Source organism: Scomber japonicus, chromosome 17 (genome assembly GCF_027409825.1).
Source record: "Scomber japonicus isolate fScoJap1 chromosome 17, fScoJap1.pri, whole genome shotgun sequence".
Classification (NCBI taxonomy): Eukaryota; Metazoa; Chordata; class Actinopteri; order Scombriformes; family Scombridae; genus Scomber; species Scomber japonicus.
Window position 1 is genome coordinate 22,028,266 of NC_070594.1, and position 129,746 is coordinate 22,158,011.

Consider the following 129,746-nt stretch of genomic DNA (forward strand, 5'->3'; position numbering starts at 1 on the left):
GGGTCTTCACCTTGAACATTAACACACCAGTCATCATTTCAAGGATCCAACAGATGTTGGCCAGTTCCACCTAATTAGTGTTTTTTAGAGTCATCTCAGCTTATGAAGACTTTCATCGTCGCATTCTCTCTGGAAAGGAGGTTTGCATCATTTTCTACTTTTATTTTCTTGAGTATTTTCTGTTTTTAGCTCTCTTATTTGTCCAGAGGAACGCACCAGGGATGTCCTCTCTTCCCAGTACAATTCCATATAGCCTAAACACAGTCTATGGTGAGACTTTTTACATTATAGAGCTTTTCTCAATTTCACACTCTGACATAATTACTATAAGTAATACAGCTGAACATGTTTACTATAGGAGCAATTCAGGACTGGCTTTAGTGAAAAAGACCACTATCCCAAAATGTAAGTACTATGGTCGTGAGAAGGATTAAATTTAACAGATTTCTGTCCTGACTTCACTAGAAGTGGACAAGAACACTTTTTGTGGACCATCTTTGTTGTGCAGTCCACAAATATCAGCATCTTTACTCATCCCTTTGCCTACATGGAGAATACTGTTAGCTTTGAAATATCCAAATCCTCATTTCTTTGACTTTTTTGTGCCCTTAGTTTTACCCCTGAGAGGGACTAATGACAGCTTTCCTGCATCATGACGACAGCTGATGTGGGCTAATTTAACAATCCAACTGCTCTTCCACTGGACTGAAAGTCATGCAAATCAAGTCTACGTACTTCCCGCAGACTGCATACTGTGATTCCATCATGTGTGGTACTTGATGATCTGGTACTCAGTAATATTAACCCAGGCTTTTTCTTACCTACCTATTCAAACAGAGATTTTTTATCTTTTTGTAGCTTTAAATTCAGATTTTACGTTTCCTTGCAGAATTTTTGAATAGATTTTAGTTTTCCAACCAACAGGCATGAGTAAAATCTATAAAAGTGAGGCTAATCCCCTAATTTAACTTTCCTGCTTTGGTTATCAAGTCATGCTCTGATTGAATGATTGAAACCAAAGTAGAGAGTGAACAGGAGCATACTATGGCTGGCACCAAACCGTCACAGTCACTGGCTTAAATGAGAAAATGATGTCACTTCAGCAGTTTTTGCACCGATCACCTATCAGTGAGGCTGATATCAGAAATTAAGATGTCTCAAAAGTCACAGAGACACCAGTTGCTCTGTGTTATCCAGAGTTACAGTACAGTATGTGTGACATGAAATACATACACACACCCACACACACACACGCACACATACATAGGATGACATCAAATTTATAGACATTCAGCAAATATGTTTTTGTGGTATCATGCGGGGCTATTCTATATTCATGGTACCATTTTCCTGTTGTTGTATACTTTAGAATTACTCATCATTGACACACCATCTCTGTCTGAAACCCAAATATGTTTCCTTTTACGTATGTGTCTCATATGTGTTCCCACCTTGCTACGAGGGGCGTAGGAGTTTGGCAACTATGTACATGACAAATCCTCAGGTGCCTTACAGTTTGATGCTCATAGGACTCTGTGAGTGAATGTTCTGGGTTGAGGTATGTGAAAGGACTGCAACACCTTTTAGAGTGCAGGTTTGTCCATAATACCATTACAAAGGGCTGGAAACTGGGCTGGGTCAGACTGCAGAATTTCAAAGGAATTTAACTGTAATAAACTTCAGCACAACACAGTTTAGAGGATATTAAAGGATGAGCTGCTAACATCCTTTTTATAAGTATTTCAGATTGCATAGTTCTGCTATGATTCACCACAATGCAGTAGTTTTGCAGCTGACGACATTTAACATAATTCAAAAACACAGTGAATCTTAGAAAATCAGCGGATGTGACAGTGTGATTACATCATCTCAGAGTGCATGTCACAAATAATTTATCTGAAGGTCTTTCTCTACTTTTCCTCCGAGCTGTGATATTGTAATCTTGTGATGTTTTTTGCCTTTTTTGGGGGGCATCTACATCTACAGAATCTGGAGACTGACAAAACTTGACCAGCCAAAAAGTGCAATAGTGTTTCATACAAGGACAGGCAGGCTCACCTACAGCTATTTACCTCATGGTTAAGTGTTTTATCAAACATGGTATAGGAGTAGTTGTGATCTCTACAGGAACACTTTGTCATGCCTGTGTGTACTATGCAGCAGTACTTGTGCCGATCACCTTTCATTTACGGAGCACTGAAAGCACGCCGTCCATCGTGCTTTACACTAAAGGAGCAAAAATGTGTGCTGTCATTCTCATTGAGAACATGCCACAGCAGCACTGATGTATTCAGATATACAGTTCATACACAATCACTTAGTTACTTTATGCTGATTAAAAAAAATATATATAAGAAAAATCAGCTTTCAGTAATAAAAGTTCTCCAGGGTCACTTTTCCCCTGTTTGGTCACTATCTGTTTCTTCTTTTTACAACACAGTTTGCAGCACCAATTTTTTTGGAGTATCATCAATTAATAGTTGTCCTCGAGATAAACCTCAGAGAAGTCAGTATAGGTGCTCAATCAATCAACTTCTCTCCTTGTACTTTTCCTAAATTTGCTCTTTTCTTTGTTTGTTTGTTTATTCTGACAATCAGCACACACCAAAAGCATCAAATGCACATATGCACTCACATACAGATAGAGAGACACACACTACAACAGTAGTGTCATGATATATCCTCGAGACAGAGCCCTGAGTTTCCCTCTTAGTATCTTGAGGATCTCTTTACAGACTCCATTAAATTTTCATTGGAAGCTTTTCTCCTTGTTTCTGATAGTTGCACTGCAAAGATGTCTTTCTATTGCTTGCTCCCTCTTCTCATAAATCATGTGACCTTTGTGAGTTTTGCCTGTTTGTCACAAACCGAACATCAGTCGCTATCGATGATGTTAGTTTTTAGTTACCATATTTGATGTTGTGCTTTCATGAACACTGGGCTTATGACAGTGTATCTGCTCTGCAAGCAATAAGCTTAATTTAGATTAAAATGACTTTTCATCATGCTGACAAACTGAAATCTGAGGGACGTTACAGCACTTTTGAGGTTGATGTTGAGCTGCTTAAAGAAATAGTTTGACATTTTGTAAGAAACACATTTTAACTTTCTTGACAAGAAGAGTTCAGTAAATTGATTGATACCATGCTAATACCTGAAGATTACCTAAAGATCGGAGGCTCACTAATTAACATGCTATATCTTGGTTGTGTAATCTGGACAAAAAAGTGTAGAGTTGTGGTTTTATGAGGGTTATATGTAGAGTATTTCTTGGAGAGGCAGGTTAAGAAACAACAAGCTGTTTCACCATTTCTGCTCAATGCTACAGCAGAGACATTAGCTTAGCTAAGCTAAGACTGGACACAGGGTAACAGGTAGTTTTTACACTGTGTATTTTGTACAGTGTTAAAAAAACATGAGATATAATGTGGAAAAAAAATAATGTGTTTTCCCTTTTTCATAATCTTTAAGCTAAGACAAGCTAACAAGCTAACCTTCTCCTGCCCGTTAGCTTCATATTTCAACCCTGTCCCCTTCAAATTACATTTATATTCTACAAAACTGCAAGAGTAAAAACATTTTAAAAGGAAACTTTGTACCAGCTAAATGACCTTTTCTGTCAGCATAATGAGATGTTGTTAAGTTACACCTGAACGTAAGAGTAAAGTGTTTCTCTCATTTGCTTGCTCCTAAATCATCTAATCTTACAGTTCAATATCTGCCGGTCGTAACTACAGCAGTATGAACCTTTATATTTAGATACTGGTTAGCTGGTTAAGGTTAGAGAACGATTGTGGTGTTGCTTGTATTAATACAGAAAAAAAAGTCTGCATGTAACTGGAAGGATGAAACACAAAACTCAAACCATGATCTTTCACTAATCTTAACTTTACTTTCAAACAGAAGCTGATACGCGTAATTCCTAAAATGTCGAACTATTCCTTTAAACAGGTAAACAGTAAATAAGAAGGTAACATAGATGCTTATATGTCAATTTTTCTCATTCTGGTTGATTTTTGTTATTGTGACCTCAGTGCCCATCTGCAGTATTATTGGCCTGAGTCAACATGACGTAGTCTACATTAAGCAACAAAAAGAATAGTAATGCTATTTTACACCACAGCTAAACAGGCATATTTTGTCCACAGTCATATTCTTTGCATCGTGTAACAGAGGAGGAGTATTTCTATATGTGTGCTGTTGTTTCTGTTCCAGTGTTTTATGAGGAGAGAGAGCAGTCACAATTTCGTTTGCCTTTGGTGGAGAAGTGTCTTGTGTTGTGGCCGTGGGTAGAAATAACAAAAGGCTTCTTATGGATTTTGGAATGTGACATGAGAAAAATTTGATAGCATAAAAGGTTTGTGGTTAGCTTAAAACTATTTTGAATTGTTATATATATCAATAATGAGGATAAATATAATGCCAAATATTCAGTATTTGTACAGAAATATACATATATAAATATATAATATATGCCTAATTTAAATGGAACTATTTTCCGCTCTTGACCATGTTTTTGTTGTTTACCGTTCCTTTGTCAACATTATTTTATAAAGATCTTCAGATAGCATGCGGGATAGTGAAAATGAATGTATTATTTAGTGTTTCACTGCTGTTTAATATTACAGCATTCTACAGATCAGTTTGTGTTTGTAAGATTAATTTAAGCTGAATGTTTCATTTCTTAGATTTGGTTATCTATAATGAATTGTAAACTTTCTTTTTTCTAAATGCAAGATTTTGAAATTGTTTCAACAATTATATAATTTTATTATTTCTTTTTTCCCCCCTGCTTTTATCAATGTGGTTCAGTATATTTTGCCTCTAAGTACTGCTATCAACCATCTGTTGTAAATAATTATGCAAATTAAACTTTTTGAAGAAAACAGCAGAGTTGTGAGACAATGTTTTATTTTTTCTATACAAGTAAACTTGAGAGGGTTCAGTGATGCAACTGGACCACGAAGAAGAGGGCTCATGAAGGATTTTAGCTCAAAGGTCGGATTATTTATTGGTAAAAACTAATGCAACATCTTAATAAAGTTAAATGCTCCTCATGCACAATACCAGAGTCCTGGAACTGGCCAAACCAACTAGGTGGAGACATTATCAGTGACTGTATGTGTAGGTTAATGGTGAGAGGTGCTGTCTGTCCACCTCAAGCTGTAGTAAAAGTGGATATACTGGTTTCAGTGGATATACTAACATGTCGTATGGGAGACCTATTATTCACATTTACAGGTCTACTGCAATATCTTTGCATTATTTACAGTTTTAAAAACTCCTGCAGCCCCTCAGTTCAGCTTCTGTCTCCAACAAGCCATTTTAGCTCCTGTCTCTTTAAGACCCCACAATGAGCCCACTCTGTTGTGATTGGTCAGATTCAGGAAGTTGCACCTCAGCAGACTTTTGCCTCCAGAGACGACATCAACACATTATAATAGCAGAATTTCACTACTTTCTTCTTGTTCTTTACCTGAAATGTCAACTTTTCGACTTGCATGGAGCATTTATAGATACATTAACCTCAAGTTTTGGAACTTTGACCATCTTTAGCATAGATATCCAACATTATAACACTTTATAAATAACAGAAAATCACAAAAAGCATGATGTTTCCCCTTTAATATGTGGTCACATACCATTCCACAAAATTTCCTGCACTGGGTTCCCAAAAAGAATATTATATCATGCTTCTGACACTACACCTTCTAGTGTGGTTGATAGTGTGGTAACATTTTTAAAGTGGTGATGGAAAAACACGAGTATATTCATTTTACATTCCCAAACACAAGGCAGCAGCAGTTCTATTGAACAACTGAGCATATCTACCCGATCAAAGTTGAACAAAAGTGAAGTCTGACCTATGAAACCACCAGAGCCGGCTGGGCATTACACTGAATCAGGAAACACTCACTATAATTGGTCTGTCGGACACGAAAATGACTGTGTACAATGGGAGTGTAATGTGACTGCATAAGAAAAAACACAGGTGTTACTATTAACATTAACGATGACCCTGTTATATTCAGGTGTGAGAAAAGACCGTGAGCCAGCATGTGCACAATACCAGGATTACAAAACTGACACACCTTGTAGATGTTATTAATTACATGGGTGACACGATAAATGTCACAGTAGGAAATGAAAAGAGCCTGCTGTGCACCATGACTCATTGGTATTGCTTCCCGAGACACTTTTATTAATTCCATTTGTGCTTTTTCTGATATGACAGGTCAAAATGTCTGCTGTGAAGGTCTGTTGCAACCAACGGCAACCACACTCAAGTATGATTCACACCTGTTTGTTACGTTCCTGCAGGGAAAAGTGCCTTTAAAAGGGCTGTAGACAAACACACACACACACACACACACACACACACACACACACACACAGACAGACACAGGTGTTTTCAATTACTCTAGTTAATTAAACCTCAAGTCAGGCTGAAGTTTTGGGGACAGGTGCAACCACACTAACGAGAGTGAGGGAGGTGTCAGCCAAGCACAGTCTGAGCATTCAGGCTAAATAATTAAAATGAGTGTGTGGGGTCTTTCACTGTAATCTTGTGTATGTCAACAGGTTATTAGATTAGAGCAGTGTGATCAGAAACTACCTGGGTCACAATGCCCCCTGCAAGTGTTTTTCACTCACCATCTTTAATTGTAATTGGACAAAAGAAAGAAGAAGAAACTGTTTTAATTAAAGAAGTGGTCTTTATTACAGCAAAGAAGCCAAACATTACAGACAAGAGTAATTATGAACCATGACTATCAACTCTATATTCAGACTGGCCTCTTATCCAGAAACCAGCTTCATTCACTATTCTTCAGGGCCATTAACGTCTGATTTATTACTGAGAAACGGTGGGAATCGTAACAGGATTTTCTCCTTTGTGTGTCAGTTAAGGAGGTGGACGTATTGAATTACTGTTAACACCCTCGTCACTGAGAGTTTCACTTCTCTCTCTCTCTCTCTCTGCATGCTATAGAGATGGCCATCAGTTTTCCCTTCCTTAACTTTTAACTCTCCCTTCTTTGGGTCAGACCAGAAATCTGGAGGAACAAAAAAATAAAAAATAAAATTGAGGTTCCACAGACAGAATAAAGATCTTTTCTGTATTCAGTGGGAACTAAAATGTTTCTTTTAAACAATATCAGTATTTGAAGTTTAATCCTGCAGGTTTACAATCTCTCTCTCTTTTTTTTTTTATTTATCTACAAACAGAACCCATGTTCTGACATTGCATCCATCAGCTAAATCTTTACTGTCCGTCCAACAATAGAGGCTTTTAATGTACTCATGATAGTCTATTTACAATAACATCCGTAACCTTGGCTACTCATGTTCCAACCAAGTGGAACCTCTGACATTTCATTTACAATAAACTTTTTTTCTTTTTGTGCACAACAGAAACACATGTGGTGTTCGATAAGCCTGTAAAGCCTCACGATGAATTCATGAAGCATTCTGATTAATAAAACACATTGAATCATGGTCCAAAACGGTATTTAAAACATTGATCGTCCATGAGAACGCATTCAACAAAGCCCTGGTTGCAATCTAAGATGCTGTTAAAAATGCTTGTATCAGCGAGGAAATTCAAATGATTAGGCACAATAAATGTTTTTGTTTCACAGCCCTGCTTGTATCACTCACTACGCCTGCTTGCATCACTGAGTCAGTGTGTATTCAGGGATAATGGTGAGCAGGATATGAAGATGAAGATAAACAGCTTATCCCAACTGAGACGTTAAGAGGGATAGGAGCTATTATCCAAAATACTCTGTGCATAGAAATGCACTGATGTTCTACTGACCACAAACAGAGCAATGGGCTTTTGCACAAATAAACCACAGTAACATCACACAGATTCATTAAGTGAAAACAAGACAATACTACTGAATTCCACCTAAATACTGAAAAACTACTTCTAAAGCTTTAATATACAGCTTTGATCAGGGGTTCTTAAACTTTTCTTCATGGACTCAAATTGAGCAGATGCAGTCTCTCACCTCGGGCTCGTTAATAACGGGCTCGTTAAATCGTACTAATACTCTGATCCTGCAGGGACCCGACACAAACAGACTCGCAGCCCATTTTGTGTCCCGACCCACAGTTTAAGAAACGCTGGTGGTAAGAGTAAACATGGAATGAAGAATGATTGTTCTTACAAGCAATGCAAGTAAACAAACAATAAATACAAACAATGTGCTTTATCCATATAGACATATTTACACAAAGTCTTTGGCTTATGAATAAACATCAGCTACAAAATAATAATAAAACAAAAGAGAAAAGTGTTGGCCACCAGTGCACAAAACAAGCGAGGCCTGGGGTCAGTTCACTTCCAATTCCATTCAAACCATAAATGGAAAGTGTCATTTACCAGTTTAAGAAAGAGTGTTTTCTTATCAGTCTTTTCTACAGGCCAACAGACCAATCCTGTTGCACCCAAAATTGATTTCTGTTAGAGTTTTAAAATGATTCCATTTGTGAATTGGCTGAATTGAAAGTGCATTGGGCCCAGCCCTGAATTAAACATGATTAAGCAAATGTCACATGGCTGAAATAAAGAATCTGAAGTGTTCAATTTTACAATTTGGGGTACAAAGAAGACTTCAAAACTTCTAACCAGTAGATCAGTAAATTATGCTACAAAAGCAATCAGAGAAAATCAACTCTGCAGCTTGCAGAAAACATAAACAATGATACATATCACACTTTGTTTTAACAGATATTTTTTTAGTGAAAATCCTACACGAGATCGTTCAAGTTGCCACTTCATGATATTGTAAAAAAAACAAAAAAAACAACAACCCTAAAATCCTAAAACTCCCCATGTAAACTTTCTGTTTTTGTTTCATTGTCAGCTTTGTTTCAAAGATACTACTTTATCTAATAAGCAAACTTATACTGACATATAGGTTATTTTCTGCATCTCTATGATCTACTCTATGTCACCAAAGTAAATGGGTTGAGAGATGCGATGAAGCACTCAAATACGTAATAATGTTCACTGAAATGACCTGAAAAACATGAAGATGGTGCTGCTGATGTATGGAGTAGAAAACAGAAGCATTCACAGAGTTTGGCCAGGCTGTAACTTTAAGTTTCTTGTTCTTGTACAAAAGTACCGGCTGCAAATATTAAAACATCACCATGATGAGATGCCCGACACTGTAAAACTACTCAAAAACTAGCATGAGCAGAAATGTGGGGCCACTGAAAACTTGAACTTGCAGTTAATCAAAAGCTGTGGTTGCAGCTGGCAAAAAGCGGGAGGGAGACATCTACAGTTCACATGGAGTACTGCAGCTGCAACAGCATGAGGCATCCGGTCCATGGGAGCGCAGGGTTGGCGGGCTGTGGTGAGAGGCGTAACATTTAAATGGGGGCCCAAAACATACAGGGGCCCGCTGGCACTCGAAAAGCTGTACAATAAGCATACAGGAGTAAACATCTCCTCCTCTGCTGCACTCCTCCTCTGCACACTTCCTGCTTAAAGCCAATTTTGCCATTTGTAGGGGATGCAAAACAGGTGCTACAGAATGGCCGCTGCCGCAGAGGGGGCAGAGGAGCTGGGGCAGAGCGAAAGCAAAGGATCGAGCACGCGGGAAGTGAAAAGATGATCTCCTGCTCTACTCCACTTCCTCCTCCTCTTCTTCTCTCCTGTATTTAGGAGGACTCGATGAACTCCAGTGCCAGGTCGTAGGAGAAGCGATACTGCTCCTGTACACACGCAGACAAACATGTATCAGGATTAATATTTGTGCAGTCACATTCATTGTTTGGCTCAATTTTATATTATATGTTAAAATATGCAAAGACATTTAAGCACAGAACATTGTGTGAAAATCACTGACTTTATACATAAAACAGGAGGGATATTTCAGCCTCTCACTGTCTCTTTTTTTCCCCCTCCTCTGTGACTCACCGGAGTATCCACCATGTTAGGTTTGCTGTTCCTCAAGGTCTTTACAGCATGAAACACATCCACCACACTCTGCCTCTTGGCCATCTCACACACAATGCTGCTGGCACAGAATACTCCACTTCGCCCACCTCCATTTCTGTAAACACACACAAACACACACACACACACACACAAACACAACAGATATCTATGTGTCAGAGTGAGTAGATGGTGCTTGTCAATAAATTCTGAACATTTTAAAGACATAAATAGCTCCTGGTGAGAGAAATGTCAGACTCAAAGAGTTGGGAGGATTTAATAATGACCAAAAATTGGCAAAGATGATTGGTATTAACTACAATTCCTCATAATTACCTTTAAAAAACACTTATGCTAAATGGAATAAATGGAGGGAGAAGTATGCATGTTTGGTGTGTACTTACAGGCAATGGACTATGGTTCTTCCCTCTCCCTCCTCTCCTTCACGCTGCCACTGGTCGACCTGCAGGATCAGTTTGAGGAAGGACCGTTTGGAGGCGGGGACTTCTCTGTGTCCCGCCCAGCCCAGGTACTGGAACTGACGAACCATCAAGTAACCCTCCTGAGGCTGAAATATCAAACAAACCACACACACAGAGAAATACCGTCATCAGCATTCTTTTCTCAAACAGTACATGAGGTCACCCTGTTTTAGTTTTGTAATCACACTTTAACCTCCTGCGACCCTGCGTCCTCATATGTGGACATCACATTTTGGGTTTGCTGGACCTTATACTTCATTCTGCTTAACTTTGACCTTTTGTCCTCATTCGTACACACTTTTTTGTGCCACCTAGTGGTAGCAAAAGCACAACATATCAGTCAGTAGATGGCAGGCATCAGGCCCAGTCAACAGCCAGTCCCAAGACAAAAGTGGACCAGGTGCAAAACCTGATCAAATTTTATGGTTGAAACTATGGTTTATTTATGCTTAATAATGTTTGTAGTTTGATACACATTTGGCTAATTTTAGCAACATGCTACGACACTGCTAAGCAAGAAGTACTCATTTGAGGACATTGGGATTATTATCATTTATGTAAATGTAGGAAACTAATAGTTTTATACACTGGTGAATTAAATGTTATACAGTAAAATAAACCCATTATCCTCATATGAGGACAGCATTTCTTTTATAAAGATGATGCATAGTTTTTGCACTTTTTCAGGTCCATAATGCTACAGAGGAAGATGTATCTGACTTTAGAGGATCTTTGACCTCAATTCAAACATCCTAACATTGTGCAGTTTATTTCTGTTTGCCAGAAGTTTGGTGACCTTTGATGTGACTGACACATTACTTGGTTTACTGCACAGAGACATAACAAAATAACATAAATCCTGTATGTGTACTGACCCTGGTGAGGTTGCAGACTCTGAAGAGCCGGCTGATAACGTCACAGTCCATCGAGCAGGACATACATTCCACCTGGACTGGCCCGTAACGCAGCATGCCCTCTTCTGGCCAGTACTGGGGACAACCCTGTAGAGATAAAAGGGATTTAGACACATGATGCAAAGACCGAGAGCGATTATTACTTTATATGATAAGAAAACACACAGTAAAAGTGAAATACCTGAGCGAGGTCAATCTCATTCAGCATCACCAGGCTGGTGCATCCATAGTCATAAACCAGACGCCAGAAGTCTTTGACGGTGTTAGGCAAAGGATGCTGGGTAACGATGAATGCAGCAGGCTGTCTGTAGCTCTGAAGCAAACAAGACAACAAAAGTGACGGGATGACATTTCTATCAAAACTTTATTTAGTCATTTATTTTAAACTAACAAGTCGATTAGCAGGCAGGACAGGACTGTAAGACTCAGACAGCTTTGCTTTTCACACACATCCATCATATGTCTTATATGTTCTCTCTCACAACACACACACACACACACACACACACACACACACACACACACACACACGAACACACACAAACACACACACACACATACACAAACACATACACACACATACACACACAAACAGCCAAACAAAGTGGGACGATTTGTGGGACATGACAGCGAGCATACTTGATAAAAGGTGATGTTTGGTCACATGATCATGCAGTGAGTTAGCATGCATTGCCTGTACAAATACATATACAGTACATCTACATCTAATAGAGTCAATTAACTTCATGTTCAGTCAATTCAAGATGCTGACATTCCTCAAAGTTCACATGACAAAACTACTCTGATGACAAATCTGTCAATATCATTTTATTTTAATTAAAATATAAAAATTGATTCAAACACTTGCAGTTATTTATTAAACAATGAATTGACTGAAGTGAAAGTAAACTGAGCTCAACTCATCCTGAATGAAAATATGCAGCCAAATGTGTGACATGGGTCAAATGTAGTCATGGAGAGAGTCTCATGTGAGGGTCTGGGGTGTAAATGGCTTTGCTAAACATGAACCTGGTGGCAGAAAGACACTGAAGCCATGAAACAAATCCAGTATTGGAGATTTGAAGTGAAATCCCATTACCTGGAACTCTTCTGACAGCTTGGTTAAAGAGAGGCCAAAGGTAAGTTTAACTTAACTACTTCAAATGTGATTTCTTTTTTTTTTTTTTTTTTTTTTAAATAAATTGGGCTGAAATTAATCAGTTTAATCACAATTATTGTTCGTTTTGTCCTCCAATGTCTTTGTTGGAGAGAAGCCAGGCTTCTTTCCACACCATGCATAAATTACATTTTGTGTTTCAACCATTAGCATGAACTTATTTATTCCATCCCTCACTATCTGTCCTTCCTCTCTGGTGTATAATCTCTATAAGAACAGAACTGCTAATGAACATTAAACTGTAATTATGACTGACGCTGACCAGATATTGCTATCTTACCTCATTTTTCTACCAACTCTGTGACTTAGTTTTTCAAGTCGTGGTACACGGGCAACATGTTGAGGCTGTGTCAACTGTTGCCAATGTAAGCAATGTTTGGGTGGTGGCCAGAGAAGCTAGTGGTCTTTTCAGAACCTGGATTTGTCTCTAGCCTTCTGCTGCTAAAACCACAAACACAGCATCACACAAACAGGGAGGGGAGTCTGTGTGTGTGTGTGTGTGTGTGTGTGTGTGTGTGTGTCCGTGTGTCCGTTTGTATAAACATATGTGCATAAATATTTGCAAGTACATCTCTTCATTTGTGTATACTCTCTTAAAAGTCTGTATCATTTTCAACAAATTTGTGACTGCAGTTTGGGACAACAGATACATTTATTTATCTTTTCACATTGCATATGCTTAAATTGTGTTAAAAGCAACACATCTGCTCCTCTGAAAGGCTTTTTACCACAGTGTGAAATGTCCCAAACTACTCTTGCTTGATGTGTTGAAAATAACACAACCTTATTGAATGTATGTGAACGTGTTATAGACTTACATCCATCAAAGCAGCATTGATGTAGTTGCTGCTTTCTCCATCTATTGTGATGAGGAAGGGTAGGCATCTATCAGGAGGAAGGCCATCCATAAAGCGGTTCTTATCTTGGTTTCTAGGCAACAATGCAATGCTGCAATCTTCAGGCTGAGGCTGGGGAGTCACCGAGTTTAAAGTCTGGACAAAGAGAGGGACGTATAAAACATTAATATGCAAAGTTGAAATTTAAAGGTGGGTGTCATGAAGATGAAAATATCCCCCCAGAGAGGCTGGTGTCAATAAAAAAATGGCTGTTATATCAAGTTCTGTTGCACAAATACCATTGCTAAAATGTTTCTGACTGTTGAAGGTTGGAGATAAAGCATAATGTTACACTTTTTAATTTGGGGATTCATATTAATGATTCATTTTGAGTTGCCAGAAGTGGATTCAGGAGCTGATAACTATGGCAAAATATGGCTACATTTTGATGCTGCATTATAGCACAGAAAACTAAAAGGCGGATTATACTGCAGAAGAGGTGAGACAATTTTCTATTGACATTCTGATTTTGTGCTGTAAATCCTGTAAATCCAAGTCATACGTTTTTGAATGGAGCATCACTTTTAAGGGATTAAGCAATTTCTGAAAATCAGATTTTACCTGGAACTCATCCTTCAGATGTGACGAGTTGGTCTGGGAGTCGATGCGGATCAGCTCGTAAAACGCAGCTTTAAACTCGCAGACTGGTATGGCTGTTTCTCCACATAGACAGGCCTCTAGTATGGCATCATGGATGAATATATACTGCTCCTGAAGATGCATAATTCAAAATATGCATATTATCACATACAGACACACATATGTCACACTTTGTTAAACACATTTCCAATTATTAAAGATAGACAACACACACGTGATACCAAATGAAAGTGACCAAGCAGACACAGTGAGTGAGTGAGCGGTGGCTGGTGGGAGGTGGAGCTATGGATGAGATGATGACTGTGAAGTCTGCACAGGAAGCAAACGACTGTAACTTCAATTCAATTTGACCAAACTGGAAGTGAATTGAAGTCTACATCTGTGTGAATGTGCTTTGTTACCATTTATTGGACAAATGACACAAACCTTAACTGGACTGTAACAATACTACATACCAGTAGATTGTAACTTAGATCGTGTGCTTTGTGAAAATTATGAGAATGATTGCAACATGGACAGAAGGTGTCCATGGAAGAATGTATGAAGCCTGTGGTCCCTACAGAGTTGAAATAGATATTTGTGCCTTTTAGAAACAACAGTCTACTAAATTTATGATAGAAAAGGCAGAAGAGCAAAGAGCAGAGGAGATTTTAGAAGCTTCTGCTGAGTATGAAATATTAAATTATATACAATACTATTGAATAACAGCTTGTATTTATCAGTAAATACTACATATGCCATTGTGATAAATCAGTTATGCAGCATTAGTCAGTCACAGTGCAATACTTTGTATTACCACTGGATGGCAGAAAAGAGAGACATTTTCTCATCTTTTCATTTGGTTTTATTGAAGAATCTCATGCTCTTCACCTTTGACTGAGAGGTATATTCAACATTAAATATCATGTTTGTTGTGTTGATGGAATGAGGTGACATTTTCATGAATGGATGGTACGCTAAGATGGATGCCTGGATGCAGACCCTTCAGCCGGTACCATGTTGATGGCTGAGTCTAACAGTGGGAGTTCACTGTGTGTACTCTATCATGGTGATGCAGATGGATGATGGGTAATGCAGTCACCTCAGTCTGTACCATGTTGATCCTCCTGGAGCGAAGAGCCTTCACACAGTTGTAGATGTCGACCACCCCTTCTCTCTCCGCCATGTCCAACATGATGTCAATTACTATGAAACAGCCTGTACGTCCTGCTCCAGCACTGCAGAGGGACAGAGAGAGTTTCATTTCTGATTCAAATTGTTTTTCTTGTCTATATTTGAGAAACAAAAGCAATAGACCTTCTGACCATATATGTATGTGTATTTCCAATGTATGTAAAAGGGTATTACAGTTTGTGTACAGTATATACAGGTCTTAATGTATGTTTATACCTGCAGTGGACCACAATTGGCCCAGCAGAGGGTGGATTGGAGATTTTAACTCTGCGGATGAAGGAAAGTAGTCCCGTGGCGTGATATGGAACTCCATGATCAGGCCAACCTGTGAAATGGAACTGCTTGACTTCCCGCACCTCATTGAAACCACGCTGTGTGAAGACATAAGACATTTTATATTACATTTCATTTGTCTCGAAACATTTAGATTTCATTACACATGTTCCCTGAGTGAATATGACTCCAGCTCATTATCTGATTAACTGCTGTGCAGCTCACTGAAGCCCCACAGCGGACACAAACACACCCCTAACTAGTTACAGCTACACATTTTTAATCGCTCATTAAACACCTACAGGAATAAATAACAACAGTACTGGTTGAGGATTTTGTGTTTCTTCCTTTATATGGGTCTTCATGACTGCTTCTCAAACACATTTTTGTAAATATAGTAAGTACAAAAAAGCAGCACTCACCCTCTCCAAAGTAAATGTGCGAACCACATATTCAGCAAGAGGTTCAACTTCCACAAAAGTCACCTTGAAGTCTCCATACACCTCTGCATCATCTGGCCAATACTTGTAGCACTTGACCTGTTAGGAAAATGTTTTTCAATATTTGATTAAATATGATACAATGATTATAAGAGAATATTGTTTATGATTTTACCCAGCAGAACATGTCTAATATAAAGACCTGAACATCACCAGCTTCTACAATAACATATCAGCACTAGTTTCTTAAATTTCATTCATGCCATTAATACAAATTTGACTTCATCTCAACACTGTCGAACAAAATACTGCCACACAAGCTACATCTCCTTCAGAATGTTACAGTGCTGAGAAGAGTAACTTACCCTTCCAACCTCCACCAGATTGGTTACCATTACGATGCAGGCTGACTGTTCCTGCCACACCATCCTCCAGAAGTCATACACTGTCTCATGGACAGGACCTACCCATGCACACACAAAACACACATATTCAGTACTTCTACGACTGATATAAACATTTTGTTTCTTACAAAACAATGTGTGGAAATTATAATTATTTGTAACATGCAGAAATTGTATTTTAGCATGAGATTGAAAGTGTTGCAGTATCTTACCCTGAGTAGCAATGTAGTGGCTTGGTCTTTGGTACCCCTGAAAACACAACATGTTGATAAAAAGCTTAAAATGCATCGAAAACTTGCGTATCACTTTGTAGACGGCTAAAAATCTCTGTCAAACTGTCAAAACTAATCTGTCAGCTTGTTCTCACCTGTGATTAAACAAACATTACGGAGCATCTTGAAGACTTTTGTATAAAAGTTGATTGAAATATCTTCACAATACAATAAATGGCATTGTCATTTTTGGGTGACATGTTGAGTTGCAATACATATTGTTGTATTGATTTAGGATTTAGAAAAAATGCTTATCTCATAAATATCTCAATTCTACAGATGTCTGTCACCTTTATAAACAACTGTCACATGTGCAAAGTGCTATGACGATCACCGATTGGGATTTCCTGATGACCATAAGACGAATATGGAGTAATATGCTTAAGCAAATTTAAAGCACACAGTGAGATGTAAGGAGGAATAGCGGGAGGGCAAGATGGCATCAGATCCTCCATGCAGAAGAGGTCCCAGGAACTCAACATGGAGGAACTTGATGCATGTGAGAATTGGTGTATGAATAGATGTAAAAAGTGAGGGGCGTGAATGAAAGAGTCCACAGTGATACTTACATCCCTGTACAGCCAAATCTATAGGCCAAGCCACAGGCAGAAAGAACGAGTGGAAGAAAGAAAGAAAGAAAGCACAACAATGTCAGTGAGTGTCAATCAGAAAAAGAAAAGTTGCATTGAGATAATGGGAGTTTGAACAGGACATGCAGAAAAAATATGGTTGAAAACTTAGAATTAGACTGAATAGAAAGGACACTTGCTGAGAACATTAGCCCACCTCATAGCCATTTTGAAGTCTCCAGCCCAAAGACTCATTTAGCTGAGCGTTCTTTGTCTCAGGGTTCACTATCATTTCTTTTAAGTGCAGGTTGTCTTAGTTGTACCAACAATGATCAGCTTGATAGATCAGGAAGTGTCCACTCTAATCATTCTAATTCTAGCATGATGAGGATGGTAGTGAGGATGTAACAGCTATAATGGCAGTAAATAATAATAATAATGATGATATAGTGAAGCATGCTATTAGCATTTTAAAAAGCACAATGTGAGAGACTGACATGCAGATGATTGTTGTAAAGGTGACAGCATAGTGGAAAGGTGGAGATGGATAGATGGGTGGATACTGTAGATGGTGTTATGGAGTGACAGGTGAATGAAAAAAAAACAAAAGATAAAACTAAGGGATGTAAAGTTGTTGGTATGCAGATAAAATGAATGAATAAACAGATGGACCAGTTAAAGGATGGATGGTCTGAAAGCTAAATGCAGAGTCTGTATGAAGCTAGCACTAACAGCTAGTTAGCTTAGCCTAGCTTAGCATAAAGACAGGAGAATCACAGCTAGCATGGCTCTAGCCAAAAGTAACAGTAACCAGCACTTCTAAAGATCATTATAAACACTTAATATCTTGGGTTTATAAATTTGTTTCCAATCTTTATGCAAAGCTAAGCTAACTAGCTGCTGGCTGTAGCTTATTCACCATATTTACATTAGAGGAGGTATTAACCTTCTCATCTAACTCTTGTAAGGAGAGTGGACATGTTATTTAAATGAAAGACAGACAATGAAGAAATATCTCTCTTTGAAAAAGCTCTTAGGTTAACCCTTGTATTTCTGTAAAACTGAGAAAGTCCTCCTAAATCTAAATGATGAATAAAAATCTACTGTTTCCTTTTTTCCTGCAACTCATTCAGATTCAAATGAAATCCAAATTGGCTGTATAATGATTAAATGAATGATGGATGGGTGAGTAAATGGATAGAGAGGTGAGAGAGACAGACAGCAGAACTGACACCTCAGAAAGACACGTGTATGTGTATGTATGATGTGTTTTCGGAGTGGCTGGATGCATAAATGGTCAGATGGATGACTAGTAGACGCAATAAAGGTATAGAGGCCTGACATACGAGCGAGGGAGTGTGGTTTCGTTGGTTTCGTTGGGAGCCAATAGTAGCATTCGATGCGTTTCCACTTACATCGATGTAGTTGGCGTTGATGTAGTCGGAGGAGGGGTCGTCTTCTATGGGCTGGAGAATAACCCTTGAATGGTCATCTAAAGAAAAGACACAGAAGTGCAGTGTGGGAGAGAGCAACAGCAAGAGATAAAGCAGATAAGAGAGAAAGCAACAGCAGCATAGAGAGGAAAGCAAAAAGAAAGAGAATATTTGTTATACTCTCAGTGACTACAAAACTTTCTGCAAAGGTTAGAACAGTTTGAGATTAAAAAACAAACACAGAGTTTTGGGTTCTGAGGCTCTCTAGAGGCTTTAAGCTCCTCCAAGTGTGCAGCTAAAAAAAACATCTTAAGCCCGATTTGTTCTCTTCATCTTTCACTTCATTTGATACTTTCTGTTCTGTTGGTTGTCCACTGAATCTACTTGCTGTCATGTATTATTTTTATTTCTCTTTTTCCCCAATTTTTTCTTCCCAATCTCTTCTTCCTGCAAAGCACTGTAATATCTGCTATAAAATAGTTCTACACAAATAAAGCTTGCTTGCTTACATGCTATAATGTTCCCATAGCGGTTCTTGGTGCGGTTCTGCTCCTTCTTGGCCACGTCCCAGGAGGCCGACTGGCCTTCGAAGAAACTCTGTATCACCAACAACAGACAAAAACATAGAAAAGAAAATTACACGTCATGGATCCATAAAAATTACATTCTAGCAAGATAATTCTGATAATGTTAGTTTTGCTCTGGTAGTTTGATTCCATGGATATATAAGTGGTGAGACAATTCTTATTAGTGCTAAAACAAGGTGACCATAAAAAGAGATTTGTAGCTCTTTGACTGTTAAATCAATAAAGCAGAAAATACTGTCGAATTAAGTGGCAATTTACCCTAATAGTCTTTTTTTAATCATTTAAATGTAATGCCAAAACATCAAAGCATCACAGATTTGTACATCACTATTTTTTCTTGTTATCTACAATAAAAAACATATGTTTGAAAAATATATTAAAGATATGTGTTTTACTGTCAGCAATCCTAATATAAGATTATAGATGTCCTGGTTTAACAAATTAATATTTCTGAACTTCTAACAACAGCAACATTAACATGTTACTGTTAGTAGTGTTAGTGTTAAAAGTACTGATGATAATAATCTTACTTCATACTCCTCCTTAAAGCCGTAACTGTCAGATGTTTTCATTAGGTTGATGTGCTGCAGGAGGTCAGCCACTCTGATGGCAGGGTGGAGCTGTCCCGTCTGATATGGAGATTCAGTTCCCTCACAATGATACCGAGGAACATCCAAAAGCCTGCTGTTCTCTGCTGCAGAGGCGGTATGGTTCTCATCTGTAAGAGGGGAGGAAATACCTGGTCAGGTCAATCACTAGTTTACTAGAAATGTCACTTGATTGCGTGTTTGTTCATGAATTATATATGACCCAGAAAAAGATTTTTATACTGCCCATGGTAAAGGAAAATAAAAATCGACCCAAGATTTTTCTTTTGAATTCTCCATGATAAGACGGGGTAAGCTAGATAAAGTAACATATTGTACATATTTTAGAAATAACACTTGTTTGGCAACAAACATTAAAAAAATCTTCTTAAAACTGATAATGGCTGCTGTCCGTGAACCATTAACTCTGGAAAATGCTGCTCACTCCCACAGACAAACGAGTTTTCTCTGTCTATACTCACCTGTGATAGGAACTACATGCCAGAGCAGCAGGAAAAGAAAAGAGTAAAAAGGTTTAGTTCAACTGCAGGATAAGTAGATTTGTTAGTAAGACACATCTACAAGGAGCTCAAAGGTGTATAAATAATAAATGATCACAAGAATACAGACGATTCACAAACAAAAATGACAAAAATGGTAAAAACAAATCTATCAAAGTAGTGAATAAAATGTATAGGAGTTGACCATTTTACTAAACATATAGACAGTAACCTAAAATGAGCTGTAAACCTATACTGAACAGGAAGTTTACTGCAATGCCCTCTGGTGGTATCATTCACCACTATTTACATCCACGTTACTTGATTCACGTTACTTGATTTGGTAACTGCATATTTCACACTACACTATTCAAATGTTTCTATATCTTCCATACTGATGGTCTCAGCAAAACTCTGATTTAATTCTGTATTAACATCTTTTATTTGAATTTATTAAACTATATGAAACACTTGGCAGTCAATTTGAAAATAAAATTCTGCATATTTATTAATATTTGATCAAATCACAGACCAGGAATCATCTGCTACTGAGTGCAGAAAGGCTGCAGATTCAAATCATATCTTTGCATTTTAAATAAGGGGTCAAACTGCTGCAGAACTTCCAGGTGAACGTCTCTGTGCTGTGGGGCATAATGTGAGTTGGCAGTAGTAATGCTCAGACTGACAGGCTGTATAATGGAGAAGCTTGGGGTTGCAGCACAACCGACTGATTTCATCTTCACCACTGTTTATTAACTGACACTGTTTATTTCATCCAGTGGATGCTTTTTTCTGCTCTGAGGACATGTTAGCTCATTACTGATTGTTAAAGGTTTGTTAGGCCCTCGTCAGGCCAATTAACAGTAAACTTGACTGGACACTGCCTCTTAATTCGCTACTTCCTGCTAGTTCTTGCTACCCTGTGATGTGATTGGCTGAGACAGATTGTAACTGCAGCCTTCACACCAAATTAGAGGCTATGGAACAGTTAATTAACACAGTTTGGTGGTGTGGTGGATTGTGGAGGCCTTAAGGGGATGTTAGAGTTCTACATCATGCTGCACTGTCAACTCCACACTAAACTGAAGATAAACACGTTGCAGTGCAACACTGGAGTTGGACTAACATCCAACTTGGCAAAAACTACAGTTTTCACAACAAGCCTAGGGAATAACACAAGCAGACTTCTTAAAACCAGTACGCAGAAAGATGTACTCCTGCCAAGCACACAGGCGCAGAGCTACAGGCACTAAGTTGTTCACTGCCACTTGATGTCACAGTTTAAATCTGCAGTCGTTTTGCACTGGCAATGTGACAAATCATCTTCCTCCTTTTATGCATCAATTTCTGTTGTTTTTTGGGGACAGGACATGGCATGCCTTAAAACAACTCAAAACTGTGGAAATAATTAGGTCTCTGAGGGAGAATGATGGTAATTACTATGAATATCAATAATGCTCGGTAGGAAACAGACACCGCGGCTGGGAATGGGGATGATTGAACCTGGGGAAATAACATTACAAAAGATGAAGTGCTTGGCTGTTGTAGTTTTTAGTCTCGGCCATGTTTTACACACGAGTTGGCAGTAGGTGGCAAAAAAAGATAAGAGACGAACATGCAGTTGTCCAAAGATCATTTACCGTTATCTAATATGGACAAGCATTCTAAATATTTACTTTACTTCAACTGGTTGACTATTAATTAGGTGGCAATACTGCGAAGAACTTTCTTAAACAATTAGCACTTCAGATGTATCGATAAATGAGAAGTTCACAGTACCAAAACTTCGATGGAGCCAAACTTTCCACCCTCACAGAGACACATGTTAGAAGTCAAAGCAAAGGACACTGCAGGATGTAATGGACACTGACGATACACAAAACGTGGGCCTATGTAATGACGCACAGGGACGCACAAGACAGGGCTACAAGCACAAGGGCTTTGTGATGATGATGATGATGGGTAACTACAGCTATACATGTGTGATGTTCAACCATGCCAGAAGTCTCACCTAACACAGCAGTAGGAACCAAAGGATCGTTGGGCACTGCAGGAGGAAAGACGTTGAGGAGATGTTCTAAATGTCAGCTTTGCTTTAACATAGCATTTTAAATTTGACTCATAACATAGATGAGTCAAATTTAAAACCTCCCCAAAAAAGCAAGAAAAGTATATAGTCTTATATCTACATTAACACCAATTATCTTAAAGGTTTGCTCAGCTCCCCATGGTTTTGCAAAGGCATGAATGATTTAACTCAAAACAGAAATCATTTCAAGTCATTTCTCAAACATATAGCACTTGTACTTTTCGGCTGTGAACCAAAAGAAAAAACTCAATCGATCACATTTCCTAAGATGTTGCCAGGTTGTTAGTAAAATTAAGTTTACGACTTGAAAAAGGAGAAATTAGATGAACATACATAGAGATGTTAGAATAGAATAGTATAAAACAGAAAATAAGACTGAAGTCTGGGGCGGGGTTTGGTTTTCTTGAAGAGTTCTGGTCTATGGCTAATATTCCTGTTAATGCTTAGTAATAATAATAATAATAATAATAATAGTCTATCAACCTACATCTGTTATTGTAGTTGTGGGAGTCCATAAAGGTCACAGCCATTGGGTCTTCTCCATGCAGAGTGCTCTGGTCAGCATAGCTGCGATCCATGGCATTCACCATATGTGTCATTTCTTGCCGTGTTGTTCCGATGGCGTCTTTACGTTTTTTAGCCAGTTTCCTGTCGGGGGGCAGAGACAAACACAGTCAGGGGTCACACAAACAAAAGCACGAACATCAACTAGCCTGCAGACCACAGCCTCGTTTTGCTTTGTCTTGTGTTGAATTTTCTTCAAATCTTGTTGTCGAATGATTTAGCATGAAGTAGGTCTCTGTTTTGGTGACAATAACACAGCTGTGGGCTGCAGGCTGCTGATTCAAGATGCAGAGGAAAAAGGAGAAAAGAAGAAATGTGGGGAGAAGAGAAAAAGAGAGGAAGGAAAGAGGAGAGAACAGGCAAGGAAGGTCAGAGGACAGGCTCGTTTGTAAATGGCAGCATGTAACAGGCTCGGCTATAGGAGCAAAGGGAAAACAGCATCTATTACAGACCAGGGAAAATGACCTATGACCTACAAGAAGCAAAGGGAAAACCTGCTATGAACTTACAGTAAGTAATATAGATGAGCTGTCAGATGAAAGTCCTATTTTTATCTGAGCCAACATAATTTCTGTATTATCCATGTTGTTAGAACAAAATAACTATTACTTAGGCTCTCAATAGAAAAAATTAAAAAAACAAACAAAATATCCTAAAAATATGAAATATTTGGTTTTCATCTGACAGCAGCAAGATTGGAAGATCCCATTATAACAACAGTAAGGGAATGACTTGTGACCATATATAGTAGCCCAGGGAAAACCACTAACCAACCAAAGTAACACAGTCACCATCATGTGAGTAGTGTTTAAGGTTATGACATAAATAGTGAGCCAAGAATTGTAAGAAAACAGGAAAAATACATTTAAACAATACATGATTTTTAACTTTAATCTATTATTTTTCTTCACAGGCTGTTGTAGAATCAAATGTTGGTTTCCATGAACAGCAAAAAAACCAAAAACTTTTTTTATCATGAGAACATTGCCCGTTGAAGAAAAATAACAGTTTAAAATGGAAACATCAAGGTATCCTTTTCCAGTGTAACTCCCTCAGTGTGCACAATCCATAAAATCCCAGGGAAAATAACTTTAGAGGACTTAATATTTCGAGCATGACAGAGCATGCGGGAACATCATGTACCCAGAGCCATAGGTGTATATCAGTTAGGACATCCCTATTGATTATTGCTCTTTTACACAGCCTTCTCAAGATGAATTAGTTGCTGCACTTGCATAGCAATTTGAGTCCCAACATAAATAAAAAACACAACTCTTTAACCAGGACTCGAAATAGCTACAGCTGGAAGCAATGACATCTGAGGAGGACTGATGAGCAAATCCATTTTTGACTGCTGCCAAACTGATACAATATACGGCTCTGACTTCTTCCCAGTAGACAGACAGAAAAGCATGCTGTGGTTTTTGTAGATTTTACCTCTTGACCCCAAAACACACCAACTCCACCTCTAAGACCACATACACACATGATACACACACATCCACACACTCAGTAGGAACACAGATTTAAGAGCTGACCAGTTGTAGCTGTTTGTGTGTGTTTGTAAACAGAAAATGTGAAAACTGGAGAAAAGGATGTATATAAATGATCAACCACCATAGAGTGCATACTTGTAGATGTGTGTATATAAGGAAAAGAGATGGGAACAGAGAAAGAGAGAAGGGTGGCTGTGACCAGAACCAAGATAGATTTATTTTACTGTTTTATTGATTTTATCATCCGAATTGTAAAATTAAGTTGCAGATAGATTTTCAGGTCAATATACATTTATGAAATGTACTATAGTATCTACTTAACATGCCTTAGTGACATTTGACATTTCTAATAGCAGCCAAGCCAAGTTTATTGTCAATGGGCAGCAGAAACAGCAACATGGTACTGCCTTCTACTGCAATTTAGTGGTAGTTGTTTGATGAAATAGATTTATAGATTTAGATTGAAGGTGAAACATGTTTTAAAAACAGTTTGTCTGTACGAAGATAAAAACAGAATTCATAGGCAGTAAAACATTATTTTGTCAAATGTATTGGAGTAGATGCTGTCTAAAAAATTTAAAGTACAATTATGTGTATAAATAACACATTATTATTTTATGGGACCTAAACATGAATAATTTAACTTGTCACGCTTAATGTTGGTTACATTTTATTTATGTAGTTTAGTTTTTGTTTTTTATATTTTATTTGCACACCCACACACAAAACAAAAGCATTAGGGATCCATTTTGTTCACAGCCAGTGAGAGAAAAGGAGAGAGAAAGTAGAGAAAGAAGTACCCACAACAAGAAAAACGCTGAGAAAAACAACCGAAACAACGTGTAAGATCATGTGTCCCAAACAGGAAGCCGACTGGTTCAGATCCACTGACAGGAAAGAGACTGAGCATGTTGTAGCAGAGTTACAGTACCATGATACCTGTGACTTGATGGGCGGATGGATGATCACATGACTACATGCACACAAAGAGCTACAAGTCACAAGTGCAGCATTCTTTTTTCAAATAACACGCTTAGGCCTGTGTCGTCCCACTTTGGCCTGCTTTGGTCTGGTTTATGGCCAACATTGGCCTTTATAATCCTGCTTCAGAGCAACTTTGGAGCATGTAGAGGACACCAGGGCTGAGGTCAATTCACTTTCAGTTCAGTCCTTTTTTAATAGAATCTGACTTTTATTTCATTTCTTGTTATTTTTAGAAAGGAAACCAGCATACTCTTTTTTTATATGTGGAAGATTTAAATGTATATAATTGGTTGAATCCTGAATCCTAAAGTCCTGCCCTGACTGACATGAAAGTGAACTGACCCCCACCCTGGCAAGGCGTCAATGAGGATGGCTTTGGCTGGTTGGTTTAGAGCTGAAAATGTGTTTTGTCTTGAAAAAAGTATACTGCATCTTTAAAAATAACAACAACTAGCCACTAATTTGCCCAATAAGATAACAGCAGCTGGGTGAGCTGATTGTTCATTGGTTGTTTACTTACAGGTAATAAGAGTATGAATAGTAGGTCCTCCTGGGGTTGTGAGCCAATCAGAAAGCAAAGAATGAGACACAAGGGTCATGAATATGCAAATTAGGACAATACTGTCCTGTCCCAACCAGCAACAACAGAAACAGAAGAAAACACCTTTTGATTGCTACAACTTGAGGGTCATGCATGGGTTGTTATAATAACTATGGGCTGTTTCTTTAGAAAAACTAAAAACTCATGTTTAATGCTATATAAATACTATAAATCAAGCTAGGAGACTTGAAACTAATACTAAAATAACATCAAACTATCATATAAGCTAATCAACATGCAGTTTTTCCTCTTCTTTACTTCTGGAAGTGTTTAATTTAAAATATTCATGCAATATTTTAAAGCTGTGTTTACTGAAACTAGACGGTCCTGATTAGAGATTTAGCCCTAATCAGCTTTACTCCTTAAACATTTTGTCAAAACTGAAGCCGCTATCTGATCTGTGACACCACGCAGCTCACTTCTCATAAAGCAAGCATGATGTCATTACGATGTCATCATGTCCCACCATTTTAAAGATGCAGTATTGTTCAAAGTTGTAAAGGTTCAATGACGATGGAAATTGATCTCCCCAGAAACCTTTATGAAAGATAAAACTACTAAACGCTGTCAACATAACTTCATACTCAAGAGCGTGACATCAAATTGTAAAATCTTTGGATGAGAGCACTGCTGCTAAACCAGCTGTCACAGTGGAACAATTCATTACACTTTACTTACAAATCAACCTCAAAATGTCACAATGAACTACTTTTAATACAAATGATGTGATGGCGTAAAACAAACTCACAGTGTAACTTATGGAACTTTATGTTCCATGCAAAGATATGCAAAGATATATTTTCTCAACTGGAAAGCTGCCATGAGTTGATCAATGTTGCTACATAATTTAAACATCCTCTCATAAATAAAATACATCATTTCATCAGTGTGACCTAAGTAATATTATATATACTTAAAAACACACATAATTATGCAAAATATTCCTAAAAAAGAACACACATTTTACATTGTTCATAATATTAAAATATAGTTTAAACCTGTCAGAAATCAACCTCCTGTAAATATTATGTTTTAACATGATGTACTTTTCAGAACGTCTATAAGTGATTGAGCAGTGAGGTTTATTTGAAGCTGTCTTTAGTCCAAATGAATGAATGTAGCTTGGAATTGAGTGTGGTTACAGTTCAGTTGCACAATAACAACAGACATTGAGTCAAGTCCCTCCAGAAAACTGTGCAGGCGATTTCAGGATAGCAAACAACAATTTCCTACCAAAAATGCAAAAGCTTTTGATTTGAACCAATTTTCTCTCATCAAAAAAGCCTAAAATCCTCAAGGGACATATAGTGTTCAGAAAAACATGTTACAATAATCAGGCCACTGTGGATCAAACACAGGCAGGTTTTTGGACTGTAGAGAGCATGTTTCAAACACTGTTGATATCATGGAGGTGTGAAAGAGAACTAGTATAAAGAATAGAATAAAAAGGTGAAGCTCTGGCACTGCAAAAGCAGAATTCTCTGGTGTTGAAAGTTCATTACCCACAATCATTTTTATATTTAAATGTTTTTGATTTGCTTGATTTGAGAGACTAATTTCATTTTTTGCAGTCTGAAGTACTTTGCGTTCAGAGGAAATCGTCTTTATTCTGACAGACATTTTCTGACATTGACAATGTTTTACCTTGAATGTCTCCAAGATATTTGGTGGTCAATGGAGAAACCAACCTATTATTATGTCAATTTTTCAAAAGTACCTTTCATTATAATAGAAAAATTGTGATATGAAGCACTTGACACAAATGCATCAATTTCCAATATGCAAATTAAATCCCTAATTATTCTATTTTTAATGAGGCACTCAGGTTCCCCGAACACCAGATTTTAATTGAAAGGTCACAAGAGGAATGACATGTTTAGTAATAGTTAATTATTTCACAGCAGCATGCTCGTACATGAGTTATAAATGTATATGCACGCACACGTCTGGGAAAGTACAAAGACATAATTCAGTGTCATGTAACCTCACAGTTTAGAGCTGTTAAAGAAAGACGAGGAAAAACAAAAACTGTGTTGAGGTGATTTTGCTATTAAAGCACGAAGCTTGTTCTTCTCATGGCTTCACCAGCTTTATGATGTGATAAAATTGCAAAGTTCAGTTTTGTCACTGTAAACTTCACTGTGGTGTGACGTCACCGCAGGAAAATCACAGTTGCTGTTGATACATTTTGCTGCTTTTTATCATAATGAAGCCCAAACAATGTGTTTCACTGAATATGGTTGAGAAATGCTGGGAATCAAATCAGGATTTAGTGGAGTAAACAAACCCTTGGTAGAAAAAATGTCATCAGTGTGCTTCATTGTGATACTGTAGTCATGTCTATTTATGCCAAAAATATCCCTGATACTAAACTGTAAACCCCCTATCAAAGAAAATATCGCTATGAAACTAACAGACTTCCAGATGAAAATGTCACAGATAAGAGCAGATATGAGTTATCTTCCCACTGCTGTTTAAAAGGGACAGTCCACATAGAAATTGATTTTCCTCTTTCTCCACAACCATGACCAGTTTGAACTATTGGAGGAAAGAAATCAGCTGCTGTACTGCGCCTCAGAGCTGGCATTCTAATGTTGTAGTTATGTCTAGCCGCCACATGGTGGAGCCCTGCAACAAACTAACACATCGCTGAGGCCAAACCCTCACGATGCCAAGATTAACTTCATTTCTTTCTTTCTTCACTTCATTTCGTCTTCACTTATTCAGTCCATTAAGCAGCTAAACAAGGCTTTTAAACATTGTATCATTTATTAATTTAAACATGTTTGCACCAACCCACATTTAATGTTTGTAATTTACCTATTCTATAAGACGCTTTTAAAAATCCTGTGGGTTGTTTCACTGAAACTAATTAAGTGTATGAGGCTATGTGTTTGCTCCAGTGGCTTATTAGAAATCTATTTCTTTGTCAAATGCTAACCCCAACCCTAATTATACAATCCTGCCCTTCACTCAACAACCGCTCCCTATGCCTCTGAAGTACAACATCCTCGTTTTCAATCATGTATTGATGTGTTTATTAATTAAAGAACTAATGACGACAGTAATACATGTGGTGGAATTTTCTGATCTTGCAAAGTTACTTGAGATCCTTTGTGCAGGGATTTCTTTTATGCCGTTTATGCCTAGGCTGTTCTGTGTGGTTGTTTTGTCTCGTTTAGAATAACAGCTGTACTGTACGAGAAAAAAGAAAATAGGACCTCAGATTCTTTCACTAAATCACAGCGAGACATGAGGTTTTAATTTGGAAATACCATATTTCTCATGGAACTTGGGAAAACAGGCATTTAGGTATTTAGTACATCAAAAACAACAAAGTTTAAGAGGCTGGTTCTAAAGGGAGATCAACGTTTATGGTGGATGGATGGAAGATGGTGTTATTACAGCAAATACTGGACCAACACAAAACAAGAGAGTGACTTTGGTGCACATTTGTGTCTGTGTGTTCTTGCATCTGCATGCGTGTTGTTGTGTACATGAAGAATTGTTCATGTAACCTTTTGCACTCTTCATTAAACTCTTTATTAAAACTGCAGGGATTAGTGGGCATGGTTAGGGGCTGTCACTCACCTTTTCTTGACCAACAGGATGGCTACCAGCACCAGCAGTATAAAGACGAGGACACCAGCACTGATCCCAGCGATCTTTACCACACGATCAGTCTGTTTGGCGGGGTCAGGGATGACCTCTGGCTCCTCTGTAGCACCTACAATACAATGACAAAAAGCTGCTTCAATACTGTGGTTCAAGCATAAAATCAGTTTAATCGACTGGAATACATCCATAATTATTACTTTGTAGTATTATGAGCGGACAAAATAATAGAAAAAGGTAATTTTGTATTCCCATTTGTAAAACACTGCTGTAGCAAGACGCAAGGTAGAAAAAAGCAATTGAAATACCATGTCCATCGCCCTAATTATTATAATAGGGGCTATTTTTTGCTTATTTATGATTGTGCACCTCTATGGAAAGCTGCTAAGATGAAAGAGGTAAAACATTAGAGACAAGTGGAAAAAAATGTACATCTAAAGGATGCTGAAGAAGAATAGAAATAAACTAAAAATACCACCTTGCGCTTGTATGTCTCCAACCAGTCAAGATGCAGTTTACATCCATGTCTGTCCAGACTCATATACTATTTGTAGTGAAGACTTAAAGGGAATTTAACAAAAAGTATTAAGTATATTTTGTGCCAAAAGTTATCACTATAGTGATATGCATGTTTCCAGTTAATAATTCAGTCCAGGCTCTTCACCCATTCATCTCATGATTGTTTTCTCAGCTACAGTGGTATGCAGACCTCCCCAGTCAACTGTATTTGGAATACTATTCCTTTTGTTGTTGTCTAGCTTGTTATTTATTGTCTTTCCCCTTGCCTCAGCTTTGTTGTTCTTGTTCTGCTGTATATCTAGTTCATTGAGAGAAACAAAAAACGGAGTCAAAGTCCTTGTGTGTTTTCACATGTTTAGCCAATAAATCTGATGGACAATTCCAGACAGTAGACGATGCCTACGATATGGATGTTGATGCAAAAAAGCTACAAATTCTAAAATGTGGAGCCTTCACACTAATCTTCCACCTGGCAGTTCAGAAGATCTTTACAATCACAACAGTTTCAGGGTGGGCATACAAGATTAGTGTGAGTGTCCAACCAATTGTGAAACATGGTCACAATCTCCCTTTCTGTCCCTGAGTTACGGCGCTGAATGATGGTCTGAAAAATGTTTATGCAGAATATTTATGATGTCACAGTGATGCTGACATTTGACCTTTTGGATATACAATTTCATCACTTCATCATTTTATCCTGTTAGACATTTGTATGAAACTTTGTCATAACAATGTATCTAGTCTTGAGTTATGGCCAAACATGTGTTTTATGAGGTCAAAGTGACCGTTGGCCACCAAGTTCATCCTTGAGTCCAAGTGGACAGTTGTGCCAAATTTGAAGCAATTCCTTCAAGATGTTCCTGAGATATTGCTTCATAAGAATGGGACTGTCACCGGCACGGAGCCATAAAAATAACAGAAAAGTGTAAAGTAAAAGTTGTTGTTTTTGGGGTATGTTGTTCCTCATGTGGGCCAATAGTGTTAATGGTTGCTGGATAGTTAAAGTAAAACCAAAACCAAGTGTTTCTCACACTGTAACTTCTGCAAAATCACTCACTAGACTAATAGAGCTTTGCAAGGTAAGGGTTAAGTTTATATCTGTGAGACATAATTCAGTAGACATCTATTTATCAACAAGCTACATTTTTTCATAGTTTTCAATACAACTTCTGTAAGACACTGAAATTAGTTTCTCCAACAGTGAATGATTTTCATCAGTAGCTGAAGAAAATGAAAGACTGAAAATCAAACATTGACACTTGAAATGATCTTAAAAAGCTCTGTCAGTTGGGTTTTTCTATTGCTGAGTGAGTTCCAGTCAGAAAACTCCATGATAACAGCCAAAGAAGAGGTATTAATTTATAGTAGGACTTATAGGACAGTGAACCAGTCAAATAAAACTAAACCTACAAGTACACTCAGCTTATTTCCAGGAAGTCTAAAGCTTTAGCTGTGGCCTTTATATTCGTCACATTTCTGAAATGTAGCTCTTTTGCACTGTCTATAAGCCTGTTAAACAAATAATGAAGAAATCTTGGCACTGTAAGTATTTACGCAGCCCTGTGTCATCTCAGGCTGGCATGCTACCTAACCACCTCAGGAGTTGTGTTTGTTTTCTCTGAAGATGTCTTCACAAAATGCCCTCACATCAGTAAAGTGGTGAGTGTGATAAGAAAACAAATCCTGATGAGACATTTAAATAGGAAAGTTTAATCATTCCCTGTGCTAAATATCAAGTAAATATCACATTCCTTGTAAACCAAAGATAGGTAAGTGCCGGTACAAATGCCATGGTAACTGTCATTCTTGATGCAAATAAAGACAGAAGTACTGTTTGAAGAGCATATTTAGCTCACATATTAAAATATTGGAAATAACAGAACTATTTTTCATTAAAATGATTGCTATGTAATAACGAACAAACGAGACTGTTTCTACGAGCAACAGTTGCTTTTACTGAACATCTTTTTACTGATGTTTTATTGAAGATATCTAGATATAAAAAATCAAGAAAAATATCCTTGATTTTCAGAGTAAAGATAATATCCTGTGAAAAGGCAGAAACAGAGCATCAGTGGAAGTTGACTATGTTTATCTCTATGCTGCGCCATCTTTTAGAGCGGGGTCAATTCAGCAAAAAAATACTAAGCTCTGATATATTTCAGCTCCTTATTCATTTTGTTTTATCACCTGATGCTAAATGTAGTGAACTGCTGAACTCTCTCTACACTTACAATTCATCTGCAGCCGTAACCATCAGTGTATTTTAGGTTGTCCTTGGTGTCAAGCCCTCATTGGCCTCATAGGAAAATGCTTTTGTAATGCGATTTGTCTGTAGCTGTTCAACATTTGTGCACTGATGTCACTGTGTATTACTTATATTCAAACTCATTTCTGTTCCTGATGACTTCAGAGAATTGAATGAACTCCCTGATTTGTCTGTTTGCAATATAATTCACAAATGATGCTTCAGGAGTGGAGTTTCAATCCTGTTGATCGTGAACATAAAGTCAACAGAAAGAGAGCAAGCATCTGTTTTCATACTCCTAAGCTCTACTTAGTGATCTGATCTCATAACACCAGAATAGTTTGTGCTGTAACATAAGAACATTATCGTGTATTAGGATAATCCAAATAATCCAACACAAAGACATATGCACAAAACTCAATATAATGCAATGCGTCTACCAAACAATAATCCACTTCTAATGCTAAATATCAACAAGATAAAGATAATCTCTCTCCCTCTCTCTTTATCTGCCTCAATATTTGTGACCTTTAGTGTATTATTTTGTTATAAAATGTTTCTGCTGATGAAATCTTTGAAATGCCTCCATTCAACCCAATGCCATTATGTAACAATATTACACTAGAAAGTAGGACTTATAGATGATGAGCAGTAATGTGTCAGCCAAAAGATTGCTTTTAAAGGAAAAGGTCGGCGTTTTTCTAGGTTTTTCTTACTGTCAGCAAATCCCATGAAAAGACGAAAACCAACAATATCTATTTGGGCAATATCTCTGCCCAAAGCACATTGGCTCCTACTGAAGATGTGAATCTTTAACAAGGGGTTACAAATATTGAGTTTAATTTTTATACAAGGCTGTGTTACTAAGTTTGTTTCTCATAAATGTTAGCCAAATGTGGAAATTGTTGTTGTTGTTGATTATTGTCAGCAGTGGATTAATACACATCTGGAACTTCAGTTGGTTATGTAAAGCCCAAGCCAGGTGTAGAGTTTGTGGGATTTAAGTCGTTTTCAGACCACATCAGGTGTAGAGAAAATGGCAGTCCTCCTGTTCATTTGTTTAGACTGCGTGGGTTTTGGCTCCAGTGCAGCAGTGTAGAGAAAGTTGATCTAAAGTCAGCAGTGGCCAAACACAGCTGGTGATCAGACTGATCAGAGTAAAACCCTGCCATGAGGTATAAAGTTGTTCATTATGAATAAACCTCAGGGCAATTATTAAACTCAGCAAGCAGATAAGAGTAAAGGCAACATCATTTGGGTACAAATCAGATCATAATTTACCTACATATGCTACCATGTCCTAATGTTAAATATAGTTATACCAATATATATTGGCTGATAATAGCATATTTCAGACACAATGGTTTAAATATGTGTCTCAAAGTAAAATGAAATTGTGAGAAATGCCAAAATACATGTTTGAGGTCATTTGGAAACAGGTCTGCATTACATAGTTTATCCACAGCAGACCACTGATCAGTTCATTTTGACTTGTAAAATTCCGCCCTAGCAGATCGTGGTCACAATCTTAAAATGAATAAATAGATATCTAAAAGGAGCTTTTTTGGGGGTTCATGAACAAAATGATGTGTATTTATGTTACAGGTTTGTGAAAGCTGCCTATCAGCTGATATATGATAATGGACTCTTAACAAACTAACATTCATAGTTGTATCAGCCTCAAAAGTCTCTTCTCATTTCTGTTTTTCAAATATATACAGCAATCATTAAATCCTTGTTTCACATCAGACTAGGATCTTTGGGCTAATGGCACACATTTTTATCACAACTACTTCTCAAGATCACCTGTTTTTCCTGTCAGGCCAACAAAAAACAGGAAAATATTACAAAACAAGACATAACAAAAAGGAAACCCAATCTTTAAAAGCCTGACCTCATAATGTCAGCGGTAGCTCTTAATGTCTATAAAAATGATCCAGGTCAGTACACTAACACTCGAAAAATTACCCCCCACCCCCCCACACAGAAAAACCCCTAAGCAGCTATGACAATGCACAATACCCCAGATGACCTAATAGGACCACCACCACTTAATCCTCCCTTGCGGATGCACGGTTGAGTGCACACACACTTGCAGAGGGGCAGATAGAGACAGGAAGGGACAGTCGTCTGACCTCTCTGTCCATTAGTGTGTCTTTCTCCCTTATTAAAAAAATCTAAAATCCCCTCTACAGTCTGTCAGCTTCACTCATACCTCACACTCTTCAGGCTAAAAAGACACAGCAGTATCTTTTCTAGCTGCCTTTGGGGAAGTAACCACCTGTTCTAATACCAACCACCAGCAAATCCTGAAATATGATGACACTGGAAACGGTAACTTCCCACATTTCCTCTTATTTTAGAGGGGAAACATGACACCTTACAGGCACCGGAGGGACTGAGCCACTCCTCTTTGATCTGTCCCATAGGTCCAATTTCCTGTGAACCTTATATGTCTTGGTAACATTGAACTGTGTGACCTGTTAAAAAACGCAGTGAACTCCTTTTAACAGGAAAGCTAAAAAACTACAAATATGTCAATTTATACAAAAAAATCCCCTTCTTTTCTTCTGGACCTTTTTTAATGTATTCTTTTTTATTTTCTGTTCATTTTCTTAGTGAAAGTACATATCATGGACCGGTAGTCCATTTACAGGCTGAACTAGTTTGCAATGCCTGTCTCCAGAAAGGCTTTAATATTAATACACACCTAAATCAGTCTTAATGGTTTATTCTGCAGTCATTATGGCTGATTGTGCTAAAAATAATGTCACTTTTACTGTCCAGTTTTACGATCCTTCAGCACTAGAAAGGCAAATCAAGGTCTGTCAGTCGATGGCAGAAAGTGATTGTAGTGATCATCTCCACACTGCAGCAGGACCGAGAAAGCTCGTAAACACAGAGTTCAAATACTACGATGCCGCATTTACGACACCTCATTGTATGCTCGACATCAACCTTTTATAGTAATGCTTTTATAGGCTTTTTATCTCCCACCTGCTGTCTCAAATTGTGGATTTGTGTCATCATGACAGGAAATTGACCATGTCCAATGTATTATTCAAACATTTAATTTAAATTTGCTTACGTCCATGCTGATAAAAATCAAGCTGCTGTTGTTCATTAATGACTGCTGCCTGTTCATAATAGTTTTTGTCCAAACAACATTGCCATCCCTCAAGCGTGCCTTAAAGAACTGAGAAATGAAGGCTCAAGATGAAAATAACTTAAAGTCACAGTACAAGCTCAAAATGTTGTTTCCATTCATTTTTTCACTTTTGTTTCTCACTGTCCATTACTACTCAAATAAACACTAATGTTGCCTTTCAAGCTTTACACTCCCATCCATGAGGCTGCACAGGATTGTCGATTTCATTGAAAACACGCTCATGTATTTTTTTGTTTATCCTTCTTCTTACTCCACACAGCTAAGCGACTCTGATCCATCAGTTGTATTTCTAAAAATCTTTCCTCAAAACAGTGTGTGTGACCTCTGTGTGTTTCTGTGTGCATGTGTACTTATGTGCGGTTGCCCAGGGATTAAAGCTGCACCATTTGAAACCAGTCTGATAATCTATCAACATATGGCTGCTGGTAAAAACATGTTTAGACTGTGTGTACGTGCACACACATGAAAACATTTTCTCTCTCTAAACAGGATATTGTCCTCTTTAATACTCATAATACAGGAATGCACTATTCTTTATTTTGAACATGCCCTCACATAAGAGGAAGGGGCTGATCACATTTTGAGCACAGTTCAAAACAAACTTATGAGCTGGAAAAACAAAAGAATAAATATACTGTATCATATTCATTGACACTAAGAGGATAAGCGTAGTTGCTCATAGAAATACAGTTACTATCACTGGTGACATTCACAATTTTATTCTGCACATTTCCTTATCAGAAGTGAAATTCAGGAAACACTTTTTTACCATCTGACCTGCATCTCAGTGTCAAGTTAACACTGACACTGTGTCTTTTTTGGGGGAAGAAAGTGGAATCAACATTAACACTGTGTTCTTACCTTTAGTAGCTAGCCTTAGACACTGTGTCTTAGTTTCCTGAAGGAAAAGACACAAACAACAGTATTAGAGACCCAAATCCATACACAATACACTATAGCAAAATGAGACATTCTATGTTAGATACTGAGTGTTTAAAGTGTCAAGAAGTGTGTATTGATCACAGGTAGAGACTGTAAAATAGTTTAAGTGTAATTGGTGTGTCTCTTTACATATGTACATACAGTATGTTTACTCATAGTATTAGCTAGCAGGTGTTCACTGTATATTTAGTGTGTGTTCACATGAATAAATATTTATTTACCCGCTCTGTGCTGCTAACAGCTTGAAGGTAGATGTTGTAGTTCTTTCTTGGAGCCAGTGGAGGATTCCAGAAACCCTGGGGATTCAATTAAGGGATCTTTATATGAGGCAAAATACATGTAGATGCTGATTTCACTTAATACCTCTATGTAGAAGGTATGTATATGTTATCTCTTCCTAAAAGATTTCCATCAAATTCGAGGTTGACTTTATTTTTGGGGTGCAGATTCAGATACAGGAAATGTTGTTCTCCTGAACTACAGCTCTTGTTTGAACGAGGTCTGGTATGTATAAGGCACATAGTGCTTGTGACAGATTATCATACAAATTCTGATTACACAAATTATAAACATTGTGATTATGCAGCCTTGGAAGAACTATGTGTTCGGTGAGCTTTCTGTTTGGTTAATCATGTTTAAGACCACTACTGCAGTATATCATAATGAAACAAGTTAAGTCAAACCTAATTTTCCTGTAATTCCAGTAATACTGTCATTTCTGTATTATGTACTTATCTTTACAGTTGACATTTTTGCTACGTATGTATGTTAAGACATTAAAAATAAAGCTTGCCTGATATGTCTTGTTGTCTCCCACAGTGAAGGGGAGTGGCTCAGGCAGGTTGCTGGGGGACAGCTGGGCTGCATAATAATACGGAGATCCACCGCTAGATGCACTGTGGTAGGACACAGGAACCTGAGGAAGTATATACATATTTATATCAAAAATAATATGTCTACGTCTGGCTGACAAATGCAATGTATAGTCAGTTAAACAGAAGAATGGTGAATGGTGGATATCAATTCTCATTTAGGAAAACAATTCTTCATAATATATGTTAGCAAACAAATACATGTATATTAAATAAGTTGTAAAGGCATGTTACTGTAAACATATTGTTTGTAGCACAGATTAATATTCACCTCGTAACAGTCAGAAGTGGCCTGACGACGTGACCGTGGATTCACCTCCTCCACCACAATCTGGTACGCGCTATAGACAATGTAGAAAGTAATACACATGCATTATTAATTGTAAGAATAAGTTGTGTAGTTAAGTGTTTTATGTTTATGTAGTCTTGCTAATTTAATTACTGTTTATTGCTTGCTTTTTTATCCGTGTCAAAGAACCACAATCAAAGAGACCTTGATCTGTGTCAATGTAACCCTCAGAAAATAACATGTTTGGCATAATTACAATAATAACAGATTGTACTGTGAAGCACATGTTCATCCTCGACCACTGCATTGTTCATAAAATCCTACTTAAAAGAACTGGATTATGTTTCTTCTGTTTGTACAATACATTACCTTATAGGTGCTCCTTTTGCCTGGGCAGGTTTGAGCAGGACTGTGATGGTAGTTGCGGTTTCATTCAGAAAGGCCTCTGACCCATCATACTCATCTATTGTTGGAGCTAAAGACAGAGAAAGAGTCTGTGTTAATGTACATGTGTCACCTTGTTATCCATCTAAATGTGAATCCACAGAAATGCTGAAAACATATTTTCTACCTGAAATATTAGTAGTCACGTTGAGTGTAGTTGCAGGACCGAACCCCTTGGAGGTGGATGCTCGTATAGAGAGCTGGTAAGTGACACCTGGGTGGAGCTGGGAGAAGAGGTGATGGGTGGCATTAGAGGGCAAAGACACCGTGAGTCCTGGCCGCTGTAGAGGCACCGAAGGGTCAAATGAACGCACACCGCCATAGCTGATCTGTGGTGGGACAGAGAGACAGAAAACTGGGTTTTACATGTTGTTCAACTAAGCTGAGGGCTTTCCTCTTTAGCTCAACTTATACAAACACAACAACAATGATTATTTCTGCTGTTACTTTGAATAGTACCTCATATTGTATGATGATTCCGTTGGGTTCAGATGGTTCCTTCCAGTAAAGAAGAATTCTGTCTTCAAATGGAGTTGCTCGTACTGACTGACTGGGAACTGGACCTGGAACTGTTAATGCACACACACACAAAGTGCACTTTTATTTTGCTGCATACTGTTGATACAATCACAACAAAATCAATAAAAAATTCTGTTTTGTAAATGAAGGACCTACAAGTAAATACATATAAACAACAGAAATACACATAACACTGGCTTTCCTGACTCATGCAGAAGTGCTAAATGTATCCAGGAGTTACAGTTCAAGTCCTTTCTTAATTTAATATGTCTTTCCCAAAAATATCAGAAACACATTTAGGTCATGACGTGCCTTGTTCATTCATCTCATCCTAGCACTGCTGTGTTGCCTAGACTGTCAAAATACCTATAAATAAGCTGTGCACAAAAGCACCACAGTGTTAGAGGCATTTACTTTTAACTCTAATTCCTCTATTCAAACAACAAATAAATGCAAATTAATACTTTTAAAAGAAATGAGAAAATAAAGAGAATGTGTTTTGCATATCGCACCATCTTCATCAGTTTGGATGATAGTCTCATCGCTCTCTTTTCGCCCCTCTGGATTGGTCAGTATCATCTTCAGACTCACGTTGGTATAGGGTGGCAGGTTACCTACAAGGTGACGTGGTGCTGAGAAGAAAAAGAGAGGAGAAACGAAAACATGACTTTATTATAAAACAATAATGTATGACAGTTAATGCTTGAACATAATCAACAGTCCAGTCTGCAGTTCTGCACTGTTTTCAGCCAATTTCAACCCACTGTGTTGGTCCTTCTGGCTCTCATGTGACTTGCATTCAACACTAGGAGAATAAAACTCCATGATGATTCTTAGCCAACTATTTTAACACTGTAGCCATCTTGTTGATATGATTTGTATCTCTTTCACTGCAGACATGAGACAGTCTCTCATTGGACTACTGCCGGTCACTGAACACTAAAGACCACCATCTCCTCATCATACAGTATTTTGTACTAACCTTTTGGGTCCATGTCCAAACAGTCAGCCTTGCTCCGGTTGTTTGCGGTCATGTAATGGTAACAAATGGTGACGTTAAAGGTGTGACAACGAGTGATGTTGTAACCCAGCGATTCCCAGTCCACCGCTATCAGGCGAGCCCTGGTCTCAGCAATCTTCAGCCTCTTAGGAGTCCGCATAGGCTCTGCAGACAAAACACAAAAAACAGAGAAAGAAGGTCAACAATGCTAATATATTGAGTAACACAACAAAATACACTGCGTTACAGACTGTAGCATTCTGATTATAGACATACAATAATCACATTTTTTAATGACATTTTATTAGTTTATTTGTCAGGGACAGTGCATATTAATAAACATTTCTGTTAATATGCCAGAATTATCCCAAAGGCTAGTTTTCATCTGTTGTCCCTGGCCAAGTGTGAGTTGGCAGCCTGTGCTACCTGACGTATGAACATTTTCCCCAGGTAAAACCAGAGAGTTCTACCAACATATTTCTGGTCCTCACTGCCATTCGACCATTTTTCAAATGCAATAACTTCTACGAGGCACCTCTTTAGTTTCCATCTTATCTGTGTATTCTGAACTGTTATTGTCAATATACTCTACCTTCTCTCCTTCCTTCCCAGGGCTTTAATTACCTTAACTGCCTCATTTAACCAAATCAATAGCCCCCCAGACCCCACCCAACTCTACACACACACATTTATAAGCCTAAAACCTTTCCTCCTTTGTTTTCTGCTTCTCATATCAGTCCACTATATCACAGGCAGTACACTGTTCCACAGATGTTTACCCAGCATAGAGAACATACTCATCAAACTGGTGTGCCTCTCCCATCTCCATAGAAGAGCTGCCATTCAGTGTAAGAAAGCTATTACCTTTAGTAGCTACAGATCGTTGTAGAGGAGGGAACAACCTCTCTGACTAAAGCAGCTATCACTCCATCAAGAAGGCTGTTTTTACTTCAGAGGAGATACAACTCAATCTCAGGCTTTTCCACACACACACACATACACACCAGTTATTACCACAGTTATACCTGGTCTACAAGGGTTAAAACACAATTTATAGTTCTGTGACATTGTGTTTCAAAGGTGGAGACTACACAAACATATTCTCAGAAACATAACTGATAATAATTGATCAAGGTGCAACTTACTTCAACAATTTCATATACTCTAGTTATGGGTAGTTTAATGAATACCACTGTATCATAGTTCATTGGCTATAACATTTCCTTCGAAATGTAGTGGAGCAGAAGTATAAACCAACATGAAATGGAAATATTCAAAATATTCAAGTGAGGTACTGTACAAGTACCTAGGGCTGCAACTTGTGATTATTTTCATTATTAATTAAACTGGTGATTGATTTTCTTGATAAATTGATTTATCGTTGTGTCTAAAAATATTCAATTAACTGTCATATATGAAAAAAATTGCAGTTTGATAAGCTGGAACCATAAAATATGTCATTTTTGCTTGAAAAATGGCTAAAATGATTACTCGAAAATTAAAAATAATTGTCCATTCATTTTCTGAAAAAAGATTAATCGGCTGATCGTTGCAGCTCTATCGGTAACTAAAATGTACTTTTACATTACATGTTACATGTTACATTTTACCACTATAGCAAAAACAAAATAAAGCAAGCTAAAGAAAGGTTTAGTAAGCTGCTCTTTTTTAGTTAACCCTGGATGAATCAATGTTTTGTAATCTTACATCTCTGAAGCTTGGCTCACTCAGAGGTCCCAACTAAGTGTAATGAGATTTTGACAACTGGTGTATCCAGGGCACTAGGGTTATAATGACAAAAGAAAATCTCTTTTATCAAGCATAATACAGCCAAAACAAACTATGCTTTGATTAACTCATATTCTGATCTTGCAGATTAGCTCCCCAGAACATCCCCAGACTAAAGTGGAATCTATTGTAGTGGAGGCAGAGCATATTTAATTAAAAGTTTTGTTTACTGTTCCTTGTCATAAACTGACAGGTCTTCCATCATAGTGATAGTGATTCCATCACCTGTTGCTGTTTCTTCCTCTTTCCATCTCTGTCTTGGTGTAACCCACCTGATTCCTTATGTCCTTTCAGGATTTTAATAAAAACAGCTCACCTTAAATAGAGACGCAAAGTCTCTCCCCAACCCCTCCTTGTCTCAGCCTGTTTTTCCTTGGGTCTTCCTCTCTCAGAGGAGACAACACAAGGACACAAACTTGTCGCTTCTTCTGACAACCCATTATCTGCCTGTCACTCAGCCATACGGGTGCACAAACTCACAGGCACGGACACTCACACTCGGTTATTACCCAAACACACATACGTGCACTTCAGGTTGTGACAGAATCAAGATTAAATCTGAGCAGAGCATATATATAGGTGTGGGTTCATGTGTGTGTCTGTGTGCACACATCTCAATAAAACTTCCCATAGTAAGAATGCGTTGTCAAGGGCAAACACAACTCTCTCTCTCACACTCACACTCTCACACACACACACACACACACACACACACACACACACGTCCTGGTCATTTAGTCACTCACTAATAAAGAGTCATATAGACATATGAGAGAGGAAGGATGTGAAGACACCTGGCCAGGTAATTGTCTGCTGTGCAAATATTATTACTCAACTCTGTGTGTGCGTGCGCGTGTGTGTGTGTGCGCGCGCGAACGCGTGTGTGTGTCTGCGTGTGTTAATAGCTTAGGGTTCAGAGCATTTCATTTTTGCTTCAACCTGTTACTGGATGGTTGACATTTAAATAGAGTGTGTGTGTGTGTGTGTGTGTGTGTGTGTGTGGTACTGCCTTTCCTGCCTGTCTTTCCCTCTCTTTCTGTCTTTTCCTCACTTGTCTTGGTCTTTTCCTATCTGTCTCTCTGGCTATTCAAATCAATACTTGTGATCCTCACCATAAACCTAGCTATAAGGACACACACACGTACGCACACACACTGTTGGAGCAATGTAATAAATTCTATTGATTTCAGGGTCTCTTGATGCTAACAGTGCTTCACTCGGAGACAGTTTTCAACATGGAATTAAAACTAAATATATGACTAGCTGCCTGTCTCACACACACACAAACACGCACACACGCACACACACTTTCAAACCTGCATTTCAAAACCCCATTCCCCTCCTCCATTATGCATTGCTGCTTATCTCTGTCTATTTACTGTAGGTAGTGAATGTGGGTAGAGCGAGATGGGAGGAGAGAAAGAGAGAATATGGGCAGATAGAGGTAAAAAAGAAAGAAAGAAAAAAGAATGAAAGAAAGAAGACAGGAGGGCAAAGGGAGTAGTATTGAAATTGAGTTAAAAAAACTGTAAAAAACAAAGCAATGCGTGGAAAAATGAAACTGGGGCTGGAGGGAGTAATGAAAAGATAAAAGGAGCAGGAGCGAAAGATGAGAGAGGGAAAGAGAGGAGAAGAGAGACAGAGACACAGAGAGGAGGAACGGGCAGAGACGATAACTAGTTTGGAACGTGGCCAAAGTCAAACGGGACGAGGTCCAACAGTAAACCACAGAGGCTGCCTTGTCCCTTTCCCCTCCTCTAGTAGACTGACAAACGGCTGGATTCATGTTGAAACTAAAAAGGCTTTGTTCTCCACAGATGGAGCTTTGAAAAACAACAACAATACCAATAAACACCAACAATAACACCAAGGACAACAAGCTGCATATCAGCAGAATCCAGAGGTTAGAATTAAAGAATGGAAAACAAAAGGAAAGGAAATGAAACTAAATGAAATAAAATTACACTAAGGGGGAAGGGGGGGGGGGGCCCTGTCTCTCAATATAAAGCGTTAGAAAGAGCCAAGAAATGTACAGCAAGAAGACTATAGAGTAGAAGGGATGGAAGCTTAAGAAAAAAGCGGAGAATAAAAAAAAAGGGGAATGGAAAGGGGAGGAGGATGAGGAGGGGAACACAGAAAAGGTTGACAGGAGATGTAGCTAAATCCAAGTTAATCTGTCCAATTAGTTCCTGGTAATCCGTCTACTGTCATGAGGAAGACAAATGAAACTCCATTCATTCATTCTGTCTCGAACTCTCTCTTCCTCTGTGCGTGCCTCTGTCTCTCTTTGGGCCAGATTGAAGTACGTGAAAGGTGCACGATTCATTCGATTTCTACTTGACATGTATGTATAGTTTTATGCAGATTTTCCAGAGTGTAGCGGTTCACGAAATCACGAAATCAGAGGCTAGGACGGCCTTTTACAGTTTAAGGAATAGTATAGATGTATTTCAAGACAGAACAATAAATCAAAAATATATAATAACTTGTGAGTAATGCTGAAACAGTAATGCTCATGAATAAAAGGAACAACAATGGTAAGAAATTGCAGTTACAAAGACAGGTCAGTAAAAGCAAGGGAAGATATGAGGAAGAAAGTGAATTACAAAGACAGATGCATAAAACAAAACATTAAGACAGAGTGAATAAAGCGGCTACAAAGATAATGTCCTTTTAAGCTTTATTTATACTTGTGTGTTACATTGTACAAAGGATGGCTGTGTGTATGGGTCCTGTAGGCTGATGTACACCTCCTCCATAACATAACTACACATCAGGCCATGGCAGCTTTCAATAGACTGCTTGTGTTTTCGCCAGTAAGTTTCTGATGCCTGTGTAAATGTGAGTGTGTTTTTTTTAAAGGCACAAAACTGTCTATGAGAAACTGATCCTCCAGCAAAATGTCCACAAATAATACAGCATAATAAGCCAGAAAACATCAAACACACACGCACACACACACAGGCATAGACAAAAACAGCACATCATTGTACAACTGACTGACTCTCAAACACACACACAGTGGACAGTACTGTGTCTGTAAATCTCTTGGCTGCTTTTTCAAGGGCCTGACCCTTAAAGTGCTGGACTGCTGACCGTGTGTGTGTGTGTGTGTGTGTGTTTGAGAGTGTCTGTGTGTTGTCACATGTATAAAGAAGTACAAGTGATATATTGTGTGTGATTCCTACAAAATCTGTGCTTGTGTGTGCGAAAATGTGAGTTTTGAGATTTCATTCTTCCATTAATCCCAGTGATGCTGAGTTTGTGCAACATACGAGAAATACTGCGACTTCCCTGAACTGTGTGTGTGTGTGTGTGTGTGCGTGTGTCTGTACATTTCTCTCCATCTCAAAGTGCGTCCATCTTCTGTGTGAGCTCATGCCTGAGTTACTGTGGTTTTATAGTGTGTCCCTGTGAGTGTGTATGTGTGTGTGTGTGTGTGTCTAACCTGCCATGACCAAGAGGTTTTCAGCAGAAAATTCAGGATTTGGATTAAAAGCTACTTCATCACCTTCTGTGTCACACCCACACACACACACACCCACACACACACACACACCCTCACTCACTAACTCTTCACTTCAAGTTGATTATTTTTCACCCTTCAGACAAGAGCAATAAATCACCACAGAAGAAAAATCGAGAAGAGTGGGAGAGAAGAAGAGAGGCGGTGGGAGCATGAGAAAGAAATAGAGATAGAAAAGAAATAAAAAAGTGCAGAGGAAGAGATGAGGGAAAAAATGAGGAGAACAGACGAGATGAAATCCTTCGTGTCATTATATCAATTGTTCTGCAGTGTGTGATGTCTGGTCTGTATTTTATTAACTTTATTGGTTTTTAATTAAACAGTGCTTTCTGTGGTTACATGCCCGTGTGTGTGTGTGTGTGTGTGTGTGTGTGTGTGTGTGTGTCTTCATTATATTGTGTTGAACTAAATATTTAGTGAACTACAGGTGGTGGGATCAGACAAACCTAACCAAACAGGAAAAGCAAATGAATCATTACCATTTAAATAACATTTCTACCCCTGTGTGTGTGTGCGTGTGTATCTTTGCCTCAATTGCACGTGTGTGTATTAGACACAGGTAGGATGATATACACTCCAGTGATCCATATTCATCTGAATATCCCAATAATCCCACATAGTTTCACTACTTGATATACTACTGTGATGTGTATGCATGTTGTGCTTCCAATATATATCTATAATATAATGAATTATGTCCAAAACATGTAGTATTGTGTTTAGTGTATGAAATCTATTTTATGATGTTTTTACACTGTGCATATGTGCTTATTTCTGATCTTACTAAATGTAGGACAAACAAAAACCTTTTTTAAAGAGATAATTCCATTTGTTTCTAGTGCAAGTCAAGGACCACCTTTTCAAAAACTAACTTTTCTTACCTGAAGTCAGTACTGTAGTTACAGCTTTTTTCTGTGTAGTGCTATTATCTGATATGCATTAGAGTAACTTTTACAGTTTCAATTTAATTTACTCGATAATATCTCTCTAAACTGTCCTTTTATTGTCCACCGCCAAAATCCAGATAGCATGTGAGTTGATAAAAATGCTGCAAAGAATGTTAATAACTATTTCAGTAATCAATACATTGCCTGAGTTGTAGGGTGTCAGTAATAGATACCTTTAAGGTATCAACCACAATAAGTGAGTATCAAGTAGTATCGAAACTTCTCCAGTCAGACGATACCTGCATTTGATCCTTTTTGTACCCAGACTGCGAAAAAAATGATTATTTGTATGTTTTGCTGACAGCCAACTTAATGCAATGTGGGATGAGCAACCCATACAGTCTGTGGTGGTGATGTCAAGCCTGGTATATTTGATAGAGGTGGTAGTTCAGTTTGCTGAGATGCCACAAAAATAAATGTTTTAATAATTTGAACACTTTGAGAATGTAAAAATCATTTGAATGTGGTGGGATTTTACACAACAGATTGCTTCTATTCACATGATGGGTATCAAATTAAGAAGAAAGAAAAAAGGTACCCCACCCTACGAAGTTGTTTTAAAGAAAAAGCTAGGCTAAAAATACTAAACATTCTCTAGTCACAGCTTCTTCAATAATATGATTTCCTGCTTTCCTCTGTTTTGTGTCATTCATCTTTGGGGTTTTTAGACTGCTGGTCGAACAAAACAACACTTGAAGATGTCACCTTGCACTCAGGAAGAATATAAATGCCATCCTAATACATTTATCTGGGTGTCCACTGCAGTACGCTGTTTTTTTTTTAAAAACACACTACAGGCTGCCCTACCCTGTGATTAGTCAAGGTTATTGGCCTGTACGTGGTTGAACAGGAAGAGTTGCAGACACGACTCAGAGGTGAATCTGTATTTCAATTTAAAGTTGATGTTATCCTAAAACAACACTAGAAATGAACAATCAAAGAGAAAGAAAATTACAAATACATTTAAAAAGAGATCAAGTGAAGCAAGGGCGACAGTATTCTTTAAAATAAAAATGTAAATAAATAACCTACCACTGAAATAAATGTGATTCTTGAGGATAAGTGCATTCATACACTGCAGATTTCATATATTTGATTCTTTTGGGGGGATTGATGACCCCCAGCATCACTGTGCTCTCCCGGCTTCTGAGAACAAACCTACAACCCTCTCTTCAGCATTATCTAGTCAATAGAAAACCATGATTCAACACATACAGGATAATTTGATGTAATTCTTTAAATTCATACTGCTATTTTCCTGTTATGGTCTGCTATCAACACAATATGTGGATTATAATGAGTTAACGTCTTCCACAAATGCGTTTCCTGCCTGAGTGAGGAGAAGAAGATTAATTTCCTCTTCCTGTTAAACAGGAAACTGTTCAATACATGAGTCGACTGAACAAGTCCATGACTCCCTCTGTCAATAAACACACACAGGCACAAGCACACACAGACACATACACAAATTCATTCACACACACACACACACACACACACACACACACACACACACACACACACACACACACACACAGGTTGGCAGACATCAGTCAGAGCCTGTGGTTATGAGTTTTCATCTCTCTTTCATTTTCATTCTCCAGTTTCATCATTCCCGTGCGTCTCTCCCCACTTCTATTCTCTCCTCTCTTTCTTTTCCAGCCTTATTGTTTTTCATCATCTCTCCATCGCTCCCTTATTCTGTTTCTCATTCAGGCTCATTGCTTTTCTTTCTGTCTCTCTCACTCCCATATCAACCCTCTCTCGCTCTGTCTCTGTCCCTCAGGCTAGCTGTGTTTATATTTCAGTCGTTTATTTCTACAAATGTCAGACAGTGTTTCTGCCCTCCGTCTATTGAGGAAGAAGAAGGAGAAGAAGGAGAAGGAGAAGAGGAAGGAAAAGAAGAAGAAGAAGGAGAGGGAGAAGAAGAAGAAGGAGATGGAGAAGGAGAAGGAGAAGACTTTATTGATCCCCATGGGGAAACTGATCCTCTGCATCTGATCCATCCTACACACTCACACTAGGAGCAGTGTGCAGCTGCAGTATTAACCCTAACATACATGTCTTTGATGGTGGGAGGAACTTGAGCACCCGGCGGAAATCCACACAAACACGGGGAGAACATGCAAACTCCACACAAAAATGATCTGGGATGGTGGGGGGTTAGAACTCAGGACCTACATGCTGTGAGGCAGCTGTGATCACCACTGAGCTACTGTGCTACCATTGAGCCATAGAGAGAGAGAGAGAGAGAGAGAGAGAGAGAGAGAGAGAGAGAGAGAGAGAGAGAGAGAGAGAGAGAGAGAGAGAGAGAGAGAGAGAGAGAGAGAGAGAGAGAGAGAGAGAGAGAGAGAGAGAGAGAGAGAGAGAGAGAGAGAGAGAGAGAGAGAGAGAGAGAGAGAGAAAAAGGGGGATAGGCAGTGACAAGGAACAGAGCAGAAAGAGAGATAAAGAGGGAAGAATAGGACATATGAAAGAAAGGAGGAGAAGTCGACAAAAGAGCAGGAATGAAGTGAGAGAAGGAAAAAAATGGCAGGGATAAAGAGTGAGAACGGTGTAGAGAGCCTCCAGTATTTTAATCACTCTTTCTCTCAGATCACTGAGCAACCATGGACTGACTCAGGCTCTCCCCTCTTTTCTCCAATGCTATCCCTCGCTGTACCCCTCCTTTCTCTATGTGCTTGCTCATAGTACAAAAAAATCACTCCACCAACTAAAATATAGATACCAGGACAAAAAGAACAACACAGTAGATGGACAAATCGATAGATAATCAGACAGAAAGAGCTGTGTGCAGAAGCAAACCCAACCAAAGTCAGGTTACCTACCTTTGCTGCAGAATCTAGATGATCATCTCTTAGATATACATATGTCTTAATTATCCCCTGTTACAAAATGTATTATAGTAAACCGTGTGAGTAAAATGCTATCTATATACTGTAAAGATTAAGTCTTTGCCTTGGAAATCATACGTTATTATTAAGTTATACAGATTAATTCAGCCATAACACTTCTGCATGTATGTATGTGTCTATACAGTGTACATGTCCTACCTGCACATTTGGTCCGGGTAATGAGTGCTGGTCCTGGTTTGCCTGTTCCGCCCTCTCCTGGTCTGGTTAGTAAGACTCGGATTTCATACTCTGTGTCTGGGTCAAGATGCCACAGCTTATAGTTGGGAGAGTTGACAGCGTGAGTCTCCGTCCAACTGCCTGATGTCATGCGGTACTCAACCTACAGGAAATAATCAAATATTACATGTTAGGGTTGTTTAAGTTATTGTTCATCACATATTTCAATCTATATATGAAACTACATTGTCAAAGAGCATTACTCTCTTTTCTAAGGTCAGATACTTTTCATCCAGTGTGGAAAATAAAATCACTGATCTACCTTAAAACAATTTTCATTGGAAAATATCTGGTAAAACATGACTGCCTAAAGGAACAATTCAGAATTTTGGGAAACATGCTTATTCACTTTCTTACCGAGTGTTGGATCAGAACATTGATGTCATTCTCATGTCTAGATATGACGCTACATCTAGCAGGTGATTGGCTTAGCTTAGCTTATTTTTGCATAACAGCTGGGAGCAGGGAGGAAACAGCAATCCTGTCTCTCCAAAGTATAAAAATTCTGCCTACCAGCAGCAACCAATTAGCTTGTAATTCACATGGTGACATGAGGGTGACAGAGTGTGTCCTCTGCTTGTGTTTTTGTATTCAGAAGTTGATCTGTTGTCGCTGCCATATTGATGGTGGTATGCTGCTGCTAGATTGAGTTTTATTTATGTGGACTGGGGTAGGCTGTAGAACTGAATTGTTCTTCTGGGATAAATAAAGTTGTCTGAATGTAAATGTGAATGTCATACCTTGTTTGTTTAAACTGTACAAACATTAACCTTGACCAGAGCAAAGCAAGCTGTGCGGCTAAGCTAAGCTAAGTGCATGCTGGCTCATCATCATTCCATCTATCTCTTGGTAAGAGAGTGAATTAGTACATTTAAAAAAATGTTGAACTATTTCTTACAAATTGTTCAGTTTGCCTGCTTTCCTGTAATCAGTGGCATTTATTATGGTCATTTGCACTCATTTTGATGCCCTAATGTACACTGATTTCATATAATACCGTTACACACTGGTTCCTGCTTAGAAAGCATACAATATCTCACACAGAACATACCTCTTTCAGTATAATAGGTCCATCCCCAAATATGGAGTTAGCGTTGAGCTGAATCAGCAAGTATGTAGGGCCGACACCTAGCAGCTGGGGTGGAGCTATGGGGTGTGGAGGCTCTGTAGAGAGAAAACAATGAACAAAATCATAAAGGAAGGTTTCAAAAGTGCCTCACAGGACAGCTTTCAACACACTGAAACAAAGTCACAATAGAACAGAGCAGCGTAGAGGCAAAAGGAATAATGTACTGCAGTCAGTGTGGCACAAAGCCCTGTTAATGTAACAGCTGAAATGTGATATGTGTGGACTTAAATATTTTAAAATAAATTACCATTACATAATGACAACCACACTAATGGCACAAATTATTCAGGACATCCTAACATGCAGTAACCGCACTGACCTGCAATATTTTGACAGCTGAGCAGTGTGGACATCACGCTGAACTAATTGTGTGGTCATGCGGGGTGCAAGAGAGGACGCATGATTTTGAGACCAGCTGTGTTTAATTCTCAGTATCTGATGTAGTTTTGTTTCAGGCCTTTATTCGTGTTCATACTTTCCAACTACTAATAATATAATATTGCAATTTATTTATAGAGCGCTTTTCTAGATATTCAAAGAGACTTCATGTAACAATCTTTATATACAGTTGCTTTCATCTAACTGCTAGTAGCCACATTGTTTCATGTACTGATCCACCCTCCTTTGCTGTGTTTTTCTGAGGTCTAATAAACTTAATATTAATGCAAACACACCTTTTGCAGCTGCTTCACATCAAAAGCCTTCAACCTTCAAAACAAGACACTGGAAGGCTTTTATTGGGAAGCAGCTTCAAGAATTGTCAACCATGGGGACCAATATTATGTGCCCTTTTCAGACAGAATACATTTGCTGGCTTTATCTAAAGAAATGCCTTTTAGTCATTTAAAACATACTGTAGGTTATTTTACGCCTCTGATGGACAGTAGTGAGTTAAAAAAGTGAGTCATATATAATGATACATAATGATACGAAGGAAGAAGCGTGTTTTTCTGATAAAGACTGCATGAGTAATGGATTTTAAAACTTATTTTACCATTGCAACTTCCACTTATGATTATCAAATAATAACCATGAGACTAACATGCTAAGCTATCACATATACATGGTTAAATGCATGTCTCGAGGGGTTTCTATTAATTTCTTGCTGACTGCAATATACAGTAAATAGGTTTACATCTAGATTTGGGCTTTTTTTCCTGCACTAATTTGTGTGCAGGATCAGTAGTTCTGATGACAGTGTAAAGTCAATTTCACAGCAAGTTTAACAATTTTATGTCTAACTGATCTGCTTCTCTTTATCTACATCTCATTTTTAATTGGTATAGATTTAGCAAGGGAAATAGTGACGGATAAGAAGCTTCCTACGTAAAAAAAAAAAAGTACCATTAAAATGAAAGTATAAACATGACTGATTAAATAATGACATTTTATTTTAGTTTTATTTCAGATTAATTCTTGTATATATTTTTCATTTGAAATTCAGCCATGTAGTACGTCCCGTGATGCTCTCATCGAATAAATACTATGTGTACACACGTAAATGTGATGGATGTGTGATGGTTCAGGGCCAGTCAGTTAGATCAGAGCTAGCTGTCAGGCATCTATGACTGACAAGCCTAAAGCGCACACACACACACACACACACACACACACACACACACACACACACACACACACACACACACACACACACACACACACACACACACACACACACACACACACACACACACACACACACACACACACAGCCTTAAAACGCTGGATCAAAGATTCATCTACTTGACACATACACACACACAGATCAACACATGAATTAATCACCAACAGTCTCTCCACACACACACACACACACACACACACACACACACAGACACACACACTGATCTATCTCACATACAGTAAATCATACAGATTTTATCTTTCCCTCTCGCTCTCAGGCACATTCTCAAACACATCGCTAGGCAAAATTACTATCAGTATGAAGATAGAAAAAAAATGTTTTTACAATCCAGCTTCAATCATGTCATATCAAAGTAAGTATTATCTCATTTCTCTGTGGGTTTGTTACTCTGTATGTTATTTCATTAATAGTTATATTTTGATTGCTATCAACTCTTTTTCTCTTTGTGTGCAACTAAAGTGTTTGTAGCTGCATTTCTGTGTGTGTGTGTGTGTGTGTGTGTGTGTGTGTGTGTGTGTGTGTGTGTGTGTGTGTGTGTGGTGACTGTGGCTGTCAGAGAGGTGCAGGCTGGGAAGTGTCTTTTTAGCAACAGATGAAACACTGTAGTTTGACAGCACGTGAGCATGTGCAAACGCAGACACACAAACACACACACACGCAGACAGGGATGAATCCAGATAATGAATGTTGAAGTGACTTCAGAAAACCAACAACGTCAACAACATGTCAGCTCGCAACGCCATCAAATAAACAAAGTAAACAATGTGATGATTAACAAACAAAGAAAGAAATGAAGCAAAAACTCAAAGATAAATATATGCAAACATATAAAACAGTAGTTCAGTCTGCGTGCAGCTTGTGTATTAACTTGAATACATATTTGTGTGTTACTTAAAAACCTATTGGATATCTAAAAGATAAATAATAGAGAGAAAAATGAAACACTAAGAAATGTAAGTGGGTCATTATGTGACTCCAGAGAAAACTGAGCTGGAGCGAGTTCACACTTTAGATTTTCTTTTGCTTTCTTTTTTTTTTGTTTGTTTTGTTCCATCACTTGTCATTTGTACAGTTGACCTAAAAAAATATAACAAATCATCAATGGTGTTGTTTTGCGATGGGTTTGTTGTCACCATCTGTTTTATTATTAATCATGTGTGGACCCTCTTATCATTTTTCATTTTTTGGGTCAAATGTAAATGATAGTAAGAAAACAAATAAACAGCGGAAAAAATTCAAATTTGTGTCAATTCTGACCAAACGCTGTCTGTGTGACTCATTGTTTTTTAATGTCATTCACTTTCTTACATGATATAATTAATGAAGAACTCCTGATGCACTGGGGGAGGGTTTGGTAGTTTCTCTTGTTTAAAGATTCATGATATAGTAAATAAACATCAACAATAACTAAAATAAAGACTGAAAGAAAGGCAGCAAGACAGAAAAAAAGACAAAGAAAACAAAGAAAGAAAACAAAGAAAGAAAGAAAGAAGGAAAGGAGGACAGACAGACAGATATTTGGTTGGTGACTGGTGCCCACCAGGCATGTTCTTCTTGTTGTCCATCGTCAGCAACCTTGTCAATAAAGTTTAGCTTTGGCAAACCACTGCTGACATCACTACGGAACTCACTGGAGGACATCTGACCTCCAGAACAAGAGAGCGAGTGTGTGTATGAGTCTGTGTGTGTTTGTTTGTGTGTTTCTCGTATCGACAGCCAACAGTGTTAGTAGGTTTTCTATAGTTCCATAATGCCTCAAGCTCCACCTGTCACTATTACTTAGAGTGAGGGTGCGTGTGGGTGGGTGTGTTTTATGTTAATGGGGAGAAAAGGACATTTTGTAAGTTGACCATTACAGCTTTAAAACTGTTGTATGAATTGAAGTCAGTTGCATCCTCATGACTCTGATACGTGTGTTTGTATGCATGTGTGTGTGTGACAGTAATATTGCAGGAGTTTTTTAGGCCATGGGTTGTGTGTAATGCAAGCTGGCATGGCGATGTCTGTGTCTGTATGTGTGTTTGCGTGTGTGTGTGTGTGTGTGTGTGTGTGTGTGTGTGATACGAGCTGGCATGATGATGCACTCTGTCACCGTAGGAACCAGGGGGCAAGGCTTTATTAAAGCTACGGTCTGACCAAACCACTAGTGACAAACACACATACACATACTCAAACACAGTCAGACTCTTCCATACCATTCATCTCTCTCTCAGTTATATACTGTATTATACAGTATCATGTTGTCTACAGTAAAACATGAAGGCAAACCTCAGTATTGTTTTAACATGGACAGAAATGTCTCCACAGCATTGAATATTGAAAACTGAGGAGTACCAAAAGTTGGTCAGATTGATAATCTACTTCACTTTTCTTTGTTCAGATAGTTCCTTACAAGAGTTTTCCAACATTACACTGTTTTATTTAGTCTTGTGTCCTGTTGTACTTGTACGGTTGCTCGCGTTAAGACAACATTAAATATTTGAAGACTTCGGACTCCTTTTGGACTTGGTATTGAAATTGGTATTGTAGTGGGAAATGTATTGGAAACATTTGAACTATAATTAGCAAGCCTGAAACAATTAGTCTCTTTATTACAACAATAATTATGACAACTTTGATTATTGTTTAATTGCTAGTTATTCATCAAGTGAAAACAACCCTGCAGCTAGTTCCAGCTTATCCAAAGTGATTTTCTGTTCTATATCATTGAAAATCGATAACTGTGGCAGAAACAAAGCTAATGAATTAATTAGTTGACTATTTTCACAGCCCATTAATCGTTCAAGGCATTTTTAACTGAAAATGAACTTCCCGTCTCAAATGTAAATATACTGTTTGCTGGCTTTCTTAGTTTATCATATTAATGGAATATCTTTGAATTTTGAACTGTTCGGACAAAATAAGACATCACGTGGTGCTCTACAATAGTTCAGATGGACATTTTTCACACTTTGTCTGTAATTTACTGACAAAAGGTTTAATTGAGAAAATCAGGATTAACCAATAATGAAACTAGGTGTGGTTGCAGCCTTACTTAATATATTTAGACTGTTGGTTTGGCAAAGCAATCACTTTAAAGACCTTGTGCTAATAATAATAATTGACAAATGATTGTAATCATAATCAACAGATTATGTGGTAAGGTAAATATTTGGCCATTTTCAGATTCCTACTTGTGCAGGAGAAGAAATATGTGCTAGAATGATGTGGGAATCCCACGTCACACCTCTCATGGTCCCATGATGCACCTATGTCTCTATGAAATGTGCTTCTTTCTGATCTTGACAGCACCAGCACACACAGAGGCAGCAGATAATGGCATATCTCTGTCATCTACATGTTATAAATATCAATAGACTGGGCCCGTGTGTACCTGCTTCGAGGCAATCTCACATCACCCAGGACCACTTTTCAGGCTTTGAAAATAAAACCTGGGTTACTATCCGACTGTCAAACATTTTTAATGTATTCAAGTCATATGTGGGTGCACTCTGGTGATTTTATTCTTCTATTTTTACTGTTTATCATATTCCTGCTAGATATTAGATTCGACCAGTAACATCCTGTCCCTCACTCTTTTTACCCTCTCAGTTTCACAAAAAGTAATTATTACAATGAAATATTCAGAGTGAAAGTATTAGTAATGCAGCTTAACTCATAGTTGTCAATGTCCTGCTGGAACCTTAAATCTCCAACAAGCGTTCTTTTTAGGAAGTGAAATAAACATATTCCCCATTTCTTTGATTTCTCCCTGGCTTGTCCCATCTGATATAGCTAATAAATAAACATGAGGCAGCTCTCCTTCCACATTCATACATGCAATCCTCATTCTTTTATTGTGATATCTTTTTAACATCCAGGCTCTGGATCAATATTCATAATCGCCAATATCCCTCAGAGCTGAAAGCATCTCTTCACAGATTGTGAATGTGGCTGGTTTTTGAGCTGGTGCCTAGCTATGAAACATGCGTGTCTTACTGAACCTGAATCTATTTTCATATATGTAGATCGTTCTTATTCATGTTTAGACACATGTCTCCTGCTGTGAGGATTCCTCATCCTGCTCCTCTTTGCCTTTTTATATTCAAAAAAGATGTACATGATAAATAAACATTAGCCACTTATGTATTCTTACTAAATCAGCATGGTTCCTGTGGAAAAGGCCACCTTTTCTTGACCAACCCTTTCCATTCTCAGTGGGAAGTGTACCCTAAACTTGGCAGCGTTAGAGTCTTGCTTAAGCCACAGAGTGACACAGAGTTGAACCCTCAAGCTGGACAGTGTAAAAGCTCCATTATCTGACCCCCACCAACTAATATCATATTCATGGTGCTCGCTTCTGCTTTGATTTCTCATTTCTTTCTCCTCTGCCATCTCTTATGCAGAATAATAAACACGACTCTGTTCGGCTTTACATATTCAAACGTATTCCTGATTCTAATATGGATATTCTTGGGATAATGAGCTGACTATTTACATTTAACTTTTCTCCAGCATCTCCACATCTTTCTTTGCTTACTCTTCTATGTCTCCCGTTTCTGCGCCCCCTCCCCCTCCTTTCTGTCACTCCCATATCATTCTTTCTGAATCTTTCGCCTTTACCTTCTATCTCTCTTTCTGCCCTCCTCCTCTGTCTCTCTCTGGGAGATGAATTGAATATGTAAGCTATTGGATGTGAATGAATAAAGCATCCCGTCTCAAACACACATTGGTGACACCTTATTAACCACATGTCAGCTGCACATGACAGCCGGAGCGCACACTGTTTCCATTCACACACACACACAGAGCATGTGCACACAAACCTACACACACACACACACACACAAACACAAGGCTGCCATCCTCACACCTACTTAGACACACACAAACTCTCCTCATTAGTCTATATTGTGTTAGGGACTTACATTTTGGAAGTAGGAGAAAAGTGAAAAGTGTTGGCTCTATATAAGCTTCTTTTTTATTTGGATGGCGTTTCGGCCCTCAGGCCTTCTTTAACATCATCTTGATAGATGATTGCAAAACAGAAAATATTTGGAGTGTGGACCTATGAGTCCCATAATTAAACATGTGGGCAAAGGCGCATGTTGTGTTGAGTATCTAAAAGTAATGTTAAATTGTTTGACTTGCAGAGCTGTAAGCCTCACAGCTGTGTGGAGATTTGATGTGTGCTATGTGTGCGTATTTAGGCCAAAATCTAGCTGCATGGCTGGGACACGTTTTATTGCTATCATTTCATTTGCTTATTTTTCACTAGTGAATACTCATTGAAGAGCCAGAACTGGTATGGTAAAAGGTTGAAGCCTTTGCAGTTTCCTTGAAGTGGGTATGGATGGGCCTTCTCACAACTAAGTGTGTGGACATTTTTATGTTATATGTCTTGTCTTTGTATGCAACTTAAGCAGCTAAAGTTTAGAATACACAGTAATACACTGTTCCCTTTTCACTAAAAAGTGTCTACTGAAGCAGAAAATAATAGTCTCCAAAAAGCTAAGATATTAAATATTAAATAGGAGAAGAAATCAGGAAAGAGCATAGAAAGTAGTTCAGAGCAGACAGCAAATCAATCAAGTAACCCAAGAAAAATATTCTTAAAAAATCCTCACCTCTGACGATAAGGCCTGCAAAGTTAGACACCCCGGAGCCACGCTCTGATTGGGTGACGCAGCGGTACAGATCTTGGTCCTGATTAGTGACTTCTTTGAGGTGGAAGGAGGCGGCGAATCGTCTGTGGTTGATATTTTTCGTCTGAGCTACTGGAATATCTTCTCCATTTCTCCTCTGATGCATGAACAGACAAAACACACAGACAGATCAGTTGCTGCAGAGGCCGGTAGAGGGTCAGCTGCCTTGCTCAAGCTCACAAGACAGCAATGGACCACACACTACACACTCAAACACACACACACACACACACACACACTACCACCCCCTCCTCTGCCTCACTGACAGCAGGTCTGAAGGTCAGGACTACAATAGAGCCATAATGAAATCGGCAGCTACTATGTTAGCTGCTAAGATGTATGGCTTGGAGTGGCTGTGTGTGTGTGTGTGTGTGTGTGTGTGTGTGTTTGTAGATGACACTTTATTATTAATCATACCAGTCCCAAGGGTATAGTACAGTGTCAGATGTACGGTGTCAGATTTAGCCAAAACTGACTAACTGTATTTGCATTTCATGCATTTGTCATAAAGTTAAAGTGGCTGAATCATCCCAACTAGTAAAATGTATTTTCCTACTTAGCACCAGTGATGTTCATCCATGCACACCGTTTTAGTTGAATTTCCCCATGTTTTGGGATTTCTGCCTTCACTACAATACAGTGGAGGTAAATGGAATTTAATTTGTGGTTGCAACTGTCAAATATTTAAAGGACAATTTCTTTGGCAGAGAGTAATCCAGTGAAAACTGCTCAGTGTATTTTGTAGAAGGTAACTCGCCATACAGATAGATGGGACAATACATGTAGGTGGTTTTATAATTTGGGTAAACTAAGTTTTAAATACAGTTAGTAATATGGTTGGCCACGCATGGTTTTCATTACTGATGAATCTGTTGGTTATTTTCTCGATTAATCGATTCATTGTTTTTATAAAATGTCAGAAAATGGTAAAAAAGTCAATGTCACCGTTTCCCAAAGTCAAAGAATATGCCCTCAAATGTCTTATTTCGTTCTTAACTCAAACATATTCAGTTTACTGTCACAGGACACTAAAGAAACCAGAAAATATTCACATCTGAGAAACTGCAATCAGGCGAATTTCAACATTTTCTGGACTCAAAACGATGAATCAACCTGGTTTGTATGTGTGTGTGTGTGTGTGTAAATGCGTGTGTGTAACTGTACCTGTAGCCAGAGTTTATTATTCGATGTATCTCGTCCTGTGGCGATACACTGAAATGTGGCGTTCTGCCCGGCGTTCACCTCCACGTCTCCGAGACGCAGGAAATGAGGGGATTTATCTAAAAGGAGACAAATGAAGGAAATTAGACCAATATGCCACTTGTATAGAGTTTACAGCTAAATTACACGACTCTGTGCTTTACAATGTTACAAGTGGAAATGGGGTGACAGAGCCAGAAGGAGTCACGGGTACAAACAGATCATGTTATCATAGTGTATATGTTTCAGGACATTTTGCCACCCTGAGGAATATGTTCATTATTATTGCGATTAGATTTTAGAGGAGTCAGATGAAACCAAAGCTTAGTACTGCATTGCCACTGGGATGTAACATCAATGTCACATCCGTTATAATATGCATAGCTTCCAATTCTTAACTACCGTGTGAAGATATGAAATAAGCCTTTTTTCGACCCTGAAGATGCAGTTCGGCTATGACATTTTTATTCTGGGGAGGTGATTGCAATCATAGATAGGAGCGACTATGGTGAAGGGGAAAACACACACATACACGAACACACCAGCTCGCGTGCATGCATTCACGCAAATGGGCGTGCACACACACACAAAACCTGTGTGTCCAGAAATGCAGCTGTGAGAATGAATGCTTCCACTGTGAAGACTAGGTACTAATTCCTTTTCAAATACTTGCTCCTTCCTATTAAGAGTCCTGCTCCTCTGCCTTTAAAAGACTGGGCCCTCTTTTCTTTTTACATTCCATCAAATTCCTGCTCCCTTTATCGACAAAATTAATGTCCAAGGAATTTCTTTCAGGGACGTATTGACGACTTGTGACATAGAAAGGTACAACGGGGACAACGGGACCTCACAGGCGGTACATGGGGAAAATACGAGACAGTTTATTTTTATGACTCATAATCAATAGAATCTAATAGGAGTCAGATTGTCCTCAAAGATTGCAGCGCCGCTACCAGACAGATGACAAAAGGGAGTTGTAATTGCCTCCTTTCCAACTTGGGGACCCACTGGGAGTCTGTCTGTGACTTTAGATTAACTCTCACAACTATCATATGTTGAGGCCTCTAGCAATAAGGAAACACTAAAAAGAAGACGAAAGAAGGGGCCTTGAAACATAGGAAGAATTTAAAATGGATCGCAGCCCTCATCTCCCTCATCTCTTTCCTGTCAGTACTAGACAAGACAGCTACTGTTCACTGTGTGTGTGTGTGTGTGTGTGTGTGTGCGCATGTGGGTTAAAGAGAGAGACAGAGAAAGTGCTGAGTGGTCAGAATCTTCTCTCTCCATGATTGCCCTAATACTGTCTCATTTCCCGCTTCACTCTCTCCTATTCCCTCTTTCTCTCCGTTTCTCCTTCTCGCAATCTCTCTCTTTCTCTCTCTCCCTTTTTATTCCTCTCTTTTTTTCCCCTCTATGACTTGTCTTTCTCCTCTCAATGCATCCCTCCTCTTCTGTGTCACCTTCCCACTTATCTACCCATTCGACTGCAACAGAAACCATCCCAGGTACAGTCTAATTAGTGGCCAAAGCTATCAGCGTCTACTCAGCGAACTAGGACTAATTGCTGGCATGCTAATGACTCACCGCATGGGTAGCTGAGCACCTGAATGTCATCTATGGCGATGAAGCCGGCTTTGCTGTCCGAAACCTCAGCTTCGAATATGACCTGAGGGGAAAAGAGAGAGAAGAGATTTATTATCTGTTATTGTCCTCATTATTAAAACAGAGAGAATATTCAGTCACAATTTGCTTTGTGTTATTTATTCAAAACAAGGCTTATTAAATTAAAAGATTCATTAGGCAGAAAATGCCTGTATAAAGTCATTTCTGACCTCCCATTAGCCTGTAAATGGAACAATTTGAGCATATTTAAAATGTACGATGCACAAAATACAAAAACAGCAACAAAACAAACCCTTAATGCTGTTCCTGGGAGAAAAATGGAGTTACATAACACGCAAATGTTCTGCTCGCAAATCACAAAGCCTCTATGGCACTGTTACTAAATCATCAACTCTCTTTAGTACTGTTAACAAATCACAAACAGTGCGTGTGAAGTGAACTTTAGATATATTCTGTGTACACTAGAAACAAAAAAATAAAAGTATTGCTATTTAAATTCGCTGCCAAAGTGATGGATCCAATCTAAGTCGTCACAGGATAAATAGAAAGTCGGCAACGGCCGCCAGTGATGTGCATGAAACTAGATAAACACAAAGCTGCCATCCTGACTACTGCTGCTGCTGCTGGATTTATACATTCTGGCCAACAAGCCAGAAAAAGGATAAATGGGATACTTCCTGTTGGATCATAGTAATCTCCTTCGGTACACATAAAATGGCTGCCGGAGAAATGATAATAAGTAATGAAAACCACTGCAGTGAAGTAGAGAATGCAGGTTTCGAGCCCATATACTTGTTTTTCCATTCCCCTTCCATCCCTGTCTTTCCCCGTTCCTGCTTTCATTTCATTCTTCTCTTGACTCAGTTTTCTACATCTGCTCTTATCCAGCCATATTATAGAACCAGTGAGCTGTCCATTAGTGATGCACTGACATCTAGACACAAGTTATGACTGCTGAGATTTACAAAAATAACAAGAAATAACTAGTATGACTTGAAATTATACCATTATTTGATGAATCCAGTTCTTATGGTTTATATATAACGCCATGCAGAAAGGCTAAAAAGTGTGGAAGTCAAGACCAGGAGTTTGTGTCCCTTTACAGACCTGAAATTAATGTCTGCCTACTTAATAACTGCAACTCAGATCTGTCCTTAACCCCAATGTGTTTTAGCTGCCTAATCCTAACCTCCACCTAGCTTATTTGCCACAGCTACAATTTTGTAAAAGGCAACATTGGCATTATATGTTAAAATTAACTAAATAACTGTCATTGATCATAATCCAGGGTTTTGCAGAGGTGTCTAATATCAATGTTCTTCTGGAGACACGGTTGCTCTAAATGCTGTATTTGGGGTAGGTTGTTAAGACTGCATTCAACAGGTACTTCCTTTTGCCTCCATCTCAGTTCATCCCTTCTTCACACTTCCACTCTCTCCACTATATATTTCTTCTTTCATCATCCCTCTTTCTAACCATAGCTCTTCCCCCAAAACTTCCCTCTTTCTCTTTCTCGCTTGCCGTCTCTGTTTTCTAACGGTGTTTACTCAGAGAGGAGCGCTGTAATGAACAGAGGGAAGGAGGTAGCTATCACACGGAGAGAGACGGAGGGAGAAAGAGAGCAAGGGGGATGAGCAGTTGTTGTCATTCATCACCTGTAAAAGGAAATCTGCCATGAACTGTTTACCCATAGCTTATCATCCCCTGCTTGTCACACTCTCCCACTCTCAGTCTCCCTCCCCTACCAATCTATCTTGTCTCTCTCTCCTATCATCTTTCACTTATAGCTCACTGCAGAGCACAGCAGAAAGACATCAGCTGACTTTTAATACCTTCATTTCTGTGTGCCTCCCCAGCCTGCTGATCATCGTGTATTACTGTGGGCCGTGTTTGTTTTGGTGGCCGTAACCTGACCTAATGATGCTTTTTCTATTTTTGAAAAGTCCACTTCTTGTCGTAACTTCAATCTCAATAACCAGAGCTGATTTTAAGTTAAGTTTCAAGTCAGTTGCGACAAGTCCAAGTCAAGTCTTATGTGTTTTCTAAACAAGTCTCAAGTCCTGGAGGGAATGTCCATGTCACATCTCTTTATAAGCAAACTGCAAGTCATTCGCTTTCAGGTCTATGAATGCAGACTCTTATAACACAAATTTTATATGATTTAAAAGTTAAAGAAAAAAAATGATTTGTGCTTTGTACACAGCTCAGAGAAAGTCAGGTTCAATAAATATTCATTGGTACTATTCAAACATTTATTTTTGGAGAAAATGACAGCCCTAGTGTGGCTAAGCAAGGCCTGCCTGTCGCTGGCATTTTTATTCATTTTTATTGTTCTGGGATTTTACGAGCACAAAACATAAAGATTTAAAAGCTTTCTGTTATGCCTTTTTTTTGCTTTCAAGTCTCATGTAAAATCTTTTCCACAGTTGCTGTGATTAAGTCACGTCTCAGCAGTCAAATCAAGTATGCAGCTAACTACCACGTATTTCAAAACATGGGTTTCCATAAAGCCTGGCTTCACAGCAGCATGGACACCATCACTGCTTATTTTTGCTGTTCTTTTGCCTTCTGTCATTCATGTATCTGCTGGTGGTCAACTGGGAGGAGATAGTATGTCAATCCTGCAGGTGTCAAACACTCACTGACTGGTCTCGTCAGTGTGAGGCAGGATTACTGATAGCTTGTGTTTCCAGGTTCTCACATGAGACAAGCAAGTCTGAAATGCTGAAGGCTGAAGACTAACATATCATCACTCCAGAGAAGAGTTGGGGCGATAGCGTACATCCTCTTGTCAACCAATAGCATATATCACACTGATGTATGGATAGTGAATCAAAAGTGTTTAAATCTGCAAGAAGCAGGTGTTTTTCCACTTCATGTTACAGTTTGAATCCTCAAAAAAAGCTAAAAATTGTGCCAAACAGGTACAGCACACTCGTGCTGTGATGGCTCTAAAAACACTGTTATTCAACTACATTATCATCCTGCGTCCCTGCTTGAGAAGGTTGTAATAGGCTGTAACCTCAATGACCTAAAGCTTGAGGTCATTCTGTAAATGGCAGATTAGCAAAAATAGCAGTAGTGATGGAAAACAAAAACAACCTTGCAAGTACAAATCCTTAAAATCAACACTAAAATCTAAAGTTGTTTAACAGGGTGTCGTGTCTGCAATAGTCAAGGATCTCACTCGTTAAGACAAAGACAGTCTTCTTTCGAAATAAAGAAGAAATAAAGATAAAAACTATAATTATAAAATCTACTGAAATAATGCTGCGTGGGTCTGTGTGCATTTGTGTGCACATCTGTTCTCGTGTAATTGTGCGCGTGCATACATGTATCTCCATGTGACTAGTCTTCCTCTGGTGAAACCAGTCTCATCACAAGTCAAGAAAGAGCTCTAACAGAGAAACATGTTCCAACATGAAAAAAATAGTTTCATAACCTCCGATCCAATAACCTGTTTCATAGCCTGAAAAACCTACATAAGCCTCTGCAAACCAGGATGATTATGTTCAATTAAAACATGTTGACACATGAGTTTCAGGCTGGCGATCTACTCCCGCAGTCACCAAGGAGGACTGGGCTCCAGATGGGCCTTTTGGAGGATGATTTCACACTTCGCCTTACAGTAATATCATGGGGTCCCCAGGCTGTGTGTGTTAACATGATCAGTGTGTGTGTGTATGCCTGCCGGGGCATTGAGAGACAAGCCAACCCGCCACATGCACACATCTGTCAACACCCCCAACAAATATACACATACACAGATACACATACATCATGTTGACTGACTGTGATCTCTACAGTCATTAATTAACTAAGGAGAAAACACACTTGTACAGTATAATGCAATCCACTACAACACTCAGTAAGTTCTACTTCTGTGAATCCTACAGTGTTCAGACTGTGTCAAAGAAGTGTTAAAAACAAATACGAGACACAACAGCAGTGACAACAAAGTCAGTGTCCAGCATGGTAACGCACTCAGCCACCTCGCCTTTCTCAGTGTCTTTCTAGCCTAATCGTCACCTCCTGAGCCTCAGTCAACACCAATAAATCAGCTTCCTGCCTCACAGCATGTGCATGTATTTGTAGCGGGTGTGTGTGGTGTTTGCGTATTTACGTGAACACACTTAGAATTAAAAAAAACAAAAAACAAAATTAGCCATTGGTTGTTATTTAGGGAGTTACCTGATATTCATTAGGCCAAAAGGTGGAGACGGCCAGTTCAGCTCTCAGCCAGTCTTTACCTGGAAGACAACATTAGTGTCAACAAAGCTGAATAAAATCACATCAGTGTCAAGGATCACATGACAAGTCAGTCTTTACCAGTATAGGATGTAACGTTCCATATAGGGTTAGCCAAAGGTCCCTTGTTGACCTAGAGATGAGAAAAAACACAAAATAACAGAACAGAAAAATATGTCACACAAAAATTAACCTAACAACATAATCCACTGTGATTCAAGATTCAATTCAAGATTGAATTAAGATTCATTCAATTAAGAGCAGAGAGACATCTGTTCTATTACACTGACATGTATTCAATAAAAAAATAATCATAATTGAATATATTTTAAGACCCTGTGAGTTTTCTTGCATATTCCTGACAACACAAGACTCAGAGGTCAGGTTGAGCTACAGCAGAGCGTCTCTGGCTGGTAGATTTGCAGAAATGTGGGTTTGGGTTATTACAGTGAAGGCCAGTCTTCTTACTCATAATGCTTTCCTGCTGCCCAGAGGAGCAGGGACTGGTAAAAAAGGGCAATTTTCTGTTAACATTTACTGGCAAATGTGTTTTCTAACAACTTCCACACATTGTAAGAAACCTTTAGAAGAGGAGACGGGGAAAAGAGGAGTAATGGAAACAGCTCCAGTTGAAAGGATTGAGTTTGGATTACTGCGCTGTGAAATGCAGTCTTTTGCTGCACAATTTGATACATGTCCAATAAAATAATCTGACGTTATCATCTTAACACAATATGCTGTCATTGTGTTCAATGTGCACAACAGATGCATTTTGAAGTTCATTGTTTTATTGAAATGAATGTTGGCTGCTATATTAAGCAACCTTGGTTGTGGCAGCCTTTGTCTTGTATTTGTTGCATTACTTGTGGTGGTGTTCCACAAAACCAAGACCACAGGTCCCATAAATTTTTTAAGGAATAGCCTGTTCACCATCTGCCATTGTGACAGACAGGAAACTAACTCTGCCCTAGAAATTCTGTGTTTAGCAGTAAAGCAAAGTAGACTTTGTTTTCCGAAATAAAACTATCCAGCTTGTTGGGTTGTCAGTCCATGACATAAACCAAACATTTATTTTGTACAGGCCAGTAAAGACTTGCAAATGGTCTTTTTTATTTTAAGTATTAAGGTTTTTATATTTACAAGAAAAATATTTATCAGTGCAAAAATAAAAGTTTCCACTTGACAGAGAGGCAGCTAAAACCATTTAAATGGAACCAGACCAACCAGATCATCAAGAAAAAAGCTATCACTTTATCTTTATCTTCTTCTGCTCCAATGTATTGATTCTCAGTACCTTCACCAGGACATTGAGGGTGCCGGGGCTGGAGCCATCACGGCTGGTGAGAAGATAATTGAAGTCAATACAGTGTGTATCGTTCTCCTTCATCACTGGCAACTGAAACCTGGCCTTCTCCCCAGCATCATACTGAGAGACGTCCACATACATGTAAGAACCTGCACATAGAAACAGAGAGGAGGAGAGTGTTACCACAGTTTAAAAAGAAGCATTGCATATTAAAAAAAGGGTTTGTGAATCCAGACTCATGAATCAGCTATTCTTTTGTTTGTAGCTGTGTGTGCTTGTACACCACAAACTGATTTAAATTCTTTGCTTGAAGAGACTAGCAGTCGCTCCCTTTGAGGATGCAGTACGTTTACACAGTGAGTATTATGACCAGACTTGCCGAAGTGCAGACTGTATGCCCATAGGGTTACATGTACCTACATGAGCAAACCGACTCTATTTGCTACTGTGCATCATAAAAATGATCCACACTGAAGCCATGAACATCTAAGAAAGATGGCAGTTCTGTGTTTTGGGAAAGTGTAGAAGGTGTTTTAAAAAAAGGCAGTTTATAGCACTAAAGTTTCTATTTTTCTTAATAGCATTTATTTCTTTTTAGCTTCTCTTATACATTATTTAAGACCACTTCAACAGTTTATCTCAGCTTCTCTATATATCCTCTATTTTGTGCATCTATTGTGTACTGCATGATGAAACGTTGGGAGTTTGAGTCCAGCCGTCACATGAACACAAACCTACCATTATTTTTGAATAATTGAATTTGAAAACCGAGCCTATAACGACCCGCTCTCTGTCGTTTAATTCAGTGCAAGCCCCCGCTCCCCCGTTTTCTACTGTACGTTCTTGCTTTTGTTTGGCCTTTCCATTTTCACTAAGACACTTTCAATCAGTGGGTTTCTTGTCATGAAAAAAATAACAAAATAAAAAAAAAATAAAAAGTGCATAATTCTCTCCCTTTATGTCTGTATGTTGCACTCCCTTGCGTCTCTCTCTCTCTCTCTCTCTCTCTCCTCTCATTCCTTTTGGTCTTACCATACAAGAATAAGCCCTCCCCTCCCCTCCCACCGCACCCCTCCACCCAGATACATAAAACACCCTGTGCTCCCACAACTCAGTCATTTGTTTCTCCTTTGTGATTATGAGGTTGTTTCTGAGCTAGCCAACAACAAATAAACACAGGAAATGGGAACGAGAAAGGAAGTAACAGTTTTTTTTCTTTATTTCTCTAGCTTCTTGTCCTCCCTCCTCAACATCTGTCTTCATTATTTTATGTTGTTTGTTTGGTTTTTTTTAATTCCGGCATTTTTTTCCATCATACTATAAACTAAATCAAAATGACTGCAGTTTATGGCTACACGGTTGGTTCTTTTGCCGGCTCGAGTCAGATTTTCCACACGGCTCGTAATACATCATCACCTGCAACTAGCCGGCAGTGTCACATGATCAGCTGCATTTATCACATCTATCCTTTGGGCTGTGTTTTCTCTGCTTTGCCTCATTTTGTTTGCGTCGTGTTCCTCCTTTCTCGGCTCATTTCGGACATCATTTAGTTTGACTTGTTATGTTAACGGGATGTGAAGAATGCGCACGCTCTGTAATGCCGCTTCATATTTAGTAAAACGCCTCTGCTACCTATAGTTGTTGAACAGGAAATGGAGCTCGAAATAATACATAATCTTCGTGTGACGACAGGACAGCCACTCGGCCCCATCCAGATGTTTCTGGTAATCAGCTCAGGCCTAAACCAGATGTTTGTTGCGGTGAAATATGATGAAATGTGATCCTTTCCTGTCAACTGTCTAATCTCACCATGTCTATCAAATATTGAGGGAAAGCCGCCCATCCATTCCACAAATAATTAAATCTATTTAGCAGAATAGAACTAGTCAACTAATTGATTAGTTAATCGACTACTTGGAGAATCTATTAATTGTTTAAGTGATCTGTCAAACTGAAATGGGAAACATGTGCTGGTCTAAGCCTCGAGGGGGGGGGCTTGGAGGATTTACTGCTTTTCTATGTTTTATTTCACTCTAAATTGAATAACTGAGTTTTGGACTGCTGGCTCTGACAAAAAACACAATATGAAGCTGTCACTGTGGCCTCTGGGGAAATGTAATGTGTATTTTCAGCATTTTCTGACATAAATTATAGGTTAAACAATTATTCTAGTCATAGAAATAATAATAATTCATCTATAATGGACAAATTGCATTGTTAATTGCAGCCCTAAATAGAATAGGATGTAAAACGCCACAATGCAATACAACACAGCACAATATCTGTGCTCCAGATAAATACAGTACTCTATCCTAACTGGTTAATTCTATTTGCATATTATACAATACATAATAAGGGCCATACAATGGGCTGTATAACAATGGTGATTATCAGTTATTGTTTAGCTAATCTACTGTGAGAAAACACTTTTCTCTGCAGGATGGAACCAAACATAACAGGCTTTCAACTGATGCACACAAACATGTGCACGCATGGAGGCACACACACACACACACACACACACACACACACACACACACACACAGTTGGATTATTGGATTGGCTCTTCTTCTCTCTTCTGCTCTCTTTCTGTCTTTCTTTCTTTCATCAGCACCCTACCCCTGCTCTTACTAACACAAAAACAGATACTTCTACCCTTTCTGATGAACTATTACAATAATCCTTTCCTCCTGCTTTTGAATGTCATCAACAGAACCCAAAATCACTACATCTAAAGTGGACAACAGTAACGCAGCCCGGAAACAGACTAGGCCAGCACACCCCCCCCCCCCCCCCCCCGCCCCTCTCTCGCACTATAATCTAAATCTGTCCAAAATGAACATGCAATACATGTCACTCCTATTCCTTCTTTTTTGGCATTGATGCTAAGATGGTGACATGAGAAAAGTGCCTTTAAGATGGCTGCCAAGATGGTGCGCCAGCTAAAAATACATCTATCAGTCAGAGACCCAGATATGTCACAACACACACAACATGGCAAAATATAACCTTTAGCACTTCAGCTAATCATATCACTGCCTGCTGCTAAATTATACATACCAATGGATTAGATAAAGGTAAAAATAGGGGAATAGTATTTGATAAATATTTATGGGGCATCAATGTGCAACATGTCATAGTGTTACCCACTGCAAGGTTACTGAAACAATACAATCATTAAATAATATTCTTGAAATCAAGTGCTTCAATATCAACCTAGAGAGGAAAGCAACACAACAATAAAACCACAGAATCGGACAAAAATAGCATTACATGAAGTAATAAAAGTCTGACAGTACAAGAAACTGATACAGTCATGCTTAGAAAGCAAACCCTGTGATGACAAGAACGCCTGATACCTGAAATCTGCCACTTTCTAAAATGGCTGATGTCTTTGAACTGCCACGGTTTAAAATGGCCGCTAATAGAATGACGACATGATGTAACGAGGAGACTAAAAATACCCCTGTGACGGTCGTAAGACCTAGATATGTCACATAACAACAACAGCACCGTTGTAGACGGAGGACTGGATTCTGTAGCAAAATAATAACAGCTTCCTGTTAACAGCTAATGACACAACATTTCAGTATTGTATGTTAAACACCAATTTAGACTGGATGCAAAATAGCTAACAATCTCCCCCCGGAATGGAATATCACAAAGTAAAAATGCAGCTCTTCCAAAATACAGAAAGAAAACTAACCCTAACCCTGAACCACACAGAACATTTACTTTGATACATGGCAGTCACATAGAGATTGTATTTATTTTTTTACATATAATACTTTATGATACATTTCTAATATAATTCAGAATGTATGCAGTTGTGTTAATACAACATTATTTGTATCACAGCAGGTGACAGCACGTACAAATTTACACTAGACAGGAGAATGTGGAAAATGTAATTAATAGTGCTTAAATGACTCTGTCTCAGAGAGGTGTCGATTAACCTCTAAGGTAATTTTTAGACCCCAGTATGTGTTGTTGTATCCATATTTATTCAATCATTATCAAAGCATCCTGTGGATGAGCCAGCAGCTCTACTGCAGTTTAAAAAGCCTGTTTTCGCTTCTCTTATTAGTGGAAAACAAGAGGACGGAGAGAGACATCAGGAGAATAGCATGCCAAATAGGTTTAGAGTGGCGCTGGCTGATCAACGTTTGAGTCAAGAGTATCTGCTTTAGTCGGCTAAGCCACAGAGCCCCAGCCCATGAATGTTCAACTGGCACGACGTGCGTTGCCAACCTAGCATCTAGACCCTGCCACGGCAACTAGCGCCAACATGGACCCCCGGAGAGATTAGAAAAACTGCCAAACCCATCCCCGCACACTCAATACTGCCTTAAGCACAAACGGCGATTAGCAACTGGGACGAATCAATGTGGGTTATAAGGAACAAAAGTATAATTGTTAGCTGAACTATCCGATGACTCTATAACGATTTTGCGTAAAGCCCCTGGATCACTTCTCCCATTTTCTGTGCCAATACCTTTGATAACTCGTAGCTCTCTCGAGTGTCAGCTATTAATCAGCAAGCTAAACGCACTCCCTGGGGTCTCTCAAATCCCCCTTAACAAAGGCAGTAGGTATCCCTTTGCTTTCAGTGGTCAAAAGCCAAAAGATTTAGTGCCACCGCTCTTCTGCTGTGTCCTCAGGGAGAATGCAGCTAGCCAGACCAGAGTACTTCTAAATTACTGGTGGCTAGGATTGCCTCAGAAAACAACTATTCTAATAATAGACCTTGGGCAAGGAATTCAAGCTACCAACTCAAAACCCCTCGCCCATCCCTCTAACTCCTTCCAAAATACAAAACTCCAGCCAAGTGTTACATCTGTAATAACCTCTGGCCTTGTTTTCCCATCCACGGCGTGGCTGTTCCACACCGTGCTGGCATTATTAACACATCAAATGTCAGTTCACGCTCCCGTACCTTTAGGCGAGGCTCTGAACCCCCTTTAGCAAACCGGCATCTCTAAACCATTAACCTGCTCTGCAATCTCTGACTTTAATGCTATGCTAATTCAAGGAATTACCTCTTGCGCTCTTGGGCAAGGTATTTAACCTCTTTAAACTGCCAACTCTGCCCTCTCTGCATAGTGACACCGCTTCTGTTGGTATTAATAGAGGTAGATGCTATGCTTTGGCTTTGTACCATTGGGCAAGGCAGTCTTTGTGCTTCAATATATTTATGCGAAGCCGCACACACCAGACAGCAGAGCGCACACACACATTTTTTGGGGAGGAAAAAGTGTGTTTGTGTGGAAATCGTGAAGAGCTGGTGTTGAACTGAACCTTTCTCTAAATGTCAGCTAGTCTGGGTTGTCATGTTGATAAGCGTGAGAGATAAATAACAGCATTACATTGTCATGGTAACAAAGTCATCTCTCACAACCGAGGAGAGGAAAGGAGAGAAGAGGACAGGGAAGAAGAGCAGAGGATAGCAGAGGAGAGGAGAGGAGGCAACAAGAAGATAAGGAGAGGAGACTTTATACATTTTAATATGGTTTTCTTCACTGTGGCTCACGTCAACGTTCTTACTCTGTGCTTCCAGTTTTGTCAAACCAGTTACTATTTCAACATTGCATAGTTGGTTATTGTTGTAACATTTTGCTTTTAACATTGTAAAGTAGGCAACCTTCCCTGTTCCCTGCCGTTGATTAATGACCTCATATTCTGTTAATTAGACCCTCAGCCCTGAGGCAGAAAGATTTAATTTCCCCTTCATCATCATCATAGAGGAGAAAAAAAACCAACTGATTAAAGAGGAGAGGAGAAGAGAGGAGGGGAGAAGAGAGGAGAGTGAAAGAGAGGAGAGGAGAAGGGAGAAGAAGAGGAGAGCACTGGAGGAGAGAAGAGGGGAGAGGAGGTCGGAGGTGTGGATAGCATACAGAGGAGAAGTTATCAGTGGTGGAGAAAGTACTCAGATCCTTAAAGTAACAATAAAAACATTTAATTACAAGTAGATATACTGTATTCAAACTCATATCTAAGTAAAAGTAAAACATTATATAAAAAAATAAAAGTGCTCATGCAGAGAAACGGTGTCTGTGTGACTGATATGTAATATATGATTAGATGACATGATTAGATCGTTAATAGTTTAGTCTAGTGATTCCTAACCTAAAGGTCAGATCCTCTACGAAAGGCCACAAGATGAATGTGGAGGGTAGTGATATGATTAATGAGAGAGGAAAGAAGAAATTTGTCTTCTTTTTTTACACTTTTCTCTATCTTTGCATTTTTGTCTATCTCTGCATTCTGATGTTTTGTGAAATATTGGATCATGTCACCTCGCAGGGCATCAAACTCTCATTCAAATGAAACCAGCTGAGAAATGTGGAACTCACAAACATCTAAGACATGACAATAGGCCGCAACTACATACTGCTTCTTTAAGAGGCTAGTCAAAAGGCTCTGAACCACTGGTTTGTAGTATATCTTATCATATGTAGTTGTTAACTTCTTAATCAAAGAAAATAATTAGTCTAATTAGTGGTCAAATTCCACTTCAGTAGGTGAGTACATGTACTGATTGCAATATGAGGCAAGGATGTGTGGATAGATGACAAACATAGGACAAAGGAAGCTCACCTTGGGGCAGGTCTGGGGATACATAGGGCACTTCTTGGGTGTTGATGTGCGTCCAGTCGAAGTCATCATAAGGATCTTGTTGGTAATCGCACTGAGAGAAGCCCTCGTCAAACGTGCAACTTCCTGCAAGAAGGAAACACGAGATTTAGTTCTATCTTTGAGTAATAGCCTTTTGTCATTAAGACACAGGTGACTTATACATGAATATTCTCATAATATACATAAAATTCAGACATGACAGGACATTTATGGAAGAAGCGACAATGTTAGTGGCACCTGAGGGAGCAGTGACAATTCATCACATGAAGGAGGTATAAATGACTTGAGTGGTTATTTAAATATGAGGCCAACATGTACCCCAGCCATGTTAGTAAAGAGGTTCATATCTATAAAAAGGGGTGAAAATGTTGGATGCTGGGTTGACTGAACAATGAGAACCATTTTTAATATGAAGTGAATTCCCCTCTGGTTGTCATCCAGTAAAACTTTTTCATTCTTCTCTGTGTGTTGTTGTTTGTCTGCGCATCTGTGTGTCTCAGCTCATTAATAAACCACCAGGAGTCGACGCTCCGGCATTCATCACTCAAGGCCAGTCAGGATCACCTCTGACTCAAGCGTCAGGGCCCTCAGCTGATCATCTGAGCCCATCGCAGCGGCCTCGGGACAGCCATGTGTGAGCTGGCTGCCGTCGGCCCCGCCGGGACAGGAAGTCGCTCTAATACAGAGAGACGCCGCTTGTCCCTGGCGGCTAGCTGAACCAATCAGCTTGCATTGATATGTGGCTTGCACTGGCAATATTGCTGATAGGGATAAGCATGCTGGCTACTGCTAGCTATCTGATTCATTGACCTAGCAGGGATGCACGGCTTGTGTTAAGAAAATGGCTAGAAGAGATGTGGCTAAGAAAAGCCACAATGCCATCTGACTCAAGTCTCGGGTGGTTAATGGTCACCCACATGAGTCCTCTGTACCCTTCTTGACATTAGTCCAAGTATGTTAAAGATCAAAGATATGACAAAGAACACTGTGTAAAATAAGTCTTTCATATATAAAATAAGATGGAAATTAGCAGAGTAATGTTCACAAACTCACATTGTATACTTTTTTATGCCTATGCCTATCAGTGCTTTCAGTGCTCCCATAATGCTTACCTACCCTCTTTCTCCTCTCTCTGCCTGATCTGCACTCTCTCTCTCTCTCTCTCTGATGCCTGTATGGACAACCACTATGTAATACACTGTTACTGATAAGCATATTTGTCTAGTTTGTTTGCACATGGGATAAATTGTATGCACTCAATGAGATAACATTATAGCGCACTGGTCAGTCTCTCTAATACATGTATTGACACCTTAACTTAAAGGGGAACTACTATGCTTTTTGTGGTTTTCTATTATTTAAATTATGAGTGTCACAACTTTAAATTCTAAATCAAAAATCAATGGAAATGAATGCATGATTATGAGTGGGATCTACTGTAGGTATACAAGAGCAAGCCACCATGAAGCACTATGAGCAACCGGCACTGCCAGTGACATAAATCTCCTAGCGTTCAGTTAGCACTACAGCTTTGCTACCTGTGTCCTAGAGCGAGCTGCGGCGGCTGTGATGGAGAGCAGAACGACAGGCCCGCAGATACCCCGCTGATCTGAGCTCCCGCTACAGAGAGATAGCAAGGGGTGACAGCCGCCGCCGAAGGAGAAACAAGTTAACATCAAACTAAGCGGCTGTCTTCGGCTGCTGGCTGTATGGCTGGCTGTGACTCACAGCCTCAGAGATGCATTGGATCACATTCCTCTAGGCGTCATTCTTTTTAAACCGGCCTCTCTTTGTGCTATTCACTTCACTACCATTTCGATTCAATTAAGTCTTTCTCACAGCGAGTTACCTCCAGTCATAATGAGAGAAATGACCGAGACATGTAGAGGGCACACATTACAGCATGTCAACACACATTTTTCTACTTTGAACTATTCTATTATGTTCTAAACTTACAAAAGGAAAAAAGAGGTCCACTCTGTGTGTGCGTGTGTGTGTGAGCGTCTAAAACTCCATGACTTCCTGTCTCCCACAGTGTGTGTGTCAGTTTACATCTTGCTGTCAGGTAGCTCTCTGCATGGGTTAAAACAGCAAAATGTGTATCTCGTGTGTGCGTGTGTGTGTGCGTGTGTGTATGTGAGTGTGATGACGGTATGGGAATATACTGGATCTACAAAACAGTGACCAGTTAACTACAAAAAACAACAAAACAAATAAGACATACAAGTCTTCAATGCTTAATGTCAAACATATTAACCAGTCCAGAAACCTCATGTGTGTTGAGGCTATAGTTAAAAATATGACAGGAAAGCGGTTACTTTGTTACTGTGAGGCAGGATATCATTTAAATCTGGAAACAATGGTGCACATCTTCAAGCAGTCTCTCCTGGAATGCTTCATAATGTTGCACTCATTTGGATGTTGGTAACGTTACACAAAAAGATGTAAATACTGAAAAAAAGGAGCTTTAGGAGGAAGTTCAAACCTCTGCACACCTTCAGATCACTGCACAAAATCAGTGTCAAAAGTTGGCACATTTCCCACAATGCCACTCAACTGCAAGGATTTGGTGTGTTTATGCTCGTAGCTGAGGCAGAGATGAGGACCAGACTACAGAGATCTAGTAACTCCACAATCCACATTTTTGTTTCATTTTCAATCTCGTAATCTTCCAGCTGACGGACGCTGACTTGAGTCATATCACTTGAGGCAATTTATTGTATTTCATGTGTCTCCCTCTGGAGCCACAAAAGCCTTTACAAGACCTGTAGAGACTGTAGAGACTGTAGAGACTTTGATATATAAAACCTGTGCAGATCCCTTTACCTAAACTACGTAATCGTTCTGACATTGCAGAACTATTTAGCTTTACTTCACCCACTAAAGTGTTTGTTTGGCCTTGTTTAACCTCCCAGTAACATGCAGTAAATTCTATTTAATGTTAAAGCCTTTTTGTGAAATTTCTGCTTTAGAAAGTGAACAACAGAATTAGATTTAAACCCACTGTACGTTTAACTCAACACAAAGAGCTCAACTCAGCTCTGATAAAGTGCTGTGGTAGAAGCAGTATTTTGCTTTGGCTTAACATTGAAGGCAAACATGCCCTTGTTTTAAATTCTGCTTTACCAACTGGTTTAAAAGAACATTTCTCAATCCTACAGCAGAGTTGGGTTGGTTTCTAGTTTTTCCAGTCCAGTGTGCAAGCTGAAACCGGTAAGATTTTATGTAAATGGACTGAACTGGCAATTGTCATTATGGGACATTCTGGCAAATTGCATCAACATCCTGTGCCAATGGCATCATAGTGTTAAATCTAAATGAAATTGCATTAGTAATAAGCAATATGATTAACATATAATCCTAGTTTATAAACAGAATTACAAAGCCAATACTGTCTGATAGGCAATTTAGTGTCAACAAGGAGATCACATTTCAGTTGAGGTTTGCAGGTGAAGGAAAGATGCCCAAGGCACACAGTATGTTTATTTATTGGATTGATGTGCAACACTTAATGGTAAAATGTGGCATAATGTTCCCACCCAGTGTTTGGCTTCAATATCAAACCAACTAGAACAATTTTAAACTGGCACTAGCCTTTCTTACAAAATTCCTGCCTTTTCATCTGCACCACTTTGTATGTGTGTGTGTGTGTGTGTGTGTGTTTGTGAGTGTCTGTGTGTGTGTGTGTGTGTCCATTCCACACATACTTAGTTTCTCTAGACCCCTTTTCACCACACACACAAACACACATCAAATCTCACACTAGCTCGCCCACATTCTTAGTTCACACTCCCTTTCATCAATGTCCTGCCAACTTAAACTGACACACGCACGCACACACACACACACACACACACCCATCAACAGACATCTGACAGTAATGTCTTGGTGCCAATAATGATAAGAACAAAACTTCTGTTGTTTTACCTCTTCTGAGAAAAGTCAAGCCAAGTCTTGACTTGTTTGACATTTCCATCTATCTATGACTGTTATTTTTTAAATATTTGAATCACTAACTTTAGTTTTGCATTTGGTGAGCTCTGTTACTGTCTGACATTCGCTCTCTGTTTTAGCTCTATTTTTGGTCACCACAGACTTCTGAAGGAAATCTCTGGATCTTTAGCTGCTAAATGGTCCACCGTGCTCATTAACTTTGTCTGTTGGTCATTTGGGTGCTGGACAGGTAGCACGCATTTGGTTTTTAGAGCTCTTTGGTTGAATATACCTGCAGCAGAGTGAAGATGTTAAAATGCACTGGAGGAGCTGAGGGGAAGAGCAGAGTCATCTGTGGGTTTGTCACTATGAGCAACCCCTCTCACATCACACACAATCACTTCATCCTTTGTTATTATAAAAATACTGATTGTAAATGCTTCATAAATACAGTGTGTATTTGTGTGTTTGTATTGTGTCTGTTGGCATGCGTTAAGGTATGATAATGCATTATATGCTTTAACAAATCCCTTCAAAGTATAAGCATGAGTGTCCAGATGGGTCATTATTGCCCCCCTCCATTCACAAGGACACAGAGAGACAGACAGAGAGAGACCCACTGCATGCTAATCATTTCCTAATCAGCTTCTGTGATTGGCTGCCTCGCTAATGAAATAATGGTGACTCATTTGCATAATAAAATAATTAGAAGGACTTGATAAAGGCTCAAGGGCAGAGAGAGGAAACCACACACACATAGTGACACACACACACATAGTGACACACACACACACACACACACACACACACACATACACATAGTGACACACACACACACACACACACACACACACACACACAGTGGCACAGGACAGTCACAGTCTTCTCTAAAAGATGGTTGAATGGCATCAGACACATCTGCCGCCGTCACTCAAAATCATTTTGTGGTTATTTGCAATGACCTCCACCTACAGGAGGTCAGTGAAACAGAAGTGCTTTGACTGAAACTGTTCAAAAAGATGGGACCAGAGCAGAGCGAGTCCCCAGGGGGTCCCCCAGCCAAACAGAGGCCACGTCCATTTCTCAGTTATTAGCTTAGATCAAGATTAGCAGTTGGCAACACGCCGAGAATGAATAACAGTGGCTAGTTTGATTAGGTTTCCCTCTCTCCAATGAGATCTAACTGATGTGCGGAATAGGCAGCGTCACATCAAATGTAACGGCTAAAATCTGCTCGGATAAAAGTAGCCGGGACACGTTTAAATCAAATGCAGGTCTGAGGTGTGTGTTTTCTCTCTCTTTTATTCTCTCCATTACAGCTAAGAGATGGGTGATTATCAAACAGAATGCAAAGTCGATACTTGTTTTCCTCAGTAAATTGCTCAAGAAAGCGACATCAGAGAGTCGTGGCAGTGTAGCGTGGCCTTGATGTTGTATGATCAAATAAAAGATAAAGAAATACACATTTCTCTGTTGGCTCGATATTACCATCTATAGGTTTGTTTGTATGCTCTGACATTGTCACGTTTGGATCGCATATTGTGTTACATTACAATTACTGCAGGAGTGCTGTGGGGAATTGTGTTTGCCTTACGCCTGCTATTGAATCACAAGTATTACACACGGACCAACAGTGGTTAATTCCAAGGACCTACATGGTTGCTGTTCAATAAACTGGATGTTTACAGGTTCAAATTTCATCTACAACAACTCTTCACTCTTTTTTTGAGATGAAGTGTTACAGTCATGAAAGCACACAGACATGTTAGTTGTGTAACTCTAAAATACAATATAGTTTGAGAGGAAGAAGAATAATGAGGAATTTGTAGCCTTGGCTCTTCTTCAGGTCAGCTACAAGAAGCATTATGTGCCAAATCAACATATAAGCTAACGCTACATTCTGCTCAGAGCTGAAAAATAATTAACACACACAGGTGGAGGAGCTAATTGCTTATAGCAGGGATCCACAAGCCTTTCGAATACATTTTTAAACAGTCTAACTGACATTTCAAAGCAAAAACAGACGTTTAGGAATAACAAACATCTCAGAAACGAAACCCAGCAGCTCTTTTGAACGGCGCTCTTGAAGAAAATGTTCTGTGTAGGGAAAACGCAGAACCACAAATTGTTAGTTTAACTACATCTATTATTTGTGCTGCTTGAGTGCGTCTGCTCTTCTTTGAAAAAGAGGAAAATATGACTACACTTAGACTATCAGACGAGTAATAAAACACTGTATGCAAGATATGCAAGTATGTAATGAGAGATAGCAAAGATATGCGAGTTCACCGACTCATGATAATGTCAGCGTTACTTTTTTATGATACAAGGGGAAAGGCGGCGTATTCAAGGTAACTTTCTTTTCTTCCACAGCACTTTCTTTCTTTCTTTCTTTCTACTTGCCTACCTGACCGCATACCACGTATTGCAGCCAATCGGTTGACCGTGACATTACTGCGGGATGGTTGAGAGTGAACATTGTCACATCTTTTTGATTATGATGGTATTGCTCTGTATGAATCATAAGAAATGCTATCTCGCTCCATCGTCACAAAACAACGCACATTCTTTCTCTGATAAACATACAGTACATATCTCTCTCTCTCTCTCTCTCTCTCTCTCTCTCTCTCTCTCTCTTCATCTCTCTCCCTCCCCCTCTCTCTCCCTTTCTCTCAGCACCACTTCTGTCTAGTATTTATCAGCTGAGCTCTGTTTCAGTCTACGGGCAGAGATAGTATCACCAGAGTGCAGATAAGACAGGATGAGTGAAAGAGGGTGAAACGGAATGAAAGGGTACAAGGAAATGGAGAGAGAAAGGAAGATTGGAAGAAGAACAGAGACTGGCAAAAAAAAAAGGGAATTGGGAAATTAATTATTTGGAGATCGTACTAAGCCTGTTTGGTTATACGGTTAACGTGCGTATATGAGGAAGAGTTTTATTTTTCTTTCAGTTGCTGTTTCTCTTTATTTTAATCCATCTTTCTTTATTATCCTACATTAATAACACATTCAAACAAGGAAGCAATATCTAGAGAAGAGAAGAGAAGAGAAGAGAAGAGAAGAGAAGAGAAGAGAAGAGGAGAGAAGAAGACACACTCAATCCTCCAACGGAAATAAAAGGACAATAATTACATTTTACATCATTAGAATCCAATCCAACCACCAGTAATCCTGTTTCCTTCCAAATCACTGCAATTTTTTGGCCGAGTCCAGTTAATAATGACTTTAGCTGACCTGGATTTATAAATCATATGTTGCTTTGTGGAACATTTTATACCAGTGAATCACTAGTTTTTGGCTGAATGGCATGAAGGAGGCTTAGAAGAGGAGAGGAGAAGGACTGGGAGGATTTAATGTTCAAAAGACAGTATACAAAGACTATTTAACTAGCAATACACTGTCAGACTGCATTATAATAATATACACTGCTCCTTTGTACTGCCCTTTTCACATTGCTATGTACAGGTATATTATGCTCTGTACTCTTTAATCTGTGTGTGTGTGTGTGTGTGTGTGTGTGTGTGTGTGTGTGTGTGTGCATCATTGAGTGGCCCTGAATAGATGCCGACCGCCTCAAGGACACTAATAAAGTTGTACCTTATCATTTACTTTCTCTGTGTCGTCTCTACTTTTTTGTTCTCTCACTCTCCCTCTTGTTCTCTCTCTCCCTCTCTGAGAATAGGTGAAATTAGCCTGAAATGATACAAGGTGACATCAGAGAGGCTGACACACACACACACACACACACACACACACACACACACAAACTCTCCCTCGTCACGCTTCAGTGGCCCTTGCAGCGCAGCGCGACGCCATCAAAGCCAAGACCCATATACACACACCTCGCCTGTTAAACATACACACTGGCACGCGCAATCGCACATCCAAGTATACACATACACACACGCACAGTGTAACACACACACACACACACACACACACACACACACACACACACACACACACACACACAGACAGACTGATGCTCATGTGCACGCACACACACTCAGAGCGGTAGTTTAATTGGAAGTGCTGAAGGCTGAAGAATTTCTCCTTCATCTCACAATGCTGTAATTGAATCTGAGACGTGTGTGTGTGTGTGCGCGTGTGTGTGTGTGTGTGTGTGTGTTCAGCTGATTCAGGAGTTTCCATTGACAGTAAAACAGTAATGTGTGTTTTCCCTTCTGTGAGGAGCCTTTCTGTCCTTCCATCCCTGACTATCTTCTCCCCTCACCCCTCTCCTCCTCCTCTCCTCTCGTGGGGTTAATGCGGTTTTTCAATTCAAATTCAAACTCAAGCAGTTTTCGAGTGTCACGTTATTTTCCAGCAAACTGATGATTTGGTCACGCCGGCTCCTCCGCCAAAGACAGCCGTGACCTCCAATTGCTGCATGTTGGCGTCTCGTTGACCAACGTGTCTGGATCCAATATGTTTTGCACGTAAAATGCAACATACGGAGGTGTGATTCTTTAAAATACTTGGACAAAAAATAAGAGCACATTTCTTTGTCTGATAAAATTGTTTTTATATAACTATTTTTTTGAAATTCCATAGACATTGGATGTTGAACGACGCTCTCGAAGAGGTTGAATGCAGCACCTGAAAATTGATCTCTGCTTGGACAAGTGCAAACAAAAAGGACCATCAGCGGACAATGAGGCGTGAACGGCTTACTAATGACCTGCCATCACTGTGTCGCTGTCACACTTTACAATAGGAACGGGAACTGAGCGCTGAGGAACTCTGGGCCTTTTATGAGGAAACTATATGGTTCCACCTGGCAACCTTATTATTATGAAAGTTCAATCTGAAAATGGAAAAATGGGCTCTCTCCCTCTTCAGCGACGTTGCATCACTTGCAGCCTGTAGAGGTTCTATTATTGTCTGTAGTGAAGCTGGTGCTTCACTTGAATAAAAAGATGTCACCTCTGGAAGTAAGAGTATGACGTTTGTATATGAGTATGAAGTTACAGCTAATTAATCCATTTTATGAAGCAATATTTTAAAAACTAAAATCACTGTTTCAAAGGTTGTGAATTGAATATTTGAACAAAACGAATTGTGCCCGATCTATTAATTATCTACTAACTTCAGCTCGAGTTAATAAGCATAAGCATATATAATGATGCTGCAGCTTATGATTTTCATTTTTGATTGGTTCTTTAATTCTTTTTCAAATAATACATTATTTTTTTAGTTTGGAAGATGCCAGATAATAGTGAAAAATATCTTAATTTACAGAAAATAAAAACAGAAAACCAATTCTTTGAGAAGCTGAGCCTGTATGTTTGCATTTTTGCTTTAGTAGACAGCGATGATGATGAGAGATGATTTATCAAGAGAAATTATGAGCACTGATACGTAGGTCTAAATTCCTCATGCTGGCGACACAATTAAATAAGCTTGTTGACAGTCAACATGACACCTAGACCCCAAATGCATCACGCTCCTATGGGGATATCTCCTTCCTCCATGTCTTTCTTTCTTTTTGTCTTTGTCTGACCACTATGAAAAATGCAAATTGTGTGTGTGTGTGTGTGTGTGTGTTTCCAGGGATCGCTGTTAGCACTGTTTGCAGGGGTCGAGACCTTCCATAGACACTATCTTCATGACATTCACCTCTCTCCTGTGCTTTCGCTCTCTCCCCCTTGCGCTCTCTCTGTATCTCTCCATCGTTAATCTCTATTACTATTCAAATGCTGACATTTAAAGCAACTTCACATGCTGACTGACTGACTGACTGGCTGGAAGATAAGGCAGGAGACGAGTAGGGGGGGATTGGGGGTGTTGTTGGGGGACTGTGAGGGACGGAAGGGAGAGCTTGTCTTTCACAAAGAAAATTGGGAAATCCTCCTCACCTCTCCTTTACCTCACTCACCCTTCACAACCCCCTCCAACCCCCTGTCTGTGAATGAGTTCACCCATAAGCCCCAGAGGGAGTCGGATTTCACTCGTTCTCAGGAAAGCTGAACCGTTCCCTCCTTCTTTTTTTTTTGTGTGTGTTTGTTCACCCATTTACCTCTCCCCTCAACCACATCTCTGTTTACTGTCTCCCTGTCCGCCCCCTTTTCTTTCTGTCTCTGTCAGTGTGTGATAAAATACAGTTTGGAACAAGAGATGCCCGTTTAACAATTCTCTATAAAACACACTGCTTTGGGTACACTGACACACTTGGGCTTTTTTTTCCTTTTTTTTTAGTTAAACATGACGGGTCAACTTTTGCTTCTGTAGAAACTTAAAACAGATGAAAAAAAAAGTTTTACAGCAGGCAGCGGTGACTTAAGATGACTCTTAACAGTGGAAGCCGATACAGTTACTGAAAGACTGACCCATAAACCATCGCCACCATCAGATTTCATCTCAGTGTGTCACTCAGAATGAGTCAGGGGGGAGTAATTATTAAGCCCTTAGACGGCGGCTCGGCTCGGCACAGAACTGAGAGCGCAGCTGGTATTTTCTTTTAAAGTAAAATCCCCAAACAACAAGTCTCAACTGGCTGCTTTCCTCCACCCTTCACCGCACACTTGACCTCAAGAATGCTGACTGGCTGACTCACTGCAGGCCCTCGGTCTGTGTAAACTTTAACCATATTATGACTCAAAGTGGGAAAAATTCAGGAAGCAATTATTATTATTTTTTATTTCAAATGTGTTTGCCAGGAATCTAATGGTGGTGTGAGTAATCCGTTATAAGTAATATCACTTCCAGGTTTTACTGTACAGCTCAGTGATGCTTCTTCATAGTCACGCAATGACTAGATGGACCGGTCCCATTGAGGGGTTACAAAGGAAGCCTGGACTGTACGGGGATCAATAGTGGACAGAATGGGGTCAGAATGATTGCTAGTAGTAGGTGGGCTGCGTTTGGGTGTGGAGCTGCGAGCCCTCCACCTGTATGTACCCGCGCACTCCGCCGGGGCCAGTAAAGCTACCCCGACATTTATCTAGCTTCTTTACACTGTGACGCTAAAGCATTCATCATGTTCCCTGATAGCTAACTGATAAATTACCAGGAGAATACGATCAAATAATGCTTTATCCATTGTAGAGGATTTGAATGGGCCAATCACAAAGCAAACGGGATGCGGTCTGTTTCTGCGCCAATCGGGGCACAGCTGAGGTTTTGGACTGGAAAGCAGGTCTGGTGTGGATGAGATAAGAGCAGAACAAACACACATTAAAAACGGCAACCCCCACAGATATGTGTGCGCACACACTCACACAGACACACATAAGGTAAGTAAGGCCAGATGGAGAAGGAAGGAGGAACTTTCTTTTTTTTTTTTGAAAAACAAAAAGGCAAAAATTGGAGAAGAGAGAGAGATGGAAGAGGCAGAAAAGTGGAAAAAAATAAGGAGAGGAAGAAAGAGAGGAGCGTCAAGTTCAGAAGGAAAATCCCACCCAAGAGCTAAAGGCAGGTTAAATCTGAAGCAGCTAGCTTAGCAAGTCAGCACAGAGGCTGGTGACACACTGAACTGCCTGGCTGACTTCTCCAATTGTCCAGCAAGTTGGTTCAAAGGCTGGCTGACTGATTTACTGACTGACCGACTGGCGGCTCGGATTTAGTCTATCCTGTGTTTGTGCAGCAGAAGCATTTCTGTTGTTCGGCCTGTCGAACAAAAAAGCAGCTCTCTCTCCACACAGACGCACACACAAAGAACAACCTGAAACAGCACTAATACTGGAGAGACCGACAGAGACGGAGAGAGGGAGAGAAGAGATAGAGACAAACAAATAAACACACATGAAAAAAATAATAACAAACAAACAAAACATCTAACTTCAAAAGAGGAAAAAAAAAAGTGCCTAAAATAACAATTGGAGAATGTTTCTGGGACTTCTAAAACCAATAAAAATCAACTATGAAAAAAAAAGAAAAAAATCTCAAATAGAAAAAAAATAATGTGTCAAAGAAGTTCTTTTATCTGCGGTTGTGACACAGTTCTGTCGAACAACAAAAGATACCTAACGATAGCATTTACCGTCCTGGAGGAAATTTACTTTTCATTGGCGGCACAGAAACAGAGTGCATTACACAGCGGTGGAAACCATAGAGACCCAAACACAGGCAATAACATACAAGTGGGAATAACATGCAAGCAGTCCAGACAACTAGCAAAAGCACAGAGTTGTGAGGGTTGTCTGCGCAGCTAAACATACATTAAACATTTGTGTGAGGCTGTCGAGGACGGTTGTCGTGCTGAGGGTGAAAGCTGGGACGTCTGCAATGATAACAGGTATAAATAAAGAGCAGCTGAATGTCTCAAGTGCCAAAACCCCTGTGTATAAATGTGTAACAGCGTTTAAAAATATTTATAGCTGCGTTACTGCCGTGGTCAGTCTGTTTACTTCTGTAGGCAGGTGTATATGAAAGGAGAAGCATGTTTCATTCAACTGGAGTCTTCTTTTCATAGTTTCAGCTACATCATTACTACAGGGAATAATAACATAGCCCACGCTAAAGCAATGGCTGACATCTTGGAGCATGGCTAATATGGGCATTGCTAAAAAAGATGCTTGACAAGGCAATAACAGGTTTCTTAACTAATTTACTTTGAAGAGAAAAACTACAAAATTATTACCAAAAATGTTAAACTTTAAATCGCTGTAGTTGTTGTAACGTAGCGTGCGTGCAGTCTTCCTGTATACTGAGGTGTTATTATTACTGACTTTTAGGCTTCACTTACCTCTAAACAATGTGGTTTAGATAAGTGATAAACAACCTTACGAAGGTTTTCCTGCTTGTCTAATGTGACAGTGTTGTGCCTTTGCTATTTCAGTTTACCTTAGGCAGTTTTTTTTTTTCCAATGCAGCCGTGCAGGAGGGAATAACTACTACAACTGTGCTGTGGTTGCCATGGGGCTTACATGCAGATCGCAAACAGCGTCACTCGCACGCTGCGGGTACATTTGCGAGTGTGTTGTTTCTTTTGATTTATTAAACAAATCAAAATTAAGAACAGAGGAAATGATCTGTTGCAAGCTGCAGTTTAGATGGAGCTTTGTAGTAGGACTGACCGACACCAGCGTGGGTCAGCCTCCTCTCTTAATTCAAGCCTGGTCTTACGTTGACACTTACTGCACTCGCCGCAGTTGTAGAAATTTCAGATATAATTCATTTTTATTTAGCAAATAAAGTAGTTAATATCATCTGGATATTAGCTGTTAGCTTACTTTCTGGCCTTATTGTAGTGATCTGTGTTCGTACATCTCAGCACAGTTGTAACTTTCCTTTAATCGTAAAATATATATGATCATAACAGCTACTCCTCAAAGCATGAAGGAAGAGAAACCGCAGGCATGTTAACGCCACTTTCTCTTCTGTTCTTCCCCCTCCCTCTGTCACAAACACAAACAGTCAGACACACTAGCCCGGAGGCTTAAGAGAACACGTACCGCAAAGTGTGCATGAAAATGAGTGTGTACTTTGTCACCTTCAGCTGTAAAATGTGGTCAAACGTCACTTGCGGGCTGACAAAAAAAAAAAAAAAAAAGAGGGACGCCAGAGACGCCAGACAGAGAGAAAGAGACAGTGACAGAGAGGCTGAGAGAGAGAGGGGGAAAGAAAGGGCAAAACAAGTGCTACAGAGAGCTCAACTCCTCCTCCCCTCCAGGTTCACAGTGTGTGTGTGTGTGTGTGTGTGTGTGTGTGTGTGTGTGTGTGTGTGTGTATGTGTGTGTGTATGTGTGTGTGTTAAATGAGTTTTGGGAGTTGTCGTCTCTTTACGATAGCTGTAACTGGCCTGAGGACAGCTGTTATTACACTTCACCACTGGGAAATACTGTGTGTGTGTGTGTGTGTGTGTGTGTGTGTGTGTGTGTGTGTGTATGTGTATGTATATGACTGTATGAGCGAGTGAGTTAGTGAGTGAGTGAGTGAGCGAGTGAGTGTGTAGTCTTCAGTGAAGGGAATGGAGGAACATTATGGTCATGTACTTGTGTGAGTATAATGATAAGTATAATTAAAGATGAGTTGGATGGGCCTCATTTGGACAAGCTGTTTATCAATTTATATTCATTCGCCTTGATAAAATTAGTCTAGTCTATTTGTACAAACTCTTTGTGTGCAGGTGTGTGCAGGTGTGTGTGTGTGTGTGTGTCTTGGAGCTGAGGAGTGGTTTATGGGAGTGAGCGGCCAGTAATCTACAGGGGAGTGGTCTTTTAATAGATAGACAAAGCTCTGAGCAGAAAATGAGACAAACCGGTTTCTGACTCACATTCAGGTTACAGACCACTCCCTGAGGCTGGCACACACTCATATACACACACACACACACACCCACACACAATTAAAGACCAGACAGCATTGTTAAATGTGTCCCTTCTCTTGGTTTCTTTATCTCAGTCTGCACTTATTGAGGTCAATAGACAAATATATGGGCTGGCTTGAGGCTTCATGGTCAGACAAATGACTTGAAGGTTGCTGGTTTGAATCCTTGTGTGCGCACACACACACACACACACACACACACACACACACACACACACACACACACACACACACACACACACACACACACACACAGGCACACCAGAAGCCAGTGGCCTGTCTTTCAGTGGTTGAATACCAAGCACTTGTCACTGGTGTTGAGTGAACACTGTGGACTCTGGGTCACTGAAACCCAGTAAGGCTTTCTTTAGGAGAAAGGAGAGAGGCTTGTCTTTCTTTTGGCTGCCACAATAAGGGAAAACGTGGCCTGTTATCTCTAAGCTCAGAATCTAAAGTAAAGTGAAAAATCTATATCATATCTATTACAGAAAGAGCTAACACAAACTTGTCGCCCGGCAACTAGTGCAAAGTTGTGTGTAATGCTCTAACTTTGTGTATAAAAACTGCACTTGAAATGAAAGGTGTTTGTCTAAGTGGCTTAAAATGAGTCAGTCCTACCTGTATACCAGTAACTTGTGGCAGCTTACAAGTTCCAGTAACTTCTTTTTTATTGACTTTTTATAAGTAAGCCATTGTTACCTGTAATGTTATTCTTTCCTGGTGGGTGTTAGTGTTGTTGTTGTTGTTTTTTAAATAGCTGAAAAACCTTATCCTCTTTTATTGTCAGGGTTTTTGCAGAGAGAGATTAAAACACAGTTTAATATTCAGGAGGATTCTGAAACTCTTCAAATAGTTTGTCACGTTCCCTTCACTGCCTGGAATTCACCTTGAAAGATTATAATATTCCAGTAAATACAGAAGCAGTGGGAAGAGTGTGAAAAGCAAAGTGATCCACTTACACTGGACTCTTGTTGGTAGATAGTAGATGTTAGCAGTTTGTAGATGTAGCTGTTGTACAGTTATCACTATCACTTTTAACCCAACTTACAGCAAACACTCTCTCCTATAAGCACAAGATGTTTCCTGACCTTGACATAAAGCCTCAACATAGATTTTGGGGACATCAGTGAGTCTCTGCTGGCTTTCTATAAATAGTGCTGTAAAATGTCCAGAATACAATACTTATAAACTAGAAAGTTTAAAGAGAACACTTCAGAAGTACACTATGTGGGATCTTCCTATGCAATTTTCACCATTTTCACTGCAGGACTATTTAAATACACTGAAATTTTAAGAAATGCCCAGATAAAGAAAATATTTCCTCAAGGATGGAAACCATGTAGCTGACCCTGAAATGTCCATTTCATGGGGAGTGTCTGTGCACATTCTGAAGGGCTGTGGCCTATTGCCCCGGGGCTTCAGACCCTGTTTTATCAAGCATGGACTCACACTAAGACGGACCCTTTAATGTCAGCGTCATGGGAGGAAAAATAGAGGAGGGCATCACTGAAGCATATACACACCCATCCCATGACCTAAGACCTAGACACGAACGCTGCGCAGACTACACAAAGCCAGTATTACAAGTCAGCTCACAATGTACTCTTCATAGCAGCATCGCTCCATAACATTTTATTTATGCAGCACAGGGAACCTATGGTGCTCTTACAAAGAGTCCTGTTGCTGACTGTGAGATGCCTGCATTCCTGTCCTGTTTTGTCCCGGCTGAATTTAACAGAGGAATCGAACTCTGTAGGGACATTTTCTCCATTAAATGTGTGCTTAACTTTGGAGCGGTGGTTTAATGTGATACTTTATTGACCCTCGATGGTGAATTTTGCTTTTGTGTGGGCCCTGCTGGGAAGGTCAGAGATCAAGATCAGATCCAGAATGGGATACCTGAAGCTGGTGATGATTGTTTTACTGAAAGACACTCAAACAATAACACAGCTCACTGCTCTGGGTCTCATGTTTGTGGTGGAGGTACATTTTCATGGCACTGCTAAAACGGTAGCAATATATAACACTTCTGGGATTGATAGTGGTTACAGACGACTGAGGCAATTTTTCAATTAGTGTGAGGTGAAGTTATCATACTCCAGAGTCATCATTTAACCTATTTCCTCACTCACATGCTTCATCGAATTAACATCTTTATTCATAAACAGTCCATCAATTACTGCAAATGAATGTAATTGAATGACTTAACTACATTTGTTTATTATTGTGCTGCGAGGTATGTCATATAACAGTCAAATAAACTCCATCCATCAAAGTGTGGCAGCTCGGTGATCGGTGACATCACTGTCTGTGTCTCCAGCTGATGGTTTGTGGTAACTGCATCACCTCTTGCAAGACACAAAAAACAGCTCTGCCTTACATCAGTGCTGGGAGCGGTGGGGGCATGTTGTGAAAGATATCGGTGGAAAAACATGAAATAGGATCCAGGAAGTCCAGTTAGAGGTGCAGATTAATGCTTATCAGACACCAAAACACCACACAGCCAGGATTTTACATCCCTGGAAACTTATCATGCCGGTAACTGTTTTACCTTTTGTCACAATGATCTGGATGTGCAGTAGAAAAACTGCTTTCACGTTACAAAATACATCTTCAGGAATGTGCGCTTGCATATATCCACCTTGTCTGATGACATCACATTGCAACATAAGTTAAGTCGGGGTTAAATGTTTTCATCTTGCATTGTTTTGACAGCCTGAATGCAGCCTAGCAGTCACACATATGCTGCTAATTAATGGTGGCTATGAACTACAATAAGATATTGAAGCTGCTTGTTGATGTGTGCTCACAGGCAACATGATGCAAAGCTGCACTGGTGCTTAATCATTACTCTGGCTGTCTATTCTTGTCTACAATTGCTTAACGTCGTGTTTTTTATGTGTGTGTGTGTGTGTGTGTGTGTGTGTGTGTGTGTGTGTGTGTGCTTGAGACACATTTTCAGTTTATCTGCAGTTGTTGATGTCATTTCCTCACTGATGAGGTTGCTGTGAAGCAAACCGGTGAGAAAGATGCACCAACTGAGAGCTTGATAAGAAGAAGATTGTTCCTCTAATGTACAATAAAATGTAAAATATCTGCTGTGTTTGGAACAAAGTAGCTGCTTATGTCCCTCCCGTGTGAGTGTTGCCCTGCGCAACTTTCCCACAGCATTGACCTTCATATTCTCATCTCTGTCACACATGCAAGCTCTCTTCATATACATGCACACACACACACACACACACATTTGCGGGCTCTCGCTCCCTTTGTGGCACGTACGCCACAGTGTGTGCCAAGTAATTAACGCTGTTTGTGTTTGTTCTGCGAAACAATTTGGAACCTTGATAATGGAAAACAAGTACAGACTGGCCGCATTTTCATTTAACCTATCTATCTAACCATGTCTATCTTTCCATCCATCCCTCCTAGCACAAAAAAACCCACACAAACACACATGTAAACATACACGCCGCTGTGTCTTTTTAGCTTCTCCTCCTCCCTCGGCGTCAGTGCCGTCGTTCGCAGCGGCTAGGCATAAATGCTGGTTCCTCTCTGGTTTGTCGCACAAGGAAACCATTGGTTGTTATACAACAACCCAACAATCACTGCTCTGTTTGGTTGTTGACTTGTGGCTGGGCCGAATACACACACACACACACACACACACACACACGAACAAACCCAGTCACTCTCCCTTTCTGTGAAGCGCACACTCAGGCAAATCCAGAGCGCAGTCTTTTTCTTGCTCACGTTAATGTAAGTAATCAAAGTGGACAAGGGGCTTTGTAATGCTGAGAGAGCGCGAGAGAGACAGAGAGACCAAGAGACCAAGAGAGAGAGAGAGAGAGAGGAGAGGGAGAGAGGGAGGGAGTGAGGGATCATCTCCTTTAACTGTCCAGTCCTCTCTGCCTCCTGTCCTGCAGGCGAAGGGGGGAAGGGAGAGAGGGATGAGAGAAGGAAAAGGAGAAACTGATAGTGACACGGACAGGAGGAGGGAGGAGAGAGAAAGAGGGGGGAATTTAGACGTGATGAAAGAGAAAGATCAAACCAGCATCCCCACTTTGCCAGCATTAACGGCCCATTCTGTCCTCAAACTGGGATTTTGCGACCACAACATTTTGTTTCCTTTGTGAATAACCAAATCCCCTGGCAATACACAATGTGGACCATTTACTGAACATTTACTCCATAAACACCCCCCCTCCCCCCCCACCGAGATGGACTGTAATTTTCTCAAATCACTGCTCAATATTACAACAAAAAAAAACAAAAAAACACCCATCAACTAGCAGCTCCATCCTTTGATTTACGATGGCTCCACATCCATCAGTAAAACGTACAGCGGCCGCTGTAAAAACTTCTGCCATGACAACAGATGCAATTTGAGAAAACATACAAACACACACACACACACACATTCACAGAATAATTGGGACTGTGTAGTGTGTCTGGCAGGTGAGCTGGACTGATCTGGCTGCTGGGGTTTGGACAGCACCTCTTACTATGGCTGCTGCTTCAATAGAACAAGATGCAACCAGGAAATGTATATAGTTTGGCTGTGTGTGTGTGTGTGTGTGTGTGTGTGTGTATGTGTGTGTGTGTGTGTGTGTGTGTTATTATGCCATGCCCACAGGAGTAGAAAGTCTGTACAATCGGGCTTGAAAAAATGTGTGTGTTTTTCATATGTCTCTCAGAATTCATGTTTGTGTGTGTGTGAGTGAGTGCATGTGTGTGTGATGTTAAGCCAGGGGCGTTGTGTAAAATCCACTCAAACAAACAACTTGAAGAGTAAAAAAAAAGAAGCTTCCTTGGACCGAAAATGTAGCCATGGGCAATGTGGCGGTCTGTGGACTGCGTGTGTTGGCCTGAGGCAGTGTGTGTGTGTGTGTGTGTGTGTGTGTGTGTGTTTGTGTGAGGAGTGGATTGCTTCATGCCTGGACGAACATGAAAGGTAGAAACAGAGAGAGAGCATGCCCACACACACACACACACACTAAACAGGAAAGCCTTTCTCCATAGTATTCATGTATGAACGCGTGAACAAACACAATTGAATGCGCCCATCTCCTTTCAGTATGAACCCAGAGGACACAGACACACATGATCACTGTGAAGAGAGGAGAGGAGAGGAGAGGAGAGGAGAGGAGAGGAGAGGAGAGGAGAGGTTTATTCTTATTTAACTCCTTTGGGTTTAAATTATTATTTTTCCAGGATGTTTTTAACAACAAATATAACTGCTTTTGTATTATTTAAGTTATATTTAGACCAAAAGCAGCATTGTATATTTTTTTTGCCCTAATTCATGATCTTAAGACATTGTTGTACATTGTTCAATGAGCAGCGTGGATGACAGCTGCTTATGATGCTGGCTGAGTTTCAATGTTGTGCTTTGTATACTTTCACCAGCAGGGATGCAACTAATAATAGTTTCACTATCGATGAATCTGTTAAATATCAGTCTGTTTAGTTTATAAAAAGTGTCAAAAAAGCTAAAAGTTCCAAAAATCCTAAGTAGATATCATAAGATTAGTTTTATCTGACTAAAAAACCCAAAAATACAGAATTTACAGGTTTTTTTTAAGTCAATGAATGACATTACATGATAATGGAACTACTTTTCTGTAGATCAACTAATGGATGAATGAAAAAATCAGCACAAAACAGGGAAAAGAAGAGTGGAAAGGGACTGTAGACATGAAATTGTACCTGTCCATCTTCTTTGTAGTGATTTTGATGGGCAGATATTTCATTTATTAGTATTGTATGGAGGGGAGATACATTATGCTTGTCTTTGCTCAGCTACACACACAAAGCTGGTAAAACATTATGTTCAAATCACTCATTAACAACATATAAAACTTATTTTTTGTATTTATAGCGTGCAATGATATGTAGACGATTTGCTCTCCTGTCAGCAGTCTTTAATGCAAAGTTAACACTTTGCATTTAAAGTAGGACTAGCCAGTTAGCTGCACCTCCTCAGCACCTGGGTAGTGTGTGTGTATGTGTGTGTGTGTATCTACTGGCACTGATCTTTAGAATATTAAACGGCTAAATCTGTCTGTAACAGCAGAAAGGCTGAATGGCGCACATTCCTCCATACAGACTGAAGCTGATTTCATTATAGATAAATCAGATTCATCTATTCAATCTCTCTTTCTTTCTATCTATCTGTCCGTTCCTTTTCCATTCCTCTCCCTTTCTTCCTCTCTTGTGTCTTTCCCCCCCAAATCTAGTTCTCTCTCCCTCTCCTTCTTTTTAGACCCTTTCTTTTACTTTTTACTCTTCCCGTCTTTCTCAATTTCTGTCATTTCCTCTATCGGTCTCGTTATCTGTGTAATATAATAAGCCGTATGCACACAGAGGGAAGAGAAGAGGAAAGGAGAGCAGAGGAAAAGAAGAGAAGAGAAGGGGGGGGCAGAGGAGGGGAGGAGACAAGAGAAAGGAGAGAAAAGAAAATAAGAGAAGAGAAAAGAAAAGGAGAGAACAAATATGTTAGGGGAATAAAAAGCAGTAGAGAGAAATGGGGGGAGAAAGAGGAGAACAGAGGAGGGGAAAAAAGAAGTGCCATGTTAAAAAGCTGAGTCCACCAGAGCAGTCACAACAAATTCATCTCTCGCTCTCTTCGTTCTCTTTCTTTCCCTCTCTCTCGCTCCCCCCTCTGATACAAGCTGGCCTCAGTAATAAAATAAAGAACTTGGCTCAGCTCTGTGCGTCTGCATGCATGAATGTGTGTGTGTGTGTGTGTGTGTGTGTGTGTGTGGAAGGTAGACGACACCTCTTCCTCCCTACTCTCTGTCTCATCATTGCAGCTGTTCCACAGAGGTGTGTTTCAATATATCACCCTGTCACACACACACACACACACACACACACACACACACACACACACACACATACACACGGTCCCTGCTTAATAAGCGGTATTCAGAGCTCCTGGGTTTATAGAAGCTGAAACTGCACTCCTGCTTTTCTTTCTTTCCTTTGGTCCTTCTTCATCTCTTTCTTTTATTCCCTTCCTCCTGCCCTTCCTGCATTCTTTCCCTGAATTTTCATTTGTTCCTTCCTCTTAAATCTCTCTCTCTCTTCTCGTCTTCTTCCCACTGTTTGTTCTATTTGAATTGCAGTTCTGTTCTTATTAATTTCTTCTCGTTCCCTATTCCCAGATTAATTTCTTCTCTTGACCCTTCTCAACTTTCTTCATCCTTTACTCTTTTTTCCATTTACACACACACACACACACACACACACAAACATATAATTAACAGCAGCGTAACTTGAAGAGAGTGGGTATGTTGTATAAAGAGATTTAGCCTACAACTATGGCTAGCTCACTCAATGTTAAACAGACTAGAAAGCAGAAATGTAAATAATATAATATCACATAGCAAAGTAAAACACTGTCTGTTCATGTCACATCTTTCTGTTATCTACAAGTTCTGTCTTGTGCCTTACTGTCCTCCACGCTGACTACATATCACACATTTTGTGAAGAAATCTGTCAGTGGACCAAATGCTTTTCATGCAACACGCGGCGAAAGACAAAACAGAAAAGAGCAGAAGAGGGGAAGTGGACACCTGGATGAGTCCTGAGGCTCTGCAGGGAGGAGGGGGACGGACCAAGAAGGGAGGGAGGAAGGCTAGAGGGCCGGGCAGTTTCTTTCAGCTGTTCCCTCTTATGTGTGTGTGTGTATGGTCCATATGTGCATTAGTGCTGGAGGAGTTGAACAGGGGGTCGTACCAGATGGACACACACAGATGACAGATTCCACCCACTAGCATCATGTAACCACAATTCAAGCAGCTCCCCTGCACATGGGATACACACACACACACACACACACACACTAACATTCTCATGTTCAAAGCTTGCAACATGCGAGCGGGTGATGCTTATATCACGAAAGGCTCTGTATAAAAAAACCTTTAATCATCTTCTCTGGCCATTTAACTGAAACAGTTCCAAATTGTTCTTGTGTGGCATTGAACTGATGTTATCTTCAAATACATGTTTGGTGGTATGTACCTGCGTAGTGGAGCAGGTGTTTTAGCTTTGATTGCAGATGGGAAACACCTGCTGTAACATCGCCGACTGGGAGGGGGCCAAAAACGCAACGTGTCAAGTTTCAGCCTATAAAAAAAGAGCTTTGCGTGCTGATTTATTGTCGATTTATTGGCTCTAATCTTACACAATGAGACATTTCATTAATCTAACAGGACTCCTTTCTGGCACATGAATGTATGAAAACCTGCTGTAATTGGGAGTTGAAAGCTTCATGTAGCGTTCATCTCGTCAGGTCCACGCACAACCATTTTTGTTAAGAGTGGATCCTGTAAAGCTCTCACACACAAATTGAGTCTGTTGACCCCGATCAACCTGTCTCAACACACACACACACACACACACACACACACACACCACAAACATGCAGACACATACTCTCTCTCATGCACAAATACACGCAAACACACTTCACTTAATATCCTCGGCACTCCACTCACCACTTCATCCCTCATCCAGTAAACTAGCTCTCTTTGTGTGTGTGTGTGTGTGTGTGTGTGTGTGTGTGTGTGTGTGTGTATGCTCCTGTGTGCCTTTGCTCCTGTGTGTGTGTGTATAAGCTGAGGTGAAAGGTTAAATGATGGCCATTAAGATTCATCTCTGAGTTCACTACCAGCAAACCAAACACCCCCCCCACACACACACACACACACAAGCGTGTGCGCACACACACATACACACAGGCACAATCAGATGAGGGTGGTCTCTCTGTCAAAGTGGAGCAATTGTCTCTCGCCTGTCATTTAGGCCAATTCAAATCACTGCATGCATAATGAATGCAATACTCTAAGCACTATATATAATAAAAAAAAGGATCACAACAAGCTAGTCATCTTGTTGCTTTTCCATTTTGGCTTTAAATTCTTGATTTGTTAAGTGTTTTTTTGACTTTTTTGTTTTGTTTTTACAGATGACCATTTCTCTGTGGATGTGTTGTAACATGTCGCCTACAGATTTCATAGTAGTGGCTCTCTCTGCCCTCCTGCTGCCTCTCGGGATGAATAAAGGAAAAGAGGGATGAGGTGAAGAGGGTTACAGATAGAGAGGACCAAGAGGGGAAGAATAAAGTGATGATTGAAGCCATTCCATCTTCACACCTAGAGATTGGAAATCACTAGGCAATTTCCTTGTTTACTACACAAAAAGTACATGCCAGTGTTTGTGTGTTTTTCTGTGTGTGTGTGGGTGTGTGTCTCGGTAATCCCTTCCTAACTGACTAATTAACTACCTGACTAAAAAAAGAAAGTAAACACTAATTTTTTTCAATCCCAACTTTCCCCACGTACACAAAATTGACTACATATACATACACGCAAGCAGCATGATGACTGAATGGACCCCTTGTGTATCCCAGTGTGCCTCTCTGCTCCGAGGCAGGAGATTCTATCATCGCCGCGGTTACTGTCAGGACGCATCATCGGTAGCCGTGGCGACTAATTAAGACCTGCCTGTCAGGCCCGTGGTCAGTGTGCATGTGTGGAAAACGTATACGAAAGGACACGACACACTCTTCTAATTAACCACCTGTCATAAACACACACACTCACATACACACTCCTCCTAGCCAAAACTACTGTATCTGCCAGTATGCATCATCATAGCCAGTGTGTTACTCACCATGCCTCACCAGTCATTAGTCGTCCCCCCACCCCAACCACACACACACACACACACACACACACACACACACACACACACACACACACACATAGAAACTTAAATCCTTGTGGAGATTTAGTCATGTGTGGATTCATTGTATTGGAATTTCTCATCATCAGATATTTGTGATGAAGTCCTGGCAGTTGTATAAAAGTGTGGGTACTTCTGCTTTGAAAACTAGACGTCTAGTTAACAGCATTATAATCATGTGTTTGCTCTCCTATCTCTCTTTCTCTTTCTCTCTCTCGTAAACTAATACTAGTGAGCGTCCACATCCGGCCACACCATATTAAGCAATGATGGAGGTTCACTGACTGAAAACTGACCGTGTGTGTATGTGTGTGTGTGTGTGTGTGTGTACGGTCAGTAATGAGGTGTGACTAGTGTGAGTCAGTGAAAGTTGAGTGATCGACATAATGAGCAGCAGAACATAGAGGAGAGAGAGAGAGGGTGCGCAGGAGGAGAAGAAAGAGATGAGATGTAGAGAAAGAGAGGAGGAGGATGTTTTAATTTTTTTTTTTCACATCGATTGATTACACATCTAAAAAGTGGCTCTGTGTATGTGCAAGTTGTTTTTGATGCTACTGGCTGTGTGATAGGACGGACCAGAGAATGAACGCAAGCGAGCGAGAATCATTTTTCAACTAAAGGAAAATGATTCCAGCGCTGGCCATCAAAAGTATCTTTTAAAGTTTGTTTACTTAAGTTAATTTCTTCTCAGTTTTGATCTTATTGATTGGTTCATATCTTAAAAGGAAGAACATTCAGAGACCTTAAGTAAGATATTGGTATCTCACAATCTGTATTATTAACATTATGACTCATACAATGCAAATGAGAACAATATTGATAATAATCTAGCTATTTTAGCAGTATATCATGTATGAACATGAAAACTATGAGCTTATTTTAATTGGATATGGGTCATATCTAACTTTTGATGAAAGGAAGTTTCATCAGTTGTTCCTAATCTTTAACTAATATTAAATTAAAACAAGTTGCTCCACACATGTAGTGTGTGTGCTAGATAGCTAAACCAAATGACTTATTCTACACTGCATGTACCCAACTCTGAAACACACATATTTCTACATCACTAGTTTGAAACTAGCTAGGAACACCTTCAAACACAAATTTAGCAATGAATGTATGAATAGCTGGTGTAGCACAACTCAGATCTCCATGTAACATAATTCAGGCTGGAATATCTTATAATGTACACCACGAACTTGCACTGTTAAGATTTATATTGGCTTTAAAAGGTGGGTCATGTGTGAAAATGAAGTGGGCCGACTGACTGAAGTGGTGAAGTCATTTTACCCTCCACTACACCTCCCCGGTTCAATCTTAACGGCTCCTGCCAAAAGCTGAAGAATGTGAAACAGAAACAGATGCCTGAAAGACAAACAGACTGTTTTTAGAGCAGAGAGCGGCCAATCCCTGCGCAGGATCCCAGTCCGTTAGTTAGCAATGTAAACACACACACACACGAGAGAGAGACAGGGAAAGAGGGACAAAGTCCAGTTCTCGGGTTTCTCCCTCCGTCTGTGTGAATGTGGGTTAATGACTTGTATTTGTCGTCTTTACTGCTGGTCACAAAGTAACCATACCCGGATGAGAAAGTGAGTCACTGAGTCCTGGTTTGGTTTTCTGCATGATAAGGACGAGGATGTTTGTGCGTTTACCGCAGACGTGACCCAGACCAGAGCGACAAAAAAACAAAACACAAACCAAAAAATCTGAGGGCAGCTCCTATCAAACCGGCATAACTTTCGCTGACTCCTTGTGTCTGCTCTGTTGTTATCAGCAGATATGGAGGAGGTAAAGGAATGAGAGTGAGTGCAGCTGCAAGTGTTTGTTGTGTCAGTCGGCTCTGGGCTGCTCTGTTCTCGCGTAGTTGCTTATCGCACTTCAAACAGCTCGTGCTCCCTCACCCACACGCTTTTCTCTGTCCACTTCTAGTCTCTACCATACACTCCCATTTTATTCTCCTCCATTTTGTAAAATATTATATAGTGTAGCAGGTCTGTGTTACTCTGGTTAGAGGCCTGAAATGTACATCTACATGGCTTATCATGTTCAAAAGCTATCAACTTTAACCTGCTCTTTTTGATTTACGTTCTTAAATTCCTTGAAAACACATAAAACCATCTTTGTAAAAATAAGGAAAGCTTTTAAATGAACATACATCTTACTTGTAGGATACATTAAGCATAAGTTTACTAAACCATGCTTCATTATGTTGTAACAATACTCTGAATTGATTTCACAGCAGCCAAGAAAAAAAGATTTCACTTAAAAAGTCGGGACAGTAGGCTTGTCATGACAGCCACAAAGTGAATAAACATAAAAGCTGTGTGCTGTCGAGCCCACTCTTTGCTTTGTTGCGAGGCTCCGTTTGACTCTGTAATTTGTTAATCTCCTCTCGCAAGTAGGTGGAGGTTCTGCACTGTTCTGCGATGTGTTGGCTGCAACGTTAGGGGTGTTGATCTTTCTCTGATGCTAAGACAGAAGAAACGATATGATTAATGTGACTCATGTTCGCAGGAATCCCAGAAGAGCTTGAGTGTTGTGTGGTACACTCTGCATGTTGAGTAGTTCCCTCTGGTGCAAAATGATCCAATAAATATTAAATATAGAAGTATTTATTTTGAATTGACTAAGCTAAGAATTTAGTTAACCCCTTTATTTACAGTTTTCCCTTTTTCAACATAAGTAGCTTTGAGATCTCATTTTAAACTATTTTTCTCAAATTTGTCATCAATATTTGATAGTTTTGAAAAATGTGGGATTTCCATTAGAAGTGAAAGTAAAGTGTAGGTTTCAACAATGTTTAACTGCACAACATGATACTGTTATCATGACTTATGGGGTTAATGATCATAATCATAGTAATATCTGGATGTGTTTCTTTTCCTTAATTTAAGACAACATTTACTAGAAGTTCTAAAAGGCTTTCAAAATGTGAAAAACTCTTCAGTGACTTGCATAACAGACACAACTTTATATTTCAAAAAACAAATAAACATCATTAAGCTTGGTCTGTTTGAACATCAAAAACTGCTGGGTTTAAATTAGATCAAATCTGGCACCTTCTAAATGAAAGAATACATTGAAGAGCAAAGAGAGACGTGTTGATGAAACAAAAACAACTTCTCCACTTGTGCTAAAAAAGTTCAAGTTAACTAATCTATAACTTTAAAGCAATGTTAGGGACATTAAACTGGTGAAATACTAGGTATGCTGTGTGGAGGGAACTTGGCTGGCGGGATGCAAACTTTGATCATGTGAGGATTTTAAGAGTGAAAGTGTGTAATGAGAACAACTTTTGGAAGTTAAATGTGTATCTATCTTTCCCATCACCCCTATACAAGCTGCACTGCAACAGCACAGCGGGATCCACTTGCATCCATAGAGAACAAAGGGGTAACAAGACAAACAGTACAGAATGGACTACAGCCTATTATTAGCAACACAATGCAGATCCTCTAACAACACATTATTTTGCTACGAGCCTACATGAAATAAAACCTGACCTGTTTTTTTATTAAATCCACATTGATAAGCTTTAACATCACCAGCTCCACATCATAACCGGTGCTGATGAAATAATTATGTTTAGTTCAAACACGCAGCTGCAAGGGACTTTACTAAAAAAAAAAAAAAAAACCTGCAGTGGCTCTCTTTCACTCCCTCTCACACTTCTGCTGCTTCGATTAAAGTCTCTCTCTCAGTCCCTCTTTCAATCTCTTCCTGCTCTCATTGGACCACTAACCTTGATTCACTGTTCTACTCAAATCTGCCTCGGGCTTGGACGAACACGAACACACGAACACACACACACACACACACACAAACACACACTTACTTAACACTGACACACGTATGGGAAGATTTACAAGCAAACACACAGTGGCATATGCTGAATGGGAGACATACACATGTATTTGACCATGGTAAAGTAGAAGTGGTTAGTTTGGGGCCAGTGCGAAGGGGAAAGTGTGGCTAACCAAAACCACATGTGGCTGACTCTCACTCTCGCTCTCGCTCCGTCCAGAGGTATGTGAGCCTCTGGAGCGTGTGTGAGTGTGTGTGTGTGTGGAGGGGGAGGTGTGATAGAGAGCAAACGGCAGACAAAAGAGGCAGAGCGAGCTCATGCTTTGACTTTAACCTTTATTTGTCCAGGGAATAGACATGCTGCTATACATTTACATGGTTACACACCTGGGAGCTGACACACTCTAACCACGCAGATTTCTACTGGTCCTCCTGCAGCAGAGCCACTAGTTCAGACAGAGGTTAAATTAGTTGTTCAAGAGCAAAGCTGCTACAATCATAAAGTGGTAGTTACTAGCCCTTGGAAGCCAGAAAATGCTGTCTATTAGTCAAATGCCCACGATGGGTGTTTTGAGATCTAACAGTTTACATCCACACAGAAATGCAAAGACATTAAAAAAAATACCTAAATCTTCTTTTTTTCCTTCATCTTAGTTTCAGTGCAGCTGATCACACCATAAAAGGCTTCTCACTGAAATCAGACTGCTGGCAGACAACTGCACCAGTAATTTGAGGGTAAGGGTCACAAATGCTACATATAAATCACAGCTAATTACAACTCTGCTGCTGCATTGAGACCGTCAGAGATCACTGTTTTTAAGATACAGACACATTAGCCTTCTATCCAATGTAATCTATCGGCACTCACACCAGAAAAGGTGCGATATGTCATGGATCTGATATGAAAGGAAAAAAGTCTTGAAAGAGATTGATGCTACAGTTTGTAGTCTGGTATATTGAACTTACACAGGGTGATGGCACACTGTCAAACACAATGCATCACTGTTTCTATTGGCCAATGGCGCTAATGTGTATAAATCTGATCAATGTCGATCTCTGTTATGAGCTTTAATTATACTAAAGTGAATGAGAGTTGGAGCTGTATGCACAGATTGGTGCTAATGTGGCTACATCTTTATATTGGTGCAAACTTTGAAAGCATAAACATGAACATATGTTGATGAAATCTCCCTTATTGGATGAACAGCTGTACTGTCTCACAAAATAAAGGGACTAGAGATGTAGCTGGAGGTGACAGAAAGATGGCTTTTTAACATTTAAGGTATATTAAGTATCAAACTGTGTCTGTGTCAGCATTTCTACAACAAATAGACACTGGAGAGAGGTTTCAAAAAGCCATTACTTCTTATTAAACTAATAATATACTATCTAGTAATAACTATAAGACAAGTTAGTCATTATAAATATATATCTCTGTTATGTTGGCAGCAGGGAAATATTCCACACATTATTATTAGAGTTTAACAGTCTGTTCGTATTACTAAACAGACATTCACACGCAGACTGCAGTAGTTCTGTTTCAAACGTGTACTCAACTTCATATAGCTCACTTTGTAGAGAGGGACTAACACTATAAGACAGAGCGACGCTGTAAGTTAAGGTAGTATTGTATGCATGTGTGTGTGTATTTGGGTGAGGTTGAGTGTAAGAGACAGTTTATGTCATGGGGAGGTAGCTCTGTATCTGCTAACCGTTACTTCAACAAGACAGCTCCCTTTGCTCATACACACACACACACACACACACACATACATAGATACACACGGACACGTTATTTACTTTTGGCCCACTATAGACATAGTGACAGTTAACCTAGCCACTTAATAAAATGAGACAGTCTCTTCTACAAAGACTTGTATTTGGTGGTGGTGGTGGTGGTGGTGGTGGTGGGGGGGGTTGTGTGCATGTGTGTGCGAGTCACAGTAAATCTGGCTAAACTGAAAACACAGCAGAGAGAAAACACTAACAAAAGCATTCCAGAAAGAGGGTGAGAGATAGCAAGAGAGAGTCAAGAGAGAGAGACAGAGAGAGACCTTGACGCAAGATAGGAGGGGGTGAGGCAGAGATGAAGGGGTGAGAGTGTTGTGTGCCAGCATGACACTGGAGAGAAGAATTTGTTCTTCAATTTTTTGGGCTATCAGATTAAACAGACAGATACACCATTTCATTTAGCAGCTTTGAAGAGACATTAACAACATTTGGCTGCCATTTCCACAATGAATCTACTAATTATTTAGACTATAAGACATCATTTAACAGTGAAAGAAGTCCACAAATGATCTGTTGTGTTTGACCAATGGCCCAAAAGTCAAGAAAATTAAATTTACAGTCATAGAACACATATGAAAAGCAGGAAATGGGTTGGCAATCTTACTTTAAAAATTAATTAAACTATTAATCAATTATCAAAATCATAATAGTCAATTGTCTAATCAATTCATCAACCCTTCTCTGAAGCTCTAATTTCCCTTCTCATATTGTCTCCAATCTGATTTTCCTGTTTAATTATAGAATGATGAGTTAACGATGCTGAACTGATGGCTGATTGGTTGGTTAAACTTCTGGTGGAGTGTCAAATCTTGTTGTATCTATTTATTGAAAATGATGATATGAGTACATTTAGTTGAGGAAAAGATTTGTAATGTTGGTGATTCAATGAATGCTGTCTACTGCTCCGGCCAACAAGTAACAAAGTTTTCTAGACAAACTGGGTTGTTCTCATCTTATTTTTAAAAAACAGCCCACTGTTTCTGCGTTTTTTTTATTATTCCAAAAGTTGCTCCTGAGTGTAATTCTCTTAACAATTGCTATTTCCACCTTAAATAGAATCCACATGCTTTATCCCTGTAACACAACACCATTCAGTCTAGATTTGGGAACATGAAATCCCACCCTTGCTCTTGTTGTGGGTCTTTAGAAGGGGAAACACAGACATGGGAGAAACGGTGAAGGGGAGGGGGGGGGGGGGTAAGAAGGAGCATTGGAGATGAGGGAGAAAGAGGACAAGGGGGAGAAAAGGAGAGAGAGAACATGAGAATAGTGGTGGTGGTGGTGGGAGGGGGTTGATAAACGTTATGTTGCTTTGTTTAGATTAGTGAGCCATAAATTCCAAGGAAAAGGGGGGGATGAGGATAAGAAGAGGGGAGTGAGGTAAAGTAACCGTTAGGAGGAGGGAGGAGGGAGGAGGGATGAGGGAGTCGTACATGGATATGTTTAGAGGAGAGGAGAGCAGGAGAGGAGAGACTTTGTTTGACTAAACTGACTGATTTCGCTCGACTCCACCAGACACGGTGGAGTCTACATAGTATCAACATCACAGAGTAGTGAGTGCTGCTCTGTGTGTGTGTGAGTGAGTGTGAATGTATGTTGTTGTTGTTATAAAAAAAAAAAGAAATACCTTCATGTTAGGAATCTCAAGGCTACTTCCCCAATGTTAACCTCTCATGTCCTATTTTGGTGTTTTTTCTTGGTAACGTTCACATGTTGCTCTGCAGTGCGTGCGTCCGTTGGGAATTTCACTGCGCTGTCTTCTCTTTCTTATCATTTCCAGTGGAAAGGACACACTGTGAGCACCGTTCAAACAACTCTGCAGTTCTCTAATCGGGGCAGTGGAAATCATGGCCTGGCTTTCCCACGAGCATTCAACTGAGTGCTGCTCACTTAAAAACAGACATGCCTCAGGGTGAAATAAGGCCTCAGTAGGTGTCCTGACTCTTTAATCTATGGTAACCGTGGAGAAACTATTGTTTAGTTTTATGAATGCGTGGAAATAAATCTGACTGCTTGGAGGTACTAGTTTAGGGATCTGCAGGCAGTCTAAACTGTTGGTGGAGCTGTGTGCTTCAGTTTTGATGCAAGCCAGTAATACACTGTGTTTAAGTGACCTATTTTTAACCCTTTAACGGTCCTTTAAACTGTTTGATAGAGCACATTTTGAGTTATATCTTGTAGTTGTTGTTGGCTTTCTTCCAGGATATTAGTGACATAAAATTTGCTTTTGGCATGTGGTCTGTTTAGGGGTTTTAAAGGTAATCATGTTTTTAAATTGACGTTTAGAGGGCTTAATGAAAAATAAATTGGTGCCCTCAAAAAAAGTCTAAAAACTGATATAATTCTAACAACATTCCATTGTACATTTGTTGGAATTATTAGTACATAATCAGTACAATTTCTCTGTTTTTAATGAAATACTATTGCTAATACTAGTAAAACTAAGTCAACAAAGCTGTAGCCCTCTTATATTTATTATGCATGTTTGAATTTGTAACATGCAGGACTTACTTTTACTATTTACTATGACTTCATCCAAGAGTGTGTTTCAGAAATCAAGGCTGAGGTAGATATGCGAGAAAACTGACAGACAGACGGATGTTCCAACATTTAAATGTCTGTCTCCGAAACTCCCACACACAGCCTGTCTCTCACTGTGATTGACTGTAGGTGCGTATACGTGCACATGATCGCTGTCAGGGCTGACCATGTGTCTGCAGTCACCTAGTCATCCTCAGACAGGCTGGCAGGAAGGCAGAGGGACGGACCAAACGACAGATTAGGATGGCAGGCAAACCGATAAAGGGGGAAAAAAATGATGTAACATCATTTAGAGGAAAAGATAGCTCAGGAATATCTGCTAGAAGATTTTAAATCTCTGCTCACAGAGACAGAAAGAGAAGCTGCATCGTGGTGATGTGAAGATACATAGTCGGGGGATGGAGATGATAATCTTAATGGACTGGTCATCTGTCTGTAAGCCCCTGATTCTCTCACACACACACACACACACACACACACACACACACACACACACACACACACACACACACACACACACACAGAGAAACACATGTATAGAGGTTTATAGATCTCAAAAGCTTTCTACTACTCTTCAACTCAAATCAGCTTAAAGAGGCGAGGAAAGGAGTTATTGAAAGGAATGTAAGGACAGTAGAAATCATGTCCTTTTTTATCTGAGATATAGAGAGAACATATAGCAGCAATATGCCTGAATGTCCGCTGGGATTTCATCATAAGACTACACACAGAGATCAGGAATGAGACTTAATGTGGTATACTGCACATAGATTGCTTATGGCTACTTTTGTGTGTTTGAGTGTATGTTGTAGCCTCATGACAGATGTCTTCTTAACTGGACTAATGGAAACCACTTCAGCCACTGCCTATAGCTACACAAACACACACACACACAAGCCCTTTGGCTGTGTCTATAAGCCCAGTCCACCTGAAGGTTAACACAAAGAGGCCTCGATCCCACATTCACACACATGGACACGCACATTTCCACGCACACACAGCTTGGTTGTCACATTTACTCAACATACACACAAGGAGAGAGGGGTGTGCGATATGACGGCAGTAGATGTGAACAATTAAAAATGTCTCCACGATCTGCTTTTACACAGATATTGTTAGTATCCTGCTATAATGCACATTCTATCAGTTCAGCTCTGTGATGGAGCATAGTCTGCTAGCAAAAGGCTAACGGCTAACAGTGCCAACATGGCAAGCGCCTCGTACCACATCTCCAATCTGCTGGAGAAAATGACCTCTAGTGACAAGGTTTTTGGGGTAAACAAACTGGCTGCCTGGTTCACATCAGAAGCCCAACCTGCTAATTGTCTGAAATGACACACAAATGCTTCTACACAACATTGACTGTTTGCTTTTCAGCTGTGATATTAGTTTGCTTTCATGCTGCAATATCCATTTTAAACAAGGCCAAATAGACTGTTGCTATTTTTTAATGCAGCCGTGCACACCTGCTCTCATTTATTTATGGTTTATTTGTGTTTCATGGGTATATATTTTATGTTGTTTGTGAGCACCTAACCTAAGACAAATTTCTAGCATCCTGTCATAGACTATAAAGTTTTTTGAATTTTGATTACTGTTCACTAACTTGAAAGAGGGCTTTAAAACCATTTTTTAACCATGTTTTTGCCATAGCTTTGAAGGTGGCAGATATAACCCTACACAGGCCACTTAAAAAAGGCACATGCTTGTAAAGCATCACACTTTGGATGATATTCCTATTGAAATGCTATTTTTCAAGATTATTTTGAGGTTGAGAAAAGAACAAGAGTGATAATGTGGCACAAGTCCCACAGCAGATTTGCAGCCAGTACAGTTGGTTACACTTTAGCCAACTGAGCAACCAGAATTCCCCAACCACCGTGTATTTTTGTCCTCAGTGGTTTAGCTTGACCCCGCCATCATCAAACATTTGCCAAACATGAAAGGCAGAGCCAGAGCCAGGGTTTGGTTACTGTGACAAGAGGAAAACTTCAGATTTGTGGTTTCGGCCCCAAGGCTGACACCTGGGAGGATCAGATCTGCAGATATTTGTGATCAACCTATTGTAACATCAGGAAAAATAAAGCCTCTGTTAGAGATATATGGAAATATGTAGCATACCACAGCCAATTAACACACTACCCTTCAAATTACAGTGAAACACACTTGACATTTGCTTTGAAATGCTACTGTACACCTTTATGAATCCTTATCTTATCTACAAACTATGATTCACAGAGTACTGAAAGTAGTTACACACACACTGGAGACTGAGTTGAGTGGAATCTACTGGGAACAGTGAGAGCAGATGTAGAACCTGCCAAAACCAGTTTCAAGAACCTGTCCTGCTTAATAAGAACTGACAGTATTTCTGCCCTGCCGGGCTTTCATTAGGTTTCTATTATTTTTGTATTAAATCATTTTTGTTTTGGTGCATAGCACTGCACAATCCTGTGTTTGACTCACACACACAAACACACACAGAATAAAAAAACTATCTGAGCATCTTCTTTCATATTTTAAGCATTGACCGGACTGTGACCTTGCAAAAAACAAACTGAGGTTGTTTTTTTTATATTTTCTTTGATTTTTCTAAATAAAAATACAAACCTCATATTTGCTTTGATTTTTGGCGCTGTCACAGCAAAGCCTTGTGGGATACCTAACTGCAGTTACATAGTGATCTCTGTCTGTCTGTGCTGTGTGAAGCGTCTGTGCCGGATTTTACTAACCTGTCACTTTCACAATGAAAAAACAAGTCCCTCATTAACAAGCGGCCGCTGGGAGTGTTTGTGTGTGAACAAGGGAAAAAAACAGAAAAGGAGAAAAAGATGGAGGATATGTGTGAGACCAAGTGGGAGGATGTGTGTGGTTGCTAAAGTGGACAGTTATGGAGGAGGAGGCGGAGAAGAAGAAGAAGAAGAAGAAGAAGAAGAAGAAGAAGAAGAAGAAGAAGAAGAAGAAGAAGAAGAAGAAGAAGAAGAAGAAGAAGAAGAAGAAGAAGAAGAAGAAGAAGAAGAAGAAGAAGAAGAAGAAGAAGAAAAGAACAAAGTAACTCCTTTAATAAAGCTCAACTGAACAAACAGCACCTGGTAAGTTCAAACAGCTGTCTAACTACACACAGACAGAGACAGACACAGACTAGAAGGAAGACACACAGACAAATGGCAAACAGATTAACCAGCAGCCTGATTGGCAGAGTCACAAAGACAGACGACGGTACACCAGTACGAGAGAGCTCCCAATATTTCATCACTTCAATTTAGGGCTGAACAATTCATTTTATTTGTTGAATTAAATACTGCTGTGATACAGAAGTGTCCTGGCCAGTCTACAGATTGAAGGAAATCACACCATAATCATTTTAACATGTTTTTTTAATGAAAACGAGAATAATGATGCAAAAGCGATTATTCCCTCGTATATTGCAAATCATATCGCACTTGTAATATCAGTCAATTTAGATATATTTCCAGAATCATTCAGCCCTAATTCTATTAAGTTTGTCACCGTAGAGATGACTAGCAGGGAGTGAAATAGCTTTGAAATGACCTGCAAATCATTCAAACAACCTCAACATTGAATCAAACAGTTCATGGGTAACATTTTCATACTGTGAAAAACATCCAAACATCACTACATACTTTAAACGGTGTAAGACACTACACTATTAAATGAGCATGAAGTCAAAATGGGATGGTTAGTAAACACGGCGGCAGAGAGACGGGATGACAAAACAAAAGACTACGTGGATAAAAACACGACGTCCACAAACAGCTAAAGAATCCAAAAGTTAAGGTGAGGACTGTGAGCTAATGACGATGACAGGAACAACCAGGGTAACACATGTAGCTAGTCGTAACTCACCCTTCTCAGCGCGCCCCATGTGAGCTGGGTCCAGTGAAAGCAACAGAGAATAATAAGAAAGAATTAGATTGGATTGCATGCACAGACAGTCACATATGAGATACTGATAGTGAGTTCAAATCTGATACCACTTCCCTCTTTTTTCCCCCCAAATTTAAAAATCAGTACATCTCACCGTGTGGAAGTCAATGAGATCATTTTATGGAAGATAACATGAGGCTGAGAACTGCTGTGGTGCTAAAAACTAAGTGAGCAGCCAGGTGACGCAACTGACGACAGAAACTCTGAATCGTTGCACCCATAGCAAACATGCAGCTTCATATTTAGCGGACATGAAAATCTCTTTAGAAGTAGTGTTGGTCTGATGACTCCTGAAGTTCCTGCAACCTTTAAACAACACATGGCCGACCTCAACCTTTCCTCTCTGCCCTCAACTAACCCTGTGGTAACCCTAAAAATAATCATTTTACCAAGACTGTCTTCACCTGCTGTCACTTCTCTCAATCTCCTATGTCTACATTGCTGTTATACTATTATTATTATTATTATTATTGTTGGACTTATAAAGGAATATCTTATCTTATCTCATCACCACACACACTAAACTACACAACTGGTATTGAGGCTACACACATGTGTGTCTGTGTGAGCATGAGGGAACGAGTATGTGTGTGTGTGAGTGTGTGTATGTATGTGTGTGTGTGTGTGTGTGTGTGTGTGTGTGCGTGTTCTGTAATGTAATTAATCAGCTCAGAGTGTTGATTACTTAATCTGTCATTAGCCAGTCATGTGTGTAAGTGTGTGTGTGTGTGTGTGTGTGTGTGTGTGTGTGTGTGTGTGTGTGTGTGTGTGTATGTGGGGCAGCAGTGTGTTTCAAGGACCCCTTGTACCGACAGCTGTGACCGGAGCCAAACAGGGCAGAGAGATTGATGATACTGGACTAATACCATCATTCATCAGGGATGTGATATTTCCTGGATTGTGGATTTGTTTTGGATGTATTGCGTCTCTTCATTTCCATTGAGACTTGAACATGTTCTTGGTTGACTTCCTGCTTGCTGATTGATGATTCGCGCCCATCATCTACCCGTTCCTACAGGCTGCTTACCTAATAATGTTAGGTACATTTCCATCCGCCTGTTTCTGTGCACATTTTCAATTTGATCATAAAAACTCTGAGTGAAAAAGGCCGGAAATTTGGAAAAAAAGTTGGAAAAGTCTGGATTTCGGGAAACACGAAGATGCGATGAAGGCTCATTAAAAGCACCTTGACGTTGTGGTGCCTGCTGCTGTTTCTACTACAGTATAGACGATGCATTTGTGTCATGCTGCCAGCCACCGTTTCATCACTCAACTCCACCAGAAAGACCAAAAAGTAAAGAATAAAAAGTGAACATGAATAAAATGTCACAGAGGCTGATAAAAACACCTCAGGGAAAGGTGGATGAGAAGAGATAAATTAATTATCAATAATTAGAGCTGCAATGAATCATCTATTAATCTACATTCTGTGGCAGCTTCTTCCATGTGATAATTTGCTGTTTTTCTCCATTTTATATCATCACATTGATTTTTTGGGGATTACTGGCTGGCCAAAACAAAGACCTCAAGCTATGGGAAGTTATGATGAACATCTTTGGCATTTTCAAGCATTTAATAGATTTAATGTTTAATCAGTTAATACAGAAAATAATGATGGAAGTGTTAATTGCAGCTCTATGCCATCTTGGGGGGTGGGGCAAAGCAACAATGATGGGCCATGATGTATCAGAGTTATTGATGGGACAAGTTGACAAAGATGCTCTGATTTTGTATTTTTATAATAAAAATGTCTATAAAATGTTTTAAATGTAAACATATCAACATCTGGAAGGGCCACATGTTCACCTCCTCCCTCAAACTTACTTTCTGACAACAAGAGACTGGAAGGTTACAGTGTCGTTACGTGACGCCAGCCCATTTTCCAACACAAATCCTCAAATTCATTCACACACACATGCGTGCAGTCTAATGAGGGATTAGCTAATGAATTCTCTGAACAGATTAATTACATTTTACACACACACTTGTGTGCCTGCAGACTTCATCCCCAAATGACTGAAGAAATGAGCCAGTGTTTTCAAAGAGAGTTTTTTAAATGTATCACTAAATTGAAATCCGTAGAAGCAGATTGGCTGTGAGCAAAGTGGTGTTTGATTTGAGGAGCAGACATTAAGCAGGATTGGCATGGTAGCGGACTGAAGCCGTACTTTTTAACAAGTAAAATAAATAAAACAGCCTTTGATTTGATGCCATTTTACATGGCATGAGTAGAATGAGGAGGCATTTTCACATGAATCTAAATGAGAAGCAAACATGCTTGTCTTTGTACCACTGTACTCCAGAGGGCTTAAAAGCATCAGCCTCCCTCTCTCTCTTTAAGTGACAGCAACACACACGAGTTGATGTACACATTTGCTCCACACACACACACACACACACAAAGAGGACATGACAGAAAAATACACACACATACATACACACACACACTCCCTCCTGCCGTTTTCACAGTCTCTTGAGTGGAGGAGATGCCCACGGCCAAAAACCAATGGTTACATTTCTTGTCCCCCCCCCCCTACTCTCTTCTTTCTCAAAATCACTCTCTTTCTCTCGCCTTTCGCTGGGAAAATACACATTTTTATTTCATCTTCCAAATGGAGCTGAAAAGTAATTATAATTAAACCAACTTGGTTCTAATGTTCAAATTACATAAATAATTTACAATTATAATTAAACCAGCTCAGATGTGATGCTCAGTAGCAGCGGCAGCCTTCTAATTCGTCTGGAGACAGTAATGGAAAACAATTATTTCACTTCATTAAGATTAAAGACGCCTGGAATCTGTGTCACAACTCGATCAGAGAGGAGACAGATTTAGAAAGTTGTCAAATTAACATAAACTCAGTTACTGACTTCATAAAGGCGGTAAGACACACGCAAGCTGATTCACATTTAATACACTGAATGTGTAAGTGATAAGCCACAACAAAACTGCAGCAAAGCAGCATGATAAGCACAGACAAGAGCCAGACACATATGCCATCATTTCTATTTGACTTTCTAAATGGGAAAGTGGAAGATAAAAAAGGAAATTAGCCAGATTTAGAGAATAGACATTCTAACACAAACTCAAAGTGACTTTGGTAATACATGACAGACTGTTTTAAATCCTGACGTTTCTCGTCCTTGTCTGTGATTTCAGAGTGAGACGAGTAATGATGCAGCACCACCACCACACACATCTCCCTTGTGATTCTCTATGATTTCCTTCACTATTGGCATCTAATCCAGCACTCGCCACTTATTCTCAGTGACAGTTCACACTGTTTGTATTAACGATCTGCCCGTTAACCCTATCAGCCTCATCGGTTATACATTTATTTAATATTCTGAGTGCTGTCAGGGATTAAAAATGACTGTGGAGGTCAGGAAAGTCCAGTGTGGCCTCTTTTTGATCCAAATGCAAGGATCTGTTGTGCCAAAAATGACAATTAGGATTCACAGTGCATAATAATGAGAACACTGCAGTCATGTGGAGGTATTTGACCCTAAACAATTGGACCCATTCATTCCAATTAAACAACCATGCATCTTTGTTTTTGTATTTCCACATATGAGGCAATGTCTGTTTATTCAGTGTCACAACTCACTTCAGGTTTTCTCTTTTTAGCCCCCTTTTCCACACTAATGATAGCCCACCCCCTGCTGTAAAGCAGCATCTAGTCACTAGTATTTACTTGCAAATTAACTGCACTCAAATTCCCAAAGAGGCCTCAAAGAAATTCCACACATTTGTTACCCTGTGGACCAAATGGCCACAAGGGAGAGGAAGAGAAGGAGGGGGTAGGGATGGGGTACAGGGATAGGGTATGAGGAGGAGGGGGGGGGCAATAAAGCTCAGATGAAGTGGTAATTAATGTCTAATTTTTATGCAAATCATTAACAAGCTTGAGCAGAGGACGACTTTAAAAAAAAAAGTATTTCTGGTTATTTCCAGCACTTAAATGGAGCTTGGTTTGTCCTTTATTGCAGCTTTATTGTAATTCTGGAGGTCAACTTTCTGACAACTCTCTACCCCGGTCTCTCTCTCTCTCTCTCTCTGTTGGGTTCTGCTGAATGCGGAAATAAAAACGCACAGCAGCCACGCAGACAAGGAGACACAGGTAGAGATTTTTTTTTGGGGGGGGGGGGGGGGGGGGGGTTGCGCGGAGACGTAGAGAGCTGCAGAAAACAAAACAGTTGTTTCGGACAGATCGGACCTTCAACACTAGCAGCACCACCACAGCTGTAGCTTAACTTTTGCAGAAGCATCGCATCTAAAGAGCATCAAACAGCACTAATGGAGCCTTTTTCCCTTCTCGGAGAGCGCATACGTGTTCCTGCACACACACACACACACACACTAAGGAGAGGTGCAGACGCATTTTTACGATGCGGGTTACTTACAAACTGAGTGCAAAATTAGGAGAAGAGTTTAATGCAATAAATATATTACACACAGCACACGCTTGCATGCAGCTTAACTGTGACTATTTTAACTTTGCACAATCTCCACCTTACAAACAGTCAATTAAATCACATCTGACATCATAAATATTCACAGACGCGAGTTAGTCATGAGACGGAATTGAGTCCGCTGTCTCGTGTTAATGCATGTTTTTTTCTCCGTAAATCAAATCATACGGGTGCAAGAACATAATTTCCTTCATAAAAACAGGCGATCGGCAAACAGACTATTCCTAACCATTAGGTTTTATTGCATGCAGCGCGAATAAAGTTGGGAGTCGGAGAGGCTCATTTGGTTTGCAAAGCGCTTGCGAACAGAACCGACTATTTTTCTATTCCCCGACGGACAAAAGACGCTACAGTCCTCCAGGAAAGACTTAAAACACATCACAAGCTATAGAAGATGATGGCATAGAAATTTAAAATAGTCCTGCATGCATTTAAGTGCAATGAGAGTCAAGGTAAAGTCATTGTTGAATGCCACAGATCACTGTAAGATAGCCACAGGATGGATATACCATGAAGAAAAAGATCACTGTCATAAATATAGATAGGAGAAATCCTTGTGATAGCCTATTATACAGATTACAGTACAGTGATTGCAGGTTGACTAACTTTTTCTCCATTTACTCGCTGTTTGCGAGGCTGCACGGCTCATCGGCTCCTCTCTCTATTCAAGCTCTAGCCTACTCTATGCTGCTTAAAACGCACGCTATTAAACGGTACCCCCCATATAAAAGCTGCAAATGATACACATCTTATCCCGCTTTATCATCACTGTCAGTCAATTTAGCCTGTGTTTTAATAAAAAGACACCCTCTTTACTAGGTTTATTAAGGATGTCCCCAGTCCGGAGTGCTGTGATAACGATGTGAACACAAGCAGAAATATTTCAATTTAGTTTTCAACCTTTACGACAGAGTTCACCTCGCAGATACTGGTCAGTGTTAGTCATTTGTGTAGGTAAGTAAGCGCAACCTACTTGGCAAACAGGCTGAATTCAAACAAGCACCGACTATCTCACGTAAGGGCTTTCCTACGCCTCGCACGAAACGAGAAATATTTTCACACATTTCAACAGTTGAAATAGTGAAAATACGTCCTTTTCCCCCTTTAAACCGTTACGTCCCGCATCCCATGACATTTAAAAGCAGACGGCAGACGATAAAACAGGCACGACGGTTGATTTTCAACACGGAGACTAACTTTTCTGCTACACCTCAAACACACCTGTCAGGAATTTAAAGCCGTAAAGAGATGGAGAAAAGGCGAAATATAGTCTAAACTTTCCTCTCTTTAGACAAAAAAAACACTCAATACTGTCTGTTGTTGCTGTGTTTGTCCTTACCTGTCGGTATCTGACCGGAGACGGTTGATAAAAGTGTGGAGAGGAGAAACAGGAGTCCCGGGGAAAAGGAGAAAAGTGTATCCATGTTTTAAACCGTGGCCGTTTGCGAAGTCTGTAACTGTTTTCCCCTCCGGAAAGTTTGTTCCCTGCGAGTTTCTCCGTCTTCAGTCTTCTTTATTTCTCTGTTTAATGGGTTATTATTCCTCCTGTTGTCGCGGAGTCAACCGCCCCATTCTCTCTTTTCTCCGGTTTCTCTCTTTTCGCTTCCTACGGGCTCTCGCGGACACTACACTTTGTTTCACGCGGAGTGAGGGAGCGAGCGCGCGCGCGAGGGTGAGAGCTACAGAGAGAGAGAGAGGGAGGGAGGTAGAGAGGGAGAGAGTGTGTGTGACGTCACAGTTGATTGACACGACAAAAAAACAATCAGTTCATCAAACAACAACAAAATTAAAACGCTATTTAAACATTATGGAACTTTTTTTTCTCTGAAACCTGCTTATATTTGTGTATATGTGTATACTTCTGTTTTTTAATTGTATGTAAATATTTAAATTAATATAATTAATTAAAACATTTTCATTTTATGTTATTTAAATCTGGTTTGTATGTGATGCTACTGTTTATCTGAATGTTTGCATATTATCCTTTTGTTCATTAAAAAAAGAGACAAAAGCACAAATTAGGTGTATGTAATCAATATTGTCACTTAACCTGTGACAGATAAGTATATTTAAAATTGAGAAAAAATATGTTTTATATTCTACTAACCATCTTCAAAATGTCCTCCCTCTTTTAATTTTAATTAAATTATTTTAATTCACCACATTAAATTGTTCAAATGTTATAAATCTCATATATACTGTATGAAGTACATATCTCATTGATGGGCTGTATGAAGTACAGATTTAAGGTAAGCTACTTGTATTTTACTGAGAGACCCCCTTTAATAAATAAAGTGTATTAATAATAATACACTTAATAAATAATAAAATTATTTATACAGCACCTTTCAAAACACAGTTACAAAGTGCTTTGCAATAAACACATTTAAAATATAATGAGAATAAAGCAAACTACAAAAGCACTGAAACTAAAACTCATAATAAAAGCACAATTGGAGTAACAAAAACATGGCAAGGAATAAAATCACAAAAAAGCTTCTTTAAAAAAAAAGTGATTGTAAAAGTGATTTCAAAGCTGCGACAGAGCTTGCAACCCTAATCTCCAGAGGCAGGGCATTCCAGAGACCAGGAGCCCTGACCACAAAGGCTCTGTCACCTTTGTGAATTAGTCTGAACCTTGGAACAGTGAGGAACGACGCCTCCGAGGATCTCATGGAACAAGAAGGGACACAGGACACTAAATGATCAGATAGGTAACTTGGGGCAAGGCCTCTCAGGCTTTTATAAGTAATCAATAAATTTGAAATTAAATTCTAAAAGCAACATGTAGCCAGTCTAAGGAAGCCAGCAACAGTGTAATGTGATCATACTTCCCAACTTGCATCCAACTTGTCCTGGCAGCAGACAAGTTGGAGGCGGAAGATAGATTTTTTTCTGATACCAGAGAGTAAGGAAACAACGGGTTATTAAGGCATGAATAACAGTAATTATTTCATTCTTAAGATGTGATAGCAGGGCTGAACTATTGATTTATCTAAGCTTAAGCATTTAACTTCAGGAAGTTTTGTGACATCTACTTATGGATGTCCTTGAGGCAGGTTGGCAGTCTTCTGATAGTTGTTAGTAGGATCACAGCTAAGATAGATCTGAGTGTCGTCCATGTAAAACTGAAAACTGATATTGTGTCTGTGTATAAGGTGGCCTAGAGGAAGCATGTAAATGGAAAAGAGGATTGGACCTAGAATCGATCCTTGTGGCACCCCACAGTGAACCCCTATTGCAGCTGATCTGGAATCAGCAACACACACACACACACAAAAAATGCAGTGTTTTATGTACAAAGTAAATAATTTTAGATCAGTGTCACTGATAACCACCCAGGTTACCAGACAATCCAAGAGAATATCATTGTTGATAGTGTTGAATGCAGCACTGAAATCCAGAAGAACAAGATTGTTTAAGATTTTAAGCCATTTCAGTGCTGGTTTTTCCTAAAACCAAGTTTTAATTTCTGACGTAAATGAAAGACTTTACTTGCATTATTTTTACACGGTGAGATCACAACCTTTACTTAACTAAAGTATCTGAGTTCTTCTTCCAGCACTGTGCATACTTTCTTAGTAATATTTTGATTGCAACAGTTTTTCTTTCTGTATAGTACAGTAATGCACTTTTAAAGAGTAGTAGTAGTATGTAGTATGTTTTAAACACTGTCATATAGTGTACACACAAAATATAGTTATTAATTTCCCCCTTACATTAACTTCCTCTTATATTATGAACAATACTTTTGTATATAAACAGAACAACTTGATTTGGCAATGATTTATTTAATTATGATCATGCCAGTGAAGTCAATTTAAATCTGAGAGGAGAGCTGAAAAGAGGGAATATGAGCAGAAAAAGGTACATTCATTATCTGATATGTTTCCCTTTGGTAAGAATACCTCCATAAACACACACTTATAACAGTGTAAAATATATTCATCATTATGTAATATAGGTGATCCTATTTTTCATTTATTTGAATGGACCAGACAGGAAGTGAGAAAGTGAAAGGGTGGAGAGAGGCTGTGATTAATTTTAATCTTTTTTATGTTTTGGTAAAGAAACAATCATTGACCCTGATGAAGGCCACAAGCCGAAATGCGTTGGCCTACTAATGAAGTTCTCCTATACTACAAGTGTTACTTTCTTCACATCTTTTTTCCTTCTCCACGCACCTTGGAAGTAGGTGGAGTTGTACCAGAAACCTCCAACCTGTTTCTGAAGAAACAATCACACACAAAACTAAATCAGTGACATTTGTGCTGTTTTTCCATCATATACTATTGATTATTTCATGATAAAATATGTGGAGTTTTTTTAGGTCATATTGCCTCTAGCAATCATTTTCACTGAGTTAATATTGCAGCTTATGCTATTTTTTAAATTATTGATCAGTCGCTGAGTCAATAAAATGTCAGACGTATTGACAAAAACTTATTTCATAGTAGCAGAGACTAACTTCAAATGACCTCATTTATCTGACAAACTGTAAAAAAATAAATCGAAAACATTATTTTACTTACAACAACTTGCAACAATGGAAGTAAATCTTCACATATTGTGTTTGAAGCTGTAAAACCACAAATTTTAATATTTAAATACATTCCCGTTAATAAAGCAGTAGTGCCACTAGAAATGCTGGGCCCCCTAACACAAAAATATTTGTAAGTCCTCACACAGTCCAGCGCCCCTGTTAAGTCCCCTTAAGTATTCCACCACCCCGACCCCCAAAGGAACCCTTTCTAATAAAGCATATGGAAAAGAAAAGAACAGAAAAGAAAAGAAAAGAAAAGAAAAGAAAAGAAAAGAAAAGAAAAGAAAAGAAAAGAAAAGAAAAGAAAAGAAAAGAAAAGAAAAGAAAAGAATCAACTCAGTTCCTCAGTTCCACAAACACTCACAGAGATACAAAGGTAGATGAGATTTCATGTTAGGAGGCTATGCCCTATCATGTGACTATTTGTATTCATGTTAATGAAAGAGCTGACATAACATACTCTGCAGGACAAAAGTTATATTTCCTCAAAGCTAGAACCAGAGAAACGTGCCTGGATCTGCAGTGTCATCAAGATGTACAGCCAGGAGCTACTTGGTTTTGATTTATAGGAGACCTTGTGGATGGTTGGTGGACTGTGAACATAACTAAACCTTTTCATTTTTTTGCTAAGAACCTCCCTATCAAAAGTGATTTAGATTACTGGGCTCGGTAGTTGAAGGATGACCTTTATAACCATTGTTTCAAACCACAAAATGCATCACCAGGAAGTTTCATTCAGTGCATTTTACACATTTGCTCCTCATTCTCTGTACATACAAAACGCTTCCTAGAGTGCTTGTGCATTATACTGCTAACTTGCTAATGTTAGCAGCAGCAGCAGCAGTTTCTATACCTCCTAGAATGAAAAACAAATAATTTGCTCACGTTCCCCATCAGACAGCAGTGGTGACAGCCATACATGTCAAAGCGGGGCTAGATAACATCATGACAGGCCTGCCAAAAAGACAAAATAGATGTTTTGATTTGGTACACAGCTGAGCTAAAAATATGTGGCGTGGATGGAAATGTACAAGCAGGGAACAGTTGTGTATCATCTGAGTGTGTTGTGTCTCTGTTACTGCCACCTCTTCCACATAAAAGGTGTGAACAATCTCCTTTCCGTAGTTTCTGGCTGTGGGAAACAAGAATATTCACAATAAACTTGAAAAACTTTCAAAAACTTTTTCACCCCAAACACAAATGCAGGCACATGCGCAAACACACACACACACACAGATACACACAACCACTCCAGACAATTGCTATGTCACCATGGAGTGGCTCATCCTCCAAACCTGGCCGTGGTCAGATGTACGGACGGCAGCCAAAGCATCAAATTTATCAACACTAATCTTAAAGCCTGCCCCAGACTCAAACCACCACGGCCTGATTTCTCCAACTATCCAACATCCAAACTAGCTTAGTCAGCCTACACTAACACATCAACACAAATGTGGCTTACACAGTATGTTCATAACCATAGAACAAATAGGTATGAAGAAAAGCACACCAACTCATAACAGGCTTACCCAGTATGAATGAATCAATGATGGCACCTGATCATATAACCACTTGTTCAACATTCTTCATCAATAGTAGCAACAAGTTATCAAAGACACAGATTACAATAGATGCACATTTTTGAACATATGAGACACAGCAGTTTCATTTCTGTAGATTTAAAATCTCTGATTCAAATCCATAACAAAGAGAACCCTATACTCAGCCATTAGAAGATCAGGCCTTGCACTCAGCAAGTCATTAATAACACTGCTCAAGTCCAAGTCCTGCTGTTCTCTATTGAGAGTATATACCAGTCCAGCTGAGTCTTTCTTGTCTCATGCTGCTCCTCAAATAAGACTTTATCAACTTGAGCTTGGAGAATGGATCACTTGCTGGTATGGTGAGGTATAATTAATACTATGTTCCATTCATCTTTGAAGTTAGAAGTCAAAGCTGAGAATGACATCACACCCGAGTTTATATTATTCCAGTTTAGAAGTCAGAAAACCATTTCTAGCCACGTTATTCATTAATAGCAATACCAGTTGATAAAAATGCATTTTGCTGTATTTTGCTCATACAAACACTGTAGCAACATACCCACAGATAGAAGTTGTACAGTGTTATGTGTACGGCTGATTTAATGAGACACAAACAAGACAAAACTACTAATAAATAGGATGTAACTACAGCTTTCACACTGTTGATGCATGATGGGGCTACCATCTTAGATTTTGAGGTTGGGGCTAGTGGGGTTTGTCTGACTTTCTAAGTCCGATAACCGACTTCAGGGGGTGTTCCAGTTGATATTTCCATCCTAGTTCTAGGTACAACTGGAACACACCCATAGCTCTTGATCTTGGTTTTGGGCACAGTGCCATCATACAATCATCTATCTGTAGGGGGAATCTTTGTAAGACCATCACTGGGCACAGCCGAGTCTGACCTCTGAGGCTACACTGGCAGAGAAATTCTCCTGGACTAATACAGCTTCACTTGTGGAGCAAGATAAAGTAGATCTGTCTGCATACTTGCAGTATACATGACACGTCTTGGTTAGGTTTAGGCATGAGCAGTGAGATGGTTAGGATTAGGGTTAAGGGCTCGGGGGTGTGTATCGTGTAGCATGCTATTAGGATAGGATAATAACATCAGGGGTGTGTGTCATGTAGGAAAGTGGGTGTGTTTGTGTAGGTGTACAAGACTGCAGATAGACCCTCCTAGAAGGCAATGGTGAGCTAATGTTAGCTCCTGGCTGCACGTCCACATTGTTAGCATTCGATGAAGCATGGGTATGAGTATCTAAGTATCTCATTTCAAAAGTTTAGCTGCACACTCTTCTCTGCTCACACTGTTCTTTTATCATCACTCTTTTGAATGCTACCTTTTTAGTTTTGGGCTTACTAAATGTTACACTGCTAACCTATTGCCCATTTTCTGAAGAACACTTGCTTTTCACTAAACGGTTGAGAAAAAATTAACATCCACACAAGTTATCACAAATGACTGAGCAAGGTCATTGGACAAATTACCATTTCCCTGCAAGCCCTTTTCTTTCATAACTTTAGAGAAGAAAGCAACTCATTTAAATAAGTGGTGATTAAAAATAATGTTCATTTTTCATTAAACATCCGATTTGGGAACATTTCAATAAGGACAAATACAAATACATTAAAAAAGGCTATGACTCAAAACTTTTAAATATTACACACAAGATGGGAAGGTGATACCACAATTACAAGTCATTTGTGTTATCACTGAATGGTTGCTTTGAAGACTGCATGAATCATTAAATGTGAGAAAGGGCCTGTCTACATTAGCAAAGCAACAAAAATTCCCCCCATACGTGTGCCCCTGACAGCTTTGGGTTCCTGGTACAGCTGCACCGGTTGCTCTGTTGATATTCACTCCAGCGTGTGTTGGTAATTATGGGTGTTCTCCTACAGTCCAAACCATAAATGTGAATGTCTGGTCTGGAATTATAAGTGTCCTGCATAAAACCTGGGCATCTTGTAACTAAACATCTCTCTAATGCTACCACTCTGCTTCAGTGTGTGAATTTGCTATTGTTACATAGTGTTGCTACCCTGCCATTACAGGCAGCAGTGTAGACTCTGTTGTGTTTGCTGAATTTGCAGGTTTGAGATTGTTATTTGCAGTTATTCACTGGTGTCACTCTATACTTTTGTATGCATTGATGCAGGTAGCTTTTGAATTTGCAGGTTTGTGTACAGAAAGAATACCTGTACTTTAAACCTGAAACAAACAATAATTTACATGTGTATATACATTGGGTACAAGTCCATTTGCAGTTATGTATCTCAGTTTTCAACCTGTCCAAATGACAAAGTCTGTTCATCTACTGTCATATGAATCTGTGGTGCATATTTCAAAGCTATAACAGGGGTGTAAAACAGCTTTCCTGTGGAGAATCTTCACTCTCAATAGTTCTGAGATGTGATTGAACACACATTTGAAAAATATAAATTAAAGTAAACGTCAGCATTAAAATGTGATTGTTATTAATGACATTTTCATGAGGAGACATATCATTTCTCTGCTTCTACAATTTTTCAGTAGTTATTGTACCAAACATTGTCTTTCACAGTGTGTATTCTGAACTGCAGTGATTTGAAGATGCTTGCACTGTTTTTTTTTGTCCCTCACATCAGACAAACCTATCATACTGCAATCTGGCTTCAGGTGGCAAAAGCCAGCAGTAAAAAACATGGCAGGCAGTTATTGCTGTGTAATAGCAGATCTAGTAGACAGAAAATTAGTCTACATGAAAAAAAAAACTGCCTGTACTGGAAATGGAAAGCAAGCATAAATAGATGTTTTACTTGGAACCACCAGATGACCCCATTCAACCCTGGTGCAGGTATATTGTTCCTGTGCAGGCAATTTCTAGCAATCTCACCTGTCACAGCACTCACTGGAGCTCACCAGTAGCTCAATGCAATTTTGAGACCAAATGTGTCATCCAGTGTCTGGTCTGTGGTGAACTGCAGAGAGGGCTTTACTTATGTTTAGTTAGTGGTCTTGATACCACTGATTCATAATAGATACCACACAAATGGATGTAGATTACTGTGTATGACAAAGTGTTGACCTACACTATTTTCCAAAAATACAGTGGACTGTTAAGTCTCATAAGTTAGTCTCCTAGTTAGTATTTTCAGAGTAATGTTGGCCTGACTTTCAGTTGATCCATAACTTCAAACTGGAATTATGACAATAAATCCAGACATTCATGATCCCCAGAGGAAGAAGCCCAAAGTCTTTTCCCTTAGTACCATCACGATGTTGACATTTTCTTTCATTTTTTTTTTGTTTGTTAGATGTATAAACAACTATTGGATGGTCATTAACAGATATCACTAGTGCCCAGAAGATGAATTGCAAAAACTCTTCTTGGTAATCTAGTTCCATCATTGAGTCTAAAGTTTAATTAATCCAAATCCCTGCACAACTAATGACATTTCCATCTGTCTCAGCTGTGTTTAGTACCAATTAGCAGATGTCATCTTATGCTGACACAGTTAATGATGAATTTGATAAACATTATACCTAAAAATCAACATGTTAAAATTGTCATTGTTAGCAGGTTGGTGTTAGCATTTAGTTGAAAGCTTCACTGTGCCTATGTATGGCCCCACAGAGTCGCTGACATAACTCTTTTTCACAGACCAGACAATGCCACAAATACTGTACAAACTGTTCATCCACCCCTTTGTTTTCCCAGTCTCCCTCTGACCACTGCTTGATTGACAGCGCCATGACTTTACTGTTATTTTATTTGTCCACCTGTTAAAGCTGGATGAGTACTGTCTTCACTGTCTGGCTGTCATATGCTTTATTTGAAGACAGAGACACAGAAAATGAGATTGTCTTCCACTGTCCTCTGTCCTTTTGTTTGAGGTACTGTTCCAAATAATGTTACAATAAATAGAAAATGGAAATGTAAGAATGGAATGTGACTGTTTCATTGAATTTATAAAAAAAGTTGATTTCATGAAATTAATCCTGAGATTTTACCATGAATGTGGACACGTTTATGAGCCACATTTAAAACTTCGCACATAAAATTCAAGTCAGAGAGTTTGGCTTCAACTGTGTGCAAAATGTATGCCATAAAAATAAATTGATTTTAGAATAAATCTAAATTTTTTCAAATCTTTCATGAAAGAACAGAAATGAAAAAAAAAACCCTCAATCTGGTCTCTGACTTTGGATGCCACAAAGAGACAAAAGAAAAATAAGATAAAAGAACAGAACCAGGCAGGACTCGAGGTTAGCTCATTTGATTTTTTCTCCAATCCATTTACAGCCTGAATAGACATGGCCATTTTTAACTGCGCAACCTTCACTCTTTATGATGAAGATGGGGCCCCTGCAATGCAAAGAGCAACTTCTCTGAATTAAAGTTTTCTTTATTATAAGAGAATTTGACACTGAATTTCTCAGATGTGCTAACTACTTAATTAGCACAAAAAGGCTTACAAAATCAACAAATATATTATTATGATTATTATATTTGTTAACATAACAATAATGTTACTATTAAAGATATATAAAACCAATAAACAGACTTAACATCAATGTTGTGTGTGTTGAAATGTTAAATTAAATTAGCTCTTTCACCTGGGGTCACCTGGGGTGGAACAAGCTGTAAATACATATTATATGTTACAACATGTTGCTTTCACATCCAGTTAATACAGAGTAACTTAGGCATTCATTTGAAATTATGTTTCTGGTCATCTGATGAATTTTAAGGTGCAGTGTTGCATCTAGCAGAACAGCCTTATTACCTTCATAAGTATATGAATTGAAAGTAGTGTTTAATCACCTGAAAACAAGAATTGTTGTGTTTTTGATCCTTAGAATGAGTCATCTATATCTACATAGGGAGTGGGTCCTCTTCCATGGAGCCTGCCATGTTGCATCGCCACGTTTGTACAGTAGCCCAGAATGGACAAACCAAACACTGGCTCTAGAGAGGGCCTTTGTATTAGAGTTTTGTGGCCACTGTAGGTTCTCTCACATGCTTTAAAAGGAAGGGGGGGGGGGGGGGGGGGGTGTTATTCAACTGGTTGCAATCTGCAACCTCACCACAAAATGGCACTAAAGCCTACACCCTGCACCTTTAAGTCCAATTTTCAGTCTCCTTTAAGCCCAGCTTTAGTCTCTACTGGCTGCTACTAAATTCTCTACTACTTTGTGCTGGTCAGGTAGACACAGTGTTGCAGCCAAAAACTACACAATGAGAGGACTGAGGGCGTTAACATGAGTCTCACCAAAAATAGCAATGGTGTGATTTTATTGTTTAATGTTCATTGATACACTGCAACATTAAACGGATGCATCATACATGAAAGGGCCATATTGTGCATCAACTACATTCCCAGTACAAATACACTGTTTCATTCATGTTGCGAGAGTGACGGTGTGAGGATTTGCCTTGTTTCATTACTTATGTAAAATGGTTCCTTGTGGTTGCTGTTTTCATGTGGTTTCATTCACCATGACGAAGAGCGGGGTTTGTGGTGAGCAGAGAGGGTTTGTAGAGGAAATGTCTCTTTTCTGGATGTCAGCTCCAGTTGTATTGCTCCGAACATACACATGTCATTAGTGTAACCCCATAACACAGAAGTTTAAATTCAACTCAAGTGTGACATAAAACCAAAACAATAAGTTGAAAGACAGGAAACTACTCCATTGAGCTGAAGGGAACGGTCATGTGATATTTCTCTGTGGCTTTGGTACACTCATTATATGTAGTTATTTGATCATTCTCAGTTTAAAAACATTAATTTGTGAAGTTTTAAGTAGAGGTGGAGGTCCATATGACAATGGGTTGAAGGTGTGTTTATGTGTGTTTTAGCATTTTGGTTTGTACGTGTGTTGTATTTGAATGAATGTGAATCACTGGGTGCTTAAATTCACCTCAGGCACAACACTGGACCTATAATTATTTCTGGAGAAGGACACAGTGCCCTCACTACTTTCTGAAGTTTAGCCAGTTCTCTTTAAGGATGAAAGAGATGTGGCATGAAAAAATACACTGATGAACCCATTCAAAGAAGGCACTTCATGAATGTCCTTAAAATCTCGTGGTCTACCGTTAGAACAGATGTGACAGAGGAAGGCCAGCAGGTTTAGCACTGATTATCTATTGTCAGCCATGCCTTAATTGTGTTTTGGAAAGGATGGCAGCCCCTTCCATGTCAGATGAGAATAAGACAAAAGAGGAAGAAAAAAAAACAGAAGAAAAGTGTGAATGTGCAGACACCTCTGAAGGCCAAGAACCTTACAAAACATAGAAATTGGAAGAAAGACTGAACCCAAAAGAAAAAAAAAGAAGTAGAAATAGTCATTTATTGCCTGTGCTCCTTTAGAAAAACAGAATTTCAGGTTTCATTTTCAGACATAACAACTTTTAGTTTTGCTCCTTCGTAACTCTTTCTCCATTACTTGTGAGAGAGAGGAATGTACCAACTGTGTGTTAGCTTCAATGGACACACCAACAGTGTCGGAGTGTGCCATAAAGATAACCATACATTGTTGCTCAACTTTAAAGATGTTCAACTCAATGCAAGCAAATTGCGTTCTCTTGCCTCTGTATGCAATTACGCTGCCTCTAAAATTCAGTGTCACACAGCCAGGTCTCTGAATACTTTCCATTTAAATGATACCACATTTGAACATATTGCCTTCACAGCTGGAATAAAAGTTAAGCATCACACAATCTTCTATAGTGGATGGAGTTGGCTCATTTGTCAGGAATGAATCTGTTGTCATGAGAACACAATCCAAATTTCATCCATTGCTTCTTTACGACATCTCGTCCATTTGGGCTCGGAGTTGTATCTGATAAGGATCAGTGACACATTCGAAAGCTCTGATCTGCTGATCATGTGATATAGATGTACGCTCTGCCAAAACCTTGTAAGCACACCCTGAGGTTACATTGCTTTGTCAAACTACCTTAGTAGTGCTTGTTTACATGCATGAAAGAAACACTTTTCAATGCACTAGCATAATAGAAAAATAAGCAAGGTGGGATTTTATTTATTTTTTCCTGCTTTTACATTTCATTGTGGGTCAGGGTGTGACATAGAAGTAAAGTCCAAGTCTAATATACATTTTAGTGAGCTAAATCTGAGTCTTGAGTCTCAAATCTACAGCTCTTGACTTGAAAGTAATGATCCAAGTTTCTAATTTGATTAGCTGATTCCAATGAATATTCTCTAACTATTGTGTAAACAATAAAATAGCCTGCATTTAATGAGGAGAGAAGACAAAATGAGTGGAGAGCAAAGGAGAGGATGGTTTCTTTTTGTAGACGGAGTTGGCAGAGCTCCAAGTTTTACTGCACATACACAGTGTTGAACCATTTGGGGTCTGTGTGAGAGAGATATGCATGTCCATGTTAAGTCTCAAGGTCGCAGCTATGGTAGAAAACTGCTGTGTGTGTGAGTGTGTTTATATTTTTAAAAAAAAAGAAAAAGAAAGAAAGAAAGGAAGACAGATAGGGAGAGAAAGTTTGTGTGTGTTATTTCTCTCATGCATTCTCAGGTCTGAGGTATGCAACCTGGTGTGGGAGTGCGCAGAAATATGTACTTCTGCATACTCTACACACACACACACAGATACACACACACACACTTCACACACACTACATACACACTACACACACTGAGACACATACTTGAATCCAGTTTTGCAGCTCTTCATTTAACACAGTGTAACATTGGGTAATGTGCTCACTGGTGCAGACAGATGTCGTCCAACAACTAGCTGAAGGGAACTCGTGCCTGAAAGCAGCCTGACCCGACACTCTGCCAAGGAAAAGATTCAGATGAATAGATGAAGCCACTGATTAATATTTGTGCAAATCATGACAGTAGTTTCCTTTAAATGCTGGTTACCAAAAAATATTTTAGAAGCAATTTTGAATCTCGGAAAAAAAAGATACAAATATACAGTTAATTAGTTTGGATCTGGGCACTTTCTTTGTCAAATGAATGTTTTCCACCAGTGTCAAAAAACAGAACTTTGTTACAAGAAACTAGATGAATTGTGTAATCTTTATATGACACAGGCGGTGTATATTTTTACATAAAACTCCACTTTTTCCTGCATCTCATCAGCTCATGCGTGCTCACAACAAACTTTTCTAAAATGAAACCATATGCAAATGCACGTACTGTAAACCTGCTGTGCACATTTGGTTTGATTCCACCACAGCACAAACAAGCATGGTATTGTAGACTGACTGGAGATGATCCGACACTGCAGTTTTGCCCGTAAGCCTGTCCCCACTATGGAGGATTTGAGGAAAGCGGCTGAATTTTTTATTTTCAGAGCAAGTATTAAGCCAACTTTATGTTTTGTTTATCTGCCAGTTTATGTGCATGGCTACATAAGCCATATGACAAAAGCATTGGCCAAGAATGTTCAATTTAACCCATGATATAGAGCGCTGTGATATTGTTGTGTTTCTAGGTTAACATGTACTGCTTTATAACATGAGTCCCTCATTTATCATACTTTAAATCAGTTGTGTACAGATTATTGTCTAATTTCTTAATTACAGTTTTTAATGTCTTGGCTACTTCTCCCATCTATACAAGCCTGTCTGCTCTGCCATCAGTAGGAAGGGTTATTCCACACTTCAACTGTAGCCATTTTTCTCACATTGCTCACAGATTCAGCCAAGGCACACACAGTTGGTTGGGTTTTTGTCCAGCGACTGGCTTTGCTGAAAGCTGTGAACCTGATTTAAAGTGATAATCTGTTAGATCAGTGTTCAGTTTTGTTCTGTTTTTGTGCTGCTGAGTAGACTCACACTGGTTGTTTAGAACAGCAGATACAGGGAATAAAAGCTGCTATGATCAGGTCACATACTGATGTAAAATAATAATAATAAAATAATAAGTAATAATAAGTGGCAAAATTGACCATAAATGACCTGCTGAAGTGACAGATTATTAGTTTTGGAAGTGTTATTCTTTGGTGTAGCTGTTTCATGAAGCTTTGAAAAATCAACATTATCAAGGAGCATTGTTTTTGTGTATTTGTATGTCTATCTTTATAAGGGATCATTTAAGTTTAAGACATCGTGAGTGAGGACATTTTTGGACAATGAGGACATTTTGGTTGGTGCCTATTTTAGGGCCAACCTTCAGTTGGCTATTTTAAGAGTTAAGGCTTGGTTTTAGGCATAAACTTAGAACTGGGATCAGTTAAGGTCACGGTAAAGGGTTAGGGAAAACATTAGTTCAATAAGGGTCCTCACAAGTATAATAATATACATATATGGTATAGTATACAATATAGTGTGTGTGTGTGCGTGTGTGTGTGCATGTGTGAATGTGTTTCGGGTCCAGCTCGGTCTATAAGGCTGGCACTGCCCACTTGTTTCTTCTGCTGTTACCATGGCAATGCCCTCCATGCCAGGCCAGCACCATATGGTTGCTATGGTAACATTCCATTTTTTTTGGCTAATGCCGGTGAGCCAGGTGTATCTGCCAGCTGGTAACGACAGGTGGATGGTGGGGGTGAGTGTGTTTGTGTGTGTGTGAGAGCATGTGAGTGTGTTGCGTCTGTTTTAGAGCAGATAACCAAAAACGTTGAGCCTCCAGGAGACAGAATAAGGAAGAGCATAGCAATTGAATAGAGCAGAATGTGTTTTTACTGATTCCCAAAGAATGCTATTTAGAAGCATCCATTCATCATTTTACTGTGAGTCCATCCCATGTTTGTGGACCATAAAGAAGCACCCCCCCGAAGGACCTTGATATATTCAGTCAACTGTTGGCCATTGTGCGCTTTTGGCCTAAAAATGTCCTAAGTATTCTATCTCGCACAAGCTTCATCTTCTACTGGACTCTATGGGTAATACTCTCCTCCAATCACATGTACACATACATACCCACTTAAATTTCCATGTGTGTAGCTGGCCAATCAGGGCACTTAAGCTCGTCTTACACAGTATATAAGGCAATGCTTTGCCACTCGTCTCATCCTTCTCATGACGCTTCCACTGTACAGTTGTAGTACTACTCAGCTCGACTCCAATCAACTTGACCTACTCAACGTGGGTGGGGACGTCATAGCACGGCTACGCGAAACTGCCGTAACTTCGTTTTATACGGGACACAAACACTTAAACAATGGAGGACATGGAGGTGATGGTGTATTTGCTGCTCGGCCTGTGCCTGTTGTCCCAAATCGCTGTTATTTAAAAATCGCAGGTTTGATTCTTGTGTGGGACGGCTCATGACTCTTCCAGTGATGACTCTCTGACCAATCAGTGGCCAGCAGTCTCTTGACGTCACATTTTAGTACTGGCTCAGCTCGCTTGGAACCTCGCCAGAGCAGGTACTATCCCTAATGGAAAAGCAAAAAAAAACTGAGTAGAGTCGAGTCGAGCCGAGCCGAGTAGTGCTAGAACTGTATAATGGAAAAGTGCCATTAGCTCAGCGACACTGATCGTACCTCTCCATGGCTGGAGTTGCTGCTCCACCAAACTTGCTTCTATCCGACGGAGATTTGCTTCTGCTTTGAGTGCTTCAGTCAGGACCATGCAGAAAAACGTCCTCCTTTTTGACACCTGCAATTGTGAGACCATTTTCAGCCGTGTGACATGTGAGCGACCCAGAGCTTGAGATAGATCTCCACGTTCCTGTTGCCTAGCTGGAAA

The 129,746-nt window shown here is 39.4% G+C and overlaps 1 protein-coding gene across 1 annotated transcript; it reads right to left on the reverse strand.

The window, feature by feature from the left end:
- Window positions 1-7,637: 7,637 nt before the first annotated feature.
- On the reverse strand, window positions 7,638-114,612 carry ptprk (protein tyrosine phosphatase receptor type K). The gene is made up of 36 exons (XM_053336491.1): window positions 114,329-114,612; window positions 72,438-72,560; window positions 65,829-65,989; window positions 64,616-64,667; window positions 64,478-64,536; window positions 60,248-60,329; window positions 58,628-58,743; window positions 57,386-57,560; window positions 50,057-50,169; window positions 48,928-49,108; window positions 39,596-39,778; window positions 39,126-39,245; window positions 38,554-38,663; window positions 38,222-38,423; window positions 38,020-38,125; window positions 37,633-37,702; window positions 37,283-37,405; window positions 36,711-36,785; window positions 36,409-36,445; window positions 29,588-29,723; window positions 22,839-22,999; window positions 19,706-19,893; window positions 19,098-19,185; window positions 18,571-18,647; window positions 16,527-16,563; window positions 16,276-16,373; window positions 15,893-16,009; window positions 15,414-15,568; window positions 15,106-15,241; window positions 13,986-14,135; window positions 13,347-13,520; window positions 11,533-11,664; window positions 11,313-11,438; window positions 10,360-10,523; window positions 9,938-10,073; window positions 7,638-9,732 (listed from the first exon to the last, which is right to left on the reverse strand). The coding sequence occupies exons 1-36, from the start codon at window positions 114,411-114,413 to the stop codon at window positions 9,679-9,681; spliced, it is 4,302 nt and encodes a 1,433-aa protein (XP_053192466.1). The 5' UTR covers window positions 114,414-114,612; the 3' UTR covers window positions 7,638-9,678.
- Between the last annotated feature and the right edge of the window lie 15,134 nt (window positions 114,613-129,746).

Bases quoted from the DNA above. Each gene is read 5' to 3' on its own strand.
- ptprk (XM_053336491.1), bottom strand. From the start codon at position 114,413: ATGGATACACTTTTCTCCTTTTCCCCGGGACTCCTGTTTCTCCTCTCC. The intron at 38,424-38,553 runs GTACTATTCAAA...GTCCCACCACAG, and splicing joins GAATCATCATACAATATGAG to ATCAGCTATGGCGGTGTGCG. The intron at 16,564-18,570 runs GTAAGTGGAAAC...TTGTGTTTTCAG, and splicing joins TCAACGCCAACTACATCGAT to GGGTACCAAAGACCAAGCCA.